The sequence below is a fragment of the Nipponia nippon genome, unplaced genomic scaffold (genome assembly GCF_047370975.1).
Source record: "Nipponia nippon isolate SJK-2023a ecotype South Korea unplaced genomic scaffold, ASM4737097v1 scaffold_8, whole genome shotgun sequence".
NCBI lineage: Eukaryota > Metazoa > Chordata > Aves > Pelecaniformes > Threskiornithidae > Nipponia > Nipponia nippon.
The window spans coordinates 36,241,533-36,364,581 of NW_028262402.1; the positions used below are offsets into that span (position 1 = coordinate 36,241,533).

General features: G+C 40.5%; 2 protein-coding genes across 5 annotated transcripts; both read left to right on the forward strand.

Annotated features, from left to right (window-relative positions):
• Positions 1 to 319: 319 nt before the first annotated feature.
• On the forward strand, positions 320 to 63,320 carry MAMDC2 (MAM domain containing 2). 2 transcript variants are annotated; one of them, XM_087742013.1, is made up of 14 exons: positions 320 to 408; positions 552 to 665; positions 32,291 to 32,556; positions 33,280 to 33,364; positions 34,322 to 34,459; positions 36,741 to 36,997; positions 40,744 to 40,837; positions 43,479 to 43,625; positions 44,496 to 44,761; positions 55,085 to 55,178; positions 56,844 to 56,996; positions 60,571 to 60,830; positions 61,919 to 62,003; positions 62,335 to 63,320. In XM_087742013.1, exons 1-14 carry the CDS (start codon positions 378 to 380, stop codon positions 62,394 to 62,396), a joined length of 2,052 nt encoding a protein of 683 aa, XP_087598139.1. In that variant the 5' UTR covers positions 320 to 377; the 3' UTR covers positions 62,397 to 63,320. The 2 variants fall into 2 exon arrangements, with proteins under 2 accessions (XP_087598139.1, XP_087598140.1); XM_087742014.1 differs by lacking the exons at positions 61,919 to 62,003; positions 62,335 to 63,320 and having other exon boundaries at positions 56,844 to 56,992; positions 60,571 to 60,709.
• Positions 63,321 to 65,630: 2,310 nt separating this feature from the next.
• SMC5 (structural maintenance of chromosomes 5) lies at positions 65,631 to 114,874 on the forward strand. 3 transcript variants are annotated; one of them, XM_087742260.1, is made up of 24 exons: positions 65,631 to 65,773; positions 67,436 to 67,577; positions 68,733 to 68,785; positions 71,005 to 71,167; positions 72,939 to 73,073; positions 74,189 to 74,329; positions 78,471 to 78,632; positions 83,310 to 83,381; positions 84,286 to 84,541; positions 85,693 to 85,847; positions 87,611 to 87,724; positions 88,821 to 88,915; positions 89,120 to 89,252; positions 91,263 to 91,436; positions 91,567 to 91,736; positions 96,373 to 96,496; positions 99,278 to 99,400; positions 105,563 to 105,688; positions 106,371 to 106,466; positions 106,863 to 106,967; positions 107,175 to 107,294; positions 111,373 to 111,552; positions 111,646 to 111,741; positions 114,420 to 114,874. In XM_087742260.1, exons 1-24 carry the CDS (start codon positions 65,631 to 65,633, stop codon positions 114,558 to 114,560), a joined length of 3,219 nt encoding a protein of 1,072 aa, XP_087598386.1. In that variant the 3' UTR covers positions 114,561 to 114,874. The 3 variants fall into 3 exon arrangements, with proteins under 3 accessions (XP_087598386.1, XP_087598387.1, XP_087598388.1); XM_087742261.1 differs by lacking the exon at positions 87,611 to 87,724; XM_087742262.1 differs by lacking the exons at positions 65,631 to 65,773; positions 68,733 to 68,785 and having other exon boundaries at positions 67,443 to 67,577.
• Positions 114,875 to 123,049: the final 8,175 nt, after the last annotated feature.

Below are 123,049 nucleotides of genomic sequence, written 5' to 3' on the forward strand. Positions count from 1 at the left end.
ATGTAAGAAAGCACATTTTTAGTGTGAGGGGGGTGATGCGCTCCAGCAGGCTGCCCGGAGCGGCGGCGGCATCCCCTCCCTCGGGGACTCTCCAGCCCCAGCCGCCCCCGGGGCCGACCCCGCTGCGAGTCGCGGGTGGGGCGGGCCGCCCACCCGGGGCGCCCGCGGGCCCTCCCCGCCCCTCCCCTGCCCTCCCGCGGCCGCGGCTCGCCTCCCTGCGCCCCGCCGGGGTGCCGAGGGGCCGCGCTCAGCCCCGCCGCCGCCGCCGCCGCCACTGCCACCGCAGCCCCTGGCTCGGCGCTGCCGCGCCCCCGCGCTCCCGGCCGCCGCGGCCGCCCGCCCCGCCGCCGCCAGCCCCGGCTCCCCCGGCGCGAAAGATGCTGCGGCTCTGCCTCCTCGCCGCGCAGGGTAAGCGGCGGCGGGGGACCCGCCGCGACGCCCCCCGCCCGCCCGGGGCGCGGGCTGGGCGCTGCTCCGGGGTCTGCGGCGGCCCCCAGCCCGCGGCCCCCGGGCCGGCCGGGCGGTGACCGGGGCTCGCTTTGTCCTTGCAGCTCTGCGGCTCGCCGGGGCCGCCTTGCTCTCCCCCGGGTCGTGCGCCTTTGAGGACAGCGCCTGCGGCTACGAGTGGGACTACGGGCATCTGCCCTGGGCACTGCACGGGGAAGGTAAGATCGCTGCTCCCCCCCCGGGCGTACAGCCCACCCCGGGTGTGCAGCCCCCCCGGGCGTACAGCTCTCCCCGGGCGTACAGCCCACCCCGGGTGTGCAGCCCCCCCGGAGCGTACAGCCCACCCCCGGGCGCTGCTGCTGCCCGCGGCGGCGGCGCGCAGGGCTCGGCGGGGCGGCATCCCGGGGTGCCGCTGCCGGCCGGCGGTGCCGCGCTGCTCCGCTTTCCCGGGGACGCAGCCGCCGTCGGGTCCCTGCCGTGTGCGGCTTCGGTCCCTGGTGTCAGTCCCCCGACGGCCGATCGGCAGGCGCTGCGGGGAGGCGGCCGTGCTCCCCCCGCCCCCGGCGCACGTCTCTCTGCAGGTTTCTGCAGGATGCCTCGGAAACCTCCTTCCTCTTTCTTTCTCTTGGGAAGAGGTGTCTGTTATCAATTCCGCTGTAGGTAACCTATCTTCTTCCTAGAAAAACACATCTGTCAAATTCCTATTAAGCTGCATTATTGTGTTTTCTAAATGTATTTTGGGTTCTACTCTAAAAGTGGGTGCATTTTCAGGGCAGGAGACAATCTTTGTGAAGAGTATCTTTACAGCATGTTCAATCAAGGCTTTTCTCCCTTTTATGGTACCTACAGTTCAATAGGAAAAAGATAAGCATTAGTCTTTCAGTAAGTTATGTTAGACTTTACTGAGACTGACTGCTGTTGAAAGAGAGAAGTCCAGTCACTGTATAGAGTTTCCATACAACTCTAACTCTTACTTGCTAAGTTTTTAGTGTAGCCTCCCATTTTTGACAGAATCAATATGCACAAACCAAAGACTAAACAAAAACAAATACAACACGGTTATAACTGGGTAATAAAATAATTTAGTTTTGGTTATCTTGTGGCCACAGTGTCATTCATGAAGTGAAAGTTGTGCTCATGCAGTAAAAGGGACTACATGTTTTCAAAGTTTTTAAGCTCTGAAACAGGTGCCAAGAATAATGAAGAAGTAAGTACACATGCAAAGAGATAGACACCCCTCATTACCCCTCATCAGTGCTCCATTCAAAACGGACTAGTCCAGTTTTGTCATTCCACTTGTTACTCACTTGATAATGAAGCTTCCCCCCCCCCCCCATTTGTACCCAGTTCTCACATATGCAAAATAAGTCACCTTAATTGTTAATTTTTAGATTAGTCATTAGGGTTTGAGAGTGTACAAAGAGTGCTGACAGAAAAGGCTGTGAGGATATCGTGATTAAAATAATTGCTTTTTCTCTTCTTTTTTTGATTAAATATACATATATTTTCCTGTATTTTTGAAGATACTAGTGGAAATTTAGTAACCACCTCTGCTTTCCCAGCTATGCCTCTTAACATCATGCCCTCTTAAGCTGCCTGTCTTGGAAGCAGCGCTTCCTCCTTGGGATTAACGGGCAGCCACATGATAGTGGTATTGATTCAGCTCCAAGGGACTGTGAGATGCTGGGAGTAATACCTGCAGAAATGGATGTGCATCGTGTTGTGCACATCCATGCTATGGTGCTTCAAGAAACAGGGAAATTTTATCAGAGATTTGGATCAGCAGCAGCCTACTTTTTTTGGTCCACAGAACACTATTTTGGTTGTTGTAGTTTGATTTTTCTATGTGACCATAAGCATACCAGTGGCTACACAGCTTCTGTCATTGTAGATCTTGTTTTTCAGAGATATATAACTGAACTGTTATACTCTGGGAGGATATGTGGTCTACCAGCTCTCTTAATAGGCATAGTTCTGTCAGCATTTCCATTATAACCCTTTTTTTCTGCAGTCTGTAATTTCATCATAGTAAGTCATTCCGTGCAAACATTTGGCACGGAAGGTATTAGCCTCTTCAGATATACACTCATAGAATCGTAACTAAATCTAGTTGAAAATAGTTCATCCAAATCTATGTAGCAGGTGTGCAAAACCAGTCTTCCTTAGATGCTCTTTTCTATCGAGTAAAGCCATGTTCCTTCTGGCAGCACTGGGCCCTGGTATTTGCAGGTCAGTGTATGTACATGTGGTAATTTACTGAGACAAGAGAGGAAGTTAAGGATGGGAGTGGCAGCTTAGCTTTGAATTGTTCCACTTCTCTTTGCATTGCTTCAAAATTGTTTTATTATTTTAAAATATTATTTGTAATGTAGTGGTATATACAGCAAATCTCTTACAGGGATTATCTGACTTGCAGTGCAAGTTCTTTCATCTTCTAAATCTCTCAATAGTGTGGTCTTGTGCCAAACTGTCAAGATGATGTAAATACAACTAAAATCCTGCCCAGAAATTTGCATTCCATACTTAAAAGTTTTTTGCCCGGTTGCCAAGGAAGCCAATATCTTCTGAACAGCCAGGCACAGAAAGGAAGTGTGAGGCTAAATTTTACTTTTGTTTACAACCATGCATTCTCACTTAAACCAGTAGGTTTCTAAGGTTCAACTGCTTTTTTAAATGTCTCTGGCTTCTCTTGAGTATTCTGGTACTTCTGGGATACAATATTTTTTTTGTTTAATTTTAGAATTTTTATTATTGAAAATATTCTGAATTTTTTTTTTTTTTGGCTAAAGTTTTGGTACCTGTAACTGGCATTTTAGGGCCCATTTTAGTCAAGTGCAAAAGGAAAATCAAAACAAAATAGTCAATGCTAAAACAGATAGATAGCTGTTGCACTCTTTACTGCTTTACTCAAGACTGGCAAATCAGGCCCTAACAAAGTGGGTGTTTGCAGGATACCGGCTACACAAGAAACAAATCAGGTGTTTTACCGTAATACCTGTCCAGTGAATCTGTGCTCCCATAAACTTCTGCTTCACTAAAACCTTCTGTAAGCCTCAAGCTCTCTCACATGGCTCTGAATTCAGGAATAGGACCTTGAAGTATAAACATCAAGGCACTCTTTTTTTTAACTGTCAGCTTTTCTAGTCAGTCATCTGCTAACTGGGTGTTTGCATTTTAGAAGTATAATAATTTTTAGCAGACAATCACCCTGCAAATAAAAATGTAAAATACAGAAACAGCTGAGGATATAAATTTCTTTCAAGCTTACCTATGGCTGAGGAGCACACACAGCTGAGGTCGTGGCCCAGGCTGGGTAAATATAACATCATGCTTGAGGCAGCATGTTTCCTAATGTGCTAGTTCTGTTTTCAATTTAAGCTGGGAATTCCCATCCAAACATGATTTGCTTCGCAAAGTGAGTGTTTGTAGGATACCAGCTACACAAGAAACACAGCAATGTCGTTGCTCAGGAAAAGGGCATGGTCACGTAATCCTGGTTCTGAAATCTGATGACCAACAGACTAATTTGTGTGTGATCAATGAACCAGTGATAAGATCTGCAAGCTTTAAGTGATTTGCTGGTAGAATGGTCCATTTTAACTTCAGAGGTGCAGGCATGCTCCCGTAAATATTCTTGCATTCATCATGCCTCTACACAGATAATTTATTTTAAAAAATCCAGGTACAGAATATAAGACAAAGATCAAACTGCTTGGACCCAACTAATGGATGAGACATTTAGAAAGCAGATCTATGTTCATCACCACTATGGTATTTAGAGATAGTTGAAGAGCTCGAATACCATGTTGCTTACCACTAACACACACAGGTATATTTAGCATGAGTTCATGTCCAGTTATGTTGGATCATACAGCTTTGCAGGTGCATAGTGGCTGGTTTCCACAGGAATTTACTTCTGTGTCAGCAGTATATGTGCTGCAAAGAAAAGGCCTCGTTAATTCTAATACATACTGTCAAACTTTGTATGATAGGATTTCACCAAATAATCCTGAGATTTTGTTTAACCAAATTGTGCATTTTTTTCAGAGGACACGTGTGCTTTGTAAGTGTAAAACCAACTTTAAAATGAAGGAAGATGCTGTGTGTATTAGGCAGTAATCCTGAGTAGAGTAATAAATAAAGCCATGTAGACCCACTTGAAAAGGCAGTAGGAAACACAGCCTTGCATAAGTTGCAGCCATTCTGCAGGGTTGGATTTTGGCACTTTTTGCTTTCCTCCCAGCCCTGTCCAGCACAGAGCCAGCCATAACCTGACTGTAAGAACGTCCTGCTCATAGCGTTGTTATAGATAAGTTTCATGAGGCGCAATAACTGTGTCACATCTTTTCTGTGACTCTGGACAGCGTTTACATTTTTGCCAAGAATATCTGTACAGCCTTTTGTGTGCCTGTGTCTATGGGTATGTTTTGTTCTCAATCTCCCTTCATTTTAACAGAGACCAGTTTAATAGAGCTACAAGTAAATGTGCATTTGGGCTGTCAGCTCAAATTTGCATTAATTGAGTTTGCTGTGCTGCATGCACTTGCCTGGATTTAAGCCTCAGATAAGAAATTTGTCTATTACTACTGCAAGCTATAGGGAAGAGAGGTTGTTTATATTAGCGATGTGCTCCAAAAAGCAAGTGATCATTGTTAAACATGCCCATGCACTGCCAATTGCACTGGACTTGGAGCTATTTTAGCAGTAGTGGCAGTGGGTTTTTTACAGTTGTCTCCTTATCACCTTTGCTCTTCTGTGGAGTGTTGTCTAGCAACTTTCCATGTTGATCTTCTATAATGAGCTGTGTGGCATGGAACTGCTAAAGCTATAACTGGTAGTTGATACAGCCGTACGCATCTGGCTGTCGTGATCATGGGCAGCTTTAAATGCCTATTTTTGTGTGTGTTGCTTTCCTTCTAAAATTCTGGAAGTGTGTGTTACTTCAAATCTCATGTCTCCACGGATATATTTTAATAGCATGCATTTCAGAGTTTTTAAATAATATTTTCTCTTTCTGCAGTATTCCAAAGGAGACTCATCCTTAAAAAGAAATAGATTTCATTCAGAAGAGTGATGTAATAAATTATGATATATATAAGAATAGCCTGATTTTATTCTCCTTAAAACATGCCTACTTTTACTGCATTAGTCTGAGACTGTGTTTCTGTGATACACTCAAAATGGGCATCCATCAGGTAACAGTTTATGGTAAGCAGGTCAGCAAGCAGCATCCCTAACAACAGTGTCAGGAAACTGAAGTTTGTCTTTTGGCACATACTTATCATATAGCTACACTTTAAAATCGTTTTAAGATGGAAAATAATTTCAAGAGACAGGACAGCCATCCCAGGCTAGATAAGTCAGGCATGAGAGCAGCGGCATAAGGAATCTCAAATCTAAACATGGCTTGCATACCATTTAAATAGCTTGTATTTACAGCTGTGCCATATGACTTAAAACTGACCTCCTCTGACCCAAGCTCTCTCATCTTGAATGCCACATCATTTGGTTGTAACATGCAGAGTAATGAAACAGGTAATCATTGGTGATCCTAGATCTTGTTGCACAGCAAGTGCAGTTCGTATCTGATTTGTGCTGTGTTGTGCTCAGTTGCAAACCTTCTGGCTGATAGCTTGGCACATCTGTAGCCTCTGTTTTCTTCCCATCTATCTGCAGTACTTTCCTGTACATAGGAAAGTACGCAAATTGAAAATGTAAAAAAGGTGTAACATTGCTGGCTTTGTACAACCCTAAGATGAGACAAGTGGTCTCACATGTTCATGATAATGGTGTAATTGGGAGCAAAGTACAGGGTAATTCATGGAGACTTGCACCAGCTTGTACCTAGCTGCAGCAGAACCAGGCTGGCATACCACAATGCTCACTTGCTGGCAAGGTTTCCAGCTGATAAATCCACCCTGCTACGGGAGCTTATTGGTTTGGGTCTCCCAAACCTGTCGCCTGGGCATCTCTGCACCGAATGCGATTTGACGGAGTGGAGAAGCCATTAGAACTGGCAGCTGTTACAAAATTCATGTTTACTGAATATGCCTGCAACTCCCAACAATAAGTTGGACTTTGTTTTGCATGAAAACAACTGAAAACAGATAATTTACCACTAGAATTTGAAAAAAAACTAAAAAACTGTAGGATGGCAAAAGAGTGTTTGGGAGTGGTGATGGAGGCCAGATCACCTCAGTCAAACAAATAACTTGCATGTAACCCCAGAGAAAAACTGTTTCCCTCCAGGTAACAAGATTTATTACTCATTAGTAGGGTGGAGCAACTTGGATGATTCTCTACCACTGATACAGCACTTTAAACCACACCTATTAAAAATTATATTGCAGCTTCACGTTTCAAAATGCTGCATGTTTACATGAAAAGCTAGCTGTGCCATCTGTGCAGCAGCCACTCAGTATGAGCCTTCAGCTCATTTGGACATAACCTGGCCTAGCTTAATTTATAATGCAACTGCACGTGTTGGTTGCACAGCCTACCCAGAGAGACTATGGTCACACCACTGCAGGTTCCACATGTATGCAAGGTGACTATACCCACAGTTTGCTTGAAAGGCTGCAGGGATCTGGCCATGTCTCAGTCGAATGCCAGAGGTACGGCTTCCCACTTGAAATCACAGCTGCTGTGGCTGCCTCTGGTGACAATGGATAGGGCCCAGGATTAGGAAATCAGTCTAGCTTTGTACTGGTATCTTCTCCATTAATAGGAAGTTAAATAATAAGTTTTCAGCTTCTGTTATAAACAGAATGGATACTGACCTTGCAAATATTGTTGAAGTTTGCTAAAATACAAGTACAAAATGCAAAATCACTTGCTGAAAACAGCTAGAAATATTTTCAGTTTTCTGAAAAAATGAAAGACTTAAATGAATCAAACTAAGTTTCTTTTTACGAATTTCAGGGTGCATGCAGGGCACGAGTTTTTATATCAGTAAAACTGCTGACAGGCAGTACTTTGTGGTCATTACGCTTATTACACTATATACGTAATCATCTTGAAAATGAAGAGGAGAGCCAGTCATTTGCCAGTTCATTTTTTTGGAGGGAACGGAAAGTATTTTCAGCACTGTCAATTTTCAGTACAAATTTTGGTCAAGATCCAGTATGGGTCAAGATCTGTAGTGAAGAAAAATAAGCTTGCACTTGTGCTGAAGGGTGACCACAGACGTTTCAGAAGCGTTTCTACTAGTAAAAAAGACTTGTTCGCCTTGCATATGGTACAGACTGTTCCGAGTTGTAATAGAATCAGTCTGAAAATGCCCTAATAGTCCTTTTATATAGGACGCTATCAAGTGGAAATCTTTGAAAGCTTATTAAAAAAATAAGCCAAAACCAGTTACAACTAGTTGTCTTGTGTTCCCTTTTCTTTGGAGTTCTCCCATTATATTATCTTCTGAGATTTTTCATCCCCAGCCACTGTGTGCAAGAGCAGTACGGGCAACGCTATAATTAGTTGACTAATTAAACTTATCAAACAGGGTCAAACCTTCTATTGTTACATCTGAAGGAAATATGCTTTAAAAAAAAGATATTTTCCTTTAATCTTTCAGTTTTTACTGTCTTAATATTACTTTGTAGCAGTAATGCTACAGAAGGGCAGATAAAAGGCCAGCATAGTCATCTATGTAACTTCATACAATGCTTTGATTGCTTAGAAGCCTTTATATCATTTGAACATATTTTATTATTCCCATTTAAAAGAGTAAGCATCTTTTGCCCTGTCCCTCCCTGTGTTTCTAGGCAGCCAAAGAGTCAAGTCTGATTATTATAGTCCTTCTTCATATGATAATCAAGCCAAAGATTCCTACAATTTTACATAATAATATAGTGCCCACCGCTTTAAAAATGCTCTTTGATTAACAGAGTGTTTCTTCTGCACTATATGGCTCTTCCTCTGACACATTTTCTTTTGGCAAACGTGGCTCAAGATCAGTATGTTAGACAACTCTAGTAGTCTGAGTAATTGTGTTGGTGTACTTTGAACATTGTCTTAAATAGATGTATTCTCTGATAAAGTATGAGCTACATGTTGCTAACACTTTGCTCTGTTCTGAAAACCTTGCATGTCCTAGGATGAAAATATCCATGAATCATGGTAATTAGATTTCCATTTGAAATACCAGCCAAAGTCTTTTAGGAAACAGTCTTCACAGTTTTCAGTTATCGAATTATTAAAATACTTAAAGAGGCTCTGTTGTGACTTGATGAGTTTCTTCAAATTTGCTAGGCCACAAGCTGTATTGCATATTAAAAATGTGGAAAGAGCTGCAGAAATGAAAGGGCAGATTACAGCTGTCTATACAAAACCATAGTGACATGCAAAGTTATCAAAGGAAGTCATCCTCCAACTTTCAGATTCTTTTTTTTTTTTTTTTGGGTGTTACATGATAACAATTGATCAATACTGTAAGACAGTTGCCTTCTCTACCACTCATGGTTGAACAAAGGTCGAAGCAGGCTTCCCTGTGACAGTGGTGCCTGTTGCATTTAGCTTTGGAGCACGTCCATTTGTGGCAAAAAGTCATGCCTGGAGAGTAAAGAGGCCAGACAATCCTACCTGCTCTGTGAATAAGAAGATTTCTCTGTTTTCTGATAGTAACATTAAAGATCATGTTTTAAAGGTCTAAGTGCTCCACAAAGCACTTTCTACTTGCAATAAAAACCCTCATCTGATGTATAGATGGGTAAACTAAATTGTCCAATGTCACCCCCTGATTCATTTGTAGATCTTGCAATGATGTGTCTCCTTTCATAGGCCTGTTTTACATTTGCTCAACCATGTTTCTTCCAGCCTGGAACATAGTTTTTTGCTTTTCTGTGACTATCATAAACATGACTTGAGAAGACCCTTGAAGAAGGCTGGTGTCAGCAGGTAGGATGAGTACACAGCCTGGAATAGGGAAGTGTGAAATACAGAAAGGATGCAAACATCATTTTAATGGCTGTCTCTTCACGCCAGGGTTAAGTGATGAGGTTGGTGCCTGGCTATGAGAATCCAGGCTAGCCTCATATACATATCGGTAGCTGTAAGGCAAAGACACTTCTGAGTTGAAATCTTCATTGGTACTGCAAGGCTTCTGAGCACGGGATGGTCCTTTTGGGAGCACATTCCATGTTTTTTACGCTGTGGCAAACTGAAGTGCTCCAATTATTTTCCATTATGTTGCCAAAGAGTCATCAGTTCTTCTGGGCATAGGTTGAAAATAGCAGGGTGGGAGGGAGCCGTAAGTCCACCGGCTATAACGGGGGAACACAGGTTCTTCATTGCATGGGTTAGGGAGAAGATATGTCCAAGAAGTAGTGTGGAAAGGGTGAGTGGGCAATAGATACTTTTCTATGTCCATGTGGCTAACGGGCCATACCACTAAATACCTCAGGAGTCAGTAGTCCTGCCCTCAGGAGAACATGTCTGAGCCTTTCAGAGTTAAAACCCATGAATTCTGCCCTAATTTTTCTTCCTTATATTTTTTGCAGAGTGGTGAGAATTTGGTTTGTGGGGTATTTTCTTTGGAAATCAATAATGCTGACTTTCTTGGGGAGTTATAGATAACACTCTGACTTTTCTCTGACTCTTTGTTTCATGTTGTGGATGGTGGCAGGTCTTGGATGGCACAGCTTTATTGCAGTGACTGGGTATAATAACATCTCAGCCAGAAAATTTTGGATAGCATCTGGATTTTTTAAGTTGCCTCTCATATGTTTTCTGTGTTCAAAAATCTCTTGGTTTGCTTAAGTTCATATACATACTGGGAAGCAAATACAAAATACATGTTGGGTGTTAAGGACCTCATCTAGAAAATCTGAATGGAGGAAAATGCAATAGGAAAAAGACAATAGGAAAATCTGTTTTATTTTCCTTTAAAGAAAGGGGCATGTCCCCTCTCATAAAGGAGGTTGGAACTAATGAGCTTAACCAATGTGTTCTGTATTTAAAAATCTTTCTGAGGCAACAATTATTATTATTATTGATTTTATTACTATTGATATTTGCAAGACTGTATTCTTGGAGGTGTAGTTGCTCTGGGAAGGCAAGGCAGCTCATGTTGCTGATGGGGTAGGCAACGTGAGTTGCAGCCAAGGTGTGGGTGATACAGAAACAGAGCTGTCCTGTGGCATGGCTGCTCTCTCACTGCATGTGTGCTGCAGGTGGACAGTAGAAATGCCCAAAGACATACTTAAAAACTGTTTTCAAAGGGGAAAAAATTAATTTATCTCTTTTGCCTCTTTGGTGTATAAAGGCACCTTAGCAGAGATCAGTTTAGAAATATGAAGTCCAAGCCTCTGTTGCTGGCGAACTAACTGGAAACTTAGCTGTTGAGGCTGTAGCATTATAAGCAATGAGAAACTGAAGAGCAGGGAAAGAGGGCTTCCAGTCTTAATTTGAAACTTCTCACTAATTTAACACCTATTTACATTTCACATACCTGGAAGTTGTTTGGTTTTTTTAATTTGACTTTCTGTACCTGTAAGATCCTGATAGAGAAGCTGATGAAATATGGGCTGGATGAGCAGATGTGAGGTGAGGACTGAATACTGGCTGAATGGTTGGGCCCAGCCCAGAGGGTGGTGATCACTGGAACGAAGCCTAGTTGGAGGCCAGTCACTAGTGGTGTATCTTAGGCGTCAATACTGGGTCCGATCCTGTTCAACACCCTCATTAATGATCTGGATGATGGGGTAGAGTATACCCTCAGCAAGTTTGATGGTACAAAACTGAGAGGAGTGACTGATGCATGGGAGGGTCATGCTGGCCTCCAGTGGTACCTCAACAGGCTGGAGTAATGGGCTGACAGGAACCTCATGAAGTTCAACAAGGAGAATTGCAAAGTTCTGCACCTGGGGAGGAACAACCCTGTGCCAGAATGTATGCTGGGGGCTACCTCGTTAGAAAGCATCTTGGCAGAAAAGGACCTGAGGGTCCTGGTGAGTACCAAGTTGAATATGATTTAGCAATGTGCCCTTGCGGCAAAGGCGGCTAATGGTGTCCTCGGCTGCATTAGGAAGAGTGTTGCCAGCAGGTCAAGAAAGGTGATCCTTTCCCTCTGTTCAGCACTGGTGAAACCCTGTCTGGAGTTCTGTGTCCAGTTCTGGTCTCCCCAGTACAAGAGAGGTATGGATATACTGGAGAGAGCCCAAGGAAGGGTCATGAAGATGATGAAGAGACTGGAGCATCTCTCCTATGAGGAAGGGCTGAGAAAGCTGGGATTATTCAGGCTGGAGAAAAGAAGGCTCAAAGGGGATCTTACATAAATAAATAATATCGATACCTGAAGGGAGGGTACAAAGAGGGTGGAGCCAGGTTCTTTTCAGTGGTGCCCGGTGACAAGACCAGAGCACAAAGTGAAACATGGGAGATTCCCTCTGAACATCAGGGAACACTTTTTCACTGTGAGGATGGCTGGAAGGTGTGGAGTCTCCATCCTTGGAGATATTCAAAAGCCGTCTGGACATGGTCCTGGGCAACTGGCTGTTTGTGGCCCTGGTTGAGCAGGGGGCTGGACCAGATGACCTCCAGAGGTCCCTTCTACCCTCAATCATTCTGTGATTCTGTGGTATCCTCATGTTTTTGACTGAAAGCTAAGAAAAGCGCTACTGCAGTGGCCTTTCAGAGAGATCTCCACCCACAGTGAAGAATATGAGAATTTCTGGTGCTTTTTAAGGTAAGAATTAAACAGAATAGTCACATGTATGTGTACATATCTGAGTCCATTTATGTGTATGTATATATGAAATCTCTGCACCCTCATTCAAGAGAAGAAATGAGAGTTTGTTGTAGATCCTCTTAGATGAAGGATCTCTTAATTGTTGCTAACAGAATATGGAGACCTTGTTCCTTACTGGTGTTTTGGGGGCTTGATTATCATGTAGCTAAGGTTTTCTACTGCTCATGGCTGCGAGATTTCATGGGAAACAGATAGGCTAAGGCATAGCACACTCTGATGCATTTTGCTATGGGATCTATTCTTCATCAGTTCCTACTTTTTTAGTAATTTCCATTTGAAGACTCTTGTCTTTGGTGTGTGCTGTTTTACACATGGTTGTTACCCTGAGGAAGCTTTCGCAAAACAGTTCTGCTCCATCTAATCACTCTTGGCAGATCATTCTGCAAATGAACCTCCTTGACTGAAAGTACCATCTCACAGCTGTTTAGCCAAAGTGAATTGAGTTCATTTAAGGCCATACGACAGAGTTGACAGTAATTGGCATCATTGTTTAGTGGAGTCAGCAGGGATTCAGCGAAGGAATGGATATGGACTCTGAGTTGCTCTCAGCTCATCAGAATAGGTTCAGGCAAGTGGTGAAACAGACGTAGATGTCTGCACTGCCTGCCTTGCATCTGTTTGGGAAATAGAGGCCTTAATTCTCCCAAGACATGTATCCCCAAGCTGACCTGCAGTTCATTATTAGTATTTATTACAGTTGTCTGCTCTTAGCAAATCCCTTCTTCTCTCCTTCCCCCATGTGCTAGGTGCCTACTGTACGGAGAAGTGTATTCCCTGCCTTAAACATGTACACATTTGTGGCAAGCAGTGGCAAAAATTTACAAGCTCTGAGTAGGGGCTGGAACCAGAAGACCAGAGACTTGGAGACACATTTCCATGTGTCACGCCATGCTTCACAATCTTACTGAGACCTTTTTCATCCCAGGAAAATCACATCTGAGTACCCAAGTGTCAGGTGATAGCCAATTTGTCCTGTGTGATTATGGCAGAACAACAGTGAGAATCTGTAGCAGAGGTGGGATAATGCCATTGTTTTTATATCTTGCCTCTACTCTACAGTGAGCAATTTTCCACTATAGAGCCCTACAGTTTGGTGCTGTCCTTAAGAGTTCAGTAGAAAATTTACTCAATACGGGCAGCAAGAAAATGAGGAGCTTTTAGTACTGCTCAGGCTTTGAGCCATAGCTTAAGCAGCAGTATACTCCCATAGCTGTGAACAAATTTGGAGCCTTCCCAGTAATCAGAAGATCAATGGTTATGGTTTTCCTAAGTGTGAACTATTTTGTGATTGTTTAAATTCCTAAGTTCTCATAAAGGGAAATAAAGGCTGCCTTAAGTGCTAGAGTACATAAGTATGCACAACTGAAAACTGCAAATACAAGCATCCTGGTACCTGGATTTTTAAAGTGTACCCAATATAGCAACAATAAATATGTTTAAAAAAATGGATTTAGTTGATTTTTTTCCCTTAGAGATATGCCTTGGAGACATGATAACATCCAGGGCACAAACAATGATAAAATCTGTCAGTATGCGGAATAAAGTCTGTTTACAAGTCTGTGTCAGTACACTGGTTTACTTAGCATCTGCATCTGCAGTTGCATATTCAGCTTCACAGTACTTACTGTGAGCAAAACAGTTATTAACATCTTCATATATATCCTTGAAAACTTACATGTAGCTATATGAGTGTTTCATTTTAAGCTATTGCTTGTAGCATTTCAAGTAGGGTGACTTGTAACATTTTAAATATGCATACGTATAGCTAGGCAATGCTAATCTAAGCTGTTGCTTTGTATAAGATTAGTTGAAGTTTAGTAACAAGCAGGAGGGGTTCAAACACATGAATCTTTACTAATTCCTATATAGTCATTGCTTTGCATTTTAATTCTTACAAGACCTTTTGCAGAGGGATTTCTTTCCTAGCCAAGAATATTCTTGCGTGCTTAAGTGGAAACATGAGAGGATTTGTACCAGTACCAGATTGTTCTCTAAATATAGTCACTTCCAGTGCTTATTTTAAACTAAGTGTCAAACTGGAGAGTTATTAGGGCAGTAACTGTAGTTTGTTTGAAAAAGAAGAGAGAACTTTGCACAGTGAAGTTGTCATATATGGAAATAAGATGAGTGGTATGTGTACTTTTGACCACCACATGTAGGTAAAAAGCAAAGAGCTGTAATCCGTGTTCGCTTTTGTATGAAAAAGCACTCATGAATTTGGAGTAGACTTCACAGCTGGTGGATGTTGAAGCCAAAAATAGAGTTTCATGATCGATTACCTCTTACTAGCAGAGGACTCCAATAATCTTTTCCTGTGATGGGTCAGCTAGATCTTTTTCTGTTAGTTAGCCTATCCAGAGATGCTTAGCTTTTGTGCTGTTTCTTTTTGGTAGACCATTTTGTGTTTTATGTTAGTGATGCATCTAGAAGGGAATTTCACTGCTATGCCTTTAGTCAACCTGCAAGTTAGTCCACTATTCTTAAGAGAAATAACCTAGCCACTTAATGTAAGAGTGCACGTGGCACGCACTTGTCAGCTTAGGTATCTCTGTTTGCTACTCAAGAGACAGAAAGTGAGAATGAAAGGAAGAGCTCCAGCTGAAGCCCAGAATAGTAGAAGTTTCAATGTAAGTCCATGGTTTGAAAATATTCAAATGATTATGTGAAAAGAGAAAAAAAAAAAACCTTAACCTTTGAAATTTGCTGGTAAATTGAATTGTTGCCTGCTGGACATCTGCACTAGCTGAACCTCCCTCTTGAGGCCTTTTTTAATTTGGTGACTGTACCATCCTAGTTTGTGTAGCATGTGTATGATCCGTATTGTACTGAAGGAAACTCCCTGAGAGGGAAGGGTGGCAGATTAAGGGTCCTCATAATAATGCATTGCTCTAGCCTGGTGGAAGAAGGCAGCCTGTGAGATCTTTTGGAGAGAGATGTTTGCAGGCTGTACCTGCACACTGGCTCTGTACGTTTTACTGGTGACTCTACTGACACGTTGCTGAGGAGGCTGCATGATGTGCACAGGAAATCTGCTGCAGGGTTTCCATCAATGCTCCTGTGGTCACTGTTATCCACTGAGCTGCCTGAAACCTACAAGAAATACAGCCCTGCAGGGGCATGGATGGGCGCCTAGAGTGACAGAGATTGTCTGAAGTCATGAAGGCATTAGATAGTTAGACCACAGTAAATCTGTTGAGAGAGGGATGCTGAAGGAGTCCAGGTCAAATAGGAATTGATATGCACCATGGAATTTTTATACTTAACCTGGAGTCTTGCTTTTCAACCTCTTTAGCTCTTCCACCATTTTATGGAGGTGAATTGCCAAAAAACAAACCTTGATATTTTCCCAGAAAGCTGAGACAATTATAAAAGTTATGAAATACCAAGCCCTCTAGCCCAACTCCTTCTGCTGCCCATCATCTGTAGCTGATAATAACAGCAACGTGTCTGCAAGCACCCATAACCAAAGAGCAATAAGCTGTGAGGGAGGATGGACCTGCTCTGTGACAATTTCACTAAGCATCAGAAATGAGCATGAGATGGGTTATTCAGCTCCAGACTGTTAGTCTGGAGGTGAGTAGATGAGCTTATTCCCTGGTCAGATTCAAATCAAACTGATTACATAGGTATTATTCCAAATAATTGACTTTGCTGTTATCTTCAGTGATGACATATTTTTAGTTTTCAACTAACAATTACATTAATTAATTTTGAAATACCAACTGTAATGAAGTACTCTATACTAATTGCTTTATTCTCCTATCCCAACAACTTATTCCACAATTGCAGTCATATTTAATATCATAGAATCGTAGAATGGTTTGGGTTGGAAGGGACCTTCAAAGATCATCTAGTTGAACCCTCCTGCCATGGGCAGGGACATCTTTCACTAGATTAGGTTGCTCAAAGCCCCATCCAATCTGACTTTGAATGCTTCCAGGGATGGAGCATCCACAGCTTCTCTGGGCAACCTGTTCCAGTGCTTCACCACCACCATCGTAAAAGGTTTCTTCCTTATGTCCAACCTAAATCTACCCTCTTTCTGTTTAAAACCATTGCCCCTTCTCCTGTCACTACAGGCCCTGGTAAAAAGTCTCCATCTTTCTTACAAGCCCCCTTTAAGTACTGAAAGGCTGCAGTAAGGTCTCCTTGGAGCCTTCTCTTCTCCAGGCTGAACAACCCCAATTCTCTCAGCCTTTCTTCGTAGGAGAGGTGTTCCAGCAGTCTGATCACTTTTGTGGCCCTCCTCTGGACCCGCTCCAACAGGTCCATGTCTTTCTTGTGCTGGTGACCCCAGAGCTCGATGCAGTACTCCAGGTGGGGTCTTGATGAGATTGGAGGAGAGGGAGAGAATCACCTCCCTCAACCTGCTGGCCACGCTTCTTTTTATACAGCCCAGGATACACCTGGCTTTCTGGGCTGCAAGTGCACATTGTGGGCTCATGTCCAATTTTTCATCCACCGGTACCCCCAAGTCTTTCTCCACAGGGCTGCTCTCAATCCATTCATCCCGCAGTCTGTATTGACATTGGGGATTGCCCTGACCCAGGTGCAGGACCGTGCACTTGGCCTTGTTGAACTTCATGAGGTTCGCATAGGCCCACTCCTCAAGCCTGTCAAGGTCCCTCTGGATGCCATGGCTTCCTTCAAGTGAATCAGCGGCACCACTCAGCTTGGTGTCATCTGCAGACTTGCTGAGGGTGCACTCAATCCCACTGTCTATGTCACTGATGAAGATACTAAACAGTATTGATCCCAGTATGGACTGTTGAGGGACACCACTCGTTAATGGTTTCCATTTGGACATTGAGCCGTTGACTGTAATTCTTTGGATGTGGCCATCCAGACAATTCCTTATCCATTAAGTAGTCCATCCATCAAATCCATATCTCTCTGTATCAAAGATTGTTCTCAGTATCTGTTAATTTTCTGAGGTTAACAAATGGCTGCTAGTTTTGAATATCATAATTAAAATTTGACTCATCTTGACCAGGCTCTGAATTTAACTGGACCTCATTTTTATATTCAGCTATGCTACCATAGCTGGCAAAGAAATATACTACAACAGGTTTCTCTGATGAGTACAGTTTGGTTGCAGTGGAATTTGCTTTCTGTTTGTTTACACGCTTCATTCATTATTAGGATTATGTATGTTTGCAGGATCTGTTGCCCAGGTTTCCATATGTTGTAATTCTACGGCAACACTTGTACTAATGCACAAGATGACCATATACAAACTAAAAGCTGTTGTGGAAGGACATTCAAAAAGGTGAGGTGTGATTTTATTTAAAAATTCAAGCCATGGTGCTACAATAGGAATCTCCTTCCTGATTGCTTCTGCAGAAGAAATAAATTATAATGTTAACCAGACAGTGTCAAAGTGTGCCCAGTTTGGTTTGTCCAACATTTGTTTTCATATAACCAGGAACTCCCACAAGAAGGGTAACCATCTTTAAAAAGTGGCCCACAGTTACTTTTCAATAAGAAAGACTTACTAAACTATTTTATTGTCCCATCAAATGTATATGTACCCTTTTTCCCTGAAAAGAAAGGATATAAATTTCAGAGGGAAAATGTGTCCAGAAGGAAATTTTGATGTTAGGGATTTTGGATGTCCTGGAGATTCAGCAGACGAGGAAAGAAGGTAACGAGCCTGACAGTAGACACTGCATTTATCCAGTGAGCAGGTCACACCAGCAACAGCAAGCCTGTGCACTGTGTTCTGTAGGTGAGTGTCTTCATCAGTTTTAACCATGAAAATTAGTCAGTAGAGAATGCTCATGTCTGCCTCAGATTCTGCACCGGAGGACTCCCTTCCTGTCCAAATGAGGTTGCCAGCTGCTGCTTCTTGTGACACATTTCCTCCATGCCAAAGAACTAACGTTAAATGCCAAGAGATCTACGCAAAGGTGCAGCGGGTTTAGGTAGCTGCCAGCCTTCTGCCTGTCACTGACCTGCCTATCTGAAGGCCTCTTTGCCATATAGTTATTTCTCGTTGTCTGGCAGGCAGTCACAGCTTTTGCTTAATGTAAGAGATAATTTAGCTTATGCTTATAGCTTCTATCCAGTGGTCCATTGGCAATCCCTCAGGCCATGATTAAACAAACTTTTCAGTTGATATAATTTTCTTTCCACTTCGATACCTGATGAAGAATTTAAGCCCTCAAATACTACTGAATTACTTATGGAGGGAAATACAAAGAAGTAACTACAGGTTTATTCTCTCATGAAATAGCTGAGCACAGGTTGAGGTCCCCAGTTAGATCTGCTTTCAGTAAGGCTCTCTGGGTTTAATTTTCTCCTGACTGGGCTTCAAGTGGCACAGAGATGTAGAGGAGAAAAGCAGGTTTAAAATTCGTTGTATGCTTCCCCTGCTGGAATCAGTCTATATTCTCCTGAAATAGCTTGGTTCACAGGTCTGAGAACAGCTGGGAAGCAGAGCCATTTTCCTCCCCAGAGGGTTGCAAGGACAACCACGGGCATTTCTTGAGGCCAGTTTCCTGACTGTTAATACTCCTATACTTTGCCTCAAGAGTCGGAAGCATAACAAAGAAACAATTCCTTTATTAGCAAAATGTAAAAGATATTGCAGACTTTGATTTCTTTTTTAAAGCATATTTTTAAAAAGCCATCATGGAATAAAAAATCCTGCAGAAAATGAAATAAAATAGAACACTTTTAAAAGCATGGAAATAACCATGTATGTGAATATCCCTGCTTGGTTGCTTTCTTTTGTGTTGCATGCTGTATCCCTTGCTCTCTAAAGCATTTTGTGCTTTTTTATTTCTTAAAAATTTACAGAAAATTTAGTTACCTATTTGCATGATGTATTTTATTGTTTCCCCCCTTCGTTAGCATTTTTCTTTTTTAAATGAAAAAATAAAATCTATATAGCAAAGTTCTGGTTTGAAGTGATCTTGTGAAATTACATTTTCCTAAATTCTGAATGTGAAGATTTTTGGCCTTAGATGGTTGTCGTACTCTACGTCAGCTTGCATCAGCTTCTTGGTAGTGTTAGCGACCAGACTTTTGAAGACTGGTGTGTGAGACCTTGTGTTTTCCTCCCCCAGAGCACCGCAGTTAGAGGAATACTGGCTCAGTAGTTCGGGTTATTTCAGTATCACGCATTGAAAAGTTGTCTTTTTTCCTTCCAAGTTCCCAACGGTCATAAATATTTCCCGTGTTTTCCAAGATAAAACTTGGCAAGCAGCTACTCTTGTGGCCTAGTTTACTCTCAGCTTTTGAGGTGTGGAGGAGGAGCAGCAGCTCTGGGAGTTTCATGCTCTCTGTGCTGTGGAAATGGGTCTTTCTCCTGCTCCACAGTAAAGGGTGAGGCTGGGGACCATGTCAGAAAGTTGCAGTGATAGCGTATTTCATGGCAAATGTCTCCTGCATGTGAGTTGCGGAGCAGCTGTCAATGCTAATTGAGTTTATAGCTTAGAGCAGAGGCTGGAAAAGACAATCCTATGCTTTCACTTTTAAGAGATGGGGGGCATACGTGTGAAATTTGAACCCAAAATAAAGGTTGTGGAGCTAGTCTAATCACTTGTTAACATTTAACAAGGAGTTAATTGCCTCTGTAATCCCAAAGATGTCCATTGATACCTCTTGGGCAAGTACAACTGCAAACTTCTTCAGTAAACAACGAGCTTTCTCTGCAGGCAGCACAAGTTTCTGACTCTGCAGGCTAAGAGGCGAAACTGGTGGGATCAGCTGCTGGGATAATTTGAGCCACCAGAAACAAAGGGGTGAGTCATTGCCAGTGACCAGCCAGGCACGCCAGGGCTCCAGCCGGCGCTGTCAAGTGCGGAGAGCAGCGTATGGGAGCGCTCGCATGCGCCCAGCGCGAGCTCCTGGCTCCGATTTCCTCCCAAAGGCTGTGTGTTTGGAGAAAATACTTTTTCCAGCAGAGAATTCACTGTTCCTGGGGAAACTGTAAACATATAGAAAATGTGTTGGGACCAGTGCGGAACGTGTTCGTTGACACTGTATGAACTGCGGTAACACCTTCAAGCATTCCAGCATTTGCCTTGTCTCAAATAATTTCTGAACTATACTTTATGGCAAATACGACACTAAAAGGCTTTCTCAGAAAAACTGGACTAAGGACTGTTTTTAGAAAGACCACACAAAGCTTGGCAGATAGACTGAAGTTATTTCTGCAGGGTTTATTTTCTGCATAGTTTGTTTGTATTCAGAATAAGTATGAGGCACATGCTGCTCACTTGGGCTCATCTGTTGATACAGTCGATACCACAACCACCTCAGGCAATCCTCCGTGCTGAAAAATGGCAGCAGGGACTGAGAGGGCACGGGGTGGGGGGGAGCATCTCAGTGTTCTGCACTTAATTCTTCCCTGAGTGTCCATCTGGGACCGCTGTTGGGACCTCCATCTGGGAGGATGTAGGGTCAGATCTACTGGATCTTTTGGGGTCATTTAATTACATTCTGAGCAATAAATCGGAGTGCATATTTGCAAGGGAACCACTCCCTGTGGGTAGTGTTAAGTGCCTGGTGAGATTTGGCAGCCCAAGTGCACTAAGGTAAGTTAATCTAAATGGTGTTTTATGGATTTACCTAACCTTCATGAACATCTGTGTGATCACCCTAGAATATTTAGGATGTAAAATAAGTAGAATGAGGCCTAATAGCCTTAATAATCCATTAGGGGGGGGGGAAAAAAACCACACAATTAAAAAAAAATCTAATGAGGGCCCATAAACTCTAATACTTTGGAAAGTTTTGGCAAGCTTTTACTTACTTTGGCTGTGCAATGCGAGTCAGTGAGGATATCCTGAAGGAAACAGTGTCATGAACTGGCAGGGTCAGATTGATAGATTTTTTCCAATGACCAGTTTATATCTCAAGTGCTATTTCTGTCTTGATAAATGTGTCTTATAGCTCAACCAGGGTATGCTAAATGCCTTTTCAAGCAAATGCCTGAGGATAATACTGGATATTCACTGGAATGATGTTGCAGTAAGTGCTAAAATTCGCCAAAAGTTTCAGTAATTTTTCACTTCCAAAGTTATCTAGAAAAAAAATGGAAATATTTGGGGCCAGTGTTAAGAATGAAGTCTGAGCATCTACGATGACAAGTGTCCCTGGGCAGCTGTGGAGCGTGTGAAGGGGCTGCCTGAAGGAATTTGTTTGTTGACCATTGCCTAGCGAGGAGAAGCAGAGCGGCCACCACGACATGACAGACGTGTGAAGCGTGGACAGGGCCAGACAGATGGCAGAGCCCTGTGCATGTTCTGGGTGACATCCGACGGCCTGAGATGAATTCAGATGTATAAGGTGGTTCACTGACTTGGACTCAGTCCCAAAGAAGAATTTGGCTGTTTTAATTAAAACACAAAGCCCAGGGAAGCTAAAATGTATCAAAACTCTGTTTATTACTGTCAGCAGTTAGATACCTTGTAGAAAGCAAAATACTGGTTCCTAAATCTCCTTAATGCCTAAACATTCATAACATTCATTGGCATCCATTTCTTCCTGTTCCCTTAGACTGGAGCTTGCACAAGGAGGTGTCTTTTACTTTTGATGCCAAGTGATCCTTACAAGCATAATTCTGGGTAGTCCAAATGTCTTGCTCAGAGCTGAAGCTCCTCAACTGAATCTCCTTCCAGTGGTACTAGAGACTGCAACTACTGAGGCAGAGGGGAGGGAGCCATAGGGCATTAGCCCTTTCGCACAGAGGCCCACAGCATCCTGTAAAATACTTTGGGATCTTCTGAGTTTTAAGACCAGCAGTAAATTTATCAATGTGCGATTTTCTATAATCCCTGTAAAAATTGGAAAGTCATTCTGGGGTTAATAAGTACATGCAAGTTTCTGGAAAAAAAAAAAAAAACAGAGCAGGCTTTCATCCCTGCCTTTTGATTTGTAGCATTTCATATTTTTAAAATTATCCACTCAACAAAAAGGGATAGAGAGTAATAATTGAAGAATAAAAAACAAAGCTCAAAGTAGCCTTGACAGGTTGAATTCCAAGTTTCCTGGGCTGTGAAATTAACCTGTTGTTTAATTTTGCCAGTTTTAAGAGTTTCTGTTTTAAGGGTACTCAGCCAGAAGTCGTCATTCATGTTTGTTGAAAGGACCTCCCTTGCAGGAGTAGGGTTATGACCAGACCCCCTGTGCTCAGCTTCTGATGGATGTACTCTACCATGGAGCGTGGATATGTATCATTTGAAGTGTACTTTCTGCTTGAAGGGAAGAGGCAGGAATCTGGATGCATTATACTTGAATGAAAAATCCTTTGGCAAACGTCTCTGGACATAGCAGATTCGATACCTAATGAATGTGATGGTACAACAGGTTATACTTAAAGCTCAAATGGCAAATGTAGATTTCAGGATTAAATGTACAACTACTTTCCATTCCCCTAAAATGTGCATGAGATATTTAGAGTTGACAGTTATCTAACCTGGGGCTATTTTGATAAACCCTTGAAAAACCCCATGATCCAGTTTTGTGGATTTTGGCTCAGTCTGTCTGTACACGCTCACACACATCCTCAGTTGCTACCAGCCGCCTGCCAGGCAGGAACGATGTACAGGACTGCAAGCCTAGAAGCATCCCTGGTAAATTGAAGCAGCCAGTGGTGATCTTTGAAGCGGCTAACTGCTGGATGCAGTTTTGCAGAGCTCCAGGAAATATTAGCCAGGGTCCTGGTGGCTGTGATGTTCAACATCAATGGATGTGTTCCTTGGCTGCAGGTTTTGTGGTTGCAGATGCTGAATCTTCACCACTGCGTGTTCCTGGTCCAGGATGAAGCTTGCTGGGGCAGAAGATGAGTCACTGCGGCTGCTTTCTTGCTTAGAGTGGATTACTCAAAAGTGGCCATTGAGTAAACACAGCAGCAGCTACAGGGCTGCCACAGCAGCAGCCGGTGATGAACAAGTTACGAGACAGCGACCTCCAGCAGCTTTTGGAAACAGATGGTGTGGCTAGGCTGATTCCGTCAGGTGACCTTCTCCCAGGTTACTGCTAGCACCCATCAGGGCCTGGTGAGCTCACCTGTGAGCCCCTTCTGTAGCCAGCTATTTCATGACATGGATATAAATATGTACCTTGTCTGTTAGCAGTTCTGTTTGTATTTTGTGACGTGAGATTACTGATCAGCCCACCATGAGCCTGCCAGTCGTCCTAACAATCCTGGTATAAAAAAAGAGTAGAAAACCACCTAGCGTATGGAAAGCAGGAAACTCACAGGAGTTCAACTTCTGAAGCCAGTGAAACCAAATAGATATTTCAAACATTTTGAAACCAAATAATATTTCAGCCTATCTAGGACCTAGGGCCCAGGTGAGTATCAGAGTAAATGTAATTTATCTAGGCCAAGCCTATTTATAACTTTCCTTGGAGGGACAAGGCTTGTGGGCAAATGTTACATTTTATTAGTTGATCTTATGTAGCTGGGAGAGACAGACAAGCATTTAGGCAGATGAGCTGTTTTTTGGGGTAATGCAGTAGGCCAAGTGATTTGGTAGACACAGAGAGAGCAGATTCATGCAGTAGGAAAGTTTTGCTTTTATAATCTTTTACTGAGTGTGTCCCTGTGGTTTGCAGATGCACTCCAGAGGGCTAACCATTGAGGGTTTTTCTTTCCCCAAGGGCAGCGTTGCAGCCTGGCCCAGGACCCCCTGCATGCTGTGACCCCGCTCCCTTGTGCACCTAAGCCAAGTCATGCTGGGCAGGCTTTTGTTCCTGCTCATCCTGGCTCCAGGACTCGCTTGTCCTCTCCCTCCTGGGCCTGCTGCTTGCTGTGACTAGTCTTCCCACTTTCCTGGCTGAGTGCAGGTTTGCTTCAGAGTTTTGCTTAGGCTCAGGTGCCACAGGCTTTTAGTTTAACCCCTTTGGAGCATACCAAGGAAGTTTGTCAACCAAGAAGTCTTTGCTTTTGAAGCACAAAAGCATGATCCTCCAGATTAATGGAAATCCTGACATGCGGCAACCAAATTTGGGTTGGCTGGGTTGGAGTATCTCTTGCTTCTCTCTCTCAAACTCTTACGCCCTGTGGCTGTGCTCGTCAATCAGATCTGAGGAGAAGCATGGCCCCAGAAGCCTCTCTTAAAACACAACGAGAAGGCCCCTGTCCCATGGTCTGGCTCACCAGCTTCCTCATGTTGGTTCCCCTGTGAGGCGCAGGCCAACAGTTTGGTCTGGGTTGCAAATCTGATGGATTTTTCTTCAAAAATGTGCCAAAGCTGTGCGGACTGCGGATGGATACATTTGCCTTGGGCAGGCTGAGACATGCTCGGCACACGATACAAAGCAGAGCTCATAATATGTTACAGGCATACTCTACCACATCACACCATGTGCATGTGCATAAATACATGTAAGGATCAATAAAGAAAGTAAATCGACTACATAATGCAAGGGAATACCACAGGAGTGAAATTTCATATTCTTTTGCTGAAGGAAGGCAGCCCCATGATGCACTCTGCCAGGGCAAGCAGTTGTGCTGCAAGAGCTATCACAGTGCTTGCCCCTGTGTGCTTGATGGTGGTGGAAACATGATTTAGCAAAGGGACAGAGCTAGTAATGAAAGAGATGAGCACTGTGAACAAATAGATGCCTGATGATTTCTACTTTATATGGTTTTTATCTTTACTATTCCCTGTGCACTGGGGACAATGGAAACTGATTTAGGATGCCAAAGAATAAAGAAAAGGCTTTTCTGAATTATTTCCAGTTCAGAAATTCACAACAGAGAATCTTGTGTCTCCAAATCTTACCTACGTCCTGCTCAAGTATACCAGCTAATAGAAATCACAGAGATGGCTTTTTGAAAGAGCGGTTGCAAGGAAAACCAGAGATACTGCAGAAGAACCTGGCAGCCTTTGTGTCAGCAGATAAAAAGTTGTCAAAATTATGTAACGAACAGTGTGAAAAGGAGAACCGAGTGGTCTGAACAACAGCTCACTGGGACTGGTGGGTTGGCTGGAACAAGCAGAAAGAAAACTTGAATAGTGTATAAAAATCTCTGAGGTCATTGTGAAAGAAAACAAACCCACATGCTTGTGTTTGGAACAAAGAGAAGGCCTGGTGTAATTGGTGCATGATGTAAGGATCTTGGGACTTCAAGAGGGAGAGCAAGGAGAGGACCTGGCTGTTGCCAAAAAGCTCTTACAAGTAAGTGTACCCAGCGCAGTGGCACAACTCCTATAAATCAGAAACAGAAAACGGCAGCACCAGCTGGACCTTTGGCAGACTTTCACAGGCACACTGACGGATCGAGGCTGGAAGGCGTCGCCAGTGTGGTAGTCGCTACACCAGATGCTGCAGTCACAGAGTGTTTCAGGGCTAATTGTATTACTTTTATGGTTTTTGACAGGCTTGCTAACAGCTGTATTTCTGAACTTTCTAGGGGCGCAGAGGACAGGGCAGGAGGTGGGGCTGGTAGTTAATCCAAGCTGGCAGCTGGGAAAGGAGCCTTTGAAGATTTGTCCCCCGGGGCTGGAAACATGAGCTCTCTGGCCCGGTCTGGTGGCCACGGCAAACAAAGGGTCAAATGATAAATCTCAGTTTCCAGAGGGAGACTCAGTCTGTAAAGTAAGGTGAGCTGGAGAGAAAGCTGCCGGGGAGCTCCTGTTGTCAGGGCTGTCCATCCAGCCGGAGGAAGGTGCGTGACTGCCTGGGCGAACTGCCTGTGTGTTCATCGCTGGAGGCTGCGCTTTCTACCAAATGCTTTTGTTTTCAATAAATACGACTCAGCTTTGTGAGAGTTGCCTGGAAACCTCATTGTTCCCCCTGAAGAAGCTGAGTAGCGCAGGGGCAGATGTAGCGGGGTCCTCAGGTGCTCTCGCTGCCCAGGTGGTGAGGACCAGGCCAGGCAGGACCACTGGCTTTTGCCGCAGGAAGGTGACAGCTTTAGGCTTGAGGTGCCCCTGTAGACACAAGAGGAGGAAAAGCCTTGACAGTAGCAGTGCATGTCCGTCACTGCAGACAACAAACACAGACCACCTCCTGCTTCTCCATCCCTCAGCTATTTTCACACAGCTGCTTTTAAGAAACCACGGAGGAGACAAGGCAGTTTAAAGACCAAAAAGTTTTTTCTGTGATGACAATGCTAATTGGTCCCAGCATATACGATGCAGTTCTGGTGTGAATCTAATGGCTTACCAGAAATAAAGTCATCTGCGGCTTGATGGGAATGAAAATACCAGTTACACCCTGCGGTCAAGTCGCTTTAGTCACGGCACCACCCTGGAGCCTCTACCTTGATTCACGTGGGCCAGGCTTTGCTGCTCAGCCCCATGTGCGTCATGTGTGCATCTGTCCATTGCGGGGGGAAGAAGCTCCTGCAACAAGTCTCCCAAGGGCCAAGGGGAAGTGGTTAAACACTGACTTTGCAGCATTCCCTGTTTGCCAGATCAGGCTGGGGAGGGGGGTGTGGGGCAGACCCCCCAGGTGCCTGGGTGGTGGACAGACCCCCTCCTTGGGTCCAGCAGCAGTGGTGAGAGGCAATGCTTTCTCCAGCTGCCTGGGATGCACTGCTGCTACCCGGAGACCTTGGTCACACAAGAAGTCTTGGTGGCTCTTGATGCATGTCAGGTTTGGTGACGTTGCGGCCAAGGCTGCCCAGCTGGGAGCTGGCACCAGCACCCTGCCAGAGCTGTCCCACAGCATCCAGCACAGGGACCTGGGGCAAGGGCTCCGTGCCCTCTAGCCTGGTGCTGCCTAGCTTTTAAGGCTGCATGGACCAAAACTTGCTGCAAAGACCTCTGGCTCTGACAACAGCCCTCTGCTTGTAGGTCAAAAGATATTAAAGTATTCCAAACTGCATTTCTCTGACTTCTCATCAAAAATGGCCACTATAGTTGCAGTTTAAGCTGATTCTCTAATCCCAGCACAATATTGTAAGCCCAGCTGAAATATTTGTGCAGGGGTTTTTTGTGTGTTTTATTAGTTTGGGGATTTTTTAAAATTTTACTTTCTTCATGGAATTGTAAGGCAAAACCTTTCCCTCCAATTGAAAACTCACTTGCTCATGCAATTTTTTGCTTTCCCAAGACACTGCCTGAAAAAATTTGAAAAAAAACCACCTCACCCTCCAACTCTTCCTTTTCCCTCCAAGAAGCTGTACCAAAATGCATGGTGACTCTTCCTGGTTAGAGGAAGAATTTTCTTCAGAAAACCTCAACTTTTCATAGATAGGACAAATTTAACATTGATCCACAAAGTTCTGTTTTTCAAGACAAATTGTCAGCAAAAAATGTCCACTTTAGTTGAAAGATTTGCTTTCTACTGAAAAGAAATTGAATGAAAAACAGAGTGTTGAGTCTGAAGCTTTCCAATCCAGTGCCACAAGCCTTCTCCTAGATTCACCCAAAATCTCCTGTGAAGTAGCTGGTAGAATTTCTGTGTTCTTAACTCAAAGTCTGAACCTTCATCTAAACCTCATCTGTACCCAGGGATAGCCTCCATGTGCAAACTTCATTTGCAAAATGATGTCTCTCTGGCTGTATCATTAATATTTTTAACTAACTTTTCCTGGAGATGTAAGAAGGCTTAATAGGTCCTAAAAAATGAAGTGCTTTGCTGCCTTTTTTTTTGGCAGTAAAATATTTTAAAATAACCGTAAAGCCACGGCCCCAAATCCAGACACTGAGATTCCAGAGAAGGGATCAGTAGATCAATTTTTTTCCTAAGAGACCCTGGTAATATTCTTTCCTGTTTCTGTATGGGAAGTACAGAGAAAACCCAAACATGACTGGCAACTTTAAGACATTTCTTGCAAATTTTCTGTATAAATGAGTGTCTAATCAAATGTGAATTCCCAAACTTCTTCTGTTTCATATTTCCTTAATACTGTTTCTCTTGGAGCTCACTGCTTCTATGCATTGTTTCTTGTAAAGCTGCACTGTTGCTGAACTAAGCAAACAGCTGTGTCAGATATAAACCCCACAGAGTCTAACATGTCTGTGGTTACCCTTCCAAATTGTTACAGAGGAAATATATCATTGAAAAGCTAACTGGTAATTTTAGTTATCCCAGTTGGTTTTTTTCATTTTGTCAATGGAATTTGGTTTAGTTTATTAGCCAGTGTCTGGCATTTTGTCTTGTTTGTGTTATTTACAGAGAAAGTAATCAGTGTAGTTTCTGCACTGTTTTGGGGATAAAGTAGTGTTGCTGGTTTCAACCCCCCTTCCCCTAAGCCATTGATATAATCACTGCTGACTGATGTATTGATGCCTATTTGTTAAGTAAATAAAAAAAAATTAAATACAGATTTGGAAAATTTGGGTGAATGACTCATAAAGTTAATGTATCACCAACTGTAATTGAGAGAGACTCTGTACGGAACTGCTTATTAGAGCAGCAAGATGAGAGACCTGCATACAGAAAGATTTTAAAGGTCTCATTTTGCGAGTTTTACTGCCGCAATGCATAGTTGCATTGAGGAGGGATAGGTTTGAAGCACTGGGTCCTAATCCCCCCTGGGCTCAATACTTTTGCTTGGGCATGGAGGAATGTAAAATGAACGCATGCTTGGTCCTGTACAGTTTGATTCAGCTGTCAAGGACAAGACGGGGAAGTTACGCAGTAGCTAGAAAGTCATTGTAGGAAAGTGGGTAAAAAGTGCATTACTCGCCAGCCTGAGTAGTGAGTGAGTGGTGAGTGAAATACATCTGGGAGTCCCTTTTCTCCCATCTCTTCTCCTGGCTGTAGGTGTTTGCGTTCACCGGGGAACTGCTAGCTGTTAGCAATCAAAGGTAGGTAGTGGTCCCTGGCTTTTGTCATCTGTGGAGAAGCTTGTATGGTGTCTTCACCATAATGGCAAAAAACCATGCCATTCTCTAAAAATGGAAAGAAAGTGCAGCTTTCTGGTATTTGCACAGCCCCTTATACTGCTTAGGGATGCATCTACCCCCTGAGCAAGTAATTCCCAGAAATTGTATGCTCGTGTTTCTGTGTCATCAGGCTTTTCCTAGCATTTTGTGACTACCTCTTTTGCTTTCCTGTGATTTTGAAGAGTAGCCCTCTCTTGAAAATTGCTGAATGACTGCTATAAATTAAGCACTATGGGCATTTGGAGGAGGAGGATTTTGAGGAAAAAGCTCGTGTGGCATGCTGCAAAGTGAAGCTGCATGAAGCTCATTTTTAATGAGAGATTTCAGGCTACAGCACTGTGCATTCATCAAATTCTCTATACACTGCTAAATATCCTTCTGTTACTCCCACAAAGAAGCGTGGAAAGTTGTCTGCTTCTTTACTCCAAGGAACCCTCTCTTCACATTGATTTGCTCTCACAATTGCTCTGTGTCAGTCCTTGAGGTCTGCATTGTGAGACCTTCCTTTCTGCAGCAATGGCACATGTCGTTGCTGTTACTGAAATACAGTTTAGTATAAAAGCCATTTAGTCAATGCCAGCATTCATTTGGAAGAAGTTTAATATTAGCATTTTCTGAGCTTGATACTGCAAAGTGCCAGGCTCCCTGATCCTGATTAGCAAGGCATTTAAACTTACACATAAAGCTCTCTATCAGTGCTCCCATTGATTTCTGTGGAGCCAATCACACATTTAAACTTCCAGAAGATGCTAAAATGATTAGCAGCCTGGGGGTGAGAGCACTCCGTTCTAAGTTCTGGGAACTTAATGAATAGGTCAAATTAATCTTTTAAAAAAGCACAACTGGAAAAAAAAAAACAAAACTGATTAAAAAGAGAGTTCATGATCTTTGTTCTCATGTCAGTGGGGAATCAGACCAAGTGAGAGCAAGTGTACAGCAAACAGAGAACGCAGAATCAAGTTTATAGTAACATAATCATCCTGACAGAAAACTCTTAAGAGGTTTTCTTTCTCTTTTAAATCACTATTTTTGTGGAAGAACCTTAGTCTACTTATAATTAAGTCTTAAATCCAGACAGCCATTTAAGCCTCATAGCTGGTAATTTGAGGTCTTCATGTGAATGTGTTTTCCTATGTCGACACTAATTTATTTCTGGAAAAAAAAAAGATGAATATTATAAGAAGGCTCTGTTTCCTATGGGGTTTCTCATAAAGTTCAGACAAAAATAGGACTGAAATCTAAACTGAAATTGCCAGGCATGGATTCTGAATTGTAGGTTTCTTTCTAAGCAAAATGATCCAAATTCAGACTAGCCTAAAAACACAGATTCCTCGTCTAAACTGGATATTGCCACTTATATCAATTAAACACAAATGTGTGAGAAGCATTTGACTTCCAATAGAGCCTTGTGATTTCCCTCTATCCTCCATGCATGTGAAAAAAAATGCATACCGTGGACTAGCACATGTCAGCAAATAAATACTGTGCATGCTAACTCTTGTGAACTAAGTGGGTATCTGTATGCAAGTGGATGTTTTATGCACTCACATTTTATGTAGTGGCAGATTAAATATTTGGCAGGCACATTAGGTGCCTATTTTTAAATATTTATTCCTGTGTTTATTTTTCTTTCATATGCTGCTGCAGTAACAAGTTACTCTTACTTAACCAGTGATTTTGTATATTCCTCCAAGAGACTAAAAGCAGACACAGAAGATACAAAGAGAAATTATGGTAAGAGGCAAAAAAATTCCATTCCCTAAAAAGGGAAAGAAAATGTAGCTTTTCTGTATTTACACGGCCCCTTATAAAGCTTAGGGCTGCATCTACCCCCAAAGTAAGTAGCAATCATTTATCTTACATCTGTTAAACAAAAATGTACAGTACAAATGGGTTGCTGTGCACAGTGTCTGCAGGTGAGAGAGGGAGCAGATGCAGGGGGATGCTGTAACATGCACCGCCTAAGGAATCAGGTGTTGTCAGAGATGCTGCCCGCTCCTGGCATCTTCCCGGGGGCGTACGGGAGAGGACTTTGGGAACGTCATAGACCAGATCTGTACCTGCTGTTTGCCTTGCGGGGGGCAGTGACTGTCCATGCGGATGATGTTTTTCACATCAGAGAGAATACTTTTGAAAAGGCAATAGAGGAGCTCCTAGGAAGCAACCCCAGGGTTGCTTGGTAGAGTTGGAGGGTTCAGGCAAGATTTGGGAGGGGACGGTGTGCCTCAAAGGCAAGCAATATATTTAACATCAGTCTGACTGCTGATGTGTCCAAGTTAAGCATGTGCTTACATATGTGTGGAAACTGAGCCAAGCTCTGTGGTCAAGTGAAATGAGATTAAAGAAGAAGAAATAGATGCTCTGGGGAGTCTAAAGACGATAGGTGTGATGTGCTGCTGGGTGAAGGGCTGACTCGACAGTCTCTGACAGCTCTTACGACTCTTGTTTGCAGCCTGGCTGAGAATTAGTATCAGGAATGGGATTTGTCTGATTTACATTGCCACTAGGTTACGAGGCTCATTTTCCAGATCATCTATGGGATGATGTTTCAGACATGGATGTCCTAACTTGTTTTGTTGGGTTTTTAAAAATTGTCTTTCTCTCTCTGTTTCGCTTGTTTCTGGCATTGCATTCCAGGTTTCTGTGACTCCTGTATCCTGTTTTACTCTCCTGATCTTGGTTTTGATGTGTTAGTAAAGTCTGCAGGATCAGGCTTCTGTTTCACTGTGATTTATTTACTGTTGCCTCCTTTTTCTATATGTTGCTTCTTTGGCTTTTTTTTTGGCCTCCTTGTGCATTTTTAGCTTGTCATCACAGCCTTTCTTTTGTTTTTATAGACAAGGTTATGTTTTAGGCCCTGCTCCTAAAATATCCATCCAGAGACTAATTTTGAAATAATCCCATTGAGACTGCTGATATGTTTAAATGTAGCTTTACATTTAGCACTTTTCTGAATCAGCAGATTTGTATATGTTAGTTTTACTAGTCGAAGAGTGTCTTTCTAGTTCTCTTCTTTGACACCAGAAATGCTTTAAAAGTTTTTGGCTGCAATGTCTTTTTTATGTATTGTTTTAAAATCTAAATTATAAAAATGAAGTTAAAAAGTTTTAATCTGTAAACCAACTAAATATTCCTGCATTCCTAAATATACTTGCTCAACGAATGAGTGGCGGTCTCAATCTCCTGACCTAGCCCTAGGACAACTGTTCCAATACCTATTTATAAATAAGTACTTTTGTCCAGGGATGCAAAAGCAAAGCCTCTGACATTTATTATTCTGATGTGTGTCTGTTCCCAGGACATTACATTTCTGTGGATACATCTTACGAGGGTGAGAAAGCAGTGCTGTCCAGCCCTGAGCTGTACTCGGAGGAGTGGAGCTGTATCAGACTGATTTATCAGATAGCAACGACTTCAGAGACTTCCCCTGATCCTGCCAGGCTGAACCTGTACCTGAGGCAGGAAGGAGAGAGCTTTGATCGTTTGCTATGGTCAGCCAAGGAGCCTTCAGATAGCTGGCTCATAGCTAGCTTAGATTTAACGAACAGCACAAAGAAGTACAAGGTAAGCCCGATTTTAGAAGACGCCACAGGCTTTATGGTGCGTGTGTTGGGGTCCACGAACTGCTTTTTGAACTGCTCTGCGCCCTATTCTTGGCTTTCACCTCTAGGGCTGTGAGTCAGCCAACCCCTCTGTCCCTAAAATGAGCGAGCAGAGCTGGCTCGACTCAGGCAGTCAGAGCTCTTCCCAGCGAACGCGTGGTGCGGCTCACGGGAAAGCTCGGCCAGCTGAGCCGTGCAGTGAGGATGCCTCACCTCGTGGCAGCCCTGCGGAGCTGCTGGAGTCCTGCAGCAGATACGGGACCTCGCAGGTCTGTGGGGCTGCAGCTGCGCTCACTCATTCCTGTCCTTTTGCCCTTCTGGGAGGAGTCAGAAGCTGAGAGGAGAGTATTTCTACCCAAAACCCACCACGGCGCATCTCTCACAATAACGTCCTGTATAGCCACAGCTGAGGAATCTGGAGTCTCATACTCTTATATGAAGTGTGGGATTTTTTGGCCTTGTCTCATTGTCATTCAGTGTGCCTTCTGTCCTCAAGGAAGGGCATTGGCTCCATCTTTTGTGCGTTCTGCCAAGCTCTTCCAGCAAAAGCACCTCTCCTGACCGTAAGGATGATGAGCCCCTCACATATATTTAATTTGTTCTCCTGTTTATCCTGTTTAAATGTCCAGGGTGATAATGGAAATACTGAAACCCTAAAATTTACAGTTTGGTTTGTATTGTGCAGATTGTACTGGAAGGTGAAATGGGACAAGATAAATCTGCCAGTATAGCAGTTTTTGAAATTAAAATAACTCCTGGATATTGTATTGGTAAGTACTGTCTCCTCAGCTCTCATATTCTCTGCATAGAAAAAAGTGCCTTGTTGGCAGTTTTAAAACTGAATTAAGGTCTGGGTTTAGAAAAAAGACAATGGCTTTTTCCTTATTGGAAAGTAGGCTGCCATATTTGATATAGGTATTTTTTAAGCTAAGGTTGCATACACTAATACGTGTTTTTATTCACCTGTCTCTGTGATATATATATATAGATATTTCACATACCATAATTAATTCTAAAGCTATTTATTGTTCAAGCAGGAACAAGTGTTACATTTTCACAAAACTAGAGTGCTGCAAATATTAGACATAACAGCTGTGACATTATTTCTGCTGTCTGCCTGCTCATGCTTCCTTACAGTGGCATCTTGCAGGCTGCAGAGTCAAGACTCTGTTGATATTTACAATTACTGCTAATTCCTCATGACATTTGCCAAAAACCGCTAATGAAGTTCAGTGGCTAGGAGGCTGGGAGACCTTTGCATTTCTGGAGAGCTCTGGTGGAGTCCAACCGAATTGTCACAATTCTTTGGCTCTGTGAAGGAAGCAAAGCAATCTCATTACCGCTATGAAATACTAGTCTTCCTTTGCTTCTAGCCATCCTTGATTTACAAGTGGAAGTTCTGCTCTGACTATTTAATACTGTGAAGTGGTATATTTTAAATCTATTTTGTTTGGTTCTAAATTACAGCAGTCCTATATTGCCAAATAATGAAAAAATAGATCGGACCAAACCGGATGGAAATGAGAATTTTATCAAAAATTGATCAAAAATTGTGGCTAAGTTTGCTTCCATTTATTATAAGCTGTTAAGTGCTGTGTCCAGTTTTATAAATATACATGTTATCTGCTCTGCCATACGTAAAACAAGGTCAGTGCTTAGCAGTAGCCTCTCTTCCAGTTTCTGTAATGAAAATGTGTGCACTGAGCTGCTGATGTCTGCAATTGCAGAATGTGACTTTGAAGAAAATCATCTTTGTGGCTTCGTGAACCGCTGGAACCCCAATGTCAACTGGTTTGTTGGTGGAGGGAACATTCGCAATTCTCAGTCTATCCTACCCAAAGACCACACACTTAATAGTGAACTGGGTAAGCAACAAATGTAAAACAGAAATATTGTGGAAAATTTGAGTCTGTGATCCATGTATGACTCTTATACTGCAAATTATTATGTGAGTTCTTTCTTTTCTCCTGGCATCGGACGGGGTAAGAATGACTTATATGAAAAAAGGGATTAGAAAAAGTTGGGGGGAATTTGCAGAAGTTCACACAAAATTTCCTATAAGCTTTATAATAAGGTTGTTATGCCCTTTGCTAAGCTTCAAAATTACTCAAAATAAGGATGAAATTTTGGGAAAAGGGGGAAAATTAATCTTTCTGTGGATTCTAAAAGTATGGGCCACAATAAGTTTTAAAATCTTGTACCGCTGCTCTGTACATCTGGCAGGGGTTTTCTTTCCAATGGCTATTGGGAAAGTTGAGTAGGGAAGCTAAGGGGTTGAAACACGTTTGGAGAATCTTGAGTTAAATTGCACAGTTTAGGAGTTTTTTTCCTTTCAGTCAAATGTGGTGCTGTTAATACAGTCCATTGGAGGCAGAATGCTGTAAACACTTAAAGGATTTTCAGCACTTGCCCTGTACGAAATGCTTGTCCTGGCCACCTTGTTGAGAGGAGAACATTTTACATAGTCCTAGAGAAGGGCTGGGGGATATCTTAGCCTTTGTTGTAGTGTTGCGTGAAGTACCGCAGCAGGTGACAGTCGGGAGATCTGGCTGCTGCAGCACACCGTGTGTCTCAGACAACGTGACGCTTGTGACAGCGCAAGGAATCACATCATGAAAAGCAGGGTTGATCCTCTTTCCTTAACTCATGCCGCTGTGCCTTTTTATTTATTTCACAATTGTGTGAGTTGAGTACAGAGTGTCAGTCCGGCCCTGCATCACCCCATGGCACCTAAATGCTGGTAAAATTTTGATGGAAGTTTAGCTCACCACAACTTCAACAGCAGACAGTGGCTCTACCTATTAAATAAAGTACTGTATGTGATAGGAAATGCCGCCAACTGGGAGGGATCTGTTTTCTTGTAGCCACAGTGTTTCTTTTTCACACCAAACCCTCACTGCTGACCATCGACTGAGAAGCCAAAAGTCACAGAAGAGACTTCTTTTTGCAAGACTTGTGCTATGAAGGTACACCAGCCAGGGAGATCGTAATTAAGCTATGAAATGTGGTAAAACTGCAGAGCAAAAATGAATCCCAGAACTTCTCAGGCAAGTACCAGTGAAGTGTCACCAGTGTCCTGGCAGTGGGCAGGCTGGAGGAGACCCACGGCCAAGCAAGCCCTCTCCCCTCCTTCCACTGGCGTGAAGCGAGAAGTGACATCTCCAGGTTTGAGAACACTACTAGCTAATTAACATACTGGTCTAGATACAAACGTAATGGCACAGTTTGCAGTGTCCATGATGAAGTACCTTGTCAGTTTGACACTTTATTCTCCTCTAAGTTTTCTATTGGTGAAGAACCATTTTTCTGTTTATCAGCTGATACTGTTCGATGCAGTGTAGAAGAAGAAAAACTACAGATGCACAGCATATCCGTGCACATGGATGTGTCCTGTTTAAATCGAGATAGATAGCTCTCCCAAAATCAAAGTCTGAGAAGCTGTACCCTTTGAAAATTCTGCAGGTCATATGGGCTGTTGTAGGGGGAGGGAGTCTGCTCATCTGTAATGCATTTTTCTGTTTATTAACATCTCCCAAAAGTCTTTTTTAAGGATTTTACAAAAAATCAGTCTATTCAGTAAAAATGATAAAGCATTTAGAAACCAAATCCTAGATAGACCAAGCAGAATTATACAAGCAGCGAAATGTACAGAATAAAGGTTATTTGCCAATTCATTTGATATATTAAATGAACTGCTGAGTAAAACATGTGAGGAAACACATGGCTTATAGTCTTGTTCACATACTTGGGTTGCCTCAGTAAAAGCTGCACTTGGAAAAAGACTAAATACTATACTGAGCTGTTGGGAGGCAAGGAATTTAATCAGTTGTAACACATTTTTCCATTTATGAATGGGTCCTAAAATTCAGAGAGTTTATTACTTTCTTTAATATAAAGGTCTCAAATAAAGACTTAAGAAGAGCTGAGACTGACTGTTTTGCCAGTGGTATCTTAGCCGAACAACTTCGGGTTGCACATAGGAGGAAAGGAGAAAAAAATCTCTTAGAATTACTAAAATTTCCTAGGAATCAACCATTGTTGTCTAGGTCATAGAGATACGTCAAGTCCTTGCCCATCTCCTGATACTTCTTGTAAGTGGTGTCCTTTAAAGAGTGTCCTTACACCAAGTTTCTTTTATACTTTTAGGTCACTACATGTATGTGGACTCTGTTTATGTCAAACATTTTCAGGAAGTGGCCCAGCTAATCTCACCAAAGACCACGACCCCAATGTCTGGGTGCTTATCTTTTTATTATCAACTTAAGCAGGAAAGTAGCATTGTTTTTACTGTTTACTTGAGAGACACGAGTGGCTTTTATGAAGAGATCTGGAAAACAGAGAGTGCACTGAGTGCAGACTGGGTGCTAGCAGAAGTTGACTTCAATGCGCCATACCCCATGGAGGTAAAGCAATCATTCCTGTACAGTCCAGCTATGACTTCCAGGTTGCATCAGACATCAGTGCCAACTCAGGCCAAGTTGGGAACATGGCAGTGGCCATCCAGTATCTGAAATATCATTATAGAATCATAGAATCATAGAATCGTTAAGGTTGGAAAAGACCCTTAAGATCATTGAGTCCAACCGTTAACCTAGCACTGCCAAGTCCATCACTATACCATGTCCTCGAGCACCACGTCTATCTGTCCTTTAAATACCTCCAGGGATGGAGACTCAACCACTTCCCTGGGTAGCCTGTTCCAATGCTTCACCACCCTTTCGGTGAAGAAGTTTTTATAAAGATTATAAAGATGCTGGCGATCTGTTGTTTCCTTTGACCACTGCATAAGGGTCAAGGAGGAATCACTTTCCATACTGGTGCTTGATTTTCAGGAAAGATGAAGTCAGGTGATGAAGTGCGTACACAGAATACCTTGGGAGGCTGTAGGCTCCTACTAATGTGAAGTCTCCCAGTTCCTACTAAATAATGTCAATGTTCTCTCAGTCCCATATTTCTGTGACTTGATCCATTTTTGAGGATGCTGACTGTCATAAAATAATGCATGCCTCCCACTGCAGAAGAAAAATTTTAAAAAATATTTGAGCTCTATTCTCTACCTTATACACTCCTGCAATTCAGTCTTTCTGTGCTTTCATAAGATAGAGTCCAAACTTGGGTCCTAATAGTACTGTAGTCCTTAGATGTGAAAGCCAGCTCTCTATGGTTACTATAACTAATTTCAAGAGTGTCAGGAAAAGAAATGGAATTTTTTATTCCCTAGTGTTTACTGAAAAAAACCCCAAACCTTAGAAGACTGGAATAAACATTTTTATATAAATACATATATATATGTATAAAAAAAATATATAAACACACACATACACATATATATGTATAAAAATATGTATGTATGTGTATATATGTGGTGTACATTATATCTTGATATATATGTAAAACAGATATTCTTATATCTAATACATATATAAATAGAAGATTGGAATAAACAGCGTATATATATTATATATACACATATATACTTACATGCTGTCGTGGTTTAACCTCAGCTAGCAACTAAGCACCACGCAGCCTCTTGCTCACTCCCCCACCGGTGGGATGGGGGACAGAATCGGAAGGGCAAAAGGGGAAAACTCATGGGTTGAGATAAGAACAGTTTAATAACTAAAGTAAAATAAAAATAGAACAGTAGTAATAGTAATAATAACAATAAGAAGTAATAATAGTATAATAGTAATACAAAGCAAGCGATACACTGTATAATTGCTCACCACCTGCCGACCGATGCACGTCCCCTAAGCAGCGATCATTGCCCCTCCCTCGGCCAGCTCCTGCCACTCATATACTAAGCATGACATCATGCGGTATGGAATAGCCCTTTGGCCAGTCGGGGTCAGCTGTCCTGGCTGTGCCCCCTCCCAGCTTCTTGTGCACCCTGCAGAGCATGGGAAGCTGAAAAGTCCTTGGCATGTGAGCGCCACTTAGCAACTACTTAGCACTCCTTAGCAAGAACCAAAACATCAGTGTATCATCATTGACATTGTTCTCATCCTAAACCCAAAACACAGCCCCATACAGGCTACCAAGCAGAAAATTAACTCTATCCCAGCTGAAACCAGGACACATGCATACAAATATATAATATGTATTTTATACATATATATGTAATTTTTTAATATATATATATAGTCTCTCCCTATATATATACTTCTAATACTAGGATTACAAATAAATCGGCTTTCATTCTACTTTCTTTAACTCCACATAAGTTATTTGTTAATTCACCATAAGCCTGCAGATTTTCAGAAATTCTTAGGGGTAAAGCTAATTTTCATCAGATGTTACGTAGTCCTTTTATACTTTACAAAGTTAGTGGCCAAGCCATCCATTTGAATTGTCAGACTTCAAAGGGTACGGGAAAGGAAATTGGATCTGATAAAGTCTCATAATACTGAATGGTAAGTGAATTACTTATTCAATAAATATAAAGTAACATGCAAGGGGAAAAACAGTCCTAGCACTATAGATGGAAATTAATTAATGATCGCTTAGAGCTTGCCATTACGGTGAAAATATCCTCTCAGTTCTTAGTGTCATTCATAAAGCCATCCGGAATGTTAGAAACTGTCTATACTGGAATAAATAGCAAAACAGAGGATGTCGTACCATTGGATGAATGCACAGGATACCCCTGTGTTCAGCAGAGTATGAAACTCCCACCATCTCAGTTAAAAAAGAATATCCTAGAACTACAAGAGGGAGATGCGGATAATCAAAAGTATGGAGAAGTTACGTTAATGAAATAACAGTTTTCAGCCTGTAAAAAAAAATGACTGAAGTGGAATATGGTAGAGGCTCATAAAAATCATGAACGATACAGAAAAGATTAACTGTTCCCTTTTTCTCATGATTTATGTTGCTGCTCCAAATTCTTAATTACCGGGTAACAGTTTTAAAGTAAACCAAAGGGAGGATTTTTTCCTACATCACGTAACTGTAGAACTCACTTCCACAGCGTACGATGGATACCATTATTCTGATCAGTTCAAAAACTGGTTGGACAAATTAATGGGAAAGAAAGAATCCATCAGGAATGCAATGTGAGAGAAGAAGAACTGAAAACTTGTCATTGGCTTCAGTTCTTTCTGCAGGTGATCTCTGTTGGAAACAAGACACTGGGCTAGATGGGCCTTTATTCTGCTCCAGGAATTTTTATGTAATCCAGCACAGTCATTATTTGAGACATCACTTCATAGAAATAAGATCAGACCTTGCATATAATTTCTTCAGTTGCTTCAAGAGGATCTTCCTCTTTGTTTCATCCGGCTAAAGGAAATTGCTCAGGATTCTTTCACCGCTCTCCTATTTTGGCTCCGATCCCTAGGCGAGACATCACAGGCATTGCTTTCACTGAACAGGATCTCACTCTGGAAGCATTTGTCCTTATATCCTTGTTTTGTCCCTGGGGTTGCCTTGTGATTCAGGCCTTTTCTCAAAGTTTTCCTGTAACTCAGAGCTTTGATACTTAAGAGAAATTTTAAGACACTTCCTCAAGAGTTACGGACTGTTCTCCACTTATTTGAGGAAATTATGTCCCTTGAGAACGGCTAAGTACAAACATTGTTTGATTTTTGTGGTGAACAAAACATAATGATAGCTTTTCTGGTTCTTATCTTAACTAAATTTTTTAAAGGAAATCTTCCCTGCCAGTTGATGCCAAGGCATGGGTTTCAGTGTCTGAGGATGTTTAGAGAAAACAGTAAAACTACATATTGTAACATCAGAGTAACGCACACAGTTTGTTTTTAGCTCTTGATCCAGACAGATTCTACAGTAATAATTAGGCAGGTTTGGAGTTATAGTCAGTACAGACTGATGAGCCTGAATACTGGCTTTGTATGGTATCACGACAGTAACCTTACTGCATCTTTCAAACTGATGCTTCATAAAGCAGCAGAAGAGCTATGTTCCCCTTGATTTTTTACTTGACCTTGAGTGGGCAAAGATGTGGTGCCAGGGTCAGGCTCTGATTTATATCCCTAATAAGTGATACAATTTAATTGGTCCCAACACCTGTCTGAGATGCCCTCGAGTCTGTCTGGTACATCCGATCAGAATTCTGTAATATGAAGATGTGTACCAAAATTATTGTTGTGTATATGGTAGATGAATAACAAACGATTGTAATTTCCAGGTAATATTTGAAGTTGCTTTCAATAGTGCCAAGGGAGGTTATGTTGCCCTTGATGACATTTCTTTCTCTCCGGTTTACTGCAGCAATCAGACAGGTATGAGTTCTTATTGCTATTTACCTTCCTTGTTTTCCCCTTTTGCTTTGCTCCTCTGAACCATCTGTCGGTACTTGCAATATTTGATAGTGATGTGCAGACGCTACCTTCTCAACTGACCAGCACCATTGGGCTCCTCTTACTCCTGGCAACAAAACAGGAGATAAACACTAATGCCGTTCATTTGATCCAGAAACCAGTCCTTAATGCTTCTTCTCCAAAGACCTTGCCTCAGGGATCTGCAACTGAAGCACTGGACTGAACGCTGTATTTGCATCACCCCAGCTTTTGAATAAATTACCACTTTCAGGCCTGTCACAGACGAGAGGGGGATTTCCCCAGGTGTGACCATATGAAGAAGAAAATGTTCTGGGCTTTTCGTTATTGCCGATGCAGGGAATATCTGCTTCCACGGCACATGCCCTGAGGTGTTCTTCAGAGCCAAAACAGGAGCCTTGCCTTCCTGTCTTCACTCTTCCGGGAGGTATTATTTATCTCAGAGTGGTGTGTCTGTGACGATTTTATGAGGTTTTCACAGCAGCAGAAGTCAGCTGAATCCACGTGACCTCTGCTGTAGAGGCACTTGGGATGAAGGACTTTTTGTCACTTGTGAATGCAGCCTCTTAAGTAGCTGTGTACTGGTTGCTTGGGTTTTACTGTAGCACTAAGCAATAGTGAAAAGTAGATTAGGGGTTTCCCACTAAGCTCATCCATTCTTTTGGTCACAAGTTTGAATTTTTGGCTAATGTTTTGAAGTGATCAAGGAAAAAGAAATTTTTTTTCCCTTTTTTATCTGCTTGGAGTCTCTGCTAGCTTTACCTGCACTGCTCAAGTATCAATAGGAGGTAGATTCCAGATATGTTATTAATCCATGATTCTTGGCTGAGTAGTTGTTTCATTAACTCCTCAATGCCTGTTTTTGCTTTGTTTTGCAACAAAAACCCTGAGTTATGTTTGCAGTATGCCATGGATTGCAGCTGTGTGCTCATCTGTGTTTTCCATTTTAATTTTCAGGTGGCTTATATGTGTTGAGGTATGGGATAAATTTTATAGTATTTTCTGCCCCAACCGTGATTTAGTCATGCTATCACGGCCCAAGTTCAGATCTACTCTGACTTTTTGTAAATTTTACAGGTTCAGCTAGAACTTTGCCTACTAACTCTGATTTTGAAGTTCTTGTGGTTTTTTTCTGTTTGAGAAATGAATGCCAATCATTTTTTTACATTTTTTTGAACTACAACAAAGCTGGTTAATCCTTCAGACTTATCTCCAATTTCCATCTTCAATTGTTTTGAGTAGAGATGTTAAAAAGCAAGAGATCTTCATTCTCCTTATAGTCAACCATAGCAGTGTATATAACAGCATTAAGTTTTTTCCTTATTTTTCTGGAAATTTTGGTCAACAAAGGTCTCAGTGTTAGCCAAACGGAGGGAAAAGGTACCAGAGTATTAAACTTGCCCACCAAAGAATGAATCTTTAATGCTGCATGGACCTGGTAGTCCTCCAACTGTGTTTTCTTTAGCTAGGAAAGCAGTGGGGGGAGGCCAGGGCTGCCTCCTTTTTCTCTGTAGGGAGGGAAAGACATATGGACAGTGCTTAGATCTAGCTTATTTGAGGCTGAAGAGACCACAAGCATCACCAAAATTTTTCATCACCTGAAGCTGATCGCCTGTGTCCCTGCCCTTGCCAGGAAGCCCCTCTTAGTCTTCATGCAGAAGGGTCGTGCATGCTGCGGCAGAGCGATGCTCACAGGATCCTGACTCCTGATGTAGCCAAAAATTGCATGATGGCTTTGGGTTGTGCCTCTCCTTCCCCAGGCATCTGGTACAAGTGACTGATGAGGCTTTTAAAGAAGTAGAAGTGTTTTACTGGAAAGGAACTGTTCACCGAGGGGATTTTTTTGGACTAAAGCAAATCCTGACCCATGAATTCCACATTGCAGATCAAGAAGGAGCCATCAGCAGGGCTGGGGAGCTTAGCTTTTAATCAACTTTCATATAAACGGTGCAGCTTTCTTGCTGCAGTGCTAAAATGAGTGAGGCATAGCTTCAGAGGTCAGTACCCATGAGGTGGTTACATGAACCAAAAGCTCTTTGACTTGCATACTTACAGCATGCATATGCCCACATATTATACATGACTACAAAAGGGGTTTTAAAAAAGTGCTCTTTAAAAGAATATTAAATGTTGATGTTAGAAAATTATCCCCTTGGAAACTGAAATGAAAATATGACATCCATGCACACACACGTGTGTACTTCCACTCATTTTGTCCAAATATCTTTTGAATGAAGAAGGAGGATGAAAACAGATGGTCTGAATGTCTTTGTGCATTATGTCCTCCTCAAGGAGGAATCTTCTCTTAATAGCTGTAGCTTATTTATATTTTAAGGGGCTGTGAAGGAGGTTTCTGCCCGGCTTCAGCAAAAATATAAGAAAATAACACCCACTTGCAATAGAAAATTGATAGTTTGATATCATTGTAACTTTGCACGATATACATATAACATCTTTGCACATGCTCATCTTCTGTAATGCAAAGAAAGATGAAACAGAGTATACTTCAGCATTCTTCTGCTTCAAATACTTATGCTTATTATACTGTGCTCTTCCTAACAGAATATATGCATCTATCTTTTAGGAACTCCTTTCAATCCTGCCCAAGCAGGCTGCAATTTTGAGGAAGATCTGTGTAGATTTTACCAGGATCACAAAGATGGCCCAGGATGGAGCAGAGTGAAAGTGAAGCGTAACGTGTATAGAGCAGGAGATCACACTACTGGGTTTGGTAATTCAAAACTCCTTTTCACTAGAAGAGTCAAACTGGATATAAAGGTTAACCTGCTGTATCATTGTTCACTCTGTTAAATAATGCCATTGGCACACTGGTTAGATTGCCTCACTGCAACCTCCTGCCATTAAAAATCGGTGTACACCGCTCTGTCCTAGCTGGGACGCTGGCTGTGCCTCCCCACATGTTAAGGGGGAAGGTCACCTATTGAATAGTCATGCAGGGCTGTAAATCAGAGTATCTTCACTGTACTGATCTGTAGTCACTGAAGGGATGATTCCACAAAAATATGCAAACAAATATAATAGTAGCTTAATGCATTACTTTTAGTATAGAGGAATAGTGTGCTCTTAGCTCTTCCAGGCTTAGGATAGTTGGCATTTTTAAGAGAAAACTGTGAAGTGTTGTGTAGTGAAGCCATGTAATGAAAGGCCTGCTAATAAGTTCTGAAACTCACACATCTCTCTGTCTAGAGTATTCATGGTTCTTAATCATATATGCTAAAGTCTCACCTCTTTATACTTGGTGCAGGGAATAATAGGCTTTGTGCCCCATCCTTCATTCTTCAGTCTCGGAGTGGTACCCTTGAAACAGCCAGGTTTCCAGTGAGGCCAGCAAATTTTTCAGTGTAAATTTGAAAAGTGCTTATTTCTGGTAACTTAGCCACGTGCCAGTTTACCTTGAAGTAGCTGGCATGCTTTTAGAAAAATTCTCATTTCCTTTCAAACAGAGTGTGATAATCTGTTTCCTGCCAGTAGAAACTGTTTTTATAACCACAGTCTGATGCAATAATGGAAGCCACTTTAATAGCAAATCAGCTGTGCTAATTGCGTATTAGAAATACCCAATAATTGTGCTGTCTTGCAGGTTATTACTTGTTGGCGAACACAAAGTTTACATCACAGCCTGGGTACATTGGACGTCTGTATGGCCCGACCCTGCCAGGAAACTTGCAGTTTTGCCTGCGTTTTTATTATGCCTTATATGGGTTTTTCAAAATGAGTGGTACTCTTGCTGTTTATATCTTTGAGGAGAATCATGTCGTTCAGGAGAAAATCTGGTCCGTCTTGGACTCTCCAAAGGGAGTTTGGACTCAAGCTGAAATCTCCTTCAAAAAGCCTATGCCTTGCAAGGTAAGAGCCAGCTCTTCAAATCTGCTGAACTCTGGATGGAGATTTTCCTTGCCTTCTCCTCCCAGGGTTCTTTGTTATCTGGGGATTAATCCTAAGTGAGCTATACTTGCACAGTGAAATAGAGTTCCTCAGGCAGCACAGCAGGGAGCAGAGTATTTCTTCACAGCCTGGCTCCCAGGGGAGCCCTGACAAAGGGGCTTCATACCAGGAATGGTGCAATGTTGCCCTGGTGTCCTCAACGGTAGTCACAGTATTTGTGGAGATTTCACTTAAGGAGTTCTATCGAGAGCTGGTTGTGTCTTGGTTTCTCAGCAGGCTCCACATTCATTCATTTTTGTTTGTTTCTTTCCTATGTGATTCACATCATTGTATTCAATTACAGATTTTAATTAATCTAAAAAGTCAGTACTGGTAAGTTCTGGTCAAAATGGGGAGCTGATCCTACTTTCCTAAACTCAACCACGGGGTTAAAATATGAAAACAGAAGTCAGCGTAATTTAGAGCAATGGACTTGAAGTACTTGCAGTGTCTGGTTGGAGAGGTCACTTTGTTATCTCAGCAAGTTAATAAGAATAACATAATATTTCACGTCACCTCCTGAGTAAGGCCTCAAGCTGCTGTTATTCGGCACCTCCACTCTTTTTACAAAGGCTGACTTTTACACAAATTTGTGTAGGCGCTACTTCTGCGGTTATCCTGATTTCTGTAACGGGTTTTCACTATCTGTGAGTCATCTAAGGAGAACCAGATGGATTACTACCTGATGACAATGACATAAATCCAGCTTTTCTTCCAAAGTGTGATAGTACTATGAACATATGAATGAAAGCTTGTCTTGTAACTCAGGTATTTCTAAATTAAGACAAACATCTTAAGCATTTTCCTCACTACAAAGTAATTTTTGAAATTGCAATAGTTATTGAGTTTAACTTTTCTTGGGAAAAAAAAAAAAGTGTCTTTCTTTGAAGTAAATACACAGTTCGCCAAAAAAAAAGTTGCCTAACTGTGTTAAAAGGGAAATTTACGCTGAAAATTTCAGTCATAATTGTTGGCTAGTGTTTTCTCTCATCTGGGAGATTTTTATGCATAAAACGTAATAGAATTTCTAATTCCCTCTCAACTGATACAGAAAAAAAAAGAGTTTTATTAATGCCCAGCAAGTGCATGACGGAAAAGTCTCTCACAGAATCATCCCAAAATATTTGCAGTAAAGAATTTTTGTATTTTTTTAAAATCATGAAAATGTATTGGTTAAAAAGGCAAGCTTTAACATACTTTTGCCATCTCCTGTTTATGTATTTCTTTATTACTTCTAAAAAGGTTCAGTAGCTTGTGTACTGTATGAGTAGTGATGACAGCTCAGCATGACTGTTAAAAGTGGTTTATAGCCTTGGAAGTGGCAGTTTTTTTAGCATCTGACATTTACATGGAAAATCTTTTCCAATATGAATTTATGAAGAACTATTTTTATGTTTTCCTAGAAATTAGTATATCTAAAACACTTGTGAAGAAGCTTGCCTGGGATGGAAAGCTTTTCGTGAATTGCAGCTTTCATGTCTGTGGTTACCAATCTGTCTGTAGGCAGTAACAGATGGGAACAGCAGCACAGAGGAGAATAAAGAAGTCAAGGGAATATCTTGCTGTTTCTGATCGCGAATGTCTGCAGGAGGGAAGAAACCCCGTGCTCTGCAGCAGGAGGGTTTGTTGGCCTCTGGCAATTCTCAAAAATCTTCAGTGGGTCATTCAGGTCTTGTGATGGGAAAGCCTTCTTTCCCATGGAAACAAGTTGCAAAATGTTTCTGTTGAGGAGGCATTCCTCAAATATGACAAAAAGTGAGATTTATTGGGCTTTAGAGAACTCAGCATGTGTTCAGCATATCATAATTCAGACATCCCTTCGCCAAATAACTATGTATGTGGGAGGGGGAGAGGGGGGCGGTGAAGTTCTACCTTAGCCTTGGTTTAAACCTATTCTCTCACACTTTTTTTCTGGATTGGAAGATTAAATTAGGTTTAGAAAAAGGATTAACTTGCAGTTTTGCATATCTAGTAGATGCCATTGGTACATAATAAATCATGCACAAGGTATAATGTGCTGAACTTTGTATAACAGTTTTATGGTTTTCATGATGGCTGTGTATGTATATACACCATCAGTGCATAAAGTTTTCCTTAGACAAATAGTACATGGAAGACAATGGGTGAACTTCTGAAGCATGTCAATATTGAAAAGTATATCAAGATATGTTTATGGCTGAGAAGGTAGCATACAAAAGACAAATGATGCCAAAGTTTAAGCATGTCTCTGCTTGCCCTAAGGCAAGGGTGAAAAACTGGTGTATTTACAAGTTGTCTGCTTGTAATATTCATAAGCAGGCCTGAATGAAGTTGCATGGTGAACCCTATTCTGGCTTTTCCTTGCAGTCTTTTCAACCTTAATACTTTAAAAAGTCCTTTCATGCTTTATTTTGTTTCTTCTTTTCCAAGCCAACAGAAGGAAATGAAGGAGCCCTGTGTGGCATTGTATAAACACTTAGGTTCGTTACCTGTGAAGATGTGCCTGCCTAGGACCTAGTGAAATAGCTGACAAGGAATACTGATTTCAATGGCTGTCTTCAATGTAGGCCAGCAGTGGAGGTGCATGAGAGCACGTTTTGCCTGACAGCAAGGAGTGGTGGGAACCAGCAAGTCCGGGATTACACTTCAGGCTCTGGAGGGAGAGACAGTATAGAGAAACATGAGAGAAACAAGCTCACTGAAGCTTGACCTCTCTTGTCCGGTCTCCTCCAACCTGTCCTTGCATCTCTTGCCTCCTTACTGATGCATCTTTGTCTTATCTATCGTGCCCTGTAGGCAGCAGCCCCCCATCATTCCCCATCTTACTCCTGACTCCTCATTTCTGGACAGTCCAATTTTTTTCCCTGTAATCCTGTCCATGTCCCAGTCTATTTGCCCTGCTTGTCCCCGTTCTTACAGATTTTAGTTTTTCAAAAACTAATGACTTGACAGAAAGCACAGTTCTGGCACAAAGACCAAACCCTGACACTTTTCATGCTCCTACTCCAAAGCCTAGGAGTGCCCAAGCTTTTCAAAGAATTTTTTAAATAGGGGCAAAATAAAACCTTTTTTCCTAGCCTTGTTCTCAGAAATGATGGAACTGTTTTGGTTTCAATCTTCCAAAACAAGCCTGAAGCAAGGACCCAGCATGGAAAGTCTGAGCTGAAATCATTGTGTCTTGGCAATGTTATAAGCAAGCAAAAACCAGTCTTCTAATGGAGTGAGGTGGTCTCAAAATGAGATAGGGCTACCACCTTTCCTCTAAAACAGATGTGGTGGCTGATGTGCCTATTGTGTTGTTTTCTGAGATGCATCATGTCTAGACTTGGATGATAAGAAGTTGTAGGCATGCACAGTAGTTTGGCTGATCAAGTTCTTGGTTACTGGGTGTGACTTGTAGATTGGGTCAGTGCCTGTGGAAACAGTAAACAGTCTCCTGCCTGTTCCTTAATGGCCAGGAAAGTCAGCGAGGCAGTCATTATGCTGCTTTGGCCAGGGAGTCCTGGAGGTTGTAATGATTTTGCAGCCAGAAAACAACTGTTCTAAAATACCTGATTACCTACGTCCTTCATCTTTCTTCTACTATGAATACTACTGCCAAGGCTTTGAAAACAATATAAAATCTGTCTGATATGTTTTAATTTTGATAACGTATTTGTTTGTATCAGGACAATAAAAAGGCTCAGATTTTTGTCTCTTGGTTTGTGTAATGGTTTTTGCAAGTTCTTTTCGAATTAGCTAACTGCAGTCTGGCACAGGTTGTTGGCTTGAGTTCTGTGAGCAGGAAACGTGAAGCTGGCCAACAGGCTTTAATATGACACTTTGAAACTACCACGTTGAAAAGGTTAGGTGGGTATGATCCAGCTAAGCAAGTCATAAATGTTTATACATATATATATATATGTATATATGTGTACATACTGCAAATACATATGCTATATAATGCTAGCAAGAAGGCAGGAAATTTAAAATCCTGATTTCTCAATTTGTACTTGAGGCACTTTCTCTTTTATTTAGTCTAAGTACCTATGGTCCTGTACACAGACAGTATTGTTTTTATACTCCATAGTGCCCAGGGAATAAATATGAGAAGGAAGAAATAAAAATAAAATTTCCTAACATCTATTAAAATAAATGAAACCCTTCATGATTTTTTGTATAACCCTCTTAAAGGGCAGCATAAAAATCTGAGTGTGAAATATGTTGATTCTTTTGCTCTGATTGAATGTACTGAAACTGATCTTCCAGGCCAATGCATGGCAGTAAAATGTCAGAGCTAACTGAAAGAAAAATTCACATATGGCATACGTAACCTGGAGACGCTCACATGCACCGTGGAGCAAGAATCTGCATTTTAATTTTGTGTGTATGTGTTCGCATGTATAGGCCACCATGGAAAGATATTTCTTTTATGCAACTTCACAACAAAGTCCAAATGCCTAGATTAAAATGAAGGTTGAGTGCAATTGGATCTACTTACATACGATCTGTTCATTTCTGCTAGATTTGCTTCACCATTCTGAAGCTCGGTTTTCAAAAGCAAACATCTTATGTTGTTTATCCATTCATGCAAGTTTTTGCAATGTTACCTAGCGCTGTAGTGCTTGAATACCTCCCACAGAGTTCAAAAACAAATCCTCAGAAAGGTAGCTGGCATCATAACAGTCCACCCTACTTCCATCAGAGTAGTTGTGGCAGAATTTCCTGGGTTTTCATTCTTTCAGTCTACTTTTCTTCCTCTCTGATGTTTTTTTTCCCCTCACTCTCTTTCCTTGAGTTCATTGTTTTCACACGTTCTCCATAACTAATTTTAGTTGCAGTTGTGAGAAAGCAAAATCAAGTGACTGAGTGTTGCATTTCAATATTTACACGTTTTAAAACAAACAAAAGGGAGGACTTCTTTGGGAATGACTGAACGCTGAAATCCTTTGCTGCAGGATGCTGTGGAGGACAACAGGATACATGCATTTAAAAAGGGATTAGGCAAATTCATGGAAAATAGACCTCACAGTGACCGTAAACACAGTGGTACAGGTGTGACCTGTACCAGTCAGCAAGTTCTTCAACTCTCTGGGGGCTGAACATAATGTAACGGCACAAATAGCTTTATGGTTGATTTGTATCTTGTACTGTTTTCCCTAAACATCCATTATCACCCCTCCACCTTCCTAGAGCTTGATAGGAGGGTCTTTGGACCTTTGTTCATCACTGTGATGCTGCTCAATATTAATTATTCTAGTGTTTCTCTTTGCTGCTGAGAAATTTGTGTCTCCCACTTGTCTACCGAAGTCATAGGTAAATAACTAAAGCAATCTTGGATATATGATGAAGTCCTAGATCCTTGTGACTGAGTCACTAGTATAAAGGGGACGGTTCTCCAGTCGAGTATCAAGCGGAGGAGGGCAGACATCCTAGTCCTCATCTCCTCCTCCTCTGAAAAGCTCTCACTTGCGTCAAATAAAGGAGCTTTTTGGTACTGTTCTGACACAACCCTTGATCAGTCTTCTCATGGTAAGGTATACAAGCTAAAGAGGTTGGAATGAGCTGCAGTTTTATAGTATAGCCCTTGTGTCCTTCTCTCACCTCTAAACCAAGAAATTTCTTAAAGAACAGTCACTGGAAATGCCTATTTAAAATAAGGGCATTAGGGTCTGTAAATAGTAGGATTAGTGCTTGCACAATGTATACCCTACTGTCTATGGTGTTTGATATACGGTTATGAAAATGACATATTAGAAACTGTAAAAATTATTCAGGTTAGAAAGTGTTACCTAAGTGGCCCGCATCTTCACAGTAGCTAAGCAAGGAGATATGTTGCATGAAATATTACGTATCTCCTTTTGGTATCTGTGATACTTAACTGATATTTTGTTTTTTTTTCTCAATTTTTGTTCTGAGTATTTAATATTGTGATACTATGATGCTACATCATTTGACAAGACTCCTCAGTCTAAAGGCAAGAACCTTTCCCTCTTATAAAAAGAGCGAAGGAAAATGTTTCACTGAAAAGAGGATAGAGCCATAATAGCAGATTTCTGGAAATCTAGGAGGGCCCTGGGGGACAGCTGAGGATATCAGTGTCCTGTACACATTTCTGTGCAGTCAGTATTCTCTACTAGACAGTGCAATCCAGTGAATATAGATGTAGCATTAACAGCCTGTGGCCCGAGGTTGTTCTGTTAGCTTTATGCTTCTCTTTCAGTGTTTGTTTCTGCAACCCATTTGCCCTTGGACAGGAAAGATTTTCAAAAATATTTGTTCAAGTGTCATAAGCTTATTACCAATGTTATCCAATTATTTATGTAGAAGCTTTCATAATCCATTATTTTTCCCGCAAAAGCTCATTGTATTTACATGGCAAGAAATTGAACTTGCCTGGAGAGTGCCATATTAAATCAATTTCTTTTAAATGACAGAAGCTTGCAGACATTCTAATTTTGGCTTAATAGCTTACTTGCATTCTTGATAAATGAGTTTTTGACTGCTTAAGCCAAACAAGCCATTTAAAATCTAGTTTAATTAAACTAGTTAAAAGTAATTTGGGCTACACTGATAAGGTTTGTATCGAACAGCATCCCTGGGAGAATCAGAATGGTTCTCCCATTCCCTGTGCCAGTGATGGGTCCCTGGTTCACACACTTATATGGCTGTGTACTAGTGTAAATGACTGAAAAGTCAGGCTCCCTGTTCTGTGAAAACATCTTGACTGCTTCTTTGTGTCGTGTCACACTTTTGTTTCTGGTGCTTGAATTATTTTTGGATTTCATTATACTGAGTTTTGTGTCATTGTATGGAAATTGCAACAGTTGCTTCTCACAAAAACCCACTTCTGACTCCACTATAACCGCCTTTCTCCTTTAAGAGATTGAGCCTAAATATGTGTCTAAGTGACAGACTGAATTTTGTGTCAACACTGATACACAGTATGTAGTTTAAACGTAGGAATATTCTCTAGGATGGAATCAGGTAAATCAATTTGCTGCAGAGGCATAGCTTGCTTTTAAGTCACCAGCTTGGCTGCTGCCCCAGTTTTTCTTTTGTTTGGCTGGTATGGCTCTCTAATTGAGCAAGAGCTATGTTTTCTGGGATAAACAAGTAGGAAAGAAAATACACAGAACCCATAGGGGCCCAAGGGCATCTTCTCTCCTTTTCTCCTGTTCTCAGTCCAGCTCCTCCAAACCTCCTTTTACAAGCTTCCCCATTAGTCCTTCCTTATAGTTCTTGATGGAGGTAGCCTACTCATGTCCTATTCTTTCCTCCAAAAGCAGGTAAACTTCATACGCATACATTTTAACTCACATTTACTTGTAGAGATGCAGAGTGCTAAGGATGAGAAGTCCCTTCTACCTCAGGCCGCGTCTGCAGCACAACCCAACAATGTGTTATGGGAAAAATGAAACCCTGCTCGCTCTACCAGCTGTTCTCATCTGGCGTTGCTCATTACTGATATAATCCAGGATAAATGCTAAGAACTGATTATTGATACTTCGAGGCTGCAGGCCAGGAACATTGATTAAGCACTGGAAAATAAACAAACCAGCTTCCAGAAATCGGGGCAATGATTTGGAAGGAAACTAATGCCCTGGCTGTGTCCTGTTATTGGAACAAAAAGAAACATGAGAGGAAAATATGTTTTATTTTTCAGTAACGCAGGCAACAACTGCCTGCATTTGATAATGTTTTTCATTTAGCCTCCAAGATAGCATGCAAGTCCAGGAAGATTTGTTACCTAGTTTCAAACAATTAGTGTGTTGTTTGTCTGCCATGTTTTATGAAGAAGGTGTGAGCTGAACACAAAGATCCCCCTATGCTCTTCTCCAAGGCATGAGATAACTTCATAAAAATTTCTTTTGGAAGAATTGACCTAGGAAATATTTTCATTCAAAACAAGAACAAATGTAAAAGCATCGTGAGATAGTCCTATCAAGACTGTAGAAAGAATTCAGAGATCTGATCACGTAGGGTGAAAATGAGTAGCTGAGTAAATCCAAATTGATACAATTTTAGTAGGTAAAGTTCAAATAGTCAAAGATGTTCCTTTATGACAAAAACAGGACATTTAGGACAAAAGAGTGAATAAAATTTGACCTGTGAATAAAAATGTTCTACCACATTGCTTAAAACTAAATCAAGAATATAACAACAAAATAAGCCCAGGGGACAATGAACAATTTCAGTACATTTGCTATAGCGAATACTGGAAACTCCACGTTCCCAAGCACAAGCGCCCCCACCCCTGTGCAATTATAAAGTCTGCTCATGGCAGCGTGTCACTCAACACCACAAAAAGCCAAGTGGCGAATTAGTAACGCTAAAGCTACAGATGGCAAAGCTGAACAAGTTTACAAGTGCCACTGAAACAGATCAGTCCTTTGATTGTACAAAGGCTACTGGCTCAATGGCCTTCGAGAGACCAACAGTTATTGTTGCGATGCTTTTGAAATGGAGGGCTCTCTGCAGGATCCAGTGGGTAATTACATACCTTGTATGGAACAAATTATTGCAATTTAAGAATAAAGAACTTGATCCTGCTCCCAATGATGTCAATAGGAAAACATCACTTACAACATGATTCCACAGTGTGGAAATGTTGTTTCACAAACGAGGACTGACCTCACCCTTTCATGTGTGGTTTTCTGAAGATTCTTGGGTTTAGAACTATAATATGTCTTTAGTTTATTACAAATGTTCACCAGAATGCATTTATTAAAAATCTGGTGAATGACGTCCACCCAACGTCAGTATTTATTTTATTCTTTATTCCAGGAGATGCTACCATTTCTTAATTGATTGTGCCTGTTTCTTGAGAATGAACTTTGTAACAAAGTAGGAAACAGTATTTGTCCTGTTAAACCTTAAGGCTAAGAGAGCAGCTCTACAGGAAAAAAAAAAAAAAAGCCAGTTTTAGGCCACTATACACTGAGCAGTTGTGCATGCTGTGCAGAAGCACTCAAGTCCACACCTGTAACAGTTTACAAGACAGATCATCACTGTTACCAGGATTGGTAGCACTGAATGGAAAATGACTTTGGAAATTGCTTCATCCTGGGCAGCATAACCCATACATGCTTCAAAGGTTAAAGTGTAGTTATGTCCCAGGCTGTTTTATAAGCAGATGGGTAAATAAATACTACATAGCAAAGCGATCTAGCAAAATCCAAGATAATGACCATATTGAAGGTGTTACCGAGCCTGTTAAAAGAGGACCTATTAAATAATGCGTGAACGACTTTTAACAACCTTTTGTATCCGCATGAAATTGTCAGTCAGCATTTAACCTCAAATATGTAACTGAGGTGTTTACAGTTGTTCCAGAATATTAAACTGTTAGAAGTGACACTCATCCGTCTCCAGTCACTAGCTCAGACCTCATCACGAAGGAATTGTTTTGAAAATCTCCTCCCAAATTATGGTCATAACCCCAATGGTCAGACAGATGGTTTGCAGTAGTTAGGCAAAGAAAACTGCCAGCAGTATGTTTACAAAATAAACCTTATTGTGTCTTCTGCAATTCAAACAGATCTGTGTCAACCTTGGGAGAAGGTCAGCTGGGAATCTTACAGTTTCTTTACATTTTATTTTGTCATCTCACGGGTGACTTGTATTTTCCATGGCAGAATTACTGTGTAGTCAAATAAAACATCTTGGACTCTATTCCTAATCTTCACAAACCCAGATGAACACTGTGAATGATGCTTAGCATTTCTAGCCTCCTGCTCTATGATATCATGGCCTTGTGTCATTTCTGAATAATCCCATTTTATGCAGTAATTTCATCTCATCTCTATTGTTCTCTTTTTTTTGCCACAGCCATTTCTCTTGGCCATCACTCTGCTTTACTCTTTCAAATTTATTTTCCCATGGATAAAACCTCCTGGTTGTAAGGATAAGATAGCTGAGGACATTTGAGCTGTTCGTGTTGGTTTCTGGGGGGGGGGAAAACCGCAACAGCCTCAGTGAGTCATGTTTTCTCATACACTAAAAAATACACACTGTCCTAATAAAATGAAAACTACATACAAAGATACATCATTTGCCTATAAAAGTGAGAAAACACTTCCTATTGTATGAGAACATACATATAAACCCCACTGGATCTGAAATTTCAGTCATTGGCAGTATTAGTATGTGCCAAAACAAAGTGGATTCATCATTTCTGTTCTGTAGATGTCAAAATTATTAGCACACTTGGAAAAATCTAAAATTTCAGACTCTTAACAGTGCCAATTTTTGTTAGATACCTGAAACTTCTTTCATGTATTGCAGGTTGTCTTTGTCAGCTGGTGTAAAAGCTTCTGGGACTGTGGACTTGTGGCACTGGATGATGTATCATTAAGCCTGGGAAGCTGCCAGGCTGCTGGTAAGACCACGTATATTTGTTGTCCAACAGCTGCTACCCTTTTTAGTAAGAGCTCATCGCATACCTTCATTTTCCAAGCCGATCCTACAGCTGCCTTCATCCCACTGTGGTTTCTTCTCTTTTCTTTTCTTTTTCCAATAAGTATTGCATAAATCCTATTTTTGTGGTAGCATACATACAGCGAGGACCAGTTTTTGTTCACAGGGGTACCAGCTAACTCCTAATTAACTGACTGACTCCAGTGCAGTTGTATATAAGTGAGCGGTCCTTTTGGGGCATTACCATTTTAAGAAAAACAACAGTCCAACTGAAGGGAAAGTAGTTTTCAAATGGCTTTTAGGAAACCAGGAATGAACCCTAAAGCAATATTTTCAAAACGTAGCATTATTATTTTTAGTCCAGAAGTACAGTTGTGCAAGGCCAAGACACAGTCCCTTATCTGAGCTGCAGTTCTCTAATGAAGACAGATGAGTCTAACTCTCCCTCCTGTAGTGGGAGGAAATCAATGTTCTTGAATGAGACTTTCCTCTCTGACATGCACAGGCTAACCTCTCTGAACTCACCGAAACTCCCTCTTCTGGGGCTTTTTGAGGTTTGACAATGCAACGATTGTATCCTAATTTGGAAACCATTCTCATGAGACAGGCACAATCTATAATCCCATTCTTCTTCAGAATAAAGCCATGCCTTTGAAATGGTGATGAGGCTGATCTACCATGCCATTTATATTCCCATGTAATAAGATCTTTTTAATGACCTCTTTTGATTGGATTTCATGCATTCAGGCAGCTAACCATTACAGAACAGAGAGAAGTCACATGTATACAACAAGATGCCATTTTTCTAAAGTATTTCCAACAGTTTTCTTTTTTGCCTTTCTGTACTTCCTAAGTAATTTGAAAAGGAACCAAAGGTGCAGAACTGATACTTGGGTGTATAGTCATATGGGGACTTGTCACTGATGGCAGAAAAAAATGCTCCAGAAATGCCCCAGAGTATGTGAGGCATCAAGGCTTCCTCCTTTCCGAAAGGTGAAAGCAGCTCAGAGTGTCTACTCCTCAACTACAAATTCAGATTGTAGCAGAATACCTGACAGAAGCTTCCTGGTGAGCACCTGAATTGTCAACTTTCTCTCTTTTGCATCATCTAACAGAATTGAAATAACAAAAACACGCTAGTAATTGCAGCTTTGTGGTCTGTTGTATGTGGTATTACAATTTGGTGTCAAGGGAACATAAGAGAGCTAAATGTGGCATTTGATTTCAGATCACAGAAACTCCAATCTTTGACAAGACTCATTTAATACGCATGTTATACATGCTGGAGCTCATTAAATTGCTTGGGGTGCCACAGTAGTGAAGAAAATTACATTGGTAGAGCCCATAGCGTAGTAAGAGCTATGATGAGATAATAAACTGTATGAGATGTTTTAAAGAATATTAGTACATGTTAGTGAGCCAGACTAGGGCACAGATTTCCCCAAAGCCTCGAAGAAAATGAAATTAAATTTCATACATCAGTTTGAAGCTAGCTTTTATAAGCTTGTGACTACTGCTAGGTAGATATAAGTGATTTCAGCAGGTGAGTGAATGCAATACATTGCTTGTGTAATCTCTCCATATATCTAATACGTTTGCAGTTTTAAACAATGTCTTCTCCTTATAGATCTATTGCTGCCCAATCCTGGAGAGTGTACTTTTGAAAAGGATGAGTGTGTGTTTACCCAGAAGAAGAGAGGTCGTGGGAGTTGGCACAGGAGGAGGGGTCCAACTCCCACTTCTTACACTGGACCGAAAGGAGACCACACTACTGGGGTAGGTGAGTTAAGCTCCACATTGAACTTTCAGAAGAGAGATTGATAGTTAATCAAAAATACTTTGAAATAATAACCTAGAACACAGAGAAAGTTTTTACTGTTCTGTTCAGAACGGTTATTAATCAAACAAAGTAAACACGTTTCTTAGGGACCCACAGGTGGTTTTGAGAATGTGATGTTTAATCTGAATTATCTGCAGACCAAGTGGGTAATTCAGTCTTCATGTCCTAAAGTAGCCCTTTCCTTTGGGAGAAAAAAGGACAGGATGACTCTCCAGACCCTGCAGAAAAGCCTTCTTCCAAACCTCTAGCTTATGTGAATATTCCCTGAAACTAAAAGGCAAACAAGTGGTTGGGGGCGCTTCTGCATCAACACTTTCCTGTTCAAACTTAGAAGAACACACGGATAATAAAAGAGGTCCCACAGATCTTCTGTCTTGAAAATCTGCTCCATGACTTCACTGGTGTAATTTAAAGTATTTAGGCAAGTAGGGTCCCCATTAGTATGAGCAAGCGCACAGAAAACTGCATCAGGATTGCCCCCACACTGGGGCAGTACCTGGGGACTTTTGGAAATGAATGAACTGCATCACTGCATTGGGTGCTCGTGTTCCTGCAGAAGAGGACCTCAGGAACAATTCCACTGCCTTCAGTACAATGGATGAAACTGCCCTAAGGCTTGTGAACTTTAAATGCTTACATAAGTTTAAAAAGGCTTTTGGGGCCTTTGGATTTGCCCTCTTTCACAGTGGTTAGCATTCATTCAACAAGTTATAAAGTCAGTTGCAGACAAGCTGGCTTACTCACAGTAGCCGTCTATCCAGTCTGTTAAAAATTTTAGCTGGATTACAAAAGCAGTTGGCCTGCTCAAAAGGCTCACCAAAAGCTATTATTATTCTGTCAACTGTGATTGAGTGTAAACTGCGTTAAGCATTATCAAGCATAGTTATTTCAGCTGTGCATATGAAGTCTTGCTCTATGCAAGCTTAATTCAAGTTACTCTGGAAAACTGTTTTGTTTCTAGTTAACAAAATAACAAATGCTTCTAGTTAATAAAATAACAAATGTTTTGTCTTGTTTCTGATCTCTTTATCTAAAAAGATGGCTTTGTGCATGTTCAGCAAAATCTCCCCTTCCTATCTCCTGGTAAAATTTCTGTAGTAGCTGCATCCTGAGCAAGGTATGGAAGTTGACTAGAGAGATGTGAATTCATGGTGTATGGGACTATATGGCCAAAATCCTACATGTGGAATTGAGAATGCAGATGGGAATGTTTCTCTTTGGCTTGAAATTTTGGATCACCAAGAAATTATGTTCTTCCATTGTTAATTCTAAACAGTACTGATTCTGGGTAGAAATATGAATAGCCTTCAGAGATAACTAAGTTTTAAAGCTTAAAACTTCTCTTATGTGTTATGAAACAAAAATGAGAACCATTACTTACAAATCTGACCGTATTCTGACCAGATCTATTGGCTAAGTTATCTAAGTGGAAAATGTAGGCTATTTACAAATCAAGAACATTTTCCCAATAATACCTTTGTACTGTTGAATGACTTTCAAAAGGGAATATTGAAATTCTTGTCCCTTTTCCATTTAAAAATCAGGTGACATTAGAGTGAATTAGATGACATACTGTCTGTAAGTCTTTGTTACCCGCGCTGTTCAGTTCTTCTGCATCAACTAGACATGTGATCACCAGCTTTAAAATAAGTGAGAATTTTTCCTAACAGTTTTTAAAGTTAATTTGAGAATTTTTATTTTGAAATGTGGGTGAGCCTCTTGGAGAAGCATCTGTAGGCCATCTCTGTATTGTCTGGCAGACCCTTCTTTTCCTACAAAACATAATCTAAAAGGACTACATTACATTAAAGTTGGTGGTTGTTTCGGTAGGTAACCAAACTCAATTCCATAAAAGGATTCAATGTTCAGGTTTGTTGGATGCTTTTTTTTTCCTTGGTTATCCCTAGAAAATATATTTTATTCTTCCTCTTTCAAATACTCTCTATGCCAGCTCTTGTGTTTCCATGGACAATAACCCTCCTTATAGTAGGAGCAACACTTAAGAGTTTCTTGCGTAAGAAAAAGAATGGGTTGTTAGCACAATTTTCTTCATTTCTAAGGCAGAAACTGACTTTAGACCTATTTTCAGTTTATGTAGATCACTAAGTACTCTGAGATCTGAGGCTGACAGCTTGGCTTTAGAACTGGCGAAGCAAGAGAATCTTTTAAGCCTGGCCTGTGACAGCAATGTTTATTCCTTATTTCACACATCTCTTTTTGCAGCAAGATGTGCTGAGAAATACGTGGATTTAAATTCACAAAACCAAGACCTGATCTAGTCTTTCCAACAAGTTCATAATATGATTCAGGCCTTAGAACTAAAGGCAAATTATGTTATTATACTGTAGTATGAGCTGTAGGTTTTGATTTTGAAGCCAAGGAACTTTTAAGCATAGTGAACATCAAAATCCTCACAATGGGTTGCACTAGGTTTGGTATAAATAGCCTTGGGAATTCTCCAACACACTGTATGAAATTATCTTTTCTTTACAGACCTACAGCTGTAGATAATCTTCCTTTTCACCCTTTCTCTCTACTGCTGCTCACTACCAAACTACAACCGCGGTTAGAGGGGATGTCTTCAGCATGGATTTGTGTAGACAATAGGACTCTGAGTATCAGGAGAGACACCCTGAGCATCCACCAGCTGCTCTTGCCACTCTCAGCTTTTCTCCTGCCTCACTGATCCTTAGGAATCCCCTCTCCCCCTGAGGGCAATCTCACCGCCAGGAGTTGTGGTGGCAGAAGGGCAGTGTGTTTTCTCCAACACCACAAAAAGGGAGCAGTGGGACAGCATGAAGAGCTGCTACCAAACCTGAGTTCATTGCCTGCTGGCAGAGTTTACATGCTCCTCAGTCTCCTGACACACCGCAGTTTGCTCCAGTTGGAAATAACTGAATGATGGATTGAGGCAAGGGATTAATTTACCTGCCACCAATTAATGACTAATTTTTCCACAGATCAGAGTTCATGACAATCGTGCATTTATTCATGGATACTAGAGAGTCTAGTTTTCCTCACTTGTGTCTTCAGATCTTGATCACAGAAAGAAAAATATTATTGATGTCATATGTGATTTAAAAGAGGTATTTCAATTCATTTGCTTTGTTAATAGCATCAGCTCCAACCATTGCCTAAACTGTACCCTCAGATGTACATGCAGCTGTCTTTGAATTCCAGTTAATCGACTACTGTCAGAGTGCATTCCTGGTTTAAGAACAGCTATGATTTTTTCTTACTTTATATTCCTTTCTGTTGCTATGTGTTTCATCAGATAAAAAACAAGTTTTTAAGTGTTGTTATATTAGCATTCACGAATATTACCATTATTACACTAACACAATTATTACAGTATCACAAATATTACAGTTCACAAATACAAGTCTACAGCATAAAAATCTTTATCAAAATAGTTTCAATCATAATTTTTTATATAATGAGCATGTTGAGCGTAATGAACATGCTGAGAGAACATATTCTACTTTGCTAATATTTGCTTGTGTATCTTTTTAAGGATACTACATGTATATAGAGGCATCCAACATGGTCTATGGACAGAGAGCATACCTAGTTTCAAGATCACTAAGAGGAACCTCTGGAAAACAGTGCTTGACATTTTTCTATCACATGTATGGAGCTGGGACTGGATTATTAAGTGTTTATCTAAAAAAGGAAGGTGATGATGAAGAGATTCCTTTGTGGAGGAGGACAGGGGAACAAAGCATCTCATGGCTAAGGGGACTGATAGAATATGAAAGTGATAGAAACTACCAGGTAAGAAAAAACAAACAAAAAGCAGTCAAAACGGAATATTGAACTGAACTATGTGCTAGAATCCAAGTTTTGGGTTGTGTAAAAAAAAAAAAAAAAAAGTGAAAATGTAGATGGCATTGAATGGACACCTGAACAAGCTGAAGTAATGTGTAATTGCTTAAAAATGAAGGGTAGGGAGGGAATTATTAAAGACATTAATAGGCTGCAAGTATGAAAATAGTTCATTAATTCAAAAATTAATTCAAAAGCATTTAAATGCTGTTTTCCCATCATTTCTTGTCAGTAGTGGTAGTTTTTATTTAGATCACTTGTGCAATTTCTTTTCCTTCAGCTGTCTAAAGCCCTGTGTAGATTTGACATAACCACTAAGTTGTGATAAAATGGCTGCTTCTTGCAGGATGGTCTTTCCGAGGTGGCACCAAAGGCAAAGGATGATGCAAAGCCAGAGCTCTGCCTTTGGTTTCAGCAGTGCCATCATTTCAGTACCACCAGAGACAAACCGTGCTTCAGTTTCTCTGTCAAAGAGGAAGCTGAAATTGCTACTGACTGAAACAGCATTGGGCACGAAAGAGCATTGGGCACAAAACAGCACTGATCACTAACCAAAGATGCTGGGTGCTTTTTTTTTAATTGCTTTGCCTTAAGAGCCTGGAAGTTAATTAGGGGGGAAAAAAAAAAAAAAAAGAAACCTTTTACTGAAAAGCAATTTTAGTTTCATCAGTAAGACCACAACATAATATTGTAATGCTTTTTTTTCCCCTCAAGTCTTGCTGGCATACGGGCAACACACAGCGACCCATTTGGGCTGAAAAGCAAGACAGAAATGCCACATCACTAGAGAAAATTTATCAGTGGTCTATAACACACAGCAATTTCTTAAGAAATTGTGAGAACAAATTTGCTTCCTTTGGCATAGCACACACCCAAATTCTCTGACCAGGGCACCCAGTCCACTGATGGAGAATAGAAGAGTCTTTCTAAAAAGCAAGCTTTCAGGACAGTAGGTCCTTGAATAGGCTGCATGGGTATTAATTTTTTTAGTCCTTCTTCCCATGGGATTCATGAAAAGCTGTGTCTTACCTCTACAGATTATTTTTGAGGCGATCCGTGGTGTGTCAATGAGAAGTGACACTGCTATTGATGATATTCTGTTCCAGGCAGGACCCTGTTTAGGTAAGTTTAAACATACTTTGTTTCTCTTAGGAGACACCTAGCAATTCACAGTGCTTTTTGTAATTAGACAGGCGATACTTCTTCCCTTGAACTCCCACTGAATGGATCTGAATTTAGTATCATGCTGCTGGGTTAGTGCAGAATTTTTGTTTTCTAATAAGATGCGAGACCATCCTCAGAATATGGACTAGGAAAGATGCTGTAACACTTTTTAAAAACCATATGGAAGTCCCATTTAAGTCCAGCATGGTAATTAAGTTCTGTCTTATGCGTTCTTATGTATGATGAAAATACAAACTATTACAGTATTTCCCCCTTCTTTGTATTCTAGAAATGGAAGAAATTCAGTTCTCATCAGGCTATCCTGACAGCTTAAACGAAATTGAGTATTAAATACAGTCTGCTGAAAGGAATGAAGTGCATAGAAGATTTGTATGTGAGAAACTGCACAAACTGTCTATTTTTAAATATGTTTTAAGTAAATACTGGACTGGTTTGAATATGCACCGATGTATAGGAAGGACTCAGAGCACTCATGTTCCTCGCCTTTGCAATGAAATTATTGACTCAGGGCTTCTTAGACTGTTTTGTTTTTTTTTTTCATATTTTTTCTCTTTTGCATGAGATATCAGTCATTATATAAAGGCTTCCCATTTTGCACAGATCATTCATTTTAAAGCTCTTTTTTTTTTTTTTTTTAACCTTTCTGGTCTATAGGTAAAAAGGGGAAAGTAAAGGTGCACAATTAAAATCCAATATTGTGTCTTAAATCTGCATTCAGTGAATGTTTTGTGTTGGGTACAGAATGGATTTTTGTTAAGGAAATTACAAATATTTTGAAATAATAAAGAAAACATTATTAGCTACTAGTAGTAGTCTACAGGTTAAGTGCAATTATTCATAATGACAAATCTCTCTGGGAAACTGTTAACACTCTGCTGGCAATTTTTTGTGGTTTTGTATTCTTTTACTATAACAAATATATTTGTTGTCCTTGCCAATAACAAACCCACTTTTAGTGTACCAGTATACTTCAGTGTAAGCTGTTGACATTCTGAACTATATGAAATGAAACTCTTTGAAACCATATGTTTTCTGGCATACAAGTCTTGTTTGTTTTTTTTTTTTTTAATAAATAAGATTTTACACTCACAGAGAATGTACTTACACTTTACCCAACCACAGATGCCTTGCATTTATATTAATAGGAAACTGAATTCACACAACTTGTTAATTTTTAAGATTTTATGTGTTTGTGTGTAAGGTTTTGTTTTGAAATTATTATAACTTCCTAATAAAATATAACTTTGAAAATCATCTTATTGCTCTGCTCTAGACTTTATCATTATCAGTGTAACAAAAACCAACTGAACCTAGTATAATAGCCTGAATTCAATATTTTGAACATGAAGAGAATGAAATCTGTGGGTCACGTCACCTAAGACAGCTGACAGAAGGCAATCTGATCTGCTGCAGGAAGTTCCCGTATTGAGCCATAGAAATTATTCTTACAGCCACCACATTCAAGCTGTTGCTGCAAGAGGTGAGCCCTGAAAAGTGGGAATAGTCTTTGCTCCTTTCAGAACAAAATACACATTTTTCCTAATGGCCTATAAGGATCAACAGCACCTGGGACAATGTAGCCCCTTGCATCTTCAGTAAGTTTTCATTTTGGTGACACAAAGAATTGAAGAGATTGTTCAATTAAATATATTTAGTACTATCATGTTTATTTGATCACACAAATTGAAGCAGTTTATTATTTCCTAGACACTGAGGAAGAGCCAAAAGGAACTGACATCTCAACAGCCTGTCCTAGCTATCTACCGTCCCTATTGGCAGCTGGTTACGAATGCATCACTCTTGCTATTATTCTGAAAATGAAAGCAACCAGAAACAATGGACTGTTTCCTAAGAGTCAATACAGTTGTTCTGTAAAGCTTATGCTTTGGTATCAACATTCAGGTCAAATTATCTAAGCAGAAAACAAGTGAAAATGAAGTGGTTAAAATCATCAGGCTTGCTGGTTCTCCATACCTCTGATGGAACTTTTCTGTAAATGAAATGAAGCACAAAGGATAACTATTGGATTCGTGTCTCTAACAATTTATGCAACTCTGCTTCACTCCATCAAAGTAATCAGATTTAGGCTGATATGAAGAAGAACATACGCAAAGTATTCTATTCTGCTCTCCATTGAGTGCTCTCTAGGGACCTCACTGGTACGATGATTTTGTCGGTATCACTGAGGGTAGTATTTATCCATAGGGTGTGAGGCACTGTCCTGACTGCAAAAAAAAAAAAGCCGAAGTTCTTCCTTCAGCAGGGAACGACAGCACCTTTCCACCCATTTCTGCTGCAGGAATTAAAGAACAGAGGGAGAATGTGAAAGATGGCTTTAAATTAGTTTAGTGCCTGCTGAATATCAGTTTATAGAATAGGAAATTCCCAGACTAGTGAAAGAATGGCTGCAAAACATCTGAAAACTAGGGAAGGTGCAGTAAGATTTCTCCACTGGCAAACTTCAATTTTATGGTGAGATAAAAAACATTCCATCAGCTCAGCCCAAATAGGAAACTCTCCGTACAACTGATTTCTGCCCTGGATCCATTTTTATTTAATATTTGTTCCTTTCTCACTGCTGCAGTAGCTGCACAGGGACCACAGCAGGGCAAAGAACAGCTCTGAGACTTGCTATACAAGGCCTATTTACTGCCTGAAAATGTCTTCAAAAGCTACTGAAGAACCTGCAAGTAATTGCTTTGGTCCCAGTTGTGGCACAGTCCATAAAACGGAAATGAAAAAGAAACCTTCAAAACCAGCTATACACCCCAAACGCCAACAGGGTTGTATTTGATTGCTCTAAATGCAGCATTGCGCTGGAGTGGAACTGAGCTTGTCCTGACATCAGAGGAAAAACCCTTTTATTGCCCTCTTGTTTAACACTCTTTCTGTTCTTTAAGTGCTTTCTGTTGGTTGATATTTTGTCATTATCCTCACTAAGAAGAGTTCGCTCGCCCGGAGTCCAAGCCTGTGCCCATGAAGCTACTCGGAAGGTGCCCGCCTCGGAAGCACCGGCCGCCCAACTGCTCGGCTGTGCTGCCACCTCGTGGGAACGCCGCTACCACCGCTCTCCCGCGCCGCCCTACGCCGCCCAGCCGCCGGGGAAAGGCCGCTGGCGGCAGCGGGCGGTGACAGCCGAGGGGGCCGGGGCCTGCAGCACCCGCCGGGAGGTGCGGCCCGCAAGGAGGGAAGGGATTCCTCCCGCCGGCCGGGACGGGCCCAGGCCGCACCTCACGGCCACCAGGCCGTGCGGCTGCCCCAGCGCCGAGAAGCGCGGACAGGGCCGCGCCGCCCCCCCGCCCCCGTCTCCCGCCCCGTTGTCCGAAACCGAAAGCAACCCCACCATCTCCCTCCCGGGTCCCCCTTGCGGCTCCGCTCTCCTCCAGCCAATGGGCACCAGCGCGGCACGCTGCAAGCCAGTGAAAAACTTCACCGCGGTTTAGTCCCGCCCCACCGGCCAATGAGCACGCTCCTCACCTGCCCGCCTTTTCCCGTCCGCCAATGAGAGCGAGGCGCGGGGGGCGTCCTCGCGGCCGGGGGGTGAGGGCGGGCTGAGGGGGGAAGATGGCGGTGGCGACGCCGGGGAAATGGAGCCTGGGCGCCTGTCAGCTTGGCGCCGGCGGCAGCCAGCGGGCCGCGAGGAGCGCCGAGGCGCGCCCCCGCTTCGTCGAGGGCTCCATCGTCAGGATCTTAATGGAAAACTTTCTGTGAGTGAGGGGTGGGCGCTTTCTCCTGCCGGGTGGCGGCGGCCGAGCGGCCGCCATGGGCCGCGGGGCGCCCGCAGGCGCTGGCGTGCGGGGTCCCTGCCGTCTTGGAGGTCGGCGGCTACCTTGGGCGGCCTCGCCTTCCTCCCCCCTCGCCCCATTTTAAAGTGGGTGCGGGGCCGGGGAGCTGGCGGTTAAGTCAGGAGGGCCAAGTGGGGCAGCGGGCTGGCGCGGCAGGGGCGCGCTCGCTGCGGCCGTTCTGCGCCGCGGTGCACGGAGCGGGGGGTCACCCTCGGTTAGCAGGCGACCTTAGTAAGGCTTTGGATACCGAGGCGAGTCAGGACTGGAAGAGGGAGTGCATGAAACTTTTTTTCCCTGCAAGGCGATGCCTTACTCGGAGAGGGGAGAGGACCTGCTGTGTGGATTACGAGTCCCGTAGGTTCTTAGTGCAGTGTCGCTTCCCTGGGGGTGCGTTCCCCAGTGGTGGTCGTGTCGGCTTTCTTCCCCCAAGGTGGTGCTACTTGTTGTCAGTGTCAGCCTCCGCATGCTCTTTTTCTCCCAGTTAGGTGGTTGTCAAGCAGTGGAGGAAGGGAGGGCGCAGGTGTTCACAGGGCAGTGGCGGCAGGTCTTGGGAACCATTATGATAAAGTACCTGTGGTGTTACCTTTTTGCACGTGCTTTTTCCAGCTCCTGTGTATTCAGAGCACTGTTCTGTTTGGAGCTATTATAGTTAGTAGCAGAAGTTTTCAGGCCATTTTCTTATAGCTGCTGTCCTGATAGCTCCGTGTCAGCCTTGAAAACAACAGTTCTGAGTAGTTTAGTTCATGAGTCGTGCTACAGATGTCAAATGAAGCTTCAAACAGTAGTTTAAGCCTCAGCATTAAGGATTCATACACCTTTTCTTCCAGAAGTACCTGGATTATGTTAGTGTCTTATTATTGACTGCTTTCTCTTTCTTCTTTGGTGTTAGTGTCTCAGTTCTTCTCTGTGTGTTTGGTACAGTGTGGGAAGAGAACATCAAATGGTGGAGTTCATTATAAATTTGGGTTGTTACTGATCATACCAACATTAATGGTTTGTTTTGAATTTGCATGCTAGGGCTTGGTCTCTTCCTGTAGTTGCTATTGTAGTAGGCATGCAGGATGCACATAATGAAAGATGTCTAATACAATTTAAGAAAAAAAAATCACTTATAATAGGCTAATGTCTTAGGTTCTTGTAACTCAAGAAAGCTACTGCATGATGTACCAATACAGTGTTCCACAGACTTCTTGCAGAGCTTAAGACCCAAGTATATTGTACATTGTACGGGTTAGATGAGTAGAATCTCCTGTGGCTGTGGTGCAACAAGCAGCTGGAATGAAATGTAACAGACTTGACTGAATTCACTCAATTTTCTTTCTGTTGTTCTTTTGGTTTTTGTTTTGTTTTGTTTTAATATGTAAAATAATGTGATGTCCTGGTAAAGTCAATAGAAATTGTCATTATGTGGCTAGTTTTCATTCTTGTAATCATTTGTTTTGAAGAAACTTGTTATAAGTACTCTGGCTGGTAGGAATATATTCCACAGTGTTTTATTGTAGTGTTGGTTTTCACTCTGAGATTTTCTTACAAAACAGTATTTGAGGATTGAGTCTAGATTCAAAAAATTATTGTGCTTTCCAGAACATATGATGCCTGTGAAGTACGTCCAGGACCCAATCTGAACATGATTGTAGGTGCTAATGGAACAGGAAAGTCAAGCATTGTTTGTGCCATCTGCCTGGGACTGGCTGGAAAACCTTCTTTCATAGGGCGAGCTGATAAGGTAACTATGAACTTTTGTAATTTTCATGTTTAATCTGAATTTCATTAAGAGTCCTGTCCAGCAGAGGGGGGGGAAAAAGACTGTCTTCCTTGATTTGCTTTATTTTTATAAAAAGTAAGGTGTCCAAATTGTAGAATAACCTGGTCTAGAGACAAAGGCTTTTACCAAAGGTGTTTTGTCTTACTTAACTACTTGTTGTCTTGGCAGAATTATGAAATGGAAATACCTGAATTGTACTGAAATCTGAGTAGGCTAGAAGTTATATTTGAAGATGTCTGAGCCTCCACAGTGGGGCAGGAAAATACCACCTAATGCATAAATAATATTTGATCAGAAACACCAACTAAAGGAGAAATGAAAAGAAAAACTTTAACTTAAATTAAATTTCCAAGTGTATAGAACCTGTAGAAATAAAATATCCTTAATGTGTCTGAGAATTTTTCTGAAAGCATGGAGCTACCGATCTTTAATTTAAATGGAAGTTGGATTGTTTTGGGCTGTTTTCATTTTTTGCTCCTAAGAGATCATGTGTTGACATTATAGTAGGAAGTTTGTATTGTCAAATTTTTAAGTTTTGCTCTTGCTTTCTTGGATATTCTGGTTGGATGGAATATATTTCCGTAGATCTTTGGAGCATTGAATCTGGGTACCAAAATGATTGTACATATTCTGTGGTTGCAGCTCAGTCTTGAGCAAATGTAAATAAGGAAACTGACTGCATGACAGCACTGTGTGTTGGTACTTTTATTGGCTTTTTGTGTTTATATCTTTTTATACTATTAGAATTGGTAGTTCTATTAGTACAGATATTTGGCAGTGTCTTTCATTTGTATTGCCTTTGTTCCCTGAATTCATGTGAACTTCTTCCTCTCTGTGGATCTGCTGATTATAATTTGTTCAGTTTTGGAGCTGAAGTTGATCAGAAATTGTTAACCTGTGGAGGAAATTCTAATGCTGCTAGTTGATGAGGAAGATAATGGTGTCTTCCTTTATTTTTAGTTAATATGCAGACAAAATAAATTTTAGTTTTTAATTGTAAGTTTTCAATAAAATATCCCATTACAGCAACTCTAACGTACAAATACATATTTTTGTAAGAGATTATATTTTAATATACTTATTTTGCAATAACAACTTCTATAATTAATTTTGTAGGTTGGTCTCTTTGTAAAGCAGGGGTGCTTGAAAGGTGTAGTAGAAATTGAACTGTAAGTAGTAAAATTGCATTTCCTCATGCATTTTTAATTAGATATTTCCCCACATAGTAATTCACAAAGTTGTGAAAAAAAAATCTGGTGTACAGAAGGCTGTCTTTAAGCTGGTGATTTACTTTTTTCTTCTTTTTTTTACCCAGACTTCAAAATTTTAAGGCCAAATAATTACCACACAAGAAGTAAACAGTGATGGCTGGTCTTGATTTCGCTTTCTGAAGCATTTTACCTTGTCTTGATGTACAAAGAATATATAGATTAAGATTGATGTATATGGTGTGTTTAGCTTTTGATTACATTTAAGGTTCAGGTGATTCAGATACAGTCAGTACTCCCATCATGACCTAGTGATTGGAAATTATTTTTAAAGAATAAAAAAAAGACAAAATCTAAATTTTAAAACCAAACGTTCTGTCTTCACTTTCTTATACTGATACTGCTGGTATGAGGGGCTCCTCTACATTCTTACTGAAAACATCATATACTGAAACAAAAGAAGAAAAAAAAAAAAGTAGATCTGACTAATTCTGACTAATGCAGTCTTCCAGGTAAGCTTTTGCAAAACAGAGCAACTGAAAATCATTTGGACTTCCATCAGTAACTTGTGGTTACAGGGCAATATTACATGCTTCCTGTAAGTAATTTCTTTTTGACAACTAAAGAGAGGCTGTCCTAATAGAGTTCCTAAGTGGGTGCTTCTTTGTGAAGATCCTAACATGAAGTTGCAATAGCTTAGGTGGTTTTGATGAGCCTTAACCTGATCTATTTGCCCGAACTAAATAGAACATAGAGCTAATCAACTGATTCAGGGCCTGAGTTAATTTGTGTAACAATTGGCCACCCTGATAAGATTGTATAAAATGAAAATCGTGTTAAGGAAAAAAGATATACTGGAACAGATCTTTGAAAAAAATCCTATCCACTTCCGTTCTTGTGGGAGTAATCAAGTAAGACATTCTTTGGAGACTGGCCAAGCAATGGGTCAGGAGGCAGGATGTCTTTTAGGTAGATGGTGTGATTGTTTCAACATAAATACATCCTGATGTTACTTGAAAGTCTGAAGAGAGACTTGCAGTACATGAAGACTTACCATTTTTACTGTAGTGGTTGCAATGTAATTCAGTCCTTTGTCTGATTGGTAGAAAATATTTAAATGCAACATCTAGGGTGAGAGAGCAATGATGCAGAAGATTGCTTTTTGACAGGACTTCAAAAATTTGAGTTCTATAAGCACATACTGTCTTGGTTGAATTTGGCCCTTGAATTATAACTAAAATCAAGAGTTAGTAGTAAAAAGTCCTTAATTTGATAAAAGAAAGGAGCACGGCTTTGTAGATCTTTTGAAGGAAGGCAGGTGTATTAAAATGAGGTAGTGGGTACTTGTGAGGAAATAATCATATAGTCTTCGAGAAGTAGGCTTATATCGCTATGGCACGTATTCCAAACACTGGAAGCTGTTGAATTACTCACTTCTACTTTGACCTCTGTTCTTAAGTCTTCTAAGGTGTATGGCCTCCAAACTGTTATGAGCCCTTATCCTCTTTAACAATACGCTGACTGAACAGGCACTAGACAATTTCTAAATCAAAATGGTGACCAAAATGTCAAGAGTTTATAACTATCTCATTGCTCATTTGTTATTGATGCATCTTAACCGGACTAAATTTTTGAAGATCAGTGTTGAGCTAGAGAACTAAGTGGACAGCTGGTGCATCTTTGCTGTTGTTTAAAAGCAGAAAATGAAAACAAACTGGTATTTTTCATATTGTATCATACTATTTTTATTCCCAAATGGAATGTATATACACAGCTTATTGATGTAGTTCTGTACACTAATATTTTTTACTTTAAAGGCATAGTATTAGTGTGCATCTCCTGCATACCAATTTTAAAACTTACTAAATGTCATATTAAAAAAACACTTTTATATAAACTATTGACATCTGTAACAGCTTTTAAATAGTTCATACATTCATCATGAGTATGTCATTTATATAAATAACTTCCTCTGAGTTAAGATTTTCCCTGTGAGATTAATTCATTACTGAAGTACTGGACATTTTCTGAAGCATAAAATGTGAATCTGCTACTGTCCAGTTAATTTATGTTAAATATTTAGTTATCTAAAAGTTTTAATACCGTAATTCTAACATACTTTGACACTTGGTAACCTTTCTGTATTCTAAAAAGTGTAAACACTTCTTTTTGTTAATCAGGTCTAAGACACCTGACAATATCATTATCACACGTGAGATTCAAGTGGTGAACAACACATCAGCATGGTTTATCAACAGAAAGCCAACAACCCTGAAAACAGTAGAAGAGCAGATTGCAGCCTTAAACATCCAGGTGGACAATTTGTGCCAGTTTCTTCCTCAGGTATGAATGAATTTTGAAAGACAGCAGGTGCAAATGGAGTGCTGTGTTTTGAGAGGGTGTTTGTTGCTTCTTAGCTTTTGTAGCACTTCAGTGATTTAATGTAACAGCACAAAGAATGAGAGGGATGAGGTAGCCTTACTGGTGTGATGGTGAAAGAAAGGTCGAACAGTGTGACCTTTAAGGCTCACTAATTGGGCTGTTTTGTACCTGCTGTCAGTTGACACTGAAAGGAAAGCTGCTGATGTTCCCCATGGTGGTGTTTGAGTAGCAGCGCTAGCAGTGGTTATCTATCTGTCCTGTCTGTGCTGCTGTAGGGGTGTTCTTAAACAATAAATCTGTAGGGAAATTTTTATAAGGTCTTGAGATCTAGCACTGTCTCTACACCTTTACCTGCACGGTTCCTGTAGTTTCGCATCTCTGACTTTCCTGGTCAATCCCTGCATGCACTTTTATCTGGTTATATCCAGTCAGTTCCTCAGGAGTGGATCCTGTACTTGGTAAGCGAAGAGGAAGAATTGTCTGGATTTCTTTCTCCAAAAAACAGAAAGCAGTCCTACTAAATGACTCTACAGTTGCAACAGAGACTGCTACTACAGCCTTTTTGGTAACGTCCGTGGCTCAACAGGTTCTTGAGTGTAGTGTAGGACTTAAAGATATTTAAGACCAAATTATGTAAGAATAAAATCATCCTGATGGAAAATAGCTCCTAAAGGAGAGAGAAGATTAAAGAATACTACAAGCAGTTTCCATATCTGAATCCATGCTCAGGCATATCAGGATTTCTGTGCAGATAACTAAGTTACCTCACAATTGCACCTTAAAAAAAGTTTTGACAGATACCTTCCTAAGATGTTCCCAGTTCATGGGGATCATCAGGGGTGGCAGTAAAAGGAAACCTTGTCAGAGCCTAGCCAGTCATGGGTTTATTGTTCTGATAAAGGAGAAGTGCGTTCAAGAAGACATGCTGAAAAACATTAGAACTTCAAAAGCTAATATTGCGGAAACAAATGTTCTGGAGGTTTTTTTATTCATTTACATACTCACAATATTTGTTTAGAGTAGAACTTTCTGCATACTCTGCCAACATAACTTTCATATTTAAAACAGCTTTTTTTCTTTACTGCATAAATGTCAGTTCAGTGAATATTACTGTGTTGAAAGTTTTGGTTTATTTGCTCTCTGCCACTGTAGCAATGGCAAGCACACCATTCACTCCCGTCTTGGTTTTGAGCTGTTCCTCTGCCTTGGACAGCAGCAAGTGCTTCCTGATACCCTTGGCTGCCAGCCTTAATATTAACTTCTACATTGTTTAACTTTCAAGTTAATCATAGCATTTATACTGGGAAGGTGTAGCCTCAGCAGCATGAGAACCAATCTTAAGCATACAGTGGAATAAAACCTTTGATTGTCTTTACTAAACTGTCTTGTTCAGAAGAATGCTAGACAATTCAAAAATAATGAGCCAACCCATGTCCTCAACAGCTACCCTGAAAAGCTGCCAAACAGCAAAGAACAGCTACAGTTTAAGCTTAAATCATTCCAGAACAGCTCCAAGAAAACCATGTATGAAATCTTGCAAATGTTTAGGAGCGTTTGGTTGCTACTCTATGAGATGGTCGTCCTATGCTTAACTATGCCAGAACTATCTGTCATAGAACTGGAAGTCAGGTGATGTTCGTGAGAAGTAAGTTGCAGTGTTTGAATCCAGTATTACTGTATTGCACTGTTCTAACTAATACTGTATTTTTATAACTGTTCTTTTATTTTGTAGGACAAAGTTGGAGAATTTGCAAAACTGAGTAAGATTGAGTTGCTTGAAGCCACTGAAAAATCCATCGGTCCTCCAGAAATGTACCAATTTCACTGTGAACTGAAAAACTTCAGAGAAAAGGAAAGAGAACTGGAGGTAAACATGCACATTATAGAGACAGAGAGCCGTGACTGTAGAGAAATCAGTGTAATAAAATTTAACGTGAGATCTTAGAGAACTAGAAGGTGGTATTTATTTACAAAGTTCATTTTACCAAATCGTGCTCATCTTCTCTCAGAATTCATTCACTCTGACACTCACATGCTCGTAAGCATAAAGACACATGTGTGTAAGTGGTCCAGACACAGAGGACAAGGGACGCCTGTTGTCAAGTACTCATTACTTCTCTGGGATTCTTGACTGCCAACAACTTTTCTGGACAGATCTTTTATGCCTTTTAGAAGTCATGAGCTCTTATAGGGTGGTCCTTTGCTTTAAGTTGCTGACTTCGACTTCCATAAATTATGCTCAGGATTGTTGCCTGCTACCTGTTTTTCCTGGTTTGGAATATTAACAAAAAGGAAAAGGGAGGTTGTGTGCAATAAGCTGCAACCTTGTTGCAGTCCTGGTTTTGGGGCACAGGGTCTTTCCCTTGCAGTTACTTGTACTGTGATCTTAGCAGAGCGCAGGCTTAGTGATCTTTGCAGAAATAACGTGTTCCTTGCTGTTAGTGCTGGGAATGGTGTCTTGGGATCAGTGTTCTGGGAACAGTGTCTGTTGTTAGCCATACAGGCCATTCTTTTTATCTTTTCTTCTTGTGCTTAAGCGCAATCATGCATTTCCAATCGTACAAACTACATTCACAAACCTACCTTAATGTTTCTGTTACAAATCTCTACAAGATCTTTCACAAGCAGTTTTGCTACTTGTATTTATCAAAACCACTTATGGTGGTTTAGAAACATCTAGATTAATGGAGGCTTGAGCTGTAGGGAGTAACTTCCTGAGAAAATAAAAAAAAAATAGAGATATTTTTCAGATTAAGATTTCTGTTTACATTAGATTTGTTTTCACAGAAAGTATGTGGTAAATGTACTTAAAAGCTGGACAACTATTCCTCGTTGAGTTTTTCCCCTCTAATTACTGCTGTACTAAAATTTCCTCTCTAGTGTTAAATTTCTGCTTTAATGTACAGGTGAGGTGTGGACTATTTCTGAAAAGTGTTTTCACTGAGTAGATACTGTAAAACGTAAAAATGTATATTCTTACAGAACTTGTGCAAAGACAAAACTAACTCTTTGGAGAAAATGAAACAGAGGATTGAACGATACAAACAAGATGTTGAGAGATACCATGAGCGCAAGCGCCATCTAGACTTAATTGAGATGCTTGAGAGGAAAAGGCCTTGGGTGGTAAGTTTTTTCTTTTCTTTTCAGTGTTTTTCTTGCCTAACCCATTTTTCCTAATACTAGATTATTAGAAGTATGCCAGAAGTTTCTTTAAAAGAAATTTGACCTGAGTAACTTGAACATCATTACAGTTGCTTGGTGCAAACAGGCCAGGTCTTGGAATACTGTTCTTGGACTAACTTTGGTCAGAGGTTTGCTTGCATTTGTAGCTGGACTGAAGAAGTTGCTTAAGGAGTAACTTAAGTGGTTACTACCCATGTAGGAAAGCCAGCAATATGGGCCAAGAGCAGTACTCCTTTTATTCCTTGCAGGCACAACTGGCTTAATTTAGGCTGTGCCTAGCCAGTTCCACTTGCTCCTTCCAGCTGTAACCTTTTTTTTTTTTTACAGAATGTGTTTTTGTTTGGGTTTGTTGTTTTTTTTTTTTCTTACAGGTTGCCTTCCCCCAATGCTAATTTTAATTTATTAATTGAGGTTTGGCGTGAATGACACAAATCATGGTGAATATAGGTTGCCAATCTCAAAAATGTCGGCATTTGAAGAGGTGGAAATTTTAAATTAATTTATAAGAGCCTAGAATCAAGGACAGGCCATTTATACAAAGCAAAATAAGTCTTTCTGAGCAGCACTTTGAGTGTAATTTAGTTTAATGTTGAATGGTCAGTCGGATTAAATTATAAATAGTTTAAGCTCACGTGGATTTTATTATATTGAAGCAATATGTTGTTTGCCTTGTTTGCAAGCTTTATAGAATTCGTGAAATACAGAACTTATGAAAACTTGCATGTAATATTTATGGAGGATGCAGAAAACTTTTGTAAGGTATGTTGTTGCAATTTTGCAGAAAACAAAGCCTCACATGGGTATTCAAAGAACTTTGTCCCTTGTGTGTTGAAGAGCAACTGGATTCAGGGGATGTATCTTCACTGCCTTCAAACCTCCGTGCTAACAGCACAGGGGGATATAGGAACAGCCATTGAAATAGATGGATGGTGGTAGGTGCTAAGGACGTGGTCTACACATGCATTAGCCTGGCTTAGTTAACAAAAAGAGAGAGTTATTTTATTAGGAGAGATGTGGGCCTTGTGTCGTTAACGTAGACTGATACTGATTGTTCTCTACTGTAAGATATTTGCAGATACAGAACTCTGAAGGCTGGTCGGAAACTGGCGGGGGGAAACTAAGTTAAGAATCTCATCTGCTGTCAGTTAAATTGCCTTCCATAAGTTTGAGGACATCGCTGTTAGTTATTTGTTTCTTAAGCAAATTTAGACTTCTTCACGCCTGACTTTTTCACTGTCGTCTTCTAGACAGTTTGTGTTGCTGAGTATATTAAATACTTCTGGTGAGTGCACTCAATCAGGAAAAATTTAACTTTTTGGCCACTGAATTCATAGAAACAACAGTGTGTTTTGACATCTGCATGAAGTTCCAATTTGCAGTACAGAATCAGTAGCGTGTACCAGATCGTTTACCAGAAGTCACTTGCCTGTGGATAATCTACAGTTGAAATCAAGGGTCATCGATGTATTTGTTTTACTAGGTAGAAGATATTTCACCTACAGGCTGCAAAAAAAATTCACATTCCATTGTGATCTTCATTGTACAAGATCGCTGCTCTTTTGTGATTTGTCAAATCCTTCTGATAGATTTCTTGGTATTCTCCTATATTGGAAAATACCAAGCTCTCTCTAAAAGAAGAAATGCATTGTCTTCTGACCTAGCACTGTTTAATCTTAAGAATAAACATTACTGATGTCTTAAAATTGGGTTCACCAAAGTTGAGAGTAGCACAGGGTTTATTCTTCCTTCTATGGATCTTCCCCATCCTCCCCAAAGGGTATGTTTCTATTTGTAGACCAAACATACCTAGCTGTTTAGAATTGCCTCTGTAACAAAACAGAATAGCTGGGTGGGTCTCCATATCAGCCAGGAGGCAGATGTATAAACACTGCAGTATGTTAAGAAATGGAGAAGACGGGCAGCCTGAAAACAGGTCAACTGAAATATGACACTAGATTGTCTCTTGATCCTAGTGGAAAAGAGGAAGTCTAGTGCTGAACTTGCTTTACTATTTGACCACTGTAGAACTGTGTTTTTATTCTGAAGACTCCACTGCTCTTCACCTGAGGAACAGTTCCCTTGTCAAGTGTTTTTTCTAGTCAGTGCCAGCTGCTTCTGTATGTGGAGAATTTACACCTATTTGATATATGTCTATGTCTAATATGCTTTTGAGGATCTCCTTTGAATTCCATAAAATGGACCCTAGGAGTACAATGTTAAAGATTTGGACTTAAGGATTTAGGGGACATTTTATGTTCTTGTGTGTACCTTAATGGGACTTCTATCAAATGATTGTGTCATCTACAATCAGTGAGCAGATTTAAGGAACTACAGTTTTTTTGACTTCTTTTGTAGGGCCTTAAAGAAAAGGGGTTTCTTACCTCTCCAAGCTTAAGCTTAAGGTAGTACGGTATACCATAAGGTATATTGTTTTAAGGTGGTATAGCAGCAGGAGGTGCTGTTCCTCCTGCTGTAAATGTCCCAAAAACACGTAATTCTGAAAATGTGTTTTGACTGAGCCGTTTCCATTCTTCTTTTCCTCCTCTTCCATTCACAATTGAGAAAAGCTTTTTTATATAGTTTAGGTGCAAATATGTCTTGGGAAGGCTGAAATCCTTTGGAATTCCTGCAGATCTTTAGCTAAGTGCATAATTACAAGCATCATGGTTATTTCCTTAAAGGTTACCAAAATACAGAGGTCTAGTGAAAGTCAGGTTTTCTTAAAGTGTTAAAGGGATTTGCTGTATAAAAACCATGTAATGACAATTTCTAGGGAAACTTGCCTGTATTTTGTATCTGAAGAAATGAGGTGTAATTGTAGGTGTGTGAATTTGCTTTAACCTTGAAATATAATACCTTATTTAGAGTAGAGCTACATTTTAAGCTTATTCTATCAGCTAAGTGGAAGTATAATTGCTTTACCTCTGTAACTTTGTGATGGTGGCTACTGATTGTACTCTACATCATAGAATTACAGCAGGTTTCTTCAAATACTTTTTGGTTTTGTGAAAAAGATACTCTGAAGAAAGAATTTGGATTTAATAGCCTAAATTGATTTATTTGTGATTGTCTGTGTTTACAAGTGGGGTAATTAAACAAATAACTAGGAAAAAGTGGTAGCAGATAAAGCAAAGTTACAGATAGAGCTTGCAGGCTACTTTTTTTTTTTTTTTTTTAATGCTCCGAAGCTTGGAATAATCCAGGCGTATACACTAAACCAGGGGCTTTCTTTAGTGCCTGCCAAATCGGGCAGCTTTCCCTTCCCTGCACCCCCACATACATATATCTCTTCCTTCTCAACCCTTAACTATCATTGAATGTCATGTTCTTTTTTTGTTTGTTTTGGGTTTTTTTCTTTTTTTCCCCCAGAAAGCATAACACGAAAATTTCACTAGTAATGACTCCCTCAGCCTAAACTACTTTCTCCCCCAAATTCCCACCTTCTTGAGGTGGAGGTACTTGGTCACCACACTGCTTACCATCTCTTTCTTCTCAGGAATGCATCTCCAGTTAAACTCCTTAGATAGTGACTTCTCTGGTATTTGTGGTGTATGGTCAAGTTTTTGTTTGTTTTCCAAAGTTCTGTTCCGCTCTGTCTCTCTCCTTGGTTTACTTCAGGTTTATGTCTGTTACTGGCTCTGATGATCTGTCCAGCTCCTTCCTTTTCTTTCTCCTGAAGTTTTCTGTGGTTATTTGCTCCTTAGCTTGAGGACTTCTGCCTAAGTAGTACTCAAGCTATAGACAGAAGGGGCTAAAGAATTACTTTTTCCACACCGATCCCAGATGGACTTAGAGGCAAGGTAATTGCAGACAAATTGATCATTTCTTCTGCTACTTGAATTGCATATTATTTAAGAACCATTAAATGTGTGTGCTTGTTCACTGGGGACTGAATGATCCCTACATCTCCTAGTCATTTTGACTAGTAACAGGAGGACTACTTTAGTTGCTCTAATACTAGCTTCTGAATCAGATTTTTCTCCTAAAACTCATGTACAATTAAATAAAATGTTAGAGCAGTTATAAAATACTTGAATAGAAGACAGAAGTCTTTAATTATTTTACTTTCAACTCCTCCAAGGAATACGAAAATGTTCGTCAGCAGCATGAGGAAGTGAAACAAAGGCGAGACCAAGCCAAGGAAGAACTAAAGAACCTGAAAGAAATGCAGTCCCCAGTGACAAAAAAAATCCAAGAAACTGAAGAATATTTTAAGAATCTGGATATGAAAATCAGAGATAAGGTAGGTATTTTAAGTTCTCAGTTAACATATGTGATATTTCAGGTGTTCTGTGTTCAGCTTTGTAAAGTGTAAAGCAATAACCTCTTTCTTTCTAGTGTGCCATAATCATGTGTTTCAGAAGAAATTTTTCTGAAGTATTCGTGCCCTTGGTTCTCACTACCTTCTCCATGTCGGTGTTCAATTAAAAGCAGTAAAACTCAAGGAATACATTTCTTAGTAAACGTTCAGTAACAACTCTGAAAGTCCACTCTCTTGCTATTATAAGAGCATGCAAATTTTATAATTCTGTTCATAGAATCGTCAAAATCTTCAGGGATATAATGTTACAGTTTCCCAAAGTTAGATACTTACATTGAGTTAGTTGCCTGTTTTCATCTGTTCTGTAGTTTGGGTTTGTGGATGCTCTGTTTATCTTCTTAAAATGTAGCCAGTTTGGGTGGTAAATTTAAGCTAACCTACAATTATCTGGCCTAAAAGTGTTCCTCTAATATTTAACCTAATTCCCTAAGTAGGGTGTAATTTTTTTGTTAGACAGTAATCCTCCATCAGTTATGAATACTTTTGTGCATAAGAGAATTAAATGGTAAACCTACCTATGCCTTACAGCTTACTATCTGTTTTTTCGAATAGCTGCTCTCTCTGGGGATATGGAAGATTACTATTTCTGTATGACATATAGGAAAGTACTGCAATTCTCTGCAGGATTTTAACTACCATGTACTATTCAGGCTGCAGAAGTCATCGTGTGCATCGGCTGCACAAATTTTTATGGATAACCAAAATTAAATGATAACATGAGAATGTTTGCTTCAGTGAGATGTTTAAAGGTAACTGATCAGATCAAAGGACTTGGTGTGGAGACGTCTGACACCTGTAGAGGGCTGTTGTCATGATGCATCTTGTAGAATCAGGGTCTGAAACTTCAGTGGCATTTAGTGCACTGTGAGCTAATACACTGTCCATCTGCTCTCTTTAAAAAAAACAAGCACCTTCCCCCTAGACAAAAAAAAACCCAAACAAAAACCAAGAACACAAAACCAAAAAACCAAACCAGAAAGACCAGACAAACAAAAACCACAGATTGTTGTTCACACCACTTCTGGTTTTGTTGTGATATAAACTGTACCAGGCAATACTACTTACCCAAGTACAATATTATTATTATTATTATTATTATTATTATTATTATTATTATTATTATTATTATTATTATTATTATTATTATTATTACATAAATGTATTTATTTTTATTATTAAGAAAGCACTTTGCTAAATGTATCTTCTGAATCTTCTGCTCCACAGTACTGCAAGAGTTTATTATGCTGTGATTCAAAATACCTAAATGTTTAAAAATATTGCAGTTTTACTGAAGTGGGCTTTTTTGGGTGTGGTTGCGGGGGGAGTTGTTTGTTTTGTGGGTTTTTGTTGCTGTGTAAGTGTACTTCCTTAGAGGAAAGTTAACAGCTGGAAGCTTGAAATTAATTTTCATAATGCAATAAGGGCCTTCATGCTTGTGAAGTGCTAAGTTATATTTTCACTGCTTGGTATTATCCTGCTAGGTTTTACTCATCTGTTTCATTTTAATTAATGTTATACTAATATATTTTTTCAAACAGGAAAGAATTCTACTGAACCATTGCCACCCCAGTTCTTAGAAGTATTGGGCTATATTCATATAAAAGTTATCTTCTGTTGGTATGAGTTATGCTCTGTTTGTATGACAAACCTAGGACAAAACAGTGAGTGAGCATTTTAGTTTTAACTTCTAGGGAGCATGCTCAGCATAGGCTATTTGCTACAGAACTGTGAAAGAAAAGTTGGGGGAATGGACTAGCTGATTGACTCATACTCTTGAGTCAACATATTCTTCTGCTCGATCTAAACTTGTGGAGTAAGGCGTCTGCACATTAAACATTCACAAGGTTAACTGTGTGCTGAAGTGGTGTTTAACTGGGGCCCAGAGAATAAATTGGGTGCATTTTGTTCTACAGTATTCCAGAAGCCAGAAAGATGGGAAGAAGGAAAGATGCCACATTTGAAATAAATAATTTATAGAAGACTTAGTGAGATATTCTATTACTGCTTTCCAGTGATTACTTACCATAATTTTGATTGTAATGTATAGCTGATACTACGTTGTATATCATATTATAATAAGACATTTTCAAACCTGAGTGAGTTTTGTTCTGATGTTAAATGATATGTCCAAGTCTGATTTGAATGATTCATATTCCATCTTGAAGAAGCCCCCGTAGAGTCCGAAATTGTGGAAAAAGGCTTAAGGAAATATGTTATATACCTGGTTATGGCATGAACAATTTGTATAACATCAGGCAAGTTAACAAGATGTTAGAGGTGTATTGCTACTTTTGAACTTTTTGTGACAGTAGCTCTTCTCTGGGTACTGAAATCCATTTCTCTCCCACATGCCTTCTTAATTGGACTGTGAAAATTAAGTTCTTTTAAAGGAAAATCAGTGCTGCTTGCACTGTCAGGAGGTAGTTTTGACCTAAGGCAAAACCTCAAGGCTTTTAAGTACCATACCTTAAAATTGCTTAAATTGCTACTTCTTCATAAGTTCTTCACTTTTTCATAGATACTGCTTGAATTTGTTGTAACTTAGAGTTTAATCTTTGTAGATGCAAACATTTGGTGAGCATTTCACAGATAATTATGCTGTAAGACAGCAGGAGTTGATTAATGAATGATTTTATTATAAAAACAGTATGACTATTTTTGGCCCAAAACTTGTTTTTTTCAAGCCAAATTTCAATTTGGCATTGAGGGAAAGCAGTTTAGCATTTTAAGTCCTCTGTATTTCAGACACATAGACCTGTAGGGAACATAATTTTCTTCAGGCCCTTTGGTCCACGCTTATATCCATTATCAAATAACTGTAATCCTGACTGCTTCTTGAGATCTTGCTCTTGGGTTGAGGGTATATGCGTGAGAGCAGAGATAAACCACCTCTTCATTATGTCTTGTTTGCACTTTGTTGGCAAAAAGCCAGGCACGATGTTAAAGATTTTGCCTGGAAGGAGCTGCACTGAAGTAAAGGCAGAGTGTAAATTAGTGTATCAAGACACTGCGTGACTATTTCTCTTGTCTCTCTCTGTGTTAAAACCCTTTTAAGAATTTGGTTAGACTAAGAATTCCTAGTAAAATTTTGTGCTTTGGGTGTGCAGGATGTGTAGATTCTGAAAAAAAGAAATCGGCCCATTTTGTAGGAAGAGGTTGATAAAATTGTGTGAGAGAAGCCTAGAATAGTTTCTGCTTTAGGCTCTTTAAAGGCATTTGGACAGAGTGGACTATGCAATGCAATTTTTTTAGCAATTTTTAACAGTATAAAGCAGTACGTTATGGTGGTACCATGAAAACCATAAAGACAATTACAGTTGTTAATCTATTCTGTAAGGTAGGTGTATATATAAATATATGATAACTGAAAATATTATAATAATAATTGAAAAATTGAATTCCATTTCCTTACTAGTGTCCTGATTTTGAGAGCCTTCAGAATTGTTTTGTGAATATTTTGCATCAGGTTCCTGGTAGAGAGCCTCCTCTTCAGACTGCCTGCCTCAGGTCTTTGGAGAGAGCGTCACGGAATCAGTGCTTCGTTGCAGTCAGCTGCAAGACCAAGATGTATTGTTCCATGTTGCCTTCATGCAAACAGCTATAGAGTCAGGGTCTTTACATATTTGTGCGTCTTTCAGGTTGTGGGAGGGAAAAGATTCTGCATAGTTTTATTTTCTCCATTCATGATGCATTTTCAGTGTGGCTCAGTTTGTAGGAAGACGTTTCTTCCAGTGAGAGTGCTCTGTTTGTTTGTTTCCGTGTCTGCACTGGAATTTACTTATGGTCCTTGCATCCTTCTGCAGTGTTCCAGTATTCTGTTTGCACTGTTTTCAGCCTTTAGGGTTCAGGGAAGGAGGAATTAAATTTGTAGAGAAAGCACATTTCCACTGTGTTTGGGATGCAGCTGTACAATGCCTGGGGAACCTGACCTAATAAGACCTGCTTTGAGCAAGGGATTGGACTGGGTGATGTCCCGAATTCCCTTCTGACCTATGTTATTCTGCAACTCTGTAGAAGCTGAGAAGGATAGAGGAAGAGCAGAGACATGGGTGCCTACACATGAGCCAACAAGTTGTCAAGCTCAGCTGCGTAGGATATCGTGTTAGCACAGTGCACTTCAGAGGCAGGATGACTTTGACAAATTCTGTTTTGGCTGCCCTGTGCCTAGGAACTTACGCCTTTCCTGCTCTAAGTATAAGCTTTCCTTGGTAAAGTTGGTTTGGAAAAAGAAGCAAGAACATTTATTACTGTAAGGATCTGAACATAGCATTTTTATTGAAATTGAGGATGGTGTTATTTTAATTTCAGAGTAGATTAGGAGACTTCCTCTATCTGTCATGCCTGAATTTGCAGATCTATAGCTGAATCATTGTGAACAGTTTATATGCCATTATTCAGTTCTTCACAAATTGCTGAAAATATACATATTACAGATACGGGTAAGAATAATAAGAAACTGGTGAGTATAACTTTGTCAGTAATAAAATGTGGAATAAATGCTTGGTTATGCATAGACAGAATATTCTTTAAAATATGACTGCTTTTTACAAATATAACTGAATTTATGACTATCTAATTTAAATATCTTACTGTATTCAGGCTGCTGAAATCAAAGACATTTCTCAAAAATGTAAACAGAAGCAAGATGCTTTGGAGATGAAAGATAAACAAGTAAGAATCTTGATATTTGTGACTTTTTTTGGTGTTTCTTTGCTAATGTGTTAATTCAGTACTAGCTATAGCATATGCTGCATTCAGGCAGAATGCTACTTCTTAAATTCTGCAGTAAAACACAGAGATGGGTTTTTTTTTGTCTTCTGTTAGCAGAAAGGGAAATTCTCTGAAGACGCTGCACGTGCTAGCATGCTTCACTCCCTCCAGTACATAATGAATCTTTAAAACACCTATTAGTCAAACAGGTATTACTAAGGGACAGGTGTATGCTACATAAAATCAGTTACCTTGATGCAACAAACTTAGGAATAGACAGTGTGTGTATATATTACAGGCTTTTCTCGAAAAGCTACAGCCTCTATAGTACAGTAATGCACTCAGCATTAAGCATGTCCTCAAATATTCTATGCGAGAGGCTAGGGTTATTGCTTCTGTTAAGTGTATATGCCCAGCATTTTTTGAAAAGAAAACGCGAAGATATGTTGTAAAACAGTTACAGAACTTCATCGAAGCACTTGGTCAAGAAATGTATTCATTAAATGTATAAGGGTGCAGAGTCAACATTGCATGTTGTGTTTGTGCCATAGGTTTTATGCAATCTTAGACTAACTTTCAAATGTGTTAAGATCTTAAGGTTGAAGATACTGCTTTTGTAAAAAGAAAGGAACTTCAAAAATTGATTTAAAGGCTTGATTGTATTTTTGCTTAAATGTTCCTAAATCTTAACTAAATCTTGTCAGTTTTGCGACTGTCATAGAGCTATTGGAACTATAACAGACTCTTATGGTTTTAGTGAATGGTTACATCAGCATTTAATACCAGTTGCACAGATGTCCTAGTTATTTGTCATAGGTTTTGTATACTAAACTCCTCTAATGTTGGAAATACTCAAAATTCTTAGATTGAAGAAATTCATCAAGCTTTGAGAATGAAAAAAGATGAAGAAATGGACAGACAGAGGAAAATACACAACACTCACAAAATGATAGAGGACTGGAAGAATGAGCTCAATACAATGGTAGTCTCTGAGAATCTTCAGCCAGAAACTGATGCTGTTAATAACGAGCTGAAAAAATTACAAGAAGAAAGGGCACGAATTGATAGTGATATCAGTGATCTAAAAGCAGAGAAAATGAACCAAGAGAGGGAAAATAAAAGTAAGTTACTTGGGGTTTTGTGTGTTTTTTTTTTTTTTTTTTAATGACTGTTCATACAGAATCTACTTGTCCTGCTGTAGTGAAATAATTTGAGACATTTACCTCAAGCCTCAGTTGTTTCTTACATGTAGAGCAATGTTCCTTTCTGTTATCAGTTTTATCAAAAGTAACAGAAACCACTTTCAAAATAGAAGGAACGAGAAGATTCGGAAGTGGCAACTGACCTTAAAACTATCCTTCCAAAAATTAGTTTCCTCTGATCTCTGGTTAAAGAGACTGCTTTGCCAGTTTCATTTTCTTCTGTTATTGAATGAAGGTGTGTACTGTTAGCAGGATACAAAAAGCCAAACCTGAAGCAAAAGCAGTTTGCTTTGAAGATGCAGTGTTTAAAATTATCTCTTTGGCAGTATATTAGCTACTGGTGCTGCTTTTGTCCTTTCTAGATGAACTTGAGCTAAGCTTAATTAAATTCCTTTATACTACCCTGGGATTTACAATCAGTTCTTTCCAAGAAACAAAATTCAAAAATTATAGATTGGTCAGTAGGGCGTGTTGCATATATTGCTCAGTGAGTGTAGTACATTTGCATGTGCCTATCTGTCTGGCACTTGTCATAGAATCCAAGAAGAAACTGAGGTATACAGAGGCCAAGTGACCTAGGGAAGGAGACACTATATTTTACCTTGAGAAGCACAGAAAGTATTTGATCTCTTTCTCCTGAATAGCAAAGGCTTTTGCACACAGTCTGTTTCACACGTTTTGTTTTCTGCAAGCATGAAATAACACTGAGATTTCATGTTGGTAGTCCCATTACCTCCTTCCTCTTGGGGCGTTTTTGGTTTTAAATACAAAAGGTAGAACAAGTTTTGAAGAGAGAGATTTTTAAGACTACATTCCTGTGTTTTTACTGAACTACCAGATTTTGTTATCCTTTGGGTAAGTCTTCATTTTATTTTAGATTTTAAGCTTTAATAGTCCTTAAAATTTATTTACAATAAGCAGCATCTTGATTGTGGGAAGAGAAACTCTTAATTCTTACAATGTCCTAACAACCTTATTGCTGGAGTAGCATAGTCAATAAATGTTGGAAAACGCTAGTTATAATGTGGACTTGCTATGGACTCTGTTTAAGAAACTGCCTTAAATTACAGGAATAATTGATCGCCTTGGACAACTTAATAATATAATGAATATGAAGGAGGAGAATCTCAAAGGGAGATTCCAAGACACACATTCTGCTCTTTTGTGGCTAAGAAAGAACAAAGACAAGTTTCAAAAAAAAGTTTGTGAACCTATGATGCTTGAAGTAAGAAAATTTACTTGCATATCACTCTAACCAGTTAATGTTTAGTTTATTGATGTCTTGCAAGACTTTGAGAATGACTTTAAAACTTTCAAGACACATCTTGAAATGAGATGGTTAACTATTTGTAATTTTATTTCCATAGGCAATGTAGTAATACTCCACATTGAGTAAGATGGGGTTGTTCCTTCCCTCCTCAAAGAGCAGTCCTTTATTAAGGTGCCTGTTGCAGATTTCCTCTAAGGGACATCCAATTCTTTAGACTTAAGTAGTTCTTATTTGCTGCTTAAAAAAGCAGTGGTAGTTACAATTAAATACCTCCCCTTATAGCACAACCTGCTCAGCAATGGTTACAACATGTCACTGTGATCCCCAGGTGTTTTTGTGGTTTGCATTGCACAGCCATCTACAGACACAGAAGCACCTAATCAATCCCTAGTTCTGTTTTGTGTTTTCATTCAACAGATGCTGTACTAGCTAGGAATGGCAGGGTTAACTTTTCAAAGAGGCTGTTGGTTTTCTAGTGCATTCCTCCACCATTGTCCCAGCCTCTTGCAATATGTGCTCCATGTAGTGGGAAGAGGATGAAGAGCGCTGGTGCACTCCTCTTCCTCTTCAGAATTGCAAGGTTATTTTAATAGTGTATTGCTACAATTTAAATTAGTTGAATGTTGAATATTTGTATACCAGTTCTTAAGCTTTGTGCGTGCGCTAGAACTGTTCAAAATTACTTTTGTTTAGTATAAAAACCCAAGTACTTCCTGTTATTACCAGTTCTTCCTGGAAGACCACATCAAGTTAATTTTACAAATGCCTTGATAGGATGCCTTTGCTTTTACTTCAAGGCCTCATTAACCTCTGCAACATTCACTAATGTCTGAATTTGTTTTCTTTTATATAATGTAAGTTAGTCTCATGTACTTATAAATTTTAGCTTTCAAATTGCTAGTAAGTGTACCGAGTCTTTGGCTAAGTTGAGGTTATTGCATAGTTCTGCGTAATTTTGCATTTGTATGTCACATGTAGAGTCATAGAATCATTAAGGTTGGAAAAGACCCTGAAGATCATCGAGTCCAACCATTAACCTATCACTGCCAAGTCCACCACTAAACCATGTTCTCCACTAATTACTAGTGAGAGTTAATGAGGAATTCTAACATTAACACTTCATTCAGCTGTGAAAAGCTTCATCCATCTTAAATGTGGATTTTTTTTTTTTTTTTTTAAGAATTCAAAGAGAATTCAATCAGTCTGTGGATCTCTGTCTTTCTAGGGCTTCACAATTCTGTATTTGTATTTGGTGATGTTCACTGTGTCCAAATCAAAGGGAACTGCATATGAATAATATGTGGAGTGTGACGTTTTCTGGTTTTGATTCCTTAAATTAATTGTTTCTAAACAGTGAGATGCCTTTAGTAGTACTGGAGCAGAGCCACTAGCCCTGAGGTGGTGGTGGTTGCAATTGTAAGGTTAGAGTGGAGCAGAAGAGGAGTAGGTGGTATGGTGGAGACAGCGATAGCTCCAGGAATGCTGAGAAAGGATATGGATGGCTAAAAACTAAACACAATGACATGTGAGTTACTGTATATTTCCTCCCAAGAAAACTGGTTGCAAAAAGACGGGGAATATGTCTTTAAGGACGTTTAAATCTTGTCTTTGTTTTCATTACATGTAAGCTTGGATATCATCTGACTACTTAAAATGTTTTGAGGGGAGTGTTAAGTCCAATTGTATTAAATCACTTTCTCATTACTTGTCTTTATCAGATCAATGTGAAAGACAATAGACATGCTAAATATGTTGAAAATCACATTTCGGCCAGTGACATGAGGGCTTTTGTTTTTGAGAGTCAAGAAGATATGGAAATGTTTCTTGTGGAGGCAAGTAGGCACCGATTTTAAAAATTGATTAAATACTGCTGTAGGAGCCCTGAACTTTGGAGTCTACCAAGCTAAGTCTGTATTTATTAAGTTTTGATTGGCAAGATCAGCATAATAGCTAGTGCAAAGTATTCAAAGGTTTTCTTCTGGATTAATGTTTTCTTCTGGACTAACATTTTTTTAATGCCTAGACCAACTGGAGGGAGGCACGAATATTAAGAAAATATTTCTTTTTAGAGATAACTTTTGTCTTCCTTGACAAGGCAGTAATCATTGAGGAGAGAATACTGTGTACAAGAAAATGACAGGAAGCTACAAATGTAGTACCAGCCTTTTCCAATGACTCCTGACTAAAGAGACAAGAGGGCATCTTTTGTGAGAAGACAATGGTCCAAGCAGAAAATCAGGCTTACATTTTCTTAATACTGCTGCTTCCTGGAGCGATAAGGACACTGTTCTCTTTGTGAGCCAGACACATGATGCAGGAGAAAAAAGCCACAAGATAGGGCATTAACTGTCATAATGCTTCCCAACTACTGTCCACAGAATAGTGTGACTAATGACAAACTGTCCTGCAATTTTTTAAGACCTATTTGCCTGTCACAGAAGCTAGTCATCTTTATATACGTGAACAGTAGTGGTGATATCTGAGGTTCTGGGGGCTTGTCTTGCCTCCATGGTTGTGGAACCCAGTGCAAAGCTGCTTTAACTAGCTAAACTGATCTTTCATTTGTATCCTCAATCTTTTCTGCCCTGTTAGGATTAGGATTTTCAGAGCCTCTGTAGCCAGTGGTCTGCCATTGTCTGTGCAAAATGGCCATACAGCCTGAAAGAGGGGGCTTCCTTATTACATCCAGCTTGGCTATGCAGATTGAGTACCTGGCTCTGGATTTCTTTGATTGCTTTTGTTTTCTCTAATGCATGGTATTTCATGGAAATACTCATGCCTAAGCCAGAGTGGATTTTTGTGGGCTCTTCCAGAGGTTGTCAGTTTAAAATAATTCCGATTCTATGAATCAAGAATAAATACTTGATTTTGATATAGTGACTTTTTGTGCTCTTTTTTACCAAATAATGTAATGTAATCTGTATTTAGATGCGCGATCGTCAGAAACTAAGAGTGAATGCTGTATGTGCACCTGCTGCATCATGTGCTGAAAGCTTATCTTCAAGACCTATTGAAGAATTACAGTATGTATCAGATTATGTCAGTGGGCAGTGTTTTTAACTACAGTGTTTTGGTGGTGTTGCTGTGTATTAGAATTTTCTATGCAAATCAGATTTTCACCAATTCAGTTCTGGGTTAGCAGGATTTCTTTCTGACCCTTCAGTAACTTCAGCTTGCTTACCTGCCAGATTTTATTTCTGATGCATGCTTTTTCTTCTCCTCTACAGCCGATATGGATTTTTCTCATATTTACGAGAGTTATTTGATGCTCCTCATCCTGTGATGAGTTATCTTTGCTCCCAGTACCGTGTTCACGATGTCCCTGTGGGAACAGAGAAGACCAGAAACATGATTGAAAGGGTGAGATGTCCTAAATAGCACAAACACACCTGTGATCTAGAGTTTTATTTCGGAAATTTTTTGACAAGTTAATGTGGAGAAAGCAAAAAATTGCTTTAGGCTTTTATTTGGCCTTTGGAAGTGACAACAGTTCATTATACACAAACATATTGCAAGACATTTTAACAAATCCAGTCACTCTAACGCAGTACTTCACAGAAAGTTAAATATATCTTTCACCTGCATACTGTGCCAAGTCAGTTATATGAAATTGTTTTATTATTACTTCTACTTTAAGTGTCTGCAATGTTCTGGGCAAAATTTTAATCAAATAGTTAATAGTACATGACAATGCTGACCTGTCATGTTTAAAGCAACAATTAGAAGCTGCTTTTCTTTTTTTTTTTTTAAAAAATACATCAAGATGTTCAATTTCTAGCAAATGCAGTTGTATAGCTTCAGCCAGAATTGATGTGATAAATACTATATAAACCTTTGGGATTCTGAGAAATACTCTAAGAGGTCCCGCTAGGAGTAATCTCCCTGCCTTAGTCTTTCATGGGTTCTTGCAAGCTCATCATTGCTGGATTGTAATGGGTAACACACATGACAGTTTTAAATTTAAATCCTTATTCATTTCTCTGTCTATGCCGGACATATGTTGTCTATTGTGTACAGAGAGTGAACTCTTCTTTGAATTCAGAAGACTACTTTAGACTCTCTGAGAACTATAAGAGTTGCTTTTTTGAGGAACTTGGGGAACAGGCTCTGTGAATAGAGAACAATTCCTGTTTTATTGGGATAGCTGTTGCTCCTTCCTATCTTCTGTATTTCTGAGGCTCTAAGAATAAGGAAGAGGAAGGGAAAAGTGGAGGGAGTCCTAGATGAAAAGCTCTTCTCTTAATGTTTTTTCTAAGCATTTTCATCTTTAAACTGCAATTCTTCTACCACTTTGTGTTTATCACCTGATGAAGCAGATTACCTACATAATAGGTCTTTGAGTTACGTTTCGTAAACCAGTCAGAATTACTTCTTAGATACTCTCTCCTTTCCAGAGCTCTGTGGGCAGCAAGTGAAAAACCACTGGTCTAGGGGCAAAGATGAGCCGCTATTCTGAATGTGTTGCACATGGCACTTTCTCAGTTCAGTTGTGTAAAGTTTTTTCTATTTTTATTATTTTTGATGGAGAAATGCATTGTTTGCAACATTTTGTTTCACACATGCCAGAGAAAGCTTTCGTTTAAGAGGAGACCTTTATCATACAGCTGAGCATGTGGAACGACTAGGGTGGAAATATTGTCAATCACAGTCTGAGCTGTAAAGCAAAGTAAACACGGTTTTCAGGGTCCAGGAGCCAAATCAACAGAATATTGCTGGTGCTGTGTATATAAACTGAAAAAAAATCTTTAGTCAAATTTACATTGTCCTATGGAGGTTTTTTGGTGTTCCTCATTTACTGGACACTTTATATCCTTATGCTACCTTGTGTTTTGGTAAATCTTTGGTTATTTATAATATCCTTTTTGACACAAGTCACTTAAAAGTAGTAACTCTAAAATTTTTATACCTCATTTTTTTTCCTACAGATACATTTGCTTCACTGAAGTTCGTGCATTACAGCTCACCTTATGGTTTTGTCTATTAATTTCTTAAGTACTTTTGGTTCTTTGATACACAGGCTACGTTTGCATGTTATGCATCTACAGCAAGTACAATCCTTGTTCGTGATGCAGTACAAATATTAACAGGTTTTTCCAGTGTCTTATCTGTATATCAGAATAAAGAACCTGTTTAATTGTTTATGGTAACGTACTCTGACAGTATCTTAAGAGTTCTTCGCTGACCAGTCTGAATTACAAGTATAATGATGCCTTAAACTTAGCGTCATCTTTTTGTAAAGGCTTGTTAACAAGTCAGAGTCTTGCATAAGCTGAAGTTCTTTAATGTGGATTTTAGCTGGTTTATTCCTTGTTCTGAAAAGCATTGCCTTAAGTAATGCTTTTGTCAAATTAGTATTTTTGTGGTTTTTAGGTCATACAAGAAACCGAACTTAAGCACATATACACAGCAGAAGAAAAATACATTGTTAAAGTATCTACTTACACAAACCTAAGACTCTCTACTAATACATCCCTGAGGGCGGCACAGTTTCTCACTAGTTCAGTGGATACAGATGAAAGAAGACACTTGGAAAACCAGCAACAGGTAGGAATTTACTTCTGTGCTGTATGTGATGTGAACTACTACCCGTTTTATTGTGCAGTAAGCATAGCCTACTTGCATGTGTTAGTGTGGTATGTTTGTGGTGCTAGTGGTGTGTGTTCTTTTATTTCAGGACATTAATAACACATTGAAGTCATTGGATATGCGTTTGACTGCATTGTTTGAGAGACAGAAACATCTGGAACGCAGAGACAATGAGCTCAGGCAACGGAAGAAGGAGCTTTTAGAGAGAGGAAACAGGAGGAGACAGTTGGAATCAAAAATTGGTGTGAAGTATGATAGGTAGGAAACAGGCCATATTAACTATGAAACATGAACAATTTTAATAACAGAAGTATTTTGGCTTTCTCTTACCGCAGTTTCCTTTTACCTTTACAAGGTAACCAGTAGTTGAGCATCAGATACAGGTGATAATTAAGACAAAGAAGTTGTTTAGAAATGGAGATTAAGACAGTATTTGAGAAACCATGTAACAATGTTCCAAACAGTTTCCTGTAATAAAATCATAGGATTCCAGTGGGAGATCATTGCACTCATTTACTCAAATATTACCATACTCTTCTGTCTTGGTAGCACATATCTAGATAATACCATAATGTACATATATGGTACTAAGTAAGCATGTCAGGGATTGAGTTGGACCCTGATTGTCCACAGTATTTGTCTTCATGTATCTTCTGGTTTTGTAGGCCTCTGCAATTAGTTCTTCTGTTACAGCTTTGTCATAAGGGAGAACCAGGGCATGGTTCAAGAGGTGTTTCACTTAAGCTCATGGTCCCAGAAGGCAGTGTAGACAAGATTGCCCCAGGCTTCACTCCCTCCCAGCAAACCTTGTACCCTCAAATACTCCTATATGTTCTTATGCCACACTACTTTTAATTTTCTGAAAGTTGGTGCTGGTGCTTGTGCAGGCAGCTCTTGCATTACTTATGGTGCATTAAACTGAAAAGAGAACATTAAGGAAAAAAAAAAAAAAACAAAACCAAAAAAAACCAAAACAGAAGAAAAGAAAAATAGGGCTGCAGGGGTGTTGGAGTGTTGGAATCAACTTCTGTATAGTCACAAGTGTCCAGGTTGCTGTGAAAAGAAGCTGCTTTAAACAGTGTGGATGTGAGCTTAGCCTCAAAGTCAAGTATTGCTCTCAGGTTTCTTACTAGGGATACGTGTATTGTCATGGTGTTTTACTAGAATACAGAATAGGGTTTGAAGGCAGGAGGTGGACCCTTTACCCAAACAAATATTGATTAAATCCTTCCCTTTGAAAAAATAATTACACTCTCTTGATTTTGAATAGGGGTAAGAAACCTGACACAATTACAGACAAGGCTGTTACACATTTTCTCATATAATGTGGATCTCTTTCTGTAGAGATAGAAATTATTTAAATAATCTTTGCAGTGAGTGTAACTATTTCCAAATATTTGTGTTTCTAATTGATATAAGTATCTGAATAAAGCTGGATATAATTTAATGTAATATACAATGACAGAATCACTTAGGTTGGAAGGGACTTCAGGTAGTCTGTGGTCCATCCATGTTCTCAAAGCAAGGTCAACACTGAATTCAGACCAGGTTTTCAGGGGGTTTTCAGGGCTGTATCCCACTGCATCTTGAAGGTCTCCATGGAGATCACACGACCTGTTTAGACATTCTGTTCCTCTGCTTGATTGTCCTTACAGGGAAAAAGTTTCCACTGGCATCCAGTCTGGATCTTTCTTGTTTCAACTTATGTCCACTGTCTGTCATCCTTCTACTATGCACCTCTTATAAGATCTTGGGTCCATCCTGTCAGTGGCTTGCTTATGGGTAGGATAGTGGGGGGATTGCTGTTAGGTGCCCAGAAGCTGTGTCTTGTCTAGGGTGAACAAGCTGAGCACCCTCATCCTGTCCTTGCAGGGCCTGTGCTGTAACCCCTGACCATCTTGGTTGCTTTCCAAGTTTGTTCCAGTTTGTTGATGTTTGGGGCAGGGGGCAAAGCTGGGTGTGGTGCTGAACAGAGAGGAAAAATCACTCTCCTCCTGCCTGTGCTTCCATTCATACAGCCAAGGATGCTGGGGGGACACCTTGTTGCTGCCAGGGTACACTGGTGGCTTATGCCCAGCTCATTGCCCACCAAAACCTCAAGTCCTCCCTGCAGAGCTTCCCTGCAGAGCTTCTCTGCAGCCAGTCTGACCTGAGCCTGTATCACTGCCAGACTCACTTTCTTCCCAGGGGGAGAACTCAGCATTTGTCCTTGCTGAATCTCATGAGCCTTCTGTCGACCCCTTCCTTCAGGTCTCAGCAGACCCCTCTGAACAGCAGGCCTGTCGCTCCCCCCAGTTCAGTGTCGTCTGAAAACTTGACTAGAATGGCCTGTCTCCTCCTCCGTGTCACTGGCAGGGATGTTAAACAGGATAGGTCCCAGGACTTAGTCCTGTGGTACCCCACTTGAAACTGGCCTCCAGGCAGAATACAACAAACTAACCATGACCCTCTGAGCTGAACATCCAGCCACTTTTTTTTACATATCTAGTCTTCCATCCATCCAGACTGCGCTCTTCCAACTTGAGTATTGTGGGAGAAAGTATTGAAAAAGTTAGGGGAGTGGGTCTGCATCCAGCAGTCTGAGAGCAGCCTGAGAGGCTTAACGTTTCCAGGTGCAACCAGTAGTGAGGCTGAGCCTGTCTTCCCAGTAAACATGTTCACACAGAGCACATCTAAACAGCACCTATGTACATATTTGCACACAGCCAGCCACACAGCACAGACAGGCACACAGAACGATTGGGCAAACACAGCACCAGTGGCCTCATCATGTTCCTACTCTGTCTGAGCAGGATGGGGCTCTCTTAATGAGACTTCTACGCATACATGTGGGCAACGTGGATCCCATTGGCAGCTGAGTCCAGGAACTCCAAGTCTGTTCCTGGACCTCAGTCTCCCCAGTTGCTGGGACCTGGACATGCAAACCCCTGAGGCTGCAGCCCTGCCTCTGTTGCCTGAACAGGCTGCCTCACTCACCCATGTGCACATGCACACAGGACTGGCTAGGTCTCCCTGGTTTCCCAGTATCCAACTCCGTGGTCTTGCCCTCAGAGACACACAGGCATACAAATGTGCAGAGGTAGCCGTGACTCCCCTAGTCCCCCCAATAGCCAGTACCCCTGTCATCTTACCCTTAAATACATCCACATGCCAGCAGGTCTCACCCCTATGAACAGCAGACCTCATGGTTGCTGGCAGCCAGGCTGGACTCCCCTGGTCCCTCCAATAGCCATCTCTTCCTGTGGTCTCACTACACATTACCCCCTTGGCTCCCAGGCCACTTCACCCACTTGTCAGCTAGTCTGGGTTTGTCTTCACTAGGGATCAAACACTCACTTGCATACCTGCGCTTGTACCAGGTGCTGGCACCATGGACACATGGGCCTCTGACCTGTGGTCCCACTCCAGTGGCTGTCATTTAAGTCTACTCACTCTGGTCTCCAGTTGCTGGCACCACAGACCAGCAGGCTCTCTCCTCTGACTTTTGATCTGACTATAGTTGCCTGCACTCAGGCTCCCATACACACACGTGAATGCTGAGTAGAGAGTCACTTGCCCAGGAAAAGAGTGAACAATAGAATTGAATAAGAAGAGAGCGTGCCAACTGGGCGTGGCTGGACAAGCGTACTGACCAGCCAACTATTTACATGTAACTGTCCCTTTTATCCCCATATCCCTCCACGTTCCCATACTTGTTCCACTCCAAGTCATCTAGATCCCTCCCATTCCCCACATTTGGTTTCTCCCTTGAATATCCAATAGTAAATCCTGCGCAGACGCAAAATGATTTTCTGCTGCATCCCATGATGTCTCCTATGCCCCCAGGAAACAACCCCCCCTTCAGTCCAGAGGGTGCTGTGGTGTTGACTTAGCTTGTTGGGTTTCACACCTGGACACTGGTGCTGAGGCTGTCCTGGGATAGGGTCTCCCTTCCTCTGGGTCCTTAATTTGGGTTCCTGCCTGCTAGGGTGCCCCTGTGCTCCTCTGGGCTTGTGGAGACAGGCATTTCCTGGGCTGATGGCTCCTGTAATGGGCCTGGGGGTAGCCAGGGTAGAGTATTATTTGGGCCTCCCCCACCTGCTCTTGTGTCTCCTTTTTGGGTGTGCAGGTGAGCTTTTAACCTAACAGAAAGCCTTGTTAAAATGGAGGTAAATGGCAACCACCTGATCTCCTGTCATCCAGTCATTTCACAATTGGGCTCATCAGGTATGAGGTACACTTGGTAAATGCTTGCTGATTCTTCCTGATCGCCTTCTCCCTTATGCCCCTAGAATTGTTTTCTGAGAGGACTTGCTCCACAATTTTCCAGGGATCAAAGTAAGAATGATTGGTCTGTAGTTTCCTGGATCATCCTCTTAGCCTGTTTGGCCATTTTTGAAGATCTCCAAATGCTTTGCAGCTCACTAAACATCACAATTATTTCATAGAAGTTCTTCGTAATTACAAGTTTTTGAGGTTTAAAAAAAGTGAAAATTCTGTTTTTCTGCAGTAAGTTGAGGATGCAATTTTTTTTACTAGTATGTATAACAAGAATTAAGCAAACCTCCTGAACTCTCCGATGTTGTATTGTTGCAAGGAACTAGCATCAGAATAAAAATGTCATCCTTACACTGATTCACTGATATTTTTTTTTTTAATCTGAAATTTACAGAAGTAAAGGAGTATGGTTGCCGAGTGATGTCCTTAGTAGCCAAAATCAGAGTTTCTTTAATTATTAATTTTATGTCTTTTGAAGTTTGTAGGTTTAAAGTGCATAGATTGGTGTTTGGAATGTTTAGGTATACGAATTCCTGTTCTTGCCAGCTGTTGGTTCATCACCAAGATTAAGAATTTTTGTATTTTTTGTACAATTTATTTTTAATCAGGATTAATCCAATATTGATTCCTCCCATAGTTTAAGACAGCTGGAACAAGATGCTATCAACCTAGAGAAAGAATCGCAACAGGCAAATGTAAAGATCAAAGAAATAAATAGCCAAAAAGCAAGACTTGTTACTGAATTAATGCATCTCATAAAGGTAAGTATTTTTAACTTGGTATGTGTTCCGCTATTGGGAAAAGTCCAATTCTTGTAACTTAAGTAGGAGGTATGCAACATTTGGATGTGTTACTGTAAATGTTTACGAGCTAACTTGCTTCAAGATAAACATCTTTTGAAGCTTTTATGAACTTGAACTTGTTCATCTGTTGTTAATTGGACTTGTGGATCATTTACTTGTGTTGATTTAGGCTCTCAGTGACTGAAGTCTTATAATCCACTGTCTGATCCAGTAAATACAGGAATGAATTAGGTTTGAACTGTGTAACAATTTCAGCTTGTATGTTTTCAGAATACTGCATAATTCTGTGAACTCTTCCTTCCACCCTAGTTCATCATCTCCTTTTTTTGTTTTTGTTGAAAAAAAGAGTAGTTATTAGTCATGTGAAAAATTGACCTGAAACTGTAAGGATCCATGATTGTGGAAGAGGGCTAGGATGGGAAAAGTACTCAAGTCTCAGGCTCCAATGTCATGAGGTTTTCTTTAACTCAAAAAAGAAGAAAACAGTCAGGACTTAACTGTTGCTTTAGCTTAACCTGTAAGCCCTAATAATGGGAGCTGCCACAAGGTGAATTTTCTTAGGTTTTTTTTTTTTAATAACTAAGGAACAAGAAACAGTTACTTCTAGTTCCAAGGGAATCTGATTGTGCTTCTGCAGTCAGCAAGAAGTGGTGCCATTCTTGCAACCACTTTGAGCATGTATGTTGTTCCTTTGCCATGCCTTACTAATGTTGAAATGTGTTCTTGCTTACCCCTGAAAAGAGTTATTACCTTTGAAGTGAGGCTGATTGCAATACACTTCAGCTGCTGGTATTTATATAATAAACAAAGAAAAAATAATCCAAATGGGTGGGCTGTTTCTGTTTGTTGATAGGCATGGACTACAACAACTGGAGTGTTTCAGGGATCACCTTTGGGTAAGCTAGCCAAAGCAATTTTGAAAATGCCAAAGAATGGCGGAAGACACCTGCCATGTTAAAAGGGTTCCTTAGGCTGTAGATTACTTTACAGAACTTACAGAACTTGTGCAGGTAATAACAGTACTGAAAAGTAACTCTCTTCAAAACTTGTGCAAGTGCTCTGTATTCAAAACAGGAATTTCTAGAATATGCTTCTGATTTTTGTTTTTGATTTTCCCAGAACATAAACTGTCCAAGTGTGTTGCTGTTCTGAAGTGCAGCCAAAGTTGTTTACTGACTGCTGTATGACCTGCCTGAAGGAGTGTCTTAATCTTTTTCAATGTTTCATTACATGTTTTGTCAAAATTGTTGAAATCCATACATTTCTGGTCATCGCCAAACCAAACTGCATGAATGCTTCCAAGTTTGTGGGAGTCCGTACTTTCTTCAATACATTTTGTAGTTAGTAGTAGCTGTATTCTATTAAAGTGATAAAAACTTAGGTAGCCTTATGTTTCAGGTATCCTCACTTCTGCCACAGAAGGAAATTTAAAACATGTACGGGATTTTTGTGTGTTTGTGTGGTGGCAGTATGATCTACTTTTTTAAGAGTTCTGGGGCTTGTGTGGAACAGTCAGCTAGAGTGACAGACTGCATGTATATTTACACAAATACACAAGGCAGAGCGTACCTGGCACATACCTAATACAGGTCAATACTTCACAACCAGCTGACAGAAACGGCCTTGTTCCACTCTCTCAGATTCTGGCACTGTTGCCTTTGAATAATCTTAACTTTTTCCATTTTTCAGCTCCTTTCGTTACAACTTTTTTTTTTCCAGTTTACTTCTCTGATAATTGCTTTTAAACGGTTTAAGTGGATTGGAAACAAATACATTTAATATTCCTCTGTCCAAGTTCACGCTATAGAAACTTTGTGTTGAAAAGACAAACAGTGAAGGTCTCAGACCTTGGCTCACTATTGTAGTCAGAAGCTAACACTCTCAACACTTAATTCGGCAGGTCCCCTAGGTCTACACTTGGAACCTTGTCCTCCCTTTCATTAGGAGAGAGGATTCCTTTGTATTTATATGCCAATCATAAAAAACAAACCAAACCAAAAAAAAAAACAAACAGTGAAATGATATTCTCAATGCCCCATAATTCAAGGTTTGAAGCTACTCTTCACACAGTCAAGAGTATATTGCTGATTTTGAAGCCTCTAGGCCATTCCTGAGGCCGACTCGTTTAAAGAAGCAATCATTTTAATGTCAAAGTTGTCAAACCAGGTTCTGGGGGTGACTAAAGCCTGTTATGAAACTTCCAAAATAGAGCCTCCTTCAGTTGTCATATGCTGTCCCAGTTAAGACAGAAGACACTAGAGTCACATCCCGTCAGTCATCTTTCATTGTCACTGAGAGAGGCATATATCTTACGTGTTTATTTTTTGACCTTTTTCCATCTCTGTTTGTGACTTAGGAAGTCCACCAAAATCCACCTGTTGGATTCTGTTTCTGAGAAAGAATTGGGATGGCTTTGTCTTTTCTCACATTTCACATGTGAGTCTATGGCATAGGGAAAGACAATGTGCTTTTTTGGTGTAAAATGGTTTGGTTGCAAGTAATATGTATATGCTTAAAGATTAAAAGTACATAGGGACTATACATCTTGAAGAGCTTGGGTCACCAATAAGTCACCTTTCATTTTCATTGAGTTTGATAGACAGCAGTGTTGAAGAGCTGAACACAGTGTGAGATTGTATGCTAGGACTAAAAAATGGATTGTTTTTAAAGCCTGATAGTGATTCTTTCAGTTTTGAGTCTCTTGTGGAAAAAAATGACATTTTGTGTTTTCCTATGTAGAATTGCATATCACTGAACATCCTGAAAGCAGATTTGGTTCTTCAGAGCACTACAGTGGCTGCTGAGAAGAACAGACTAGAATCAGAGTATAAAGCAGCAAGCGCACAGCTAAGAGCTGCTGAGGTAACCATTTCTATGAATACTGCGATATCTACTATTAAAACATCTTCTGTGGAAGCCTTTATGGTATAGGAAAGGATGCTTCTATGTCTTTGTTTAGAAATGGGTATTAGTACTGCTAAACATTTAGCCTTGATTTCTGTAGTTTGACCAGTTTCTTCATTTAAAGACGAATAGGAGCTTTGCCTTCCTCAATTAAGACAGCTGAGCTTCTGTGAAAATGTGCTGAACAGTCATCATGTCCTGGATCTTTTTATTATCGTGCACAGTGTGTGTAAAAAGGCTAGCTGTTATTTGGAAGTATTATTTTTCTTCTGAGCCTGTCATAGACAAGTAGCCCTAACCCATATGGGAGATAAAAGCTCAAGATGAACCAGAAAATACTGTATTGGAGTAGAGCAGAGCTGTTTTACTTTTCTTTCATAACTTATTTTCTCATACTGTAATTAAATGCCTTTTTTGGAGGACAGAAAGGAGGATAAACGGTCCTTCTATTGATCATATTAGGAAGCTATGCTGTGTTCAGGTAAAAAGAATTAGGAATTAGTTCCAGAGACAAGTACTCTTTTCTAAGAGCAGAGGACAGTGTGATCTCTCATGAATTGGTGCACAGAGGTTAATTTTTCTATTTGTGTAGTCCCCAATGTACTGGGGAAAAAACTGTCAAAGTACAGGATGGTAAGTTTTTTCCTTATCTTACAAGAGTCAGGTCAACTATAACCTACTGCTAATTCAATTTCATCCACAAAAAAAAAATGCTGTTCAATTGGAAAGCAGTTCAAAAGGTAAGTGATAGTTATTTTGGATGGATATGCACTTCCAGAAAGAATGACCCTGGCATGTATTTAGAAAACCACTTGAGGCTATAGGTATCATCACTTGCAGGAAAATTAGGAAGAGGAGAACTTACTAAGAGGAGCAAAAAGTAACTTGAAGACAGAGACAAGTCCAGCATGTTACTTGGAAAATCACTGTTGCATCAGTTCTCTCACATGATGCAGCTGTTACCCACCTAGTTGACCAAGGGAAGCTGGTCAATGTAATCTTTTTGGATTTCAGTAAAGCCTTCGATACTGTCTCTCACAGTATCCTCCTGGACAAAATGTCCAGCGTACAGCTGGATAAACACATAATGCAATAGGTGAGCAGTTGGCTGGCGGGTTGGGCTCAAAGGGTTATAGTAAATGGTGTTACATTGGGCTGGCGACCAGTCACTAGTGGGGTTCCTCAGGGATCCATCTTAGGGCCAGTGCTCTTGAATGTCTTCATAGATGACTAGGATGCAGGACTTGAAGGATTACTATCTCAGTTTGCCGATGATGCAAAATTGGGAGGAGCTGTTGACACTTTCGAGGGCATAGAGGCCCTGCAGAGAGATCTAAACAAATTAGAGAGCTGGGCAATCACCAGCGGTATGAAGTTTAACAAGGGCAAGTGCTGGATTTTGCACCTGGGCCAGGGCAACCCTGGATGTCCATACAGAGTGGGGAACGAGAGGCTGGAGAGCAGCCCTGCGGAGAGGGATCTGGGGGTTCTGGTTGATGGCAAGTTGAACATGAGCCAGCAGTGTGCCCTGGCAGCCAGGAGGGCCAACCGTGTCCTGGGGTGCATCAAGCACCGCATGGCTAGCTGGTCGAGGGAGGTGATTGTCCCGCTCTACTCTGCACTGGTGCGGCCTCATCTTGAGTACTGTGTGCAGTTTTGGGTGCCACAGTATAAAAAGGATACAAAGCTACTAGAGAGTGTCCAGAGGAGACCCATGAAGATGGTGAAGGGTTTGGAGGGGAAGCCGTATGAGGAGTGGCTGAAGTCACTTGGTCTGTTCAGCCTGGAGAAGAGGAGACTGAGGGGAGACCTCATCACGGTCTACAGCTTCCTCACAAGGGGAAGAGCAGGGGCAGGCGCTGATCTCTTCTCCCTGGTGACCAATGATGGAACCCGAGGGAACGGCAGGAAGATATGCCCGGGGAGGTTTTTTTGCCCTGTGAATGATGTATGTTGTACAGTCTGTGGTTTATTTCTTATTTTCTGCCTTAAGAGATGCACTTTCACGGGGAAAACTCTGTATTTCTTAGCTTCATCTCAAATTAAGTGTTATTTCAAATAGTACATTTACATTGGCCCTTCCCTCCAACTTCTTAGTGGCTTTGGCTGTGATAAATTTTTTTCTACAGCAGCACTGTGTTAAGGTAGTCTTGCTCCAAAGCTGCCTATGAGGATGCCATTGCAACACTTGGAGGAAGTCTTGCAAACATTATTGCATGTTTTTATAAAATAAATAAACCTGCAAAAAGGAGGAAGCCAGACAGAAATAGAAATGTACAAGAGCTGTGTAGTGAATTAAATTGGTGCCTAAACATTACAGTTGTGGGACCATTAACTCTCTATTTGATCATCAGACATTTTTATAGGTCACGTGCTGGTCATGGTGCATTCATTGTAATTCCAATGGTGGGTATCAGCCAAAGAAGCTATGAAGCTTCGTTAATACTTAGCGCTCACTCATGGTGTTTATCTCCCAAGCAATCTTGAATCATTATAATACCTGAATAAATATCTGATGAAGATTTGAAGTAAACACAAACCCCACAGTACATCTAAGAGAAGATTACATATGTTCCTTTTGTGAGGTCTTGGCACTGAGATACTGTGGAGACAGCAGCATATTTGTTGCTTTATGGTGGTGTTTTTTTTTTTTTAACTGCTTAGGTGGAAAGGCCAAAAACGTACATGTTTTCAAACAAGTCAAGTTAGCAGCAACAGATTTCTGGGGTTTGTATTTTGTCACTGCAATTCAAGTGGGAACCTTAGTGTTATTTTAACAACTCCTTGTATTTACTTTATTTAATGAGCCTAAGAAGCAAATCTGTGTTTGTGACCTATACTGAATGTTAGGGAGGATTGTTAGCCCCATCTGCTCATTAGATAATTGGCACAGTTGCCTGCATGTGTATGATGGTTGTTTGAAAGAGTCTTGCGAATTGTCTTGCTTTGATAGCTTGTAATTTTCAGGTTTGTTTGGTGTAAATTTGTTTAAATAATTGGTATTAATGTACATGTACTGTGTACATCGCAGGATTTGCTCCTTAAGCCACGTTTTAAGAAAATGCAGGTTCTGTTTTTGTATGTATAAATTTCGAAATTTCAAATAATTAAATGCTGTCACCAAGCATGCGTTCAAACATAAATTCATGAGAAAACACTGGCTACTGGTAACTATATTTTCTTTAACCAGCTTCTTATTTTGTGCAAAACCAACTGCAGTACTGATGAGCACAACAGAATACAAATTGCTTGTGCATACACAGTATCATTGGTTTCTGCTGTTTGGTAGATGCCTTTCAGGAAGCTGTGCTCCGTGCTGGTACAGAACTTTCCTGAAGTACCTGGATAAACCTCTTTCCAAGTTAGTTCTTATGCTGTTGGCTGAAACAAATGTAAAGCTCTGTCTCGGCTATGGTTTTTCATGGTGGCATCTCTGTTCAAAACAGTAGTTCTTTCTACTTAGAGTTACTTTTTTATCTAGATGGTTTTATTGAGGCACCTTTAGGAAATCAACAGGAACCTTAACATTGCCATGCACTTTTGAATATGTAGGAAGGAGAAGGAAACAAAACTTGTGTATTTTTCTTTATTTATATTTATCTAACTTTTATTTATCATGCGGCCATTACAATCAACTGGCAAAAAGCTGAATGAAAATTGAGACTTGCCTTGTTGTTGAACTGTCAGTGTGTTTATTCTATTATGTGCTTCATAACCACATCAAAAGTCTATTGCTTCCCAGTCTTCCTGTTGAATGCTGAGGTTTTCCTCTGCCCAAACATGTATTTTCCTTTTCACACCCTGAAGAATTTTGCTTTCTTGGGTCAGGCATATTCAATGTTGAATCTATTTCAGATTTTCAGTGCCTAGACATCAACTCGAAATCTTGTTTCATGCAGCTCTGCAGGGTTTCAAGTGGGAGCTTTACATACAACTGAGAGCTGAGATTCCCCACTTCAGATGATTCAGAATTGACTTTGGCTCTGGAAATGATCAAACACAAAAGTAGAAAATTGACGTTTCTTGTATAAAAAAGTATGGGGGTGTTGCCTTTCATTGGATCCTTTGCCTTCATTATCATGAGGTCAAACACATTTCAGATGAAGCCAGCTGGCTTTTAAATTTCTGGGATCCAAAATACAGTCCAGTTTTAATTTAGAACTTTCTAAAATGTGCCTAAAAAATTGTTTATTGAATGTATTACAGGGCATATGCAGATATGTAATGGAACATAAGTGTTGTGGTGTGCAGTTTTATTTATGCTAATTCAGAATGACATAAGATCTTGGCTGTAACCAAAAGGAAGGCCATCCTCCACTTACTGCTGTTTTATCTGTATAGCTGTAATGCCAGTCCTTCTTGCCCCCAATGTGACATTTCCCTCTGTCTCTACAGTAGACTTCATGAAGTGGAGGCAGGGGGGAATATCTAAAAAATGCCTTTTTTTTTTTTTTTTTTTGTTTTAACCTGTGTGAAAACATCAACACAGTATAGAAAAAAGTCTTTATGGTATGTTTATGAAGATTGTGAAATGCTGACCTCTAGTGCAAAATCTATTTCCTAGTGCTTGGTGGAGGGAGGGAGAACCAGGATTTTTTAGTTGGTATATGCTGTAGAGAACAGCAGCCCTAGTTCTTGAGTGAGTGTGAGAGCTCCATTGATGATCACTCGTGATTGTATCTGTTACTACTGCTTCTGTTGCATTTAGTAAATAAAGATTAATTAAATTGCCAGAAAGTAAGGCGAGTTGCTATTAGTGTCTGTGTCCTGTATTTTAAAAATGTGGAATAAATGTTTGTCTAACTGTATAATCTCCAAATGAACACTTCAAAATTTTTTTGCCACTGGAGGGCTCCCATATTTAACTGAAGTACACAACAATAAAAATTGTGAAGATAAAGCTCTCCCAAGTGTAGGAACATAACTAAACTTTCCAGACTGTCAGGAGAAAGTTCCGAAGCAAAGTATTGTGCATATGGGTTTTGAATTAGAATTTTGTGCCTCTGAAAAAAGTGAAAACAGTGTATTCCCGCAGTGTAACTGTCTTTTAAAAATATGGATTGCATGGGTAGTCACTGGGTAAATGTATACTAAAATAACTTGGATTAAAAGCTCCGGTATCTTGGTATGTACTCCTTTTCACTTCTGAGTGGTTGGCAGCTCCCAGCTGTCTGCAGCTGGGTGCTCACCTGAGCTGGGAGACAGCAGCAAGCAGTTACTCTCAAGCACTGCCAGCTCAGCATTTGGAAGCAGCAGGCCTGCGGTAGGGACTGCGTGTATAGAGATAAGTGAGTGAGATTTCTGGGGGCAGGGGGGGAAGAGATGCTTACGGCTCTCCAAGTTTTTTGCCTGAGTACTGCTTATTTGAGATAATCTTTAGCTTACTGTTTCATGAAGGTATCATATTTTGTGTATTGTATTTTAACTACTGTTGTGGTAACATTGCATTATAGAAGTCACAGGGCTGGGTTGGCCAGCTAACCTGTAGTAAGTTTCAGAGAGTTTAGCCTTGAGACCACTGTTCAAAACCAGAAACTATATCTGCTTTTCACTTAGTTTCAGCACTAGTTTAAAAACTGTGTATTTCCATTTTGTATTTTGCTGGCTGTATTACAGAGGTAATGAAACAGCAAAGGAGGTACTTCTGATTGTGTAATTATGATGTTTACCCTGTAATATTTCAGCTAAAATACCATTGAGTGTACATCATGTCCACCATGTACTTCCAAGCAGATAAATACAGTTAAGTGGGAGCTAATAAAAAATAAGGCTCACAGTAGCTGTGTTTTGGCTTATAGGGAATTTCCTGTAAAGTAGTCTATTTTGAGACATATATTGAATCTACGTGCATACTTGTCTAGAGAAAATAAATTCAGTGATATTACAAGAACATGCTTTTGATCAGTTTACCTTGGCATCTGTTGACTTCCAGCAGAGAGGCAGAATGAGTTCTGTGTGTTGAAACAAAGATTTTTGATCTTTAAGCAGTCTGATTTCACCTACATTCTCTTATTCAGATGTTGTTTGTTGCCAGTGTGCTAGTGTCACCTCTGGAAATCTATAATAAAGTAAAAAAAAAAAAAAAGTGTATTTTAATATCTTTAATATCTTTTCTAACAGCAACAATTTCGTGAACTGGATGATAGGAAGCGAGTTCTTACAGAAAACTGCAAGGAATTGCTGAAAAAAGCTCGACAGGTCTGCAAACTGAGTCCAGATCAACATCTTCCAAAAGAATTTCAAACTGTATGTACAAAAACAAATCTCCACATATCTCTTAAATTTTGGATGATGTACACCATTCTAACTTCCCCAGCAAAGAATATTACATATTGCCTATTAGAAGGCTACCAGTAAAGGATCACGGGTACTTCCACTAGGGTTGACTCACATATTGTCACTTACCCTTTTAAAGCACCTTTACGTAGTGCTGGGATATCCTCTAACTCTCACTTTGTTCTGTGCACAGGGAAAGAAAATCTGATCTGAAATTTCAATTAAAATCCATAGTCTTGTGTTCACAGAAATAATTAGAGGCCATATTTTTCTAGCTTCTTGCTCTAATGGAGCAACATGAACTGAAATCTGGGACCACCTACTTACCTGGAGGTCTTCCCAGCCTCTAGAAGTATTTGCATGGCTTAACTAGCGTAGCCCCTGGCTTATACCAACTCTATGAGCATCTGTACCTGCACACGCTAGGCAACTGAGGAGCAATTAATTGTGTATCTTTGTTATGTAGTAGCACTTCTAGCCTTCTTTCTCTGTCCAGAATAGTTTGTGAGGGAATCTTGCTGTGTTAAATATTGGATTTGTGACATCCTGATTAAAAGTTATAGAATATTTCATGGCTTATTCAATTTCCTTTTAGCAAACTTGAGTCCTTCATTAGCATTGCTGTGTAACACATGCATCCTTTCTCTTGTAGGCTTTTCAGGCTCTTCCGACCACGTTGGAGGAAATTGATGCTTTTCTGAATGAAGAGAAAACCAGGGCCTCCTGTTTCACAGGCCTGAATGCTTCAGTATGTTCACTGCTTTCCCTCCACCCTCCCTTCCTCCCCCTCCACCCATATTGTACTTGCTTCCCACTCTGTGCTAGATGTCTTGGTATAATAAGCTAGACAGCAGGAACAATGTGCTGTAAATGCCAGATTCTGCATCTATTAGAATTTTAAGTAGGTTATTCCAAAAGAACAGTGTGTACTGTGCCTCTTAAAAAAAAAAAAAGTTTCAGTAACCTGAAATAAGCAATGCTTTACAGTTTCTTTGCTTTAAAGCTAGAAATGTATCTTGTTCAGTGTGCAGTGCAATAATCTATATACTTGTGTTTGAACAGAATCAGTGCAGTGTGATATTTTTACAGTCAAGGTTAGAATTGGCAAACGTTTTGATTACTGCTTTTTTTTTTATTCTGGCAGGTTGTTGAAGAATACAATAAGCAGACACAAGAAATACAGCAGTTGACGGAATATCTAGAGGAAAAGAAAAATGAATTGGATAACTATAAGCAAAACATTTCACAGGTAATAGCTGAAATTATGACTTCTGTAGCAGTATGTCTTTATTAGAATACAATGTATGTACAGCAGTAAAGGGTAACATTCCAGGTTGTCTTGAGTGTAAACTGAGATGTTAGCTTTTGTAATGACAATATTTTTTTATTTAAATGCTATCTCTAAAGGAAAATTCAGTTATTAAAACGGGTTCTACATGGATATGTCTACTTCTAGGTCAAAGAAAGGTGGCTAAACCCCTTGAAAAAGCTGATTGAGCAAATTAATGAGAAGTTCAGTAACTTCTTTAGTTCTATGCAGTGTGTTGGTGAAGTGGATCTTCATGTGGAAAATGAGGTATGATTTATTTTTCATATGGAAGAGTAACATTCATATTTTCGTGCATCATCTTTTGCTTGTGTATTGCTAGAGGAAAAATGACAAGTTGTCATTTGGATTGTAGGAAAGATGTTCTTTTAAAAAAAAGTAACAAACTTTTACTGATGAACAAGCGTTTTTGTGCTAGAACTGACTTACCAGTCTGATTAAAGGAAAATAAGTCTTTGTCCAGATGCATAGGACTTCAGCTCACTGACTTTTGGAAGCTTCTTGCAACTTACAAGGCTCGGTTAGAAGCATTGTATTTACTTTAGCTGTAACTCCAATTTATTAAGTTAGTGATTTAATTCTACATTTTTAGCTAATCTGTGCTATTCTCTTATCATTCAGTGGCTAAATCTACTATTATTAAGTGTTGTATTGATTTGGTTCTATATGTAGTTTCTAGCCAAGTCTGCTGGCATTTTGTCTATTTTGAAAGTAGCAGTCATTTGGCCAGGCCTCAGTAACATTTATAGGCAGGTTTTACCTCTGATGAAGAGTTTAAAGCATCAGTGGTACCTTGGGGAGCAAGGTACTATTCAATGCAGTGGGCTGAAGAGAAGTTGGGTATTTTGTTTTAAATTGATCTCTGTAATGATGACTTTAAGGCTCTTATATGTAATGCATAGACTCCACAAGAGTGAAAGCTGACAAACATTTTTTTGCTGTTATAAATTACTCGAGCAGCTTTTCTTAAAATATTTGAAGTGGTAGTTATTTTTGGGGGCAGAATAATGACTGACAAGGCTCTTTACATGAACTGCATAAAAATGTTTACATAGAAACTAGTATTATGAAACCATAGGACATTAAAACATGGGCTTTTCAGTTCTTTTGATAGTTACCTACACAGTCAGATCTATATTACACAAATACTATCTTTTATCTAAAAGTAAGTTGGGAGAGAGTACACAGAAAAACAATAAAGCAGTTTAAAAGCAAAGGGAGTCTGAACTGTCTTTCTGAATATCTTCTTTGAAAGGTCTTGCTGTTCTCTTGCAAAGATGTTGCAAATAGTTTAAGAGGTTAGCTAGTGGTACTGTGCCAGTGATTAAAACTTTCTCCTCAAGGGATCAACATCTACAATACAGAGAGGTGGATAAACTGTTCTAGAGCTTGGATTCCTTACCCTCTTCTCTGCAGGAGACTCTTTTGCCCTGACCTGTAAATACCAAAAGAGAGATGGTTGAGGTAGAATTACCTTTGTTAGAAATATTCCTATGACACTGAAGTTCAAGCCTCTGTTAGCCTGCCCTGCAGGAACCTTGAGATCTGAGGATGTCCTTGGCGATAGTACCTACTGTGTGAAACACTTCACTGGGTTCTTCCTTGATATCCTGTCAGAAACCCCAGTGAATATTCTGACTTCCCTTGGTAGCACTTGGTAACCAGAATTCAGAGTGCTAGCAGTGATAACCCTTACCTTCCTCGATTCCCCACCAGGGAGTTTTGAGCATCATTCTTGGCAGGTCCTGTAATACCTATCCGTTATATAAACTGACGTTCCCAGTAGTCTGGCAGCAAAGACCTGACTTTCTAATGCCGTTGTGGCTGTGCTGGAGGGTGGATCTTTTTTATTAGAGGTTTTGCCAGCCTGTGCCTTGTAAATTTATCCAAGCCTAGTTTCAGTCTGTGCCAATGCATCTGAAAGTACAGCGGGCCTAGAGGCCTTAGGTCCTGTTTTTTATTTCTCCTTACAAAAAGTTGTGTTCTTGATGTCCCACAGCCTCGTCCCTTTCCAAAGAGTATAGCAAAAGCTCTGGAAGTATCTGCTAGAGAAGAAACAGGAAGTGAATTGTGAACTTAAGGATATTTTTTCACTCCACTATGCTAAGTGTGCATGGTCATAAGCAAGCCAGACTGTGAGTCTGTTGAGATTGATCCTGACAAGCAAGTACCAAATCCTACTAAAATGGAGAAAGTCCATCTAAGCTATGGTGCTGTTATCTTCACTGATTAGGAGAATGTTTTCCTAGCCCACCTTAGCAAAATACCACCTCCAGAAAGGTCAGTGCAGCAATGTTCATTTGTTTTGAAAGCATGCCCCATGATTTTCCTTCTTAGGCTCCTGATTATCAGGCATGGCTATCAAACTACAGTCTGCAAATCGAAGAAGATAATTATTCTTCTGATAAGCTGCATTAAATGCCAAAGAAGAAATTTATTCCCTAGTGGGGAGAATGAAACGGTAACCAAAATCAGCTTGCAAATAGTGTTAGTTGCATTAAGCATTGCTTTGTTCCAGTGTGTCTGTTATGGTCATATAGCACTCCTTCTCAAGGCAGGTCTTCAGTTTGTCTTTGGAAGTGCCAACCTGTTGCCAACAGGGAAAACATTGAGGGTGAGAAAGATGACCTGTCTTCAAAACTGAAAAAAGTTGGCACTTAGAGAACATGAGTTTATAACTATGTCAGGTCACCTTCATTCTCTCTTAAAGTGTATATGCATTTGCCTCAGCCTCAAGGATTCGCAGTTCCATGTTTCTGTAATACTGGTACACCAGAAGCACCAGAGGTTTGTAGTACATGAAAGTAAATACCAGTATAAGAACTTGCACTTTACAGTCCTGAGGATGTTTGTCTGCCTGCAGGTGTAGTAAAACATCAGGAACACCAAAAGATGTCTGGTTCTTCTGATTTAGCAGATTAGCTGATCTGAGAGGATTTGATAGGTCCTCTCCAATGTTAGATGCTATCTGGTATGCACATTACTCATCTCAAAGCAAGACCTGAAGGTAGCAAAGAAGCTGAAAGTTGTTGCTACAGACTTGAAGTTCCTTAAGGCAGTTTTAAGACTTTAAAATGGTATGGCTTATTTACCTCATGGTGGCTTTTAGACCTTGTTGTGCTTCATAAAAGCCAGCCCTACAATGGGACTCTGCTCTGCCAGGTCACTCAGGTTCATACACCTTTTGATGACTGTGGTATGTGGCAATCTGAACCAAACTGGCATGTGCCAGCTTCTATGGGATGGGCTCCTCATTGTCTCTTTGCCACAACTGTCCTTTCTAAATCTAGAAGTACTCTGTGAGTAACCATCAGAAATAACCTCCACTCCTTTCTTCTACCCTAAGCATTACAATTGTGTTATTAGAAGAACATGAGTCGATGACCTCCAGGTGCAGGATTTGCACTTCCACAGTGAATATGGATAGAACTCTTGGAACTCATACCCCTGAAATTTTTGAATCTTCCCTGTAGCTCTCATTAACTTGATAGGTGCATATAAAGATTGTGTCTTATGTAGACCAAAGGGTAAGCAGTCAGTGTGGGCTTTCTGCACTGGGGATTGCATTCCCATTCCTGCACTGAGCTTACCTAAACTTCAGAAATATGAGCAGGTACTACAAAGATTTATTTTTTCCCTGAATCATAAATGTATATCTTCGCATGGGCCTTCTTTTGAACCACATCTGTTATCCCCACACCTAAGCATCATTGACTCAGGTTGCTGACAAGTGTCAGTTTTCTGTTAAAGAAAAGGCCAGGGTCGGAATCCTTGTGTATGGTTTTCCTGACTGAGTATGAAAGGGAAGTTGCTGCCATGGTGGATTTTGTAGGGGCTGTGTATCTCCATCTGCTAGTGGAGGAAAAATGAAGGATTTAATTAGACTGCTTGCACTTGAAGAGGTTCAGATGGGATCTTAACCTACACACATACACAGACCCCTCATCACCTCACTGTTAAAGTTGATAGCAGCATGTAACCTAATGCGTTTTTTCTGATGAATGGAATTTATAGGGGCATTGCTTTCTCTGTCTAGCCAAGAATTTTTTTTTCTTGTCAGTATTCTTAATATATATGAAGTCTTTCTTACGAGGAATTCAGAAATTAACAAATCATTGTCATGGGGAAGGAGTGGTATTGAAAACAAGAATAGATCAGAGTTAAGGAAAATATATGAAACAGAATTAATATATTGATATTAAGTTGAACCTGAGTAGTCTGCAGACCCCTGTAGAACATTTGACATAAATTTCCTTTAATTTGCATGTCATTATCAAATAAGCTGTAGTACAGAGAAACTGAGTTTAACAGGTACTGGCTTTTATAGGAGGAGTACGACAAGTATGGGATTCGCATTAGAGTGAAATTCCACAGTAGCACTGAACTTCATGAATTGACTCCATATCATCAGAGTGGAGGTGAGAAAAGTGTTTCCACTATGTTGTACCTGATGGCTCTACAGGAACTCAACAGATGTCCTTTCAGGGTTGTAGATGAAATAAATCAGGTGAGGATCAATAGTGCAGTATATAACCTCTTACTATACAGATGCTCACGACATAGTCGAGAAATCAGACCTTTTTTTTTTTTTTTCTTTTAGGGAATGGATCCAATGAATGAGAGAAGAGTTTTTGAAATGGTTGTGAAAACTGCTTGTAAAGAAAGCACATCTCAGTACTTCTTTATTACACCAAAGGTGAGTGGCAGAAAATTAAATTGAAAGTTTAAGGTGTAGAAGAGTTGAGTTTTGTGTGACAATATCCCTATAAACACTGTATAACTTATCTCTGTTTTACCTAAGAACTTGTGAGAGAATTTATCCATTTTAAGGACAGTCCTGGCAGGAATGCAGACAACTTATACCAAGGCTTATCTCATCATAAACACATTTTGGAATTGGGCTCTCTGTGGAAGTATCACAAGTTAACCACCAGTGGATAGGGGTACCATGTAACAAGGCTGTCAAATGTAATGCCTCTAGCTCACACAGAATTGAGATTGTAGCAGAGACCATCTTCCAGACAAGTCAGATAATGATATTGGAACAGGCTAGTGCTGCTGACATTGGAGGAACTAGAGGAGTCCCATGTTAATGGAGGAAAACCATTCAAGTTATAATCGGAGACTTATAAGCTCAGAAAAGGTCAGTGCTATGCTCCATGGAGAATGGCTTGAAGAGGACTTTTCAGTCAAGAATGACAAGTGCTTAATTGTCCTCGTCTGTTAAAATAAAAAAAAAAATTATAATTGACTTACTACGTGATGCAGTAATGTGATGCTGTGGCTTGAGTGGACTATTAAGTAGAGTGGCTGTTCACCTTTAACAGAGGCTAATGTTATGTTTAACTTGATCCAAGACAGATTGAACCAGTAAAGGTTACTTGTACACCAAGGGGGCAAGCATTCAGTAATGGGCTGTATGCTTTTTATTAAGATATCAGTTCTCCTGCATCCCATACTTTACTGTATTTTAGAAAATTTGGTTGGTATGTGCTATTCTTCTCTGTAAATAGCAGTTGAAGGGCCTGAGAAAAGCCACCTATAGCATTTACCTGACTGAAAGTAGGAGGAAGGTGATGCTTCTTGTTCCTTCTGATCTTGCAGTATACTTACCTCCACACAGTTTGGTCATTTGCTGTCCACATAACTTCTTTCTTGTTCTGTGTGTTATCTATCCCCCTTTGTCGTCTTGTGATTTCTCTCCTTATTGGATCTGCTTTTCTGTGCTCTCTCCTACTTTGAGAACTAAGAGAGTGGTTTGAATGTTGAAAGGATAGAGATACCTCTACTAACTGTAATGCTTCCCACATAGGAGGAACTGTAGAAAATGACTGTCCAGGCTTCAGAGTCTATTTTAAAAGTTGTGCTCATTGTCAAATTACTAAGAACAGAGAAGGGGGAAAATTGAGTGTGCAGAGCTAACCAGAAAGATCCGAGTTAAAATGAGAAAGCAGAAGTAAGAAATTTCAGAGGCTTAAAAAAAAAAAAAGTCCATTTAACATTATGGTAAGAGGAAGATCAAGGAATGTGTTGCAACCACTATTCGCCAGCAAGAGATGGTGTTACAAAGAGGTGGTTGAAGGTATTTCTTTCCTCCTTGTCTCTCGATCAGCTGCAAGTAGGTGGTCACCACCGTTATCATGGTGAAGTTGTAATGGCCTACCACAAAGAACATTATTGAGATAGCACTTCATGTAAAGGTTTTAGCCGATGAGATCATTTTGAGTAGGCCGCATGAGAGGATAATTAAAAGGCTGTACAGAGCAGGCTGAGGAGGAAGCCAGACCCTGCTGTTCCAGTGGCTTACCTGCAGTTCCTGAGCCTACGCTGTATATCATCACTTACTAGAAAGCAAGTATGTAATCACATACTAGAAAGTGTGACGCATTGTCATACTAAGCTAAGTTCCATCTGTGTATCCAGTGGATACAGGAAGAACTGTTGTCGTGGGGTCTTTTTCAGTATGTTAACACCTTTCCCCAGCTATATTTTTAAGCAAGCTACAGAGGGGAAGGGGTATAGATTAATATGCAGTAGAGTTGATTAGGAAAATTGTGTTCTGAATAGCTGTGATTCGCTGTCAGAATGAGTAGATGAAATGAATGTGTTCCTTAGGAGTGAGTCTTGGGTTTGAAAATCAGTATTTTTAATATCCATCTATGCTGAAACAGATTACATTTATTAAACATGCAAATAATCACCATGTTGGGAGTGAGTGCTTCTTTGCTGTAGAGCAAGATTAGAATTCAAAACAATCTTAGATTAGGTAACTTTCTTTGAAAACAGGATGCATCTCAGCACAGACAAGCCTAGGACTTGGTATTTAAGTGGGAAAAATCAACAACAGCATCTGGTCTAAGGCATAAATGCCTAAATGACTGGGGAGAGAGAAGTTACTGTGGATGACAAGTGAGCATCAGTTGCAAGTAAATTGCTAAAAGTCATCCTGAGTGCTGCAGATAACCCTACAGCTTGCATGGCATCTGTCAGTCTGCTGGGCTTGTGCCTGACAAGATTGGACTACAGTAAGTGTCCAACTTTGGCTGTTACACTTCAGAAAAGTAGTACAGTGGCTGGAGTTACTCTAGAAGACAGCAGTGCAACTTTTAAGAAGTTTTGAGTTTCCACTAATGGAAATTGCTTAGCTCAGAGGAGCACGAGGCTGAACAGAGACATAATCATTGTGCCCAAGTAACTCTACCTCCTGCCCTGCCCTGGCAAAAAAGGAAAAACAGCCAATATTCTCTGCCCATTGTGGATACGGCAAAAAAGTAATGACCTCATTTGCAGCAAGAAGGTACAGATTATATACGAAGATTAATGGGGAACATCTCTTCTAGCTATTTTGACTTTGGTTTTTGTGTTTTTCACCAGCTCCTGCAGAATCTCACTTACAATGACAAGATGACGGTGTTGTTTGTCTACAATGGACCTTTTATGTTGGAGGCAAACAAATGGAACTTAAAGGCTTTCTGTAGGCGGCGGCGGCGACTTGGAAGGATGGATGAACAGTGATACATACGTATATATATAAAAAATGTATAATGTTTTCGTAGAACTTTTTGGAACATCTGACTTCCAAGACTTCAGAAATTGTGAAAGATGAGAACCTGCAAAGAACTGAGGATGAAGAACTTTGATTCTTAAAACTTGTATAAAAGTGTCACATATTTGAAGCGCATGAATTTTTTTCAAATCTTTCATAGTGCCCTCTTTCTCCAAAGAACTTACTTTTTCTCAATACTAGCTTTAAATAAAAAGGAAGTTTCCTGTATTTTGCTATTTTATCAGTAATGTACATCAGAAGTACAGTTAATTTTTCTAGGTTATACTGGACTAATTCTATGTCTGTCTGGTGGGGCCTTTTTTTTTTTTTTCCCCCCAAAAATTGGAATTTGCTTTTGGTAAATAATGTTCCCCTAACACAGTTAAGGAAGTTCTCCAAACTTTTCCTGTTGAAATGGAAACTTTTTGAATGAATGAAGAAGATGATATGTGTGTAGGAAGAGAATGGTTTGTAAGTAGCTGTGCATTGGTTTTTGTTTTGTGAAAATACACCTGAAGTTAATATAAAGAATATACTATTATTAGGGTAATATACTTTATTATTTTTGAGCTAATGTTCCACTTTGTATTCCTGGAAGGATAAGGTCTTTATTTTTCTATCAAGTCTCTCTGAGCAAGGAGACTGACACAGAGCCAGGTGTTTTTGAAACAATGAGCTAGTTAGCTTGCAGAAGTAAAACTAAGCAATATATAACTTTTTGTTGGGTTTTTTAAGTAAAACTTAATAAGTTTTTGGTGATAGATGGAGAAAATAGTCCTGCTGATTTCACATGTGAGTTAAAACCAGGAGGCTTTTTACAAGACTTCAGTTGCATTGGAGTGATTGTACACCCAATGGCTTTTCAACAGATAGCCATAAAATTCATTAGTGGGGTTTTGGCCATAGCTGTTAAGCATTTGAAAGTAGATGTTATCAACAGAATAGGCTGAATGCCTAAAATAAAGTCCTGGTTATTTAGTTAACTATAAAAAAAAAATAATAATTGTGAAGAGTATGATTTGTAAAGAAATGGAAACTACAATTGGTATGTAAATGTACATAAAAATTATGTCCCAGGACACCATCTGAAAATATGTGGTATCCTTGTTTTCACGGGGGGAGTAGCCTTCAATAGAATTTTATACAAAAAGTAGCATCCACATGATTTTGAGTGGGAGTTTTTCTTAGCAGCATCCTGTCAATGAACTTTGCCAATGGAATTGATGTGTCAGGCTTTTTACATTAGAATGTTAGAAATAAAATAACCCACTGCATAATATAAGCTAGGATCTGAAAGGTTTCAGGTATTAAAAGTATTGTAATTCTTGTTTTGAATAGATGAGCCTTTAGAGGGAATAGAGAACTACACATTCTTATATTGCAGGCCACTGTTGATCAGTGGAGCTCTGTCTGACTGTGAAGTGAGTTCCTGGAATAAGTTCCACGAGGATTTGTGTCCATAAACAAATATTTGACAGAAGACCTAAAACAGTGCAGAAACTCGGTCTGTAGTCCAGGGACTGAGTGGCCAGCAGAGTATCATCGACTTAATTGAGGCTACAGGCCTATCTGTCCACTGTATTGCAAGGTCTGGGTTTTAAATATGTTCTTTGATCTTCAAAATACTTGGCTTCTTGTAGCCCTGATCTTTTAAGGTTGATTTTTTTTTTTTTTTAATTGAATGGAAAAAACATACATTCTGTTTAATCTCTGAGGATCACTATATGAAAAGTGCAATTTGTTTTTGCTGTCTAAATAAGTGAAACTACTTACATGAGCATGAGTTAGGACTCAATTCTTCTATGGCTAGACAGCACTGACTATCTGTTCTTAATGCTGCCATCTTAGAACTTCCTGGGATTTCTTCATAGAGTTCAGTTCCTCTTTCATGTTTCAGGCTGAGGTATGAAATGCAAGTCTGACTTATTTCAAGAGGACGGTACTTCAGATTGTGTCTCAAAAATCATGTCTTCTGGATACGTGCCTGCCACACTGCACAAGCGAAGAGGATGACGGACTTGTGGGTGTTTACTTTTTCCTTGGAGGTCTGTCAGCTATTGACTGGAGGTCCTGATTTCAACGTGTCTGGCTACAATCTTAATATGACACTGTCATTCATATTAACTTACCCGAGACAGTGTAACAAGCTGCAAAACCATACCACTGTCATGTTACTGACCAATAGAGCTTCACTATCCAGCAGCTCTGCTCACTAAAGCCGTCAAAAAAGAACTGTAAAACCAACTTTGTGTATAAAAGCAGCCTTTGCTATTTGCAGGTGGGCTATACAACATGACTGTGTGCCTCCCATACACATGTTGCAAGTCTTTTGGGCGGGATAGTGTTTTCAACCATGAAAATCTACACTGAGTCGCTTAGTGTAGCTACAGCATTATTTAGCATTCCTTACCTGCGTACAGGGCCCTTTCGTGCTGCCGGCTTTCTTGCTGTTCCTCATGCTTTGCTACTGCTATTCAGCTCCTCAGGGACTCTTGCTATAAAAACCTGTGGAATTAATTTCAGTGTAACTTTGAGGAGGGAGGATGAGTGGGAGTTCGCGTTAAATATACATGTAGTATCCAACTTTTCCTGCTGACTAGAGAGGACCTCTCAAAAATGTAGAAGTGGAAAGACCCCAAATAGTCCTGACAGCTGAAGTATAAATTGAGCTTTCTCCAAAAATAGGTGCTTTTCCCTGTTGTTTAGACCAGCTGAAGACTGTGGCAAAGATCCTCTTCCACCACCATCTGCAGTTCTGACAAACATCTGTGTCTGCTCATGTATTGAGATAAAGAGAGAGAAGCAGCCTGGAAATTGTGATTTCCTGTGAGAAATAAAAAGATTTTGAGAAACCGAATACTGAAAAGCACTTAAAAATCACCTTTTACTGTATTTTATGACCACAAATGGCACTTGTGCATATATGTTATTGTTAACTAGGAGAGATTGCTTAGTCAGATGAAGCAGCAAACTAGAATGAGGAGGAACCCTTGCACAACTATGATGCTTTTAACATGCTTATGTGAAGCTTAGGCTTTTACTGGAAGAAAAATAAATGAGGCCTGTTAAGGCTGTTGCTGACTGGGAACATCTATTCTCCAGGCTTTGGGGTTAGTGAGAAATGATGAAACACACAGAGCTGGGCTGGGCTGCAGGATGCTTATTGAAAAGTTCAGTAGGTGCTCTTTAGAGGCCAGGATGGGCACCTGCTCCAGGCCTCACAGCAAATTTTACTTAACACTACTGGCGGCTCTTGTGTATGGTTCGTGCCAAGATGCCCCCTCTTTTGTTACTAAGGGCTCTGGCTGATGCTTCCTTTCCAGCAGCTTCTGGACCATCTTCAAACACTGCTTCCTATGGATTGTGGAAGCTGACATGGGTTTCTTCCACGAGCCTGCAGTTACCTGCTTGTTCCCTTAGCAAGGCCTCTTAACTTTCTGAACATCTCTTACTAATAGACCTTAATTTTCACCTTCCTTGCACAACTCCCATGCCATTCCATAGTGTCTTCTTGAAAGCAAAGTGTTAGAGCAAACAGATAGGCAAGATGTGAAATTTGTCATTTTGTTTTACCAACGCTTGCATAACGTTAACGTGTTGTCTGATGCTGTCTCTGCTGTCCGTGCTTAGGCTTTGGATAGTGGGGTTTACCTGGGGGAGGGAAGGAAATGTGAGAAGGAGATCTGTAATTCAAGATGCTTGGTGTTTGCTAAGCTGAGCAGGGGTCCTCTGGCTGTCCCCAGAGGTTGGCTGAGGGATGGTCCCACACAGTGCATAATTCCTTCTCTTCTCCCTGCACCCCACAGCCTTCAACACCACCCGTGCTGGGAAAGGCGCACCACACTGAGGTGAAAGGCTATATTGGCTCAGCAATACCCAGTAACTCTACGTCAAAATGTATTGTAGTTTTATGGAAGTTGTTTTAATGTTGCGTGAATCCTTTCCCTGTCCTCTCCCATCTTTATTTGGCCTGCTGTTTGAAAGGTGCACTGTAGTTTCTTCTGATTTGATTGGCGTAGTATCTGGAGGGAGGTGTCTGGCAGGAGAGCTACATCACGGGACGCGGAGGGAACCTTGGCACTCCAGCTTCACTGCAAATAACTCTGAGCCGGAATTACTCTCTTCAGTTCTGACTCACTGAAATGCAATGTCCAAAATAGATTTTCCTAGAACTTTTTGTTACAGAAGCATTTTTTCCCCCATGCCTTGCTAATTAAGCATAAAACCAGGATTCAATACATCATGATTTGGAGAGGAAGGAGATGGGGAAGGGAATTAAATCCACCTCTGCTCCAAGAAAAATCCTCCCCCTGTCCCAGCCTGAACATCTGAAAATCGCAGGAATGTTTCTCTGCTGTTGCACTCACAGACTAGGCTTGCCAAGAGCCGTGCTTCTCCTGTGGGGCTCATTGATCCAGCTGTCCTTTGCATGTTCGGACAGCCTGGGTGAAAGGCAGTGTTTTGTATGCAGAGGGTGATTTAGTAGCTACTATACTTCATTTTACTTCAGTGCTAACTTTAGCCATTGACAAGGCTGAACTGTTAAACAAGGAGAGGGGAGATGAGTGCAGGAACCAGATGTGTTTAGCCATTAAAAAAGCTCTTCATGCTCAACTGTGGCAGTGTTGAAAGCCAGCAGGGAGAACATGGAAAACCAAAGGCAAGTAGCAAGAGCAGAGGCAGAAGGTAAAAGAGGTGATAACCAGCGCTATAGCAGCCTACCCGCTGACGTCCTCTCCGACAGCTCAGCTCTTTCCTAATGGTGCAGTCCCCGGCCAGCAATTCCCATCTCCATGCTTTCCACTAGCTTTTCTCCACTGTTCTTCTGCTTCCCAGTTGCTCTCGAAGTAATTCCCCAGTTGTCCAGTCTTCCTTCTGTGGATCCGTTACCCCCACTAAGCCAATGGTTTTTTGACAGTTGTACTGGTTTTGGCTGGGATGGAGTTAATTTTCTTCATAGCAGCTTGTATGGGGCTGTGTTTTTTGTTTGTGACCAGAACACTGTTGGTAACATTGGGATGTTTTCGCTATTGCTGAGCAGTGCTTGCACAGAGTCGAGGCCTTTCCCGTTTCTCGTGCTGCCCCACCAGCACAAGAAGTTTATAAGAAGCTGGGAAGGGACACAGCTGGGACAGCTGAGCCCAGCTGACCAAAGGGATATCCCATGCCATATGACATTGTGCTCAGCAGTAAAAGCTGGGGAAAGAAGGAGGAAGGAGGGACGTTTGGAGTGATGTCTTCCCAAGTTAACTGCTATGTGTGATGGAGCCCTGCTTCTCTGGAGAAATGGCTGAACGCCTGCCTGCCAATGGGAAGTACTGAATGAATTCTTTGTTTTGCCTTGCTTGTGCACACGGCTTTTGCTTTCTCTGTTAAACTGTCTTTATCTCAACCCATGCGTTTTGTCACTTTTATCCTTCTGATTCGCTGACCCATCCCACTGGGGGAGAGTGACTGTCTGGGGCTGAGCTGCCCCCCGGGGTTAACCCACAACTAGCTGTTAGTCTCAAAACATAACATTATGCATGTCATTAGCTAGAGTTCAGTATTGCAAATGATTCGTATCAACTATTGCACCTGGAGCTACGTGAAATCTTGGCAAATATACCCAGTGTGTATTCGTAGGCAAGCAAGGCACCTGCTCACAGACTGACAGCCTCTTTGGGAAGCATGGAGATGAGAAGATGGCAAATAAGATGGAAAGGAATGACAAAATTTGCTTTGTTGGGGATAAAGAACCATGCACAGTAGTGGACAAAGATGGTTTTGCTAGAAGCAAGGAGGGAAGAGATGATAACTGAGAAGATGGTGGCAGAAGATACCAAGGAGCCTTGGAAAAGAACAGAGAGCAGAAGATGGCACAGGTAACACGCAACATGGATGGCTCAAAGTGAATACATGCTTTAAGATAATCAGCATCGTGCAATTTAAAGGGAGAAAGTGTCCAATTCCCCCTTCCCCTGTTTGTAACCAAAGCTATAGACAGTGAACATTATGCTGCTTGATCTTGACTGCAATCTGCTTACACTGGTTTACCTTAGTCTGGGTCGTGTAATAGCTTTTTCATGGACAATAAAGGTTTTTTTGGTTGGTTGGGTTTTTTTTGTTGGGGTATTTGTTTGTTCTTGTTGTTTGTTTTCCTGTAGAATTACAAACAGAGTAAATCCAAAGCAGATGATCAGCACAGGGAGTGCAAAGGGACTTGCTCTCAGACACCACCGACGACAGTATCAGCCCCACTCCGTTCTGCTGCAATGATGGTTAAAGGTCTCTTCAGGTGAAAAACCACTGACATTATAGTTTTCTATGGGCCCCAGTGGCTGAGGAGTCTGGATCCACTTCATGTCTGCTTCTGAGCCCAATTGTGCTGCTCATGAAGGATTTTTTTGGTCAGAACTTTTGTAGTATTTAAAACACACTTTGCTGTATGAAGCGTACTGGTTTGATGCCAGTATAATTAAAGCGGTACAGCATCCAGTGTGTATGCAGTTCCTCAAGCACCAGTATGTCAGAAATCAGTATGCTCCTGAAAAATTATTGGAGTAAGTTATATTGGGAGAATCTCCCTTTATTTCAGTTCGAAGGAGTTTACAGTGAGGCTGTGCCCCTTGAAATGTTTCAGTTAAAAAATTATACCCCTGACAAAAATGGTTTATTGGACATAAGAGCTGAATGTACCTTAGCTTCTAGGTTAAGGCTTGGATTGTCTTTCTGTAATCCAGTAAAACAGAGGCAGTGATTTATCACCAGCATTGCATAGACTAATAACACAATTGTGGTTTTCCCTGGCCTTGTGTTTTTTGACAGAGCAGCGATGCATGGCTTTTCATAGGCTCTCAAAAGTCTTTTCTGCTTGGAAACACTATTCCAGGCCACGGAAGCACTGGTTAACAGCAGAAGAACACAAACCACTGTATGTGGTCTCCCCAGGGAGCTCTGATGTAACAACACCTGCATCTCCTGAAACTTCTGCTGCTGTCTTTCTGGCCTCTGCCCATTAGCCAGAAGAGGAAGAAAAGGCCATTTGGCCAGCCCAAGACTTTTCTGTGCACCTTTTCAGCACAAAGTCAGGAGGCCTCTGGTATTGTCTGTGCTCTTTCGTTTCTTTCTCCCTGCGTTCTGAATTCCCATAGGGCTTTCTTGGATCTTGGGATGGTAAGCTGTCCTTACCTGCTCAGTGATTCTCCTAGTCCTGTGGCTTACGTGCTCTGTTTCCTTTGTATCTTGTGTTCAGCTGTGCAGACATCCAGGTGTTTTTGTTTCCAAAGCAAAAGCCGTTGAGAAAGTAGCAGTTGTTACAGAACTCTGATGCAGAAAAGAAACCTCACTGACTCCCTGGCCCAGAAAGATTGAGCGCTGAACAGCATTGTTTTAGACTCCCATGGAGGTGAAAGTCAGTCTAGTCACCCTAGCAGGCAGGTTCAGAAAGCCACCCTTGCGTGCGGCTTTCTGAACCACTTTGCAAACATTTAACTGGACTTTTATGGCATTTTATGGCACATTTCCTTTCTTCTGTCCTCCATAGAGAGGAGAAATTAAAATTCACCTTGTAGAAATTGTGCTCTCTGAATCAGTTGGTCTACGTTCAGGGTCACACCTCCCCACGTCACTGTTGAAGTCTGACAGCATCCACGGGAGCGCACCCAGTCTTCGCATATCATACCTATTCCAGCCAAAATTTACATCACTCCTGGCAAGACTATTCTGTGGAGTGTATTAGATCTCAGTGTCTCAGAGGAAACATCCTCCTAAGGCTAAGGCCTTCTCTATACTAGGAAGATTTTGGTAGCTGTTCCAATTAGAGCACTAAAGATAAATATTAAAAGGTTTAAGGTGAAGAATGATAAATTTATGGAAAGTCCTTTATGAACGGATTGCAGGGGAATGAGGCCAATGCCACAGCCCTGTGTCCCTTATTCCTAAAATCAGTGACATGCTAAAAAAAATGAAAGCCCTATGCTGAGTTTGTTGTGTCTATCCTTTGGCCATCCAACCTGAGGACAGAAAACTCCAGCTCAGCATCAAGTGAAATCTGGAGGCTGCTGACGAGTTTTGTTCCAGATGCAGATGGCACGCTCCCCCCGCCCGTCTCCGCCTGCATTGCTGGAGGGTTACATGTTCCCTTGGGTCCAGGGTCTCATCCTGCAGTCACGCCCTAGCACCGTTCCCACATAACAGGTTAGGTTAGTTCGTTTAAGCAGTTGCTTTTAGCAACCATAATGTCAGTGACCGTAAACGTCAGTGAGCTTTTCGGCACAGGGTTCCTTGCCTTTCCCTCCTTCAGAGGCTGGGCGGATGGTTTTTTTCTCCTTACACCAGCAACCCCTCCAAACCCAAGGCAGCAGTGTGGCTGGGCAGGCTGAAGCGTCATTAGCTCGTGGAGCAGCGGCATGGTGGAAGGGAGAGCACCAGTTTGAGCTGAAAAGCCACTGAGCAAGGGGGGAGAGACTTTCTGGGA

Bases quoted from the DNA above. Each gene is read 5' to 3' on its own strand.
- MAMDC2 (XM_087742013.1), top strand. From the start codon at position 378: ATGCTGCGGCTCTGCCTCCTCGCCGCGCAGG. The intron at 409-551 runs GTAAGCGGCGGC...TTGTCCTTGCAG, and splicing joins CTGCCTCCTCGCCGCGCAGG to CTCTGCGGCTCGCCGGGGCC. The intron at 40,838-43,478 runs GTATGAGTTCTT...TCTATCTTTTAG, and splicing joins TTACTGCAGCAATCAGACAG to GAACTCCTTTCAATCCTGCC.
- SMC5 (XM_087742260.1), top strand. From the start codon at position 65,631: ATGGCGGTGGCGACGCCGGGGAAATGGAGCCTGGGCGCCTGTCAGCTT. The intron at 85,848-87,610 runs GTAAGAAAATTT...TGTCTTTATCAG, and splicing joins GTGAACCTATGATGCTTGAA to ATCAATGTGAAAGACAATAG. The intron at 89,253-91,262 runs GTGAGATGTCCT...TGTGGTTTTTAG, and splicing joins CCAGAAACATGATTGAAAGG to GTCATACAAGAAACCGAACT.